At 31.7% G+C, this 125,722-nt stretch overlaps 14 protein-coding genes and 2 long non-coding RNA genes across 23 annotated transcripts; 5 read left to right on the top strand and 11 right to left on the bottom strand.

The window, feature by feature from the left end:
• Window positions 1-12,336: 12,336 nt before the first annotated feature.
• LOC101259309 (protein S40-4) lies at window positions 12,337-13,222 on the bottom strand. Its single transcript, XM_004251088.5, has one exon. The coding sequence runs from the start codon at window positions 13,111-13,113 to the stop codon at window positions 12,592-12,594; it is 522 nt and encodes a 173-aa protein (XP_004251136.1). The 5' UTR covers window positions 13,114-13,222; the 3' UTR covers window positions 12,337-12,591.
• An 8,071-nt stretch (window positions 13,223-21,293) lies between these two features.
• On the top strand, window positions 21,294-22,071 carry LOC101259021 (large ribosomal subunit protein uL11). The gene has a single exon (XM_004251087.5). The coding sequence runs from the start codon at window positions 21,387-21,389 to the stop codon at window positions 21,885-21,887; it is 501 nt and encodes a 166-aa protein (XP_004251135.1). The 5' UTR covers window positions 21,294-21,386; the 3' UTR covers window positions 21,888-22,071.
• An 8,308-nt stretch (window positions 22,072-30,379) lies between these two features.
• Window positions 30,380-31,281, bottom strand: LOC138339700 (uncharacterized). Its single transcript, XR_011212547.1, has 2 exons — window positions 31,151-31,281; window positions 30,380-31,097 (listed from the first exon to the last, which is right to left on the bottom strand). It is a non-coding gene; the product is annotated as an uncharacterized lncRNA (long non-coding RNA).
• PIP2-6 (aquaporin PIP2-6) lies at window positions 31,041-34,145 on the top strand. Of its 2 annotated transcripts, NM_001366139.1 has the most exon segments (4): window positions 31,041-31,173; window positions 31,225-31,467; window positions 32,616-32,911; window positions 33,593-34,145. In NM_001366139.1, coding segments are annotated over 4 exon segments (813 nt in total). In that variant the 5' UTR covers window positions 31,041-31,154; the 3' UTR covers window positions 33,848-34,145.
• Window positions 34,146-43,440: 9,295 nt separating this feature from the next.
• On the bottom strand, window positions 43,441-47,327 carry LOC101258126 (uncharacterized). The gene is made up of 3 exons (XM_004251085.5): window positions 47,162-47,327; window positions 46,925-47,044; window positions 43,441-43,807 (listed from the first exon to the last, which is right to left on the bottom strand). The coding sequence occupies exons 1-3, from the start codon at window positions 47,180-47,182 to the stop codon at window positions 43,691-43,693; spliced, it is 258 nt and encodes an 85-aa protein (XP_004251133.1). The 5' UTR covers window positions 47,183-47,327; the 3' UTR covers window positions 43,441-43,690.
• Window positions 47,328-49,343: 2,016 nt separating this feature from the next.
• LOC101257830 (protein disulfide isomerase-like 1-4) lies at window positions 49,344-56,079 on the top strand. Of its 2 annotated transcripts, XM_004251084.4 has the most exons (12): window positions 49,344-50,189; window positions 51,302-51,431; window positions 51,891-52,056; window positions 52,845-52,963; window positions 53,039-53,119; window positions 54,128-54,214; window positions 54,308-54,382; window positions 54,490-54,558; window positions 54,645-54,725; window positions 54,829-54,963; window positions 55,494-55,550; window positions 55,640-56,079. In XM_004251084.4, the coding sequence occupies exons 1-12, from the start codon at window positions 49,618-49,620 to the stop codon at window positions 55,808-55,810; spliced, it is 1,743 nt and encodes a 580-aa protein (XP_004251132.2). In that variant the 5' UTR covers window positions 49,344-49,617; the 3' UTR covers window positions 55,811-56,079. The 2 variants fall into 2 exon arrangements, 1 of the variants encoding a protein (XP_004251132.2); XR_011212546.1 differs by lacking the exons at window positions 55,494-55,550; window positions 55,640-56,079 and adding an exon at window positions 55,221-55,358 and having other exon boundaries at window positions 49,365-50,189; window positions 54,829-55,137.
• A 976-nt stretch (window positions 56,080-57,055) lies between these two features.
• On the top strand, window positions 57,056-58,867 carry LOC101257531 (arabinogalactan protein 1). 2 transcript variants are annotated; one of them, XM_010315108.4, is made up of 3 exons: window positions 57,056-57,171; window positions 57,315-57,882; window positions 58,511-58,867. In XM_010315108.4, the coding sequence occupies exons 2-3, from the start codon at window positions 57,371-57,373 to the stop codon at window positions 58,686-58,688; spliced, it is 690 nt and encodes a 229-aa protein (XP_010313410.1). In that variant the 5' UTR covers window positions 57,056-57,171; window positions 57,315-57,370; the 3' UTR covers window positions 58,689-58,867. The 2 variants fall into 2 exon arrangements, with proteins under 2 accessions (XP_010313410.1, XP_004251131.1); XM_004251083.5 differs by lacking the exon at window positions 57,056-57,171 and having other exon boundaries at window positions 57,198-57,882.
• A 94-nt stretch (window positions 58,868-58,961) lies between these two features.
• Window positions 58,962-66,355, bottom strand: HDS (4-hydroxy-3-methylbut-2-en-1-yl diphosphate synthase). 2 transcript variants are annotated; one of them, NM_001247719.2, is made up of 20 exons: window positions 66,208-66,355; window positions 65,089-65,331; window positions 64,547-64,704; window positions 63,705-63,811; window positions 63,514-63,614; window positions 63,356-63,432; window positions 62,853-62,972; window positions 62,533-62,763; window positions 61,858-61,974; window positions 61,702-61,776; window positions 61,545-61,622; window positions 61,392-61,451; window positions 61,231-61,293; window positions 60,920-61,064; window positions 60,689-60,827; window positions 60,431-60,508; window positions 60,183-60,342; window positions 59,999-60,097; window positions 59,789-59,893; window positions 58,962-59,302 (listed from the first exon to the last, which is right to left on the bottom strand). In NM_001247719.2, exons 2-20 carry the CDS (start codon window positions 65,294-65,296, stop codon window positions 59,201-59,203), a joined length of 2,223 nt encoding a protein of 740 aa, NP_001234648.1. In that variant the 5' UTR covers window positions 65,297-65,331; window positions 66,208-66,355; the 3' UTR covers window positions 58,962-59,200. The 2 variants fall into 2 exon arrangements, with proteins under 2 accessions (NP_001234648.1, NP_001332792.1); NM_001345863.1 differs by having other exon boundaries at window positions 58,964-59,302; window positions 66,083-66,308.
• A 2,838-nt stretch (window positions 66,356-69,193) lies between these two features.
• On the bottom strand, window positions 69,194-74,741 carry LOC101256745 (ruvB-like protein 1). Its single transcript, XM_004251080.5, has 12 exons — window positions 74,533-74,741; window positions 73,378-73,566; window positions 72,933-73,064; window positions 72,664-72,813; window positions 72,067-72,222; window positions 71,232-71,366; window positions 71,081-71,146; window positions 70,877-70,983; window positions 70,156-70,255; window positions 69,946-70,037; window positions 69,784-69,853; window positions 69,194-69,704 (listed from the first exon to the last, which is right to left on the bottom strand). The coding sequence occupies exons 1-12, from the start codon at window positions 74,611-74,613 to the stop codon at window positions 69,615-69,617; spliced, it is 1,368 nt and encodes a 455-aa protein (XP_004251128.1). The 5' UTR covers window positions 74,614-74,741; the 3' UTR covers window positions 69,194-69,614.
• Window positions 74,742-75,736: 995 nt separating this feature from the next.
• LOC101257041 (uncharacterized) lies at window positions 75,737-80,584 on the bottom strand. 2 transcript variants are annotated; one of them, XM_004251081.5, is made up of 5 exons: window positions 80,272-80,584; window positions 79,399-79,636; window positions 77,420-77,595; window positions 76,887-77,178; window positions 75,737-76,189 (listed from the first exon to the last, which is right to left on the bottom strand). In XM_004251081.5, the coding sequence occupies exons 1-5, from the start codon at window positions 80,342-80,344 to the stop codon at window positions 76,123-76,125; spliced, it is 846 nt and encodes a 281-aa protein (XP_004251129.1). In that variant the 5' UTR covers window positions 80,345-80,584; the 3' UTR covers window positions 75,737-76,122. The 2 variants fall into 2 exon arrangements, with proteins under 2 accessions (XP_004251129.1, XP_004251130.1); XM_004251082.4 differs by having other exon boundaries at window positions 80,249-80,475.
• A 987-nt stretch (window positions 80,585-81,571) lies between these two features.
• Window positions 81,572-85,739, bottom strand: LOC101256453 (uncharacterized). The gene is made up of 8 exons (XM_004251079.5): window positions 85,446-85,739; window positions 84,054-84,548; window positions 83,622-83,796; window positions 83,032-83,329; window positions 82,667-82,739; window positions 82,489-82,579; window positions 82,181-82,260; window positions 81,572-81,945 (listed from the first exon to the last, which is right to left on the bottom strand). Exons 1-8 carry the CDS (start codon window positions 85,542-85,544, stop codon window positions 81,685-81,687), a joined length of 1,572 nt encoding a protein of 523 aa, XP_004251127.1. The 5' UTR covers window positions 85,545-85,739; the 3' UTR covers window positions 81,572-81,684.
• Window positions 85,740-92,851: 7,112 nt separating this feature from the next.
• LOC101256158 (zinc finger CCCH domain-containing protein 24) lies at window positions 92,852-104,542 on the bottom strand. Of its 2 annotated transcripts, XR_011212545.1 has the most exons (15): window positions 103,727-104,542; window positions 102,023-102,115; window positions 101,621-101,935; window positions 101,437-101,509; window positions 99,482-99,614; window positions 99,243-99,396; window positions 98,982-99,065; window positions 98,447-98,569; window positions 97,913-98,086; window positions 97,667-97,801; window positions 96,475-96,570; window positions 94,226-94,660; window positions 93,726-94,007; window positions 93,578-93,621; window positions 92,852-93,463 (listed from the first exon to the last, which is right to left on the bottom strand). XR_011212545.1 is itself a non-coding variant. In XM_004251078.5 (14 exons), exons 1-14 carry the CDS (start codon window positions 104,381-104,383, stop codon window positions 93,214-93,216), a joined length of 2,766 nt encoding a protein of 921 aa, XP_004251126.1. In that variant the 5' UTR covers window positions 104,384-104,542; the 3' UTR covers window positions 92,852-93,213. The 2 variants fall into 2 exon arrangements, 1 of the variants encoding a protein (XP_004251126.1); XM_004251078.5 differs by lacking the exon at window positions 93,726-94,007.
• A 3,273-nt stretch (window positions 104,543-107,815) lies between these two features.
• On the top strand, window positions 107,816-109,234 carry LOC101255858 (uncharacterized). The gene has a single exon (XM_019211052.2). The coding sequence runs from the start codon at window positions 107,816-107,818 to the stop codon at window positions 109,232-109,234; it is 1,419 nt and encodes a 472-aa protein (XP_019066597.1).
• A 3,185-nt stretch (window positions 109,235-112,419) lies between these two features.
• On the bottom strand, window positions 112,420-115,440 carry LOC112940280 (uncharacterized). Its single transcript, XR_003244224.2, has 2 exons — window positions 114,616-115,440; window positions 112,420-112,594 (listed from the first exon to the last, which is right to left on the bottom strand). It is a non-coding gene; the product is annotated as an uncharacterized lncRNA (long non-coding RNA).
• On the bottom strand, window positions 112,709-114,616 carry LOC101255559 (F-box/kelch-repeat protein At5g60570). The gene has a single exon (XM_004251076.5). The coding sequence runs from the start codon at window positions 114,175-114,177 to the stop codon at window positions 113,008-113,010; it is 1,170 nt and encodes a 389-aa protein (XP_004251124.1). The 5' UTR covers window positions 114,178-114,616; the 3' UTR covers window positions 112,709-113,007.
• A 2,585-nt stretch (window positions 115,441-118,025) lies between the features above and the next one.
• LOC101255268 (serine/threonine-protein kinase GRIK1) lies at window positions 118,026-125,249 on the bottom strand. Of its 2 annotated transcripts, XM_069291194.1 has the most exons (13): window positions 125,019-125,249; window positions 123,555-123,788; window positions 122,652-123,060; window positions 122,406-122,480; window positions 122,272-122,316; window positions 121,657-121,729; window positions 121,433-121,522; window positions 121,222-121,346; window positions 119,684-119,779; window positions 119,295-119,361; window positions 119,043-119,158; window positions 118,880-118,958; window positions 118,026-118,572 (listed from the first exon to the last, which is right to left on the bottom strand). In XM_069291194.1, the coding sequence occupies exons 3-13, from the start codon at window positions 122,985-122,987 to the stop codon at window positions 118,421-118,423; spliced, it is 1,254 nt and encodes a 417-aa protein (XP_069147295.1). In that variant the 5' UTR covers window positions 122,988-123,060; window positions 123,555-123,788; window positions 125,019-125,249; the 3' UTR covers window positions 118,026-118,420. The 2 variants fall into 2 exon arrangements, with proteins under 2 accessions (XP_069147295.1, XP_069147296.1); XM_069291195.1 differs by lacking the exon at window positions 123,555-123,788 and having other exon boundaries at window positions 125,019-125,224.
• Window positions 125,250-125,722: the final 473 nt, after the last annotated feature.

Below are 125,722 nucleotides of genomic sequence, written 5' to 3'. Positions count from 1 at the left end.
ACCAAGTGGAAGACAACTTATAATAAAGTGTGATGTAAGGTTATAAAGAAAAAATAATCTACTCAAAATCTCATAAACTTTAATGTGCTCCACAATTTATTTATTTTTAAAGAAGAAAAATGAATTAACTTAAAAATCTCATAATTTTCTTAATGTACTTTCCTATTTTCCAAATTATTTAAATAAAACTATAAATAATTTTAATTAATCCAAATACATTTGAAATATTATAAATGTCTCTCTACCTCCGAGATAGAGTTGAAATCTACATACACTCGATCTGGATTCTATTTTATGTAATTACACAATATATTGTTGTTTAAGTAGGTTTAAAAGGAAGTATTTATCATTCTTCCTCTTTTTATTTTTATTTATACATTATCCTAAAAATATTTTATCACTTCATCTTATCATTTTTTCACAAATCAAAAGAATAATATTTATTTTAATTTTTTTTCTTATAATTAATTGTCATATATTGCTTACCAATCTATAAAATTAAATATTTATTCTCATTTTTTTCTTATAATTAATTTCTTTTTTAAAAAAAAAGTGCAATTGCTTGGACAAAAAAAAGGGAAGGGGGGATGTGGGTAGAAATAATGAAAATTAATATGAAAGTGCTAATCTTTTTGACTGCAAGTGAAAGTATGTTAATCTTTATTATAAAAGAATTAATCAAAATAATAATAATAAAAATGTAAACGCGTTGTTGAACTACAAAAGGTCAATTGACAATGGAATGTACCTTATGTGAAAGCTTCTTATATTATATATGTTTTAACGAAAAATGATCTGATATATTCTTCAATTATCAATATTTTTTTCATTATAAAAATGATTCATATATATTTTTATTGTTACACAAATGACTTATATATTTCCTTTTTCTCTAACAAAAGTTTAAAAAATTAATTTTAATTCGATTTTTAAATTATTTTTCTGAAAAATGTATATAATCTATATAGAGTATATTTGATCCACCTCACACGTATTCTTTTTGGACTTGTTAATTTCAACGACTAATATAAATTTATTATTTTAATAGTTTAATTTTTTATCTTGTAAGATTAATTATAGATGTTCCATTTTAAAATTGTAGAATACAAATAATATTGTTATATTTATTAACAATATAGAAAATATCTATTTTATATATATATATATATATATATTTAACTTAAAAGTAAAATGTGGTTGATGTGAAAGCCTCCCATTATAATTTATTAGTGGGAAAAAACTTTTTGTTACCTCCAAATTCTTGGACTTGACTAGCAAGACTTAACAACTTTTGCTCTTTCAACTTTTTGACAAAAACATTCATCCAAAAATGGACAATGAGTTCATTGTTACTCTATTTAGGATCAACTCAATCATGTATATAATCGGTCTGTTTGGATGAGCTTATAACTTTTGATTCGTAAATTAAGAATTTCTTATTTTTGATATATTTTATCTTTTTTAACGTTAAATTATTTTTCTATTTTACTTAAATAATATGAAAAATATTTTAAAACATCTGAAATAAGTCAAATTAAACGATACTCAGATTGTTAATTTCATCTTTTGAGGAAACCATAATTTTTCTAGCACTGTAAAAAGGTAATATGTATCCTTTGAAATGTCTATATTAGGATATATGAGAACTCCACTATGCATGTGCAAAAGTGCTAAGACTATACCACTAGGTATAAATTTGATGGCATTACTTAAAAAAGTAAATAAAAAAGAATGATTTCTTTTAGCGGTAATAAATATATTTTTTTTTGAATTAAGCTTGTGTAGTAAAAGCTTAATCGACTATTAAATCAAGTAGTCCATAAAAAGTTATATAAGGCTGAACAAAAGTTTATAAATTCTAGTGACAATTAAATGATTGCTAAAACCGTATGAAATTTATCAATCAATGGATAACAAATTATTGTTAAACGAATCGTAGCAAAACTATTAGAAGAGTCATTTTCGTAAATGTGTCTCGCAATTTATGAATTTGAATTTGAGCAAGTCAGTTATTGATACAGAACATCATGTAGAAACAAAATAAAATCTCACCCTTGTTTCTTATTATCTTATTTTGCCAGTAGCATAGCTATATAGATTGAAAGGTAATCAACTAAATTGTTGTTGTAAACTAAGTTACAGTGTAACTTCACAAATAAAAACTGAAAATGGTAACGTGTACACAATTTTACCTGTATATTGAGATGATAGAAAAATTATTTATCATATAGATTAATACTCACATATGCACCTTGTTTAGGTTCAATTCCTATATGAAAAAAATAAAAGTTATTGTAATAGAGTTTCAAATTCATTAAGAAAAAATTATTTATAAAATTTCAAAATTTATAACAATGACTATATTTTTTAAAGATGAATGGGAAGTACCCAATTGGGCCTATTTTTACCATGAGCCCATTCAATACGACTTGGGCTTTGTGGACATAGACTGCTTGATTTGCTCAAATTCTACTTCGGCCCAAATATAAACTTTTGTATAATTTTGATTGTTAGAAAGACAATTCTCCGTTTCAATTTATGTACCACATTTCGATTTTGATATTCAAATAATGTTTTCTTTTATCATAAATTTTTTTCTATATATGTTAATCATCTTGAATTATCAAATATTGTGCCTTAAAGGTACTTTTTACGCAGTTTTCAAAATATGTAATTTTTATTTCAAAAAGCTCAAAGATTTCATGCTTGAATTCATGGTCAAAATTAAATGATTTTCCTCTTAAAATTTGAACGGTGCCTCATAAATTGAGACGGATGGAGTAAAATTAAGCCCAAAAAAAACAATTTAGTATGTTTTAGCCAGGAAGTTGTTTCCGATTATATAAGATAGCGTGCTAGTTAAGTGCGACATTTCGATGAGAACCTATATTAGTCAAACTCCAAAATTAATACCAAACACCAAATGAAAAATGAAAAAAAAATTAAACTGATTAACTATGTTGATTTGTTCAAAAAATAATAATAACGAAAAAATGGGCCTAGACTTACTACCCTTATTTATGGTAAAACTAAGGCCCAAACTAGTTGGGGGAAATGCATAAATGGGCCTATTTTTTAATAATAAGACAAAGTTTACCTAATTTTTTAAAGTTTAGCCGTTTCAAAATCAAATTCAGATATATGATTCAAGTGAAAGTTGAAGAATTGTAGTTTCAAACTTCGACTCTTTGGTTAATTTGCATCTTGTTTGTATATTTCTTAGTTATATTTGTATAATTCATATGTTTTTTGTATAATTGGGTGATATGAAGTCGGAAATCATACAAATATAATAAAACCCAAAATGACGTATTGATACAAACATAAACGTACGAACTTTAAATAATTATACAAAATATATTATAAAAAATACATTTATATAAATTATATCATACAAGATCCAAAAACTACACGTTTAATACATACTTTAAAAAGTTATACATAAAAAGATTGAATGTATATGATGATAACACTGAAAAACCAAAGGAAATCATCGTCATATACAAATACAAACAACCGTATACAAATAGAAATCAAACAAATAATTTTTAGTTGTGAATTATACAAATGTGAGAATTATACATATATAAACGTGACTAATAATACAAGCTTGAAGTCAACCCACGTAATTAATGTATAATGTCAGTGTCAAGTGATAATTATAGCAAACTATAGCTATGATGAGTAATTAAGTTGTATAAGTCTACTGAACTGCATAAATTTCCTTATTTCTAATGATTTCGATAATAAAACTCCATAATTTGAACTAAAGCTATTAAATTTAATCGATACCTTTTAGCTTCTAGCTTTACATAGATAAGATTCAATTATTTGAACCATTTTATAATGTTTTGTACTTTATAATATATCCTATTTTTTAAAAGAAAAAAAAAACGGTTAGGAGAACCAATAATTCATACTCATCTTTTCTCATGGCCCATTTTATTAATCAATTATCACAAATATTTATTAATCAATTATCACAAATATATATACTTTGTATTGTTTTTATAAGCTAGTGAAAATCCCTTTTATTTGGTCAATTTATTTGTTTTTATCCTCAAAAAAGTCCAAAAATGCAAGCTATTTTAGGTCAATTATTTCGTTTTCATTATAAAAGATGCCCAAAAATAAAATTCACAACTCATATAATCTAGATGCAAGAAGAATCCTTCAAAGTTTCCAATCAATGATAAGAATATTACTTTTAAGTCACAACAATAATTTTAATCGCATATATTGACGAATGATTTGAACCGTTGTCTTGAATAAGAATTTCAAAATAAAATATTGGCTTAAAACAACCGACGATCAAAATTCAAATCCGTTTTCATGTAAAAACATGAGTTTAACTTCTAAAGAATCGTTGATGTTTCAACTTTAAATCGTACTCTTTTATATAATCTCAATCGACTCATGTTCAAACGTTTGCTAAGTAAAAGAATGAAAATACGAATAATCAAGATTTCTTACTAAGTGTTTTATAACGGCATGAAATATCAAATAATCAGAATTCAAATATATTATCAAGTACAACCATGAATTTAACTTTCAAATGTTCTTTTCAATTTTGACTTTATATAATCCTTACGTCAAATTTCAATAAACTCATGTTCAAGCAATTGTTGAATAAAAGATCGCAAAAAGAATAACCAAGAACTCTTATCATGCGGTTGCACGTCGAATTTTCCTATTTTTCTAACAGTAAAATTTTGTCCTTGAATATAGAGGCGCGTGAATGAAACATATAATTAGTGAATTTCTCTGAACGTAATTTTGAATCTGCCTTATCTCGAGTATATATATTTTTATACATAATGATAAAAGAAAATGTTAACGTTACGTGACATTGATTGCATTTTTATTACTATTGTGCTATTATTTCTCCATCACAAGTTAAGATATGTCTATATATTATTTCTACGTATAGATATATTTTTTCTTTGTTTCTTTTACTATATATTTTAATAAATGGCCTTTTGAATAACTAAGAGACATATATTATATATTTGAGATTTAATTTACAACCCCTTCAATTTTGAGCAAAATCTTAGATGACATGGATCATATCTAATTAAATGTGACTAATTAGCTTATTAAAGTAAAATAATGAATGTTAATTAAGTCAAGTGTCTCATGCTAATGACACAAACATCACTACTATTATTTTGGATTATTCACAAGTTATCTTGCTCTTCTTTTTCTTTTAATTTCTATCGATATATGATATTTATAATGAAATTCAAATAAATCTGAATTCACGCACTAAAGTTTATTAATCTTGATACTATTGGTTATATAAGCTTGTTTATGTCTATGAAATTTTCATTCAACTCGGAAAAAGTGTAAAAGTAAAAAGTAATTGTTATATAAGAAATTTGAATCAGTTTAAAAATATATCGTTAATTTATCACTATATATTATAAAATAAGATTAAAAACAATTCTTATTATTCAATGGCAAAAGTTATCAATAGGCTATAGCTAATTTTTTTTTAAAAAAAAAACTTAATTTGAATATATGCTTACAAGCTAATTATATATTGACTTATTGCTCTTATGTTGATAGAAATTATAATTATTTTAAATGGTTAATTAGGACTCTAGTCTAATAGAGAACAAGTAGCCAAGTGTTTGGAAAATCCAATTCATGATCTCTCTGTTTAATTCCGGAGAAACATTTTATATCGATGAAATAATATCTTAGGACAATAACTAATACGATCCATCTTGTATATTTTACTAATAAATATAATACTTCATTCATTTAATTAACGCGATATTTTTCAGATTTTAAGAGTCAGATTAGTTTTTCTCTGACCGCGATGGTCCTATATGTCTATTAAGCATCTTGAATTATCAATTATTATGATTTATAATATAATATTTTAAGTAATTTTCAAATATGTGAATCATAGATCAAAACTTAAAAATTTTCATGTCCGATTTTATAGTCGAGATTTGAAATTCTGACTTTCGAAATTTAAACTATACCAGATAAATTGATACAGAGAGAATATTATAATAATATTTTATTTATTTTCATTATTTATATTTGTCTAAAAAAAATTTAAAGATAACTTTTTTAATCAAAGGTCTTTCCAAAAAAATAAACTTTTTCTTCATTCTCATACAAAATAGAAATAAAATTTGATTATAAAATCACATTAACACAATATTATTCTTATTGTTTGTTTGCCTTATTTCTATCACCAAAAAAGAAGTAGTTCAAGTTGTATTATTAAAAATTTATTAATTTTAAAAGGTCATTTATATATACATAAATATATTTTTTACTTTTTAATTTTGAAGTTTGAACCACATAATCATTTCATGTGAAATGATGAATGTTTTTTTTTTTTTGGTTCTTTATATAACTTAGTGCGCTTAGAATGTTGATTTCCACTAATTTGTGGAATATACTATCATTACACAACTAAGAAAGAATAAAGAATAAAAATAATTTTTTTGCAATAGTGTATTCGATTAATAATAGTTTTGTTTAAAGTGAAATTAATAAAAAATAATATTATTATCTTGGCGAAATAAGAATAAAATCACGTATAAGATTGTTTTAAAAAAGTGAAATAGATGATTTTAGTTTACGAGAGTTAAAAGAAAGGGTGAAAAGATAATATTATCCTTGAACCATTTATAGAATAAAATAATTGTGACCTCTATTTCATTTTCTCTACGATTATGATACTTGGATCAATTTATCTGTATTTTGATTAATTTATGAGGTATATGTTATGTCCATCAATGTTGTTACAGAATTAATATGTCCACCAAATCTGAAACGATGAAAAAGAAAAACACAGTAATTTTGCATATGTCGAGATTTGAACTCATAAAGCTCACGACTCGCATTTTATTTTACTTATCACTAGGTTTGAACCTAGAGATCTCGCATATGTTGAGATTTGAACTCATAAAGCTCCTTACTCACGTTCTATTTTACTTATTACTGGATTATACTTTTGAATTTTTCTTTTTTTGACATAAAATATCTTCTTTGTAAGAGAAGTACCTCAAAAATATTCTTCCCTCTAGCGATTGCTCTAACTCAAGTCATAACTGAACAATTTTGCACCTTAATTTAGTCGAAATGTAGCAGACTCATCACATTTCGAATAATTAAAAAGCAAAATTTACCATTTTTTTGTTTTAAAATAAAATAAAATAAAATTTTAGATATATAAATCAAAAATATGCAAAATGTTCAAATTATTTTTTTTATTAAAAAAAAAAATAAGTGATGCTAAATTTTAATGTGCAAGTGTGAAATGATAAAACCTAACACGTTAAATTTGAAATTGAGAAGTGAGTTATGAAAAGGACAACAAGAGTTTCGACACTCAACTCAATACATATATTATATTAAAAGTTTCTTTAATACTCCCTCCGTCTGAAATTATTTATCATGCTGCGCTTTTCGAAAGTCAATTTCACTAATTTTTAATATTAAGTTAGATCACATTAATTCGATATTTTAAAAGAAAAAAATTAGATATTCAAACTATATGAAAAGTACAATAAATTGCAATTTTTTGCATATTAATATGATAAAAAAAAATACATCTTAAAATGTTAGTCAAAGTTTTTATAATTTGACTTTAAAAATAGAAATCGTGACAAATAATTACGGATAGAGGGAGTACATTTTTATAGGAATTCATTATATTTTAAATTTATTTAATTTATATATTTATTATTTGCTCTAAATTTTACTAAATGTTTATACACAAATTATTAAATTCAAACAAACTCGTTCCTTTGAATTTGATTGTAAACTTAAAGTTGAAAGGCAATACTTACCCGAATATTAAACAAGCAAAATTTTTAAAAATAAAAAGTTTTTGATTATACAACTTTTATATTTAAAATATGAAATAAATAAAAAATTTAATTTAATTTCTTTGAAAATAAAACACGATAAATATTTCGAGACAGAAGAAGACGTGGATATTCCCTTATGATAGAATTATGCTTTTTAGATGAGCACATTATGGCACCAATATCTAAAAAAAAAAATAGAAAATGGGATATAAGAGTAGTCATTTTCTCAAAAAAGTCAGTTTCAATTGCCCATACTTTTTACTACTGGTGACATTTTTTGACTTTCAAAATTTAAATAAGTTTATTTTTTATCGTAAATTTTTTATAATTTATTATATTTTTTAAATAGTTTAAAAATATATAAATTTCATTAAAAATTTAAAAATTTCATGTATAAATTTTTGTTATAAAAAAAAATATCACATAAATTAAGACGTAAGAAAATAGTGTTATTTAACACATAATGGTTGAGGGGATACGTCGCTGCAAGAATAAATGCATTTTTTTTAAATAATTAAATTGACAACACATTAGAAGAAGAAAAAGAAAAGAACAAAAGATAAAATTGACACTTTGGAAATTAAAGAAAAAGAATTTGACAACTTTGGAAAGAAAATAACTTCCTATTGGGTGTAGCTTCTAGGTTTTAAACTTGTAATATTGGCATTTGTCATATACAATAACTTGTATGATTGTCATATTCATAGTAACAACATTACAAAAAAAAATAAAAATATCCCAAACATTTTATATTTAAATTCTATTGATCGGACTAATTCAGATTCAGATAGAATAGACATGTCAAGAATATAAATTACTTGCTATGTATAGTATTTGTTTAACGAGTGAAAAGATCTCAGTCATCTTGATCGGATTATTTTTGACAGTCTTACTAAAGAAGAATAAGCCATGTGTGAATTAGTTTGTAAATCGAGCAATTTAGGGTTTGAAAAATTGGATTTAAATGTAGAGTAGCATGTCTAACATTTTTTTTATCAAACAAAAAATTGGATTGAATGAGAAAATAATTATAATTTCATGCATATTGCAATTTTGCCTAATGCCATTTCAATCTTCACATGATTTTAATGGTAAAATGTTGTTGAATATGAAAAGAATATATATTGTAATGGAACATCATGGGTGTGGCCTAATGTCAATAAAAGAGATATGAATCGTTGAGTTATTCAGATTTTTGAATAGTTTAAGTTAAATTCGAACGGATTAAATATTTCTAATAAGTCAATTTGAACTTCATATTTAGCTTAATCAACTCAATTTTAAGACGGGTTAAATTATGGACATGTAAAAATTGGTTGAGTTAATAAGTGAAAAAATAATTACGATCAGATCTTTAACTCCGTCAAACTTAGGTGTTGGACATATTACGTTCTCACAGGCTGATTTTGTCATATTTATTCATATCCCAACACAAACAAGGAAAAACACAACTATTGACTCTATTAACCGAGAACGAGTTATTTCAATTTTATTCAAATCAAACATAAGATAAACTCATCCTATAATCAAATCTGAATTAACTATCTCTTATCCCTTGTAACAAATTAAACGAGCCACCATAACTATTTTGTGAATCAACATAGATTTTGATGGATCAAGTAAATTACTTGATACTACCTTATATAAATGAGAAATAGCAAGTATCCGCACATTAATTAAAATACGTGTAAACTAATTCAGACACCGTCAATATAATTAAACATGCTTAATCATTGATGAGTTTTGCTAGACCTAATAAACAAAAGAATAGGTAACTATGGTGACACAATTAGGCATATTGAATTAAATTCTTATAAGCTAGTAGTAGCTATCATATTAATTAATGAAAAAGAAAGGAGGTCTAATCAAAGGTATAAATAAAGTAGTGGTCTTGAGGTGAAATTATTTGTTTAATTTAATTTAGGTTTCATATATTGGGCATTACCACTTACATTATGGACCCAATTGGACAAACTCATAAATAATGGAAAGCAAAATTTGATAAACTTTGATTTGACATTGATCTAGACACCTATGTCTAGTAGTTAGGTACATAATTAGCACTAATTAATACTCTCTTTGTTACGAATTATTCATCGCGATTTCTTTTACGCGTCACTTAAAAATAGTTAATTAGAAAAAAATGTCAACTAGCTTATTCTTGATAGATATGTTAACAATCATAATATATTGAGATGAAATTAAAAAAAGAAAACCAAGTTTATCTTTAATTTCTCAAATAACTAACAATTTGAAATAATTAATTTTGAAAAAATAAGATAGATGATTTGAAATAAAAAATAATTTACTTTAGGTTAACAAGTCATATGACACAACGATCAATGTAATTCAGATAGATTTTAAAAAAATACTAAATAATTTATTTAAATTTTACTAGACAGATTTATACTGTAATTTGACTAATGAAAAGTAATAAATAACTAATAAAATTAATATAATTACACAAGCTGACTCGATTATCACAATATTATTTAATAATGTTACCTATTCATACTTTTGTTAATATTGATTATATTCCATCCCTAATGTCTATGAGATTATTACCATTAATCATTTGGATAACTTAATTAATTTCTTGGGATGTAGTTTTTGATAAGATTTATATTGTAAACTAAAATTTCCATGCCTTAAGGCTTAAACTAAGCTTTAATACACTTAATTAGAACCTGATTCGATCAAGATTAAGAAAAGTATAAAGGAATCAATAGCCCAATGGATAAATAAATTCATAATTTAAAACTTATGTGTTTTCACAAACAATTATATTAATTGAATTTATAATTAAATATTTATAAACCACTCAATTTGTGCTGGCATATATGTGACACATAATAAAATGTATACTTTCGAGATACTCGATTTATTCTCTAACTCAAAACATATAATCCTTAACACAAATTGAGTACCAAAATATAAATCTATATGTTATATTGATATACTATATTATATTATAATAAGAGAAAAATTAATAATTTTAAATTTGATATAGATTATTAGTTTCGTTTTTAAATTATTGATAGTTTGAGATATATTTCGATAGTACGCCGTAAATTTTTATTAATTTTAGAAATATTTTTAACACTTTTTTCGATTTTTATTAAGAGTTTCGTGCTAGAATTTGAAAACACTTGTCATATCATATGACAGATTGAGGCGTGTATGAAGAGATTTTTAAAATTATTAATAATTTAGAAATGAAACTAATAATTTGAATCAAAATTGAGAAGCGTTTGCATTATTCTCTATTTATCATTTATATATGAAAGGAAGGCTAATTCGTTTGGATTAAAATGTGTAAAAAGAAAATTACAAAGAAATATTTTTTAAAAAAATTATGTTAGGGCCAATAATTAATTCTAAAACCACATTTAGATATTCTTATTGCTTTATTCTCATCCCCTAAAAACGCGTCTTTTGTTGATTAATTCAATCTAATTAAGAAAAGAAAAGAAATAAATGGTCATTTGGGTCCTAATTAACCAAATTATATTGAAATAAATTGAAAATCACGCTATTAAGTAAATATGTGTTAATTAATTAGTACGTAAGTAAATATATATTAGTTAATTAGTACAGTATTTATACATATACAAATTATACAAATACATATATATACTAATTACATATTCACAAGACACATATATAGATATAATTTGCTTTTCTCCATCTTTACCCTCTATCATGGCCTCTCTCCTCCTCCTCTCCCAATCTCATTGGCTAATTATTCGAATTTGCTTTTCTCCATCTTTACCCTCTATCATGGCCTCTCTCCTCCTCCTCTCCCAATCTCATTGGCTAATTATTCGAATACATATGTATATCGATTACATATATTCAATTATTTAGATATACATATATAATTCGTTTTCCTCGGCTCTCTGTTTTTTGTTGTCACCTTGTGTAACTACGAATTATAATCAGCAAATTACAGATATAAAACATAATTAAATTATTTTTAATGATCTATATACGAAAATTCCTTAATTAAATTGACTTTTTGGTCCCTAATATTGAAGTAAATTGTTGGACAACTTCTCTTGTAGTTCTTTTTAGTTCTTATTAAAATCTGATTAAATATAAAATTCATATTTTTTTGAATTTTTAACATTCAAAACCAACATATTTTTTCTATATACAAACTGGACCACTTATTTTTTTTTCTTTTGCTAATAACCCAATGATTATTGACCTAATTTGTCAATTATCCCAACTTCTACATCAAACCAAATAAAATAAAAAACCATCATCTTCCCACCAAAGCCCCTTTAAATACATAACTTTTACTTTTTTTTTTTTGCATTTACTTTACAGTGGCTTATTTATTTCACAAACTTTTCGTTTCCAACTGATGGATATGGAAGAAACACATAATAATAATAATAATAATAATAAATAATAATAATAATTTATATTGTATAGTATTAGTACAACTGGCATCATAAAATATTAAAAGTACTATAATCAGAATCACAAAAACTTAAAAATGATAATTATAATAATAATATTAATAATGATTTTTTTTTTCGAATTGATTTCCTCACAAAATTTCGAAAAAAAAAACGTTACAATTACAATGCATCTGTAACTCGGTAACCGCTTGCAAAAATAGGTAGAAAAAAAAAAGAAGGAAAAATAGAGAGTTTTGAGATTGTTGAACCAAAAAAAAGTAGGTAGTAATTTGAATTTCTCACAGTTAGATCGATCGATGGATCGGTTGAATAGTTTGAAAATTTTAATCTTCGAATCCAGTTTTCTCGAAAATTGCATTTCTGACTCTACTCAGATCTCTACCTTTGAGAGTCCTTCCAACTCCTTCGTGAACAGAGAAGGAAGCGATTCTCGTTCTCGCAAACTGCCTCGCTAAAAACTCATGCGGCGGAATCCGATTCTCAGCATCATCATCGTCTTCTCCGTCATCATCGCTATCTCTTCTCCGATTCTCTCTATACTCATCCTTCAGTATCTTCGACCAGTCCGGCACGTTCACCGGCATAGAAGACGCCGCCGCAACCGCTGCTGCTGATTTTACCGTTACTCCAGTACTGTTTCGATCACTTTTCGCAATCGACTGCTTTCTAGAAATCCTCGTATTCGTTTTCCGAAACTCCGGCGACGATGACCTTGCCGTCGCCGGTGAGTTCCATACATCGGATTCATCCAGCTCGAACATCGTATCGGAAGTTACTGAAACATTCCGGTCACTTGATAGAAACCGGTAGTTCGATCTAGCGAAATAGCTCTTCGATGCCGCCATTGATTTTTTTTTTCTCTTATTTTTTTCTTCAGTTCATATGTATTGCGTGAAGAAAAAAATAAATTTATTTTTTCTCTCTTTCTTATTTTATTTTTTGGGTTAAAAGGAGTTTTAATGTTCCTTTATATAGAGGATTTATGGATAAGGCTTTTCTACATAAAGACCAAAATACCCTTCCTTCTTTTTTTCTTTGACTGAAATGACAAATATGTCCCTGTGAATTATCTGGATTGGATGTACTAATGGTCCACCTTAATTATATTTCTGACATAGGTAATTAAGAAAGAAGTGATTAAAAATTAAAAATTGTTAGACTTTAGGGGAGAAAAGGTCATAAGTGTCAATAAATTATAATAATAATTTACGAATTACTTTTCTTTTAAGTCGAGGATTTATTAGTTATATTTTTTTCAAACGTGAAAATAAAGTTAAACCTAATGTAATCAATTTAAGAGTACTTATGTTAGATATTCGATTGGTACGATCATAATTTGAGTATTTAAAATTTGTTGATAAAATGGAGAAGTGGTAGATGGAATGAGCCTAAAATTCAAATGCATGAAATAAATCACTCTTTAATTGTGATTACCATTGGTGGTACGGTAACTTTAACAACCAAAGCACACGTGTCGAGTTACTAAAAAAAATAGAAGGTAAGTTTATTAAAGATAACGACAAAAATTAAAGCAAAAGGGTATTTTGGGAACAACGCTTTGTCTCTTAGTGCGTAAATAAAGAAAAAAAAAGTAAAAAAAGAAAACGCAACTAAAGAGGGACTTTTAAAAGAGATTTGTCGCTACTCGTAGCTGTTTCTTGGGTCCGGGCATAACTCACCGAAAATCGAATTATTACATCAAATTAATTGAAAAAATTTATTCGTATTAAGTGTTTATATTAAGTTAATTCAATTTTTATTGTTATATAATTTTATGAACTGTAAATCTAGATACTTGACATACATATATTGATTTGGTATAAACACCCGATGCGAGTAAATTTATCCCAAATCAAAATATTCTTTTTTGAAATTTTAGAAAAACTTACTACCGCTATAATTTTTTGTCAAATCATATAGGAAATGTTAATCGTACTAGGCAAGTTCTATGCGACAAGTTCGACTTAATAGAGAGAATCGATTTCGAATCATCTGCGTGAATGACCACCCTCCAAGCCAACTGCTCGATCCAGAAGGACTCAAATCGAAGTTATTGAATTACCGAATTTCTTTTTATCCATCTAATGTTTGATATCTCATTAAAATTTGATAGAATTTGTACGTGTCAGAAAATTCTCATGTCGAAGGGTAAAATATTTTAATAAATAGACGATTTTATACTTAACGAGATTCTAATTTGAAACGTTCAATAAAAAATAGATGAGCATTTATCACTCTATCACGATCGATCGACGGAGTTTCACCTGGTGTTGGTCCCTAGTTAAGATATGTTGGTATTACCGAACACGTGTCCCTGATTATCTGGCAGATTGCCACGTGGCGTGATAAAACCAAAATAAGCTGTAGGGGTGTGGGGGCACGTGAAGTGGGTCCCACCAAACTTGTATGGATTGAGTGTAGAGTTTCTGTGCCAGCTCATCCTTGGCTTGTTTCTGTACTATTATTATATTTTTTTTTTTGAAAAATAAAAAAATACAATTATTAATAGAAATTAATTTATGATTTTTATGATATGTAAAAGTGTTGATTTGGTTGAATTCATAAATTTTAGGTTAGATTTTATACTTTTATTAAAATATTTATAAAATAAATAAACATGATTTGTTTGGAGCACAATAACACAAACACAAAGTGTGAAAGCTCAAATATATAGTTGAGTTTTGAGAAAATGTTTATTTATATTATTTATTAAAATTTTAATTCATTTATGCTGTTTTTATTTGAGAAAAAAGTTTATTACTGTCATTATTTGCTAGTAAAAAATAGTTTTGATTTTGTAAAATCACCCTTTACATGCGATCGATTATGATTTGCATGTCATTGATTAAACTATTATTTTAATAAAAAATAGTACTATTGCTCATTTTGATTAAGCACATAAATAAATATTGTACTATTGCTCATTTTGATAAATTTCATATTGTACTATTGGTGATAAATTTCATATAGAATATTGTACTATTGCTCATTTTGATTAAGCACATAAATAAATATTTGTGATTCAATATATTTCAATTAATTGAAATTGATTTTCATAATTTAATGATGGGACGATTAATAATTAATTTTGAATGATTATTATTAGCCTAGTTTTGTTGAGTTTGGTTTGAATGTTGAACTGAAATGGCATCATGCTTTACTTGTGATAAAGATATTTTTATTTATTTGAAAAAAGCTAAATAAATTTTATTTTATTTTTTTGAAAAAGCTAAATAAATTTAATTTTAGAATAATAAAAGGTGAATTATTCTTAATGATATTTTATTTTTAAGAATATGCAATATATGCCAAGACATGCACATTCGAAAATAAAAATAAATATCGATGCAAAATATTTTCCCATTTGTAATTTTTTTTTTCAATTTATTAACACAACTAGCATTTCCTTAAATTAAAAATATCCATTGGGAGGTGAAATTTTTAATACTAGTTGTTTTTTTTTAAAAAAAAATTATTCTACTCACAACAATCACAAAAATAAATAAAGGATTCTGCGATAATAATATAATTATCGTTATATTTATACTTACCGATAATAATAAATATAAATATTTATAAGCAATCATTTGTATAAATATAATTAATAATTATTTTCTTCATTTTACAAAATCGAATCTTATTCTAATTGTTGAATTGATTTGAATTAGAACCTTTCATATTTTCTTTTTTCCAAAAGGAGATCCAATCTTAATTTATTTAATTTTTTATAAACATATATTATGATTATAGTGAACTTTACAATAAAATTATATAATATAGTACAATCTAATCTTGTTTTTTTAATTATATATTACATAAATAGTACAAGTGTAGCACTGTTTAATATATGCCTAATGCCTACCTATAGACTATATTAGATGCCCGATCCAAGAATCAAAATAATTTAGCTAATAATGATGTTTTTAATAATATTAGATGATTTTTCATTCGATATGGTGTCTGATTCTCGTATTGAAGTATGACTAGATTTAGATTCGTATATTATGGTATTCATTTTTAAGGGAGATGATTTTAACGATTTCCTTTCTTTGAGTTTTAATTTTGAAATGTTTTATCAAAAACAGATAAATTTTAATTATTTCATCACAATTCACGTTGATTCACGAGCCGATAAGCTTTGCTTCACTTTATGAGGCATGTCATTATCTTTAATCACTTTTTTGTTAATCTCTACAACTATTTTTTTGTTTCTAAATAAAGAACAACTTGTAGATTTGATAGCTTTGGGTGACCCTATAGCTATTTGTTTAATTATGTTAATTTAACATTTGTGGGCTCTTTTAGAAGAAAAGTTCATCCCTTTATATATTATAAAATAAAATAATAAAAAATATTAACAATAAAGTTTTTTGGTTGATTGTTGTTCCATCGTAAATCAAGATCAAACTAAATCTATTTGGTTTTGTAATTTATTTTATATGAAAAGAATATTTTAATAGTAGAATAAATAATGCGACTTGAAGTTATAATTCTTAATTAGAAGATTAAAATTAACTCGTGAAAATAAGATTTCTAATTTATTTAAATTTAAACAGATTAATAATTTATTTTTTTATTAGTTCAATCTATTTTGAAGCACGAAATTCATTCTAATTTTACCCATTTATGAATGAATTATCAAATAAATTTAACTTCGTCAGTTACCCCCAAAAAATTCAAAAAAAAAAAACACTCAAATTAAAGGTGATAGACTATCATATTAAGAATAATAACTAATAACTATAAAATATTTTCAAATCAAATAGAAAATTTAAAGACCTTATAAAAAAGTTCAAACATATAAAAAGATCATAAAATGTGGCCCTTTTTTTCTTCTGCAATCTAGTAAATTATATTTGATATTAAATCAACATAAGAATCATATTTGTACCTAATATTTACATCAAGTTAAATAATTTGATTAAAATAATTAAATATTAAATATAAACAATCCACCATTTAAACAATTAAATGGTAAATTTACTAAGAAAAAATACATGGCTTAGATTTAATTTATTGTATAAATATCTAATGTAAATAAATATTTATCAATAGTTAAATTTTGGGAATTTCTTTTCTTTAATATATAATAATAACTAGATAATATTATTTCACCTTCTTATATAAGAGAGTTTTTAAGACTAATTAATATTCATAACAAATTGCAACTTAAATAATAATGTATCTTATCCAAAAGTTATTATTCCTTTATCTCACCAATTAAACAACTTTAGTGTGTAAGTAATTGTTGCTTGCACAACTTGAAAACCTAATTAATGTGTTAATATTTTAGTGGGATCAATATGCATAATTATTGAAATGACTCACATGCTACTATATCTCAAGTCTTAATCTCTCCGTCTTATTTGATGCGACACTTTTCAGATTTTAAAGTTTAGAAAGGTGTATTTTTAATCGTATTTTTTTTCATAAATTTTTTAAATATTTTTTGAATTAATAATTATCGTGATTTATAGTACCTTTTTTCGTAATTTATACATATATAAATTTCATTTTAAAATTAAATGAAAGATTTTAAGCGTAAATTTCTAATCAAATAAATATCATATAAATTAAAACAGATAAAATAATATACTACTTATTTATCAAGAAAAAAAGAAAGTGAAATGAAAGGAATGGGATCTCTGTGATCATTCTCAGAAATTAGCTGTCAAATTCAATTGCAATTTGCTTCCCTGGAGAAAAAAGACCATTGATAACAATCATTAATGTTAAATATTAGCGATTTAGCGTAGCGAAATCAAGATCGATGAAAAAATTAATAAAATTTTCATACCAATAATGATATATTAAATAATAAATTATTAATTTTTTCGTGTTAAATGACTTGTTATGAAATTTTAAAAGTATTAATGTATCAAATGACATGTATAATATTGCAATAATAATAACAAGAACTACATATCTAAATTTTATACGTAAGATCTGAAAAAGATAGAGCATATATTAATTAAACTTTATTCATATCTCATTGAGATGGATAGACTATTTTCAAGGGACACTCGACACAAGTACAACAAAACAAGGCGATTATCTTTTTTTTCTTCATATTCATATTTATATCCTTTGCAACAATTGTTGAGATGGACTTTGTGGAAAATAATAGTTATGAAAAACAAAATTTATGAAAAAAAAACATGATAACTAATAAAAAAATTACACATGTAATCATTTAATTAGTTGTTTGTCACGTCATCAACGAGTGTATTATACTCTCCTTCAACTTTTTACTTATTTTCTAAAAAGTGTCACAATGACATAACGAACCCCACATAAGATGTTTAAAATAAATATCGCTCAGTTCAGATATTTAAATGAAATGTGGTGCCAACTTCAACACTATATTTCGATCATTGTTATCCATTGTATTGTTACTGTACCTGCAATGTTTGTTTTGATTGTTACTTAAAATGTATTGTATTGTATTATTAAAAATTTAATTGTTACATAACAATGAGAACCCCTATTTTATGGAACAACGAATTTACTGCGTTCCCATTATTACTTAATTTATTTTTTCAATTATATATTTACATAATATTTCAAAATACTATTTTACCCTTTATCTTAATTATTTGAATCTAGTCAAACCTCCTACCCTAAAATAATTAAGATATTTTAATAAATTTATAAATGACAATACAGTACAATACGATCAAACCAAACAATTGAAATGTTATTAAATAACAACAAACAATACAGTCTAGCCAAACATTGTATCTATTATACAATACAGTACAATAGAGTACAATATATTATGAAATAATAGGTAACAATGATCCGAACAAAGTGAAAGAAGTCATCGATGTATTTGACCTTTAATATAAAAATAATATTACATTCTTTTTTAAACGAAACTAAAATATAATTTTTAGGTCCAGGTTCAATGTGTGTTCTGTTAGAATTGATGGAAGGATAAAGTTACTAGTCACTGCCATTGCTGATGAAAGGATAAAGAAAACTATAGTATAGGCCATAATGTAATTATATATGTAGGTGCTTGGATAATATTTAGTAGAAGACTTTGAAGTTGTTAAATACTAATAAAAATGCAATAAAATAAAATAAAATGGGAAAATCTATATTTATAAATGGAGATAACTTTTCTTAAAATAAATAAAAAATAAATTTTGAATCTACTTCTGATCACAAAGTTAGAAAATTTTACATAAAGTATATAAAAAGCAAAGGATAAATCTTTGAAATAAGAGGTCACTTGGTAATAAGAATAATATATAAAAATTATTTCATTTTATTTACGATTTATTTTGATATAAGCAAATTTATTATTTATAGGACGTGGGTGGTAGTATAATCACCATTCATCTGTGATATAATTAGAATTTAGAGCCGTCAAAATGGGTTTAGTCTATATAGTCAGCCCAACAAAATTTGTTATTGGAGGCAGGATTGATATGAGATTTTTATAGTCCATTTAAAATTAGGGTTTATAAGTCGGGCTCATGTAAGTCCTTGGCTCATGAGACTTAATCGGGATCGGTTTGGAGTCAATCCATGGTCCAAAAACTATTTATTTGAGGGTAACTTACATAAATCTATATAGTGAATAAGCTAATTACTAAAGACACACTATGTTGTGATATTACGAATCTTATCATATTTTGGTTCGTCAAGATACATGTATCTTGCGATATACAGACTGAAACTTATGTTAATTTGTTCTAGATACATTATATCTCCGTGAATTCTTATGTATTTAAAATACATAGACAAATCACGCACCCTTGCCTTCCTTCCATCTCACTCGCGTATCTCATGTGCATCACACAAGATGTATATATCTAGTATCCTAGATACATGCTAATCACACTAGATTTTCTGTTGGTGTTGTTTCAACAACACCATTATTGTCATATTTAATTTAAAAATCTTCTCATCTTCTTAATGTTATAAAATTTTAAATTTGAAAAGAGAATAAAAAGAATTACCCCGCCCAACCCACGACCCTCCAAAGGTTGGATTGAGTTGGACATATGAAGGGATGACTTACTCTAGCCTATCAAATTCCTTAATCCGCGAGGTTAGGACTGGGTGAGGTATGATTAAACTTGTAAGTAAAAGCTTATAAAGAAAATCTCTATGTAAGAATCAAATATATATATTGTATATCAACTAGGGACCCAAATCGGACATGATCTTGAACATAATTTAAATCTCAAAAACTTACTCAAAGATAGAATGATTGTTCAAGCTTTATACGAAGTCTAAGCTATCGTTTGGCCATAGATTTCCAAATATTCTTGGCAAACATTATTTGAGTGAAAATTTGGGTGAAATTTCACCATGTGTTTGGCCATAAAATTTGGGAAATATATTTCACCTTTTTAGAAAATATATGATTTATACACACAAGTTTTAAAAACTAACAAAACTAACTAAAAGTTTGTATTACAAGTCAATTGAATGTTCGTTACAACAATAACAAATAATGTCCATGACACTAAAGCAATGTGGTAATTTGGAGTGAGTGCAACAAGAATTATTACATACATCGTGAAGTAGACAAAGTACATGACTTTGTTACCTAAAGCCAATTTTTAATAATTTTCATCAACAATCATATCATTATTTAATATTCACTAAATATTTTATCACTATTTTGATGTCCACATAAAAAATGATGTAATACAACGCAAGCAACAACTAGAGAGGGCATTTTTGTAAAAGATAAAAGATTGGGGTAAAATTTTAATTTTTAAAATATCCCAAATAATGAGATTTGACCCAAATACTAGAAAAAACTAGTATTTGGAAATTTGGGATATTTGCCAAAAATATTTGCCAATTAATGGTAAATTGTATGGACAAACATTATTTGCCAAATTTTTTCTAAATATTATTTGAAAAATTTATGGCCAAACGGGGCCTAAGATTTCCGTTCATTCATCGACATTCGACATTTAATTCATCAAAGGCCCAATTAGTTAATCTACAAAGCCCAAATAGAAATGGACTGATTACAAGGCCCATAAAGCACTGAAAAGCCCTATGCTTATAACTCTAATTTCTTCTCATTTCAATTCACAAAGAAGTACACAAAAAAACCCTAGCGCCGCTCTCGTCTGCTTCACAAAAAATGCCGCCAAAATTTGATCCTTCTCAGGTAGTCGAGGTTTTCGTCCGAGTCACCGGAGGTGAAGTCGGAGCGGCGAGTTCACTCGCTCCAAAAATCGGTCCACTCGGTCTTTCACCGAAGAAAATCGGTGAAGACATTGCAAAGGAAACTTCAAAGGATTGGAAGGGTCTCAGAGTCACAGTCAAGCTCACTGTTCAAAATCGTCAAGCTAAGGTATCAGTTGTACCTTCCGCTGCAGCACTTGTGATCAAAGCTTTGAAGGAACCTGAACGTGACAGGAAGAAGACGAAGAATATCAAGCATAATGGAAATATCTCGCTTGATGATGTTATTGAGATTGCTAAGGTTATGCAGCCTAGATCTATGGCTAAGGATTTGAGTGGAACAGTGAAGGAGATTTTAGGTACTTGTGTATCTGTTGGTTGCACTGTTGATGGAAAGGATCCAAAGGATCTGCAGCAAGAGATTTCTGATGGCGATGTTGAGATTCCTGAGAATTGACCGTTTGCAGGCGAAGGTTAAATTCTGAGTTTCTCTCAATATAGTAGTTCTTAAATTTGGATTCATGTTGTTTTGTTTCTGAGAGAAATGTTATCAGATATTACTTTTCATATCTTATCATTATGAAAAAAAATGTTGATTTCGTTTCGCAATATTAGAATTTGGATGATCATCTTTATCGTAATTTAGCCTTGATTTTGTTACATGCCATGAAATGCTATCTATGATTACTGGTAGTGTTGTAGTAAGTTATAACTAGTTTAAACACGCTGAATTGCCTCTGTTTTCAGTGTTGAGATGAACCTGCAATTCACCATTTGCTGGTGCTTATGAACAACACCAGCTCACTGCTTCAAAAATTGATCTTGCAAATGTGAGCTTATTCGTTGCGCATGCGTTAGTTATATCAGTTACATTTCCTAATGCATTGGTTTTTGGTTTTCCTTGTGACACTTTCTGCTAGTCAGGTAGTTAAGATATGCAATTTACATTTTAGAGATATACCTATGAGCATGGTAACGTCTAGGGAGATCCTATAGCAAAGCTTAGTTTCAATAATTGAAAACTTCTCAGCATTTTAACATATGCTGTTCGGTATTTCTATTGTTGAATGTTATAATGCAGGCTGCAGCTTAATGAGGACATGACATTAGATAGGATAGAGTTAAGCTATGAGCATGGTAGCCTCTAGGGGAGATCCTATGGCGAAGCTTAGTTTCAATAATCGGAAACTTCTCAGCATATTAACATATGAGTTTGGTATTTCTATTGTTGAAGCCTATAATGCATGCTGCAGCCTAATGAGGACATGACATTAGCTAGGATAGAATTAAGCTATGAGCCTGGTAACCTCTAGGAAGATCCTATGGCAAAGCTTAGTTTCAATAATCGAAAACTTGTCTGCATATTAACATATGCCGTTTGGTATTTCTATTGCGGAATGTTATACTGCAGCTTAATAAAGGCATGTGATTAGATAGGATGGAGTTAAGTTTAGTTGCTCTCGGATTAGGGTAGAAGGTAATCGCGAACATTGTTTATGTCACAGTATTGGCTTTATTCAGGTAGTTTCTTGGTTTTTGCTATTTGTTACCATATGATGTTATTGTTCCCTTTTTTGTCTGCTTTGTATGGCTTTCTGTATTCCCTTTTTCATAAGTATTTTCATTTGATGCTTACGAGACCTATAGCCTCTTTAACTAAATCCGCGAGGTAGGGATAACATTTGCATACACTACGAAGCTTTTCTTCTTACACGAAGGTTTTTGCTCTTGTATTGCGGGTTTTCCACTCCATTCAGTTGTATTAGGGCTTTATACTTCTACCTTGGTGATTGTGATTTGCTTTAGTTGATGTGAAATGAGCGAATTTTGGGATATAGGAGGTCTTGTCAGTATGAAACCTATTAAAAGTGAAGAATTGTCATTCTATTGTAGAGTGTTTTTAATTTTGGTTTAAAGTCATGTGATGAAGCTCCTGATTCTGTCGTTGGGGGGAAGCAAGTGAAGTTCGTTTAGCTTTAGGTATAAATTATGTAGCTCACCTAATGGTGGTGCTGCGGTTACTCAATGCTTCTCGAGATAGTGAACAATCTTTTTTCTTGCTCGTTAGTGCTTGACTAATAAGATAAAAAGAGCCATTATTCTTATCGTAGACATTAGATGGCTCTTTGTGTATGTTAATCCGTCTTTTTTCCCCTCTCACCCAAGGAAACTGAGCCCCCTTAGCTTTCTTCAACCAAGCCTCTCCTTATTAGTCGCGGTAAACTATGACCTCTGCACGAATTGTCAATAACACGCCTAAACTGAACTCTCTTTACATACTTGTCAATTTTCAATAATATCTTCCATTTTTCTTTTGAATAATTAAGGATTAATGACCGTCCAAATATTAAGTGGGGTAGCTCCCTCTATATATAATTGGTCTAGGTATTTGGTTCTCCAAGTTCTTCAAACATTATTTAAAAAAATCTTCTCATCATATTAAGTGTCCATACCAACTTTCAATGCCAAATGGCACCAAAATACATATTACTTCAACTATAGGATACATATTCCTTATCTTTCATTTTAAACTCATTTTATATAACCACAAGAGTTACATCGCGATTATCTTTTGTGTCACGACTTGGAACATTTTTCCTACTTTTCATGTTTCTTTCGATTTGTTTAAGTTTTAGTGGACAAAGTTACTCAACGTCGTAGATATATGTCTAATGAACACGCACAATACCGTCATTGTACAAAAATGAGTATTTACATTCACTATGTACGACATGTCACAATTGTGATCGAATATGAAATTACTGGTGTAATTGACTTGGGCGTCGTTTTATATTTGGTTATAATTATGCAAACTATTAGTAATGTAGGAATTATTTATGAGTGAAATCATATATTATTTTATTTATGTATGTATTAGTGATGCATATATAAGTTATTCTATCTTCTATATATTTCTTCATAATTTACACATATATGGTTATGCGTGTTTATAAATTGTTAACCAAACGTTATAAAATAATTTTATTAATGAACAATATATTTTCTATCTACCTGTCAAATATTATATAAGTTATATAAAAATTATCCATTGCGAAGCGTGTTACAAGGATGTATATCACTATACTTTCACAAAAAAAAAAGGGAGAAACAAGATTAAACTTTCAAATTATAAACTCATAACGTATCAATTATTTATCGATGGTCTCTTAAACTTGTCACCAACGATGAGCTCGATATGGTAGACATTTCAATCAAAGACCCCTTTTTAAGAAATCGACATGTGTTGATTGAGTAAACCAATCATTCACAACAAGCCAAGCTTTAGCTTTCTAGTGAGTACCTATTTGTTTTCTCATTTCATTTATGACATTTTTTATACACGCGGAATTGCATAAAACCATCCAAATAATATTTTCAATTCTAATATTGCCTTGATATTTTCTCATTCAAAGAATCTTCTATTTTCATCTCCTATTTAAACCCTCAAAACCTAATTGCTTTTCTTCATCAAACCAATTCCTTTCACACACCAAAACAATACCAACAAGCTCTAACTAAAACTACTTTTAAAGATATTTTTAATAATCGTAGTATTCGAATCAACTTTCTGTCTTTTTAAGTAAATGTCTACTTTAATTGAGTTTCATGTTTTCTCATATCATAATGTGAGAATGGCTAAAAAGATGGTGAATGTGAAGAAGCCATGGATTGAAGTTGCACCACCACTTGTTATTCATCCAACAAAGATTTCTCATTCACCAAATCTTGAGACAATTAAAGAAGAAGAAAAAAATGAAGATGACAAAAAAGATCACTCATTTTAGAGCTTTTATTCAACAATCTCTCTAGTGTTTCATCTTCCCTTTTAATAATTTTTTTTTGGTAAAGGGGAAGAAGGGTATTAGTTGTATTTAATTATTAGAGCAATGTGAGCTATATTCAATATGAAGATATGTGTTCATATATATATATATAATGGAATGAAGATGTGATGAGATTCTTCACTTTCCTATTAGTGTATGTGTACTTAATGTCTCTATGTATTTTGTTAAGAATATGGTTGGTAACAATCTAAAATAATGGTCTCATCTCCATTGTAATGATTTTAATAATTAAAGTTCTATATATAATGTTAATGTAAATGTAAATATACAAAGAAACTATCATATCTAGTGGTTTCACTTTGAGAATATATGATATAAGCAAATTTGTTTTGTCACGGTGAAAATAGGTCAGTAAGTCGTTTTTGATGAACCGATAAAATCTAAGTCCAATTAAAGTTTGATAATCAAAATAATAAGAATCAAAATGTACTATTACACACAAACAAAAACATGTCTCTGTTTATTTTATAGTTTGACTTTAAAAAAGAAAACTATGACAATTAAAAGTGGACGGAGATAGTATTTCGCGACCATGGACTCATGGTATATTTTGGAGCGCAACCCTTTCTCAAATTTACACGAAGGTGAAATTTATATTTCGTGTACCAACTTATCTTTTTATATGATTTATCTTTTACGAAAAAGATTGATAATTTTATTTAAACGTTCTAATTACTTAATGGTTGATGTTTAAATGTTTACTCATTTCTCCTCAATGGAACAATTTTCTTTTAACATGTCTCATTGTTATATATATATCTTTGAATTTGACAATTACTATACATTTATATTAATTTGAAAATTATTCCCAATTGGGAAAATTGATATATGTAGTTCAAGGAGAATAATTACTTCTATATTTAATAATGGAATCCAAAGTAATGCATAAAATACATATAAATTCTAAGGTGAAAAATTTACACGTTAAAAAGTTAAAAAGTAGTGGAGGGGTCAGAATTTTTATTGCTAACATATTTGGATGCAAGAAGCAAACTTGTAATATTATTCAACAACATATTCAAGGCAAAAGTTTCACGAGTATCGTATTCGGATTGCATCTAACATTATATACAACTAAAGTTCAGACAGAAGATATTGAATTTCCTTTATACGATTTTATTTGAAGTTATACTTTGTAAAACCTAACTTCAAGACAATGCATCGATAAAGTTATTCAAAAATAGATAGACTTGCAAAGTGATCCGAATATCGGATATCTTTTCACTTGGGCCTTGTCTAAGATTAAGATCCAAATTTTTGGACCTCCAAAAGTTGATTTGTTTGGTTGATTGATTTGGGCTAAATTTGGGAAAGGCCCAACTATTGACTAGGTTGAGGCTAGTCATTATGTTGTTGGGCTTTTAACAATATTAGAGCACCCAACTAGTGATCCAACCTCTTATTTCGGTTTTCTCGAATCGATAAATTTATAAATCGGAATTCTGATGCATATAGATACAAATGGTTTAATAGGAACAACAACTTTCACAAATATTTGGAACAGTCCATTTCGGTGAAGAAAATGAAGACCACTCGATCAATCTCATCCACTTGATAATTCGTATTAAAAGTTACTAACTCAACTTTCTCTCACTACATATTCTAAATGAAAATTGAACTAATAATGAAATAGTTAAATTTAACTAGAGCTATGTATATATATATATAAGCAAAAAAAATATTAAGACTACAACTTTAACAAGAAAAGTAAAAAGTAAAATATTGTATTTAACTAAAACAAAAACATCAAGAAATTAAACAATGAAACATAATCACAATGTGTATATACCATTTAGTGAATAATTTTTTATTGATAGAGGTTTGATTCATTGAATTAAAATAAATTAATATATCCCATAAAAAATATATCTTTGATTTAAATTAAATAGAATTGAAAAACTTTTATTTTTAAGAAGAGTTGTTGATATTAAATTAGGGGTGGAGGATGAATGATGCAATTTTTTTTGATACATATATATTTGGACTTTAGTGAATAAAAAGAATAAATGAGTCATGACAGGTATTTATTTTATTTAAATAATAAATTTTGGGCGGTTAATTATTTCTATTAGTACTTAATAACCTAATCTATATTGATTAGCTATTTGGACGGTGTGATTAGCTATACATGAGCTTAATTAAAAAGGAAAATTAATAATTGGTACATATTATACATCTTAGACATTATTGTGCTATTTTTTTTTAAATAATTATATGTTAGGCTAATGATATATACAATGAAAATGAGCAAGTGATGCAAATATTAATACACCTATCTTAGAGTTACTTTTTCTGTCACATTTTATATGACCTAGTTTAATTATCGTATACAGATTTTTAAAAAGAAAACTTTTAAAAATTTATGGTCTAAAATAAGTTCATATGTTTGTGTGGCTATAAATCATTTCATTAAGGATAAAATAAACATTTTAAAGTGAAATTATTACTGAATATAAAAATATTTTATTCTTCTTGGAACAGACTAAAAAGAGAATAAATTGTATAAAATGGAACAAAAAGAATAACAAGTTATATACGTGTGAATTTGTTTACATTATCGATCTTAATCTCGAATAAAAGAAAAGTATTTTCGAGTGTTAATCAGCATAATCTTCATAATCTTATAAAGGTAGGATTAAGATTATGTACTATTTTATTCTTCCAAGACTCTATTTATGAGATTACATTGAATTTATTGTAAATATGTTTCATCTGGTTTAATGAGATAAAACATTGGAATTATCCTTTTCCAAATGATGTTAATTACATCAAGTTCTGGATGAGCTTAAGTAAACACTTAAATTTGTACAAAATTGAGTAAACAGATCGAAAGAATATATTAATCGTATAGAAAAAAAAATTTCACAATACATGCAAATCGTCACACACGACAATCACGCGGGATGCACTTAAACAGGTTTGTATTGTGCCCTTTAGGACGTTGTTATTCAACTTTATATACATTTCAATATCTATTTATACACACTCACGTTGAAGAATATGTATATCAGCTAAAATCAAATTAAAAAGGTATGTTTATCTATATTCTTATATTTATCAATAAAAATATTTATACTATATAATAACATTAGTATAATCCAAATTTTCATAATTACAACTTACAAGTTTAACTTACCACATGTTACAAAATAATTTGTTTTGTGGACTTTTTGGACTTTAATTTTTGTGCTTTTAGGTGTGTATTACAGATAAATTTATCTGGCACCTCAGCCACCAAACAAAATGACAACATTCTGTCCCATTGTAACTATTAAAATACAAAATAAATAAATGTTTTTTTTAAAGTTTTTTTCTTCTTAATGATTTAGCATCAATTGGGACCCACTCCATACTTTAATTTTTATTGGATAAGTGTAGAAAAATGGATTTGTGATAAGATAAACAATTACCTAATCTCATCATATTCTCTTTGGTGGTCCCATGTGTTATATTTATTTTTAAGTTCGATTAATTAAAAATTAAAAAGTTTTATTTAAAAATAAAACGCTTTTAACTTATTTAGGGTTTGAATTTAAAGTTATATATAATTTCATCATTTCATAAATAAGAATTCACATATTATTAATATAGGTTATGATATCGTAGTAAGTGTGTTTTATTCTAAATTTTAAATATAGACCTTAATCTATATTAATCGAAGTTTCGATATAAACTTCAGGTACTATATTTAGAGGAAAAAAAAAAGGATTGACATATTAAAGGAATATACAATTTTTAAAAGAAGAACACCAATAATTATCTTGAAAATATGAAATCATATGTAATGTTTTCATTTTATTAGGAAAGAAAACAAAAAAAGAAATTTGTCTTTTTCAGGAAAATAGAAAATAGAAAATATATCGATTGCTGATTTAATGATATGATCACGGCTGCAATAATATATTTAATATAATTTCGTATGTGATATTAGGAAAAAAGTAAAATTTATATTAGTTTGATCTAATTCTTTTTAAGATAAAGAAATTATTTTTGATGAATTCTTGATAAATTAAAAATAACGAAAAATGAACGAGACATAACAATAACGAGTAAAAATGATCCTAACCTATCGAAAATATTAAAATATAAGAACAACATAATAATATAATAATCGAAGCAAATAAATTTAAACCTGTTCCACACAAAAATAAAAATACTTTACTAAAAACATTTTACCCTAATTCTAAAATTTATTACTCATTAAAATTTAAAAATTTGTCTGGTTTAAATTCCTCTACTATTCTTGATTAGTAAATCATGGTTTAATTTGTGGCTAAAAAAAATTGTGACGATTGATTATCAAATCATTAAAAAATTAAAGCAAAAAATGTTTGGACTAGAAAACTCTAGATGATTCATTTGTCTAATATAATGACGTGTTACAAAATGTTTAAAGTCAAAATATTTTTTTTTTGAAAAAATTAATTGGAACTAATTTTTAAAAAGCAAAAAACAATTTTAAAATGTTATTATCTTCCTTGATTTATATATAGTTGCACTAATTATCTTTTAAATAAAACAAATTAACACATAAAAGATAAATATATATACCTCCAAAATTAAATCGATTTTCACAAATTCTATATATTTGTTTCTTTGTTGTAAAACTAAAAAGCTTCTAATTTAAATAATATTTTTGTAGCTAAAACACTTTTATTTTATACATAAAACAAAAGTATTGTCCATCACCTTTTTTATTATTATTTTTATTTTTATAAAGTTTATAATTATTTTGCAATACAGCTAGCAATATACCGTTGCTAGACATGATATGTCCTTTTCCCCACCCTTTTTGGGGTCCAAATTCCATTTGTGAGCTTTTTCATTTAGCTTTACCAAAAATAAAATTACGTTTCGAATCAATTTACGTACATCTCAATCACTTTATTATACATAATAATATTATTATTATTAGTGTCGAATAACTCTACGATTTTGTCTATTAAGAATTATATAAATGAGAAGAAATTATCAACTATATTTTGCTTTTATAAATGTCTGAATCTGAAACCTCATAAGTTTTCTCCTACTTCATTCGGTATCACACCCTATTACGAACTAATTTGCTATTTTTATCTATAGTTTTAAAGAAAAAGTCAATGAGTTTTTGATGGTTAGAAACACTTGATTGATATGAGCAATATGACATTAATCATCAAATTAGCCTATGAATGACAATGACTCACGTAGAAGTTAAATCCAAACTGAAAAAAGCTTTTACAAGATTACTAGCAGCGCGCGATCAAAGTATAATTTTTCGACTATGAAAAAAGCTTTTACTTCGCTAGCCTATCATCTTCAAAAGTAAAAACCTCAAGCGAACAATATCATCTCATATAAGAATACTCTTGAATTATCTTAACCCAAATAAAAATCACCATACAGACGTTAAGTAAGCAATTGAATATTACGACAAAATAGTTCAAAGTTTCTTCAACCTTGATAAAATATCCTGATTCAAGCTTTTGAAATAACGAGTTATGCCCTTCAAATGAATCATGTAACACACAAACTCAAATTTAATGCAGATAACGAACATCGATCGCGAAAATAAAAACGCCAATTGAATTGAGCCGTTGTGTGACAAAGATGTATTGGTTGGCTAATGGGACCAATTGCAAGCTCATAAATTCCCCCAATAATTTGCATTTGGGACCACATTATAATTATTATAACTCAAAAAAAAAATTAATTTTTTTAATTAAAGAATTTTAAAAAAATACTCTTAATCAAACATAAATACCATACCACTACTCTCTCACTCTACACACCAAACAAAAAAAACTTAAACACAAAAAAAACAGAGCATACTCTGTTTTCCCCTGTTTTTCTCTAACAAAAAAACAGAGCATCCTCTGTTTTCCTCTGTTTTCACTCAGATGACGAAAGAAGTCGAAGCGGCTCACGAGCAGGCGGTGGAGTACTCCGCAAAGGATTACACTGATCCACCGCCTGCTCCTCTGATCGATTTCGAGGAATTGACCAAATGGTCACTATACAGAGCAGCAATAGCGGAGTTTATTGCTACTCTGTTATTTCTATATATAACTATTCTTACAGTAATTGGTTACAAACATCAAGCTGATGTTAAAGCCGGAGGCGATATTTGCGGTGGTGTTGGTTTACTTGGTATTGCTTGGGCTTTTGGTGGCATGATCTTTGTTCTTGTTTACTGTACTGCTGGTATTTCTGGTGAGTTTTTTTTTCGAATTTACTCGTTTTTGAATTTATACGTAAAAGATATTAAGTTTTGTCGAATTCATAACTATATAGTAGGTTGCCTTGTTAGTGTCCTTTGTTGAGTGATATTAGAAAGAAGTGGATATGATTAGTTTATGTTTTATCGTTCGGTTGAATTTAGTAATTTTAAAATAAAAATAAGTAGGGATTTGTTTTTGAATTTATACGTAAAAAGGCATTAAGTTCTGTCGAATTCATAACTATATAGGTTGTCTTGTTAGTGTCCTTTGTTTGAGTGATATTAGAAAGAAGTGGATATGTTTAGTTTATGTTTTATCGTTCGCTTGAATTTAGTATTTTTTCGAAATAAAAATAAGTAGGGTGAAGGGTTAAAAATGGCCATATATTTAGAAAAAGTAAACAATTTTTTATATTTGTTAAAAAAAAATGTTTCATTTCTTACCTTTGTCACTAGTAAATTGGCTCGATTTTGCTCTTCTTTTCATGAGATAAATGGAGCTATGAGGTATAGGGTTTAGATGAATTCAGGAATTTTGAATGTAAAATATAAATATATGTGTAAAAAAATCAACTGAAATTACGATAATTAATAGATATAAATTCATCGTAGAGCTAAATACTTGTATCCAACTATATATACTAAAAACAACAATTAAAAGGGAAATTTTAGACCATGGACTAAGTTTTTAAACAAAAAAACCAGTCTTGTGTTTGCTTTGTTCAAATTCTTTACGATTATTATAACAAGTTAAAATATATTCGTCCTTATCAAGTAGTAGTTTATTTTTAGGGTTCAATTGAATTTAATATTTTTGATGTTAAAACAAGTAGGGTGAAAGGGTTAAAATGACTATAAACTACGAAAAAATGAAACAGTTTAACCCTTCGTTAAAAAAATTGTCTCGTTTCTTACCTTTGTCGCTAGCAAAGTGGCTCGATTTTGCTCTTCCAGGCTTACGAAAATGAGTAAATGAAGCTTTGACGTATTAGTTTCAAATAAAAGGGAAAATTTAGACCATTCTTAAAGCTTTTACACATAACATGTCATATAAAATCAACCTTGTTTCTGCTTTGTTCGAGTTTTTTACGATTATTATAACAGATTAAAATATACTGATAATATATATGATGGATTGTAGGTGGACACATCAACCCTGCTGTGACATTTGGGCTATTTTTGGCAAGGAAGGTGTCATTGATTAGGGCTATATTGTACATGGTAGCACAATGTTTGGGTGCAATTTGTGGTGTAGGTTTTGTTAAGGCTTTTCAAAGTGCATACTACAATAGATATGGTGGTGGTGTTAATGTCATGGCAGGAGGACACACCAAGGGTGTTGGTTTGGCTGCTGAAATCATTGGTACTTTTGTATTGGTCTATGTTGTCTTCTCCGCCACCGACCCTAAACGAAGCGCCAGAGACTCTCATGTCCCTGTAAGTAAAATCGAATTCAGACTTCACATATTTTAAATTCTAAATCTGTTGTCAACGTTACATAATGATATGACACAAAATAAAGTATTATTATATTGTATACTCTAGTCTAGTTTAGCTTGTTTAGGGGGTAGGTAGGATTAGGGTTTGGGTGGGGGTGGGGTGGGGGGGGGGGTTTACTTTAATTAATTTCCCCACTAAAAATCAATAATGTGGCTAAAAACAAATCTTATCTTTAATATTTGAAGCATTTTTTTGTGTGGTGTTAATTAGTAAGTGGCCTACCCATTATTAATCTAATTATTTTTCTTGATTTATTAAAGTGGGAGGTGACCTAACTAAAACACTTTACAAAATACAATATAATGAAGTGATTTTGCTTAGTTTGTAATGATATTAAAGATATACACCTATCATATCACTAAATTATTATATAATAAATTTAAATTAATATGAAGTTTTTAAATTAAAACATATGTTTAAAATAAGTGAATATTATGTATATAATAATATATTAGCTCATTAAAGATAAAAAAGAAGTACTTTAAAATTTTGTTGTTGTTTAATATTTATTTTGTTATATTATCTATCGTGTCTTTTTTTATATAGTTTTTAATAGAAATTGGTTATGAATAATTTTTTTTAAAAATTATTTTACCCTTTTTTACGTCTTAAATAAAGGTCTTGGCCCCACTCCCCATTGGATTTGCCGTATTCATGGTTCACCTTGCCACTATTCCGATCACCGGTACCGGAATCAACCCGGCGAGGAGTTTCGGGGCAGCTGTGATTTTCAACGGTGATAAGGCGTGGGACGAACACTGGATTTTCTGGGTCGGGCCATTTATCGGAGCTTTCATCGCCGCTGTCTACCACCAGTACATTCTCCGAGCCGGAGCAATTAAAGCTCTTGGTTCATTCAGAAGCAATGCGTGATAAAAGATGGAATAATTTGAGAAATTTGTAAATAAAAAGTTTGTTATGTCACATCTATCATAAAATGTAACGTGCATCGAGCTTTAAAAAGTTTGTTATTTCAAATGGGGAAAAAAAGGTGTGACTATTCTATCCTTTTGATTTATTTTTTTGTTTTGTTTGCTTTGGATGTATTTAAGTTAAATCTATTTGTAATGTTTGGTTTTATCTAGTTGTCCCTTTGTTATCTTTTTTTGTATTTCTCCTTGATTTCATGTACATTATAATAATAGTGTATATGTTGGGTTAAATTTTTTTTCATGTACTTTGAAATGATTAATTTTGTGAACGCAAATTGTATTTGAGTTGATGATTTATCAAAATCTATGTACATCATATTTTGCGTAAATATGTTGTTGTCAACATAAATATCATCTAAACGAACATATTTGGATGCATAAATAAACTTTAAACATGTACAGTGCAATTAAAAATGTTCGATATGAAGGAAAATAAATAGAAGTGGTGTAGGAATGGAGGTTACCGAGATGGGATAAAGATGAGCTGAATTGAAGGATGAGAAGATATAATTAATATATGACATTATATGTGTGAAATTTATTTTCGTTATATAGTTTTATCATAGGGGATTTATTTTCCTCATTTTTTTTAAAAAAAAAAAGTTAATTGACTGAACATGAAAAAATTGAATAATATTTTTCGTGGTACAAAACACACTATGAAAGCAACATGCTACCTACACAAGGGAATCTCTAAAGTGATGCAAAAATTGGCAAATTCATTTAACTAGGGTTGTCATTTTCACCAAGATGATAAGGTTATGGATTATTTTGTTAATGTATAGGTTATATATGGATTATCATAAAATTAGTATTGTGTAATAGTATGGAATTTCCTTTTCTAGATAATAATTCGATAGACGTGTGAGGGTATTAGGAAAGATAAGATTAGAAACAAAGATATATAAGATAAGATGAGAGTGATATAAACAATGTATAGTGTATACACTATTAAAAATGAAGTCGAAATGGTTCGGACATGTAAAGAGGAGCGATGTCGATATCCAAGTAAAAAAAGTGCGAAAAGTTGACATTGATAGTGTAATTAAGGACATGTAAAGATTGATTGATAAGAATATGAAGATGTGATTAAATATGAAATGACATACATTAAGCTTATCGAGCACATCAACACTAGATAGGAGAGTATGTAGGTCAAGAATTAGAATATAAAGTTAGTAGATAGTCAAGTGATTTTAAAATATAAGGAGGGACGTGCTTTCTCCCGAAAAAAGTGTGAGAGGTTGACAATAATAGGTCGCCTAAGGACACATAGAGATAGATTGAAGAAGATCATTGATAAAAATAATTAAACAAAACACGACATACCTTAAGCTTATCGAACACATGATCAAATACTAAATATGAAAGCATAGATGTCGGGAATCATAAAAGAAAATTAGTAGGTAATCGAATGATTTCTTTATCTTTTCTAGGAGAGCGTGCTTCTCAATTAGAGCACCTTATTTGCTCCTTCATCTGATATCATTACGTTTCTTTCCTTCGATATTTTCATCATAACTTTTTCATTTTTATACTTTTTAGAAAAATCTATTCTGAATAACACGTGAACTCTTATTTAATTATCATATTGGATTTAAAATTGTTTCACACAGAATATTATTTTTATTAGAAATAATCTTTCTATTCCATAAATATAATTTATATAAACTTTACTTTTTCTAAACCCTAATTATTAAATTAAATTATTTTATTATTATTCAATTATTACCCAATATATATTTGTTGTGTTCCTAAACTTGTGGCTTATTTCAAGCATTCTTATCCATTAACCTATATACTAATATAGTATTAGTATATAATATTCATAAAGCTTTATCTTCTAACTATATATTATATCAAAACTAATTTTTTTGGGGTTTGATGCTTCTCGAAAGTGCTATGATTGTTCAATGCCATTTATTTATCTACCAAGCCTTTATTTAATGGTATGTAACGTGTTAGGTGAGCTATATCTTTTAATTTCCTAACAATAATTACATAGAGAGCTTCGTGTAATTGATAAAGTTGATATTACAATTAATTAGCAGGATTATGTATTCAAATTATAAAAATAGCCTCTCTATATATATACAGAGTGAGACGTATATAATAAATTATTTTGATATTTTATTACTTTTTCAAATTTTGCGCATATATAACAGTAACATATCAAATGTAATTTCTTAATTATATTTACAAAATTGAGAATATCTAGCCTCCCCGTATTTTACATGTGGAAGTCACAATATATAATTGTATATAGAGTATAATTTTATAAGATTTTTTTTAAAAAAAATAATTTAGACGTATGCAAACATATTATTTTTGGGTTTGTAGGATCTTTTTTGGTTTTTCTATGTATTAGCGCATGGAAGTTAGGAGCTTTTTGGCATCGGAAAGATTTTTCCGAAAAAACTTTTTGAGGGCCTCTGTAATGAGTTAGGGAAGTATATCGTATAGTTTCATTATTTTAAGGCATACTTTTATATTTAGGGGCTAACTTTTATGAATTACGAAATTTTCTTAGTTTTTCTTGTGTATTAATCCATGGATGTTGACGCCTTTTGTCACCTGGAATATTTTTCTGAAAAAAAATATATGAGGACCTTCGTGTGAGTTGGAGTAGCATTATATATTGTCCCACTATTTTAAGACATATTTTGCACTTAGAGACCAACTTTTATGAATTACGCGAGTTTTTTGATTTTTCCTATGTATTAGCCCATAGAAGTTGGTGTTCTCTAGCGCCCGATAGGCTTTTCTGAAAAAAAAACTTTAGAGGATTTTCGTAATGAGTTGGAAGAACTTTCAGGAATTACCATACTTTCTTGATTTTTCGTGTATATTAATCCATAAATATTGGCGCCTGAAAGGTTTTTCTGAAAAAACTTTATGAGTACTTTCTAATGAGTTGGAAGAGCTTTTAGGAATACCACACTTTCTTGGTTTTTCGTGTGTATTAGCCCATGAATATTGGTGCTTAAAAAGATTTTTTAGAAAAAACTTTATGAGGACTTTCGTAATGAGATGGAAGTGCTTTTAGGAATTACCGTACTTTCTTGGTTTTTCCGTATGTATTAACCCATGAATATTGGCGCTTGAAAAGTTTTTTTTGAAAAAAATTTATGAGGACCTTCATAATGAATTGGGGGAGCATTACGTATAGTTCCACCATTTTATAAGGCTTGATATACTAACCTTTTAATTTGTTGTTTCTTCTTCTTTTTTTTTTTAATTTCTCATCACGTATTTGATATCCATGATAGAGCTCGACTAATTTATTATGCATCGCATGTGATCCTATTTAAGGAAAACACTCTCTATCACGAACTTTTTTTTATATTTAAAACTTATATATAAAATTTCTACTTAAAAAAAAAAAGTAACCTCAAATACTGCACTACGTTCTTCGATTTTTTTTTTAAAAAAAATTCTTTCCTTAATAGATAATGTTCCTCTTATCATATGGTCAATTTTAAGGGTTGGTGAAGTTCCTATCTGTCACCTTCATCAATTGCTCATCTCTTCCTAACTCTTATCTATTCAATAAATTATTTTTTTCTAATGTAACTTAGTTGTGTTTTTAGCTTTTTAATTAGAGTGAGCCTTGGCTTTTAATTATAAATTTTTGCACTTTTGCATATTATGTATCTGCATGTTCGAAATATGAAATCATGATTATTAAAGCTTTCGATGTATATAAGTAGGTGAATTTTTCAAAAAATTGTAATCGAACTTCACTTGACCTAAATTTTGAGGATTTATTCCAAACATTATTTGCTTCACAAATTCTGAAGTTGCTTTTTTTTTTTTTTTTTGCATTTTTGAGCTGATGTATAATAATACGGATTATTCGAAAAATTAGTCAAACGATCATTTAAAAAAATTTCACACAATTAGTCGTTTATATTTTGCTTATAATAAATGGATAATTGAAGAGAAGCCTCGACACTTTGTTGGATGTGACAAAAAGGTTACGAGTTTAAATTGTAAAAATAGTCTAGTGTGAATATGTGGAGTAAGACTCATAAAACTCTTATAGTCCGATCTTTCCCAAAATTCCATATTATTATTATTATTATTATTATGAAAAAAGAATGCACATAATACATACGTGAATTAACAAAGAGCTTTATAAGGCATTGCACAAATTTATATGATATATGCGCTTTTGTGTTCAATTAAAGTGTAGCCCAGCAAGATAAATTCGCGAAATATATTAGGCCAAAGTAGACGATACATATTATAAGGCTTGAATCGTGACCAATATGATTATCAAAATATCAATTTGAAATCAAGAAAATAAAATGTGAAAGTCCAAAGATTTTAAGATATTATTTTACTATATACTATTTATAATATTAGCTTTTGGATTGAAATTGATAGAATATGGGCCAACCAGCTTGTACTATAGTCCAGCCCAAACGTGACCCATTTTGATAAATGGGCCCAACTCAGCACTATACAACCTATCAAAACTATCGTTATTTATGAAAAATTTCTCAATTTTCCGAAACGCACCGAATCAATATTTTTACTAAAAGAATTTAAAATATATAAAAAGTTAAAATGAAATACCCTTTGTTTCATTTTATTTGGCCCTTATAAGGGATTTGTTTTTATTAAAATTATCCATATTAATTAGACTATTCAAAAGTCAAACCAGACTATTATATCACTTTAGTTAGTCATTTAAATGATAAATTATTGAAGTAAGCTTTTTTTTTTTAATACAAGATTCAAATGAAATAAAAAATAAAGTATTTTCAAAAAAGTTCATAGGTTTAATAATATAAGTAGTTCCTTTATATATATATATATATGGACCATTTCATGTGACATTGAAAACTAGAGGGCACAATTCTTGTGACAAAAAATATAAGAGGTGCACAAGTGAAACTCATGAAATAATTATTGTCCTTTGTGTTAGCATATGTTGCGGTGGAATGATTCAGAATAGAGATAAATTTAAAATGTATGAATTTTCGTAACAATTTTAAGTTAATAATCAATAATAATGAGTTCATGTAAGTTATAAAATTTGAACAAAATCTATTGATATTCGTGAACTGGTACCCGACAAGCTGAATTAGATTCTAAAATCGTCCACTCGCGAGTAAATTTCAAGCCGAAAGAGGGAAAAAGAAGTTAAATAAGCATCCAACTCCAATACCAACAAATAGCAATACTTATCTGATCTAAAATTTTGAGTTCGAACTACGAAAATGAAAAATATGTTAACTATAAGTCGGGAATATTTGTAATTATTTCACACGTCACGCATGCAGTATCTTTAGCCCAACAAAAAAAAAAGGGATACCTCTATTTATTTTGCCCTAGGTATTTTTGTTATTCATATATTAGAAATAAAAAAAATAAAAAAAGTGAGCACAAAATTGAAAGCAGATAAGGCAAATTAATATCACTTGGCAGACAACATAGTGAGAGGCATGATTGTAATAATATCTATTTTTATATTTTACATTTTAAATATGAGTATGGTTGAGTGTGGGGGTATAACCAAATTATTTTAATCCAATTTATTTTATGTGTTAAGGAATCTATCGAATATGTATATACAACAATATAATAACATATTCAATATAATTCTACAAGTGAAGTCTGAAAAGAGGAGAGTGCACAGATTTTACTTCTACTTTGAAAGGTAAAAGGTAGAAGAGTGATTTCGATAAAGCCTCGTCTCAAAAAATGAATCCAACAAATATTTATAAAATTAAATTTAAATCTCAGTTACTAATATATGATATATTTATCCTAAAACTAAAATTTATAAAATTCAAATTCTTGCTCTACCTCTAGCGATAGCTTGAAGTCCAATCCATAATCTAAAAAGAACACAAAAGAACCCTATTATCTGTAAGTAGGTACTTCCTTAGTATTGGAAACTATTCAACTTATATATAATATAATTTTTCGACAAAAAAAAAATTCAATTAACGATTACGGGACCAATGTAGCCTCAACACTAGGTGTGTGAGCTAAGAGCGAGGAAAAGGAGGAGCTAAGAGCGAGGAAAAGGAGGACTCAATAAAATATGCTCACACAATATTTACATCAAATCAATGAATACAAAACATGTATTTCGTACATTCATCTATCATTTAATCGTATCTATGTGATATACCTTCTCACTTTATTTTTTAATTACAATAACAACAAACTCACTCAGTGAAAAGTTACAAAGTAAAATTTTGAAAAGACAGAGCATACACACACTTTATTACTATCTCTGCAGTAGGAATGTTATTCATGAATTTGTCATAAATATCGAATACGAATAAATATTTGCTAGAAGGAGTTGCTTGATTGTGTGTTTTGGGGGGTGGGGGGTTTATAAGATAATTGATTTCTACTTTAGCATGCTCATTGTTTCCACCTTTTGCAATAAATTAAAATTGTATGCATGAGTGTGCAAAATACTAGCCACATCATTACTCTCATCAAGTATCAATTTTTAGTGCCTAGTTAATGGTCTTTGCTGGTCTATTAAGCTAAGCAAAACCTCTAACTTAGCTTTAAATTTCATTTTCATGCAAAGAAAATTTGGACCACTAATTAACATCATGAGATTAAAATAGCCTTGTGTCATTAAGCAATTGAATCTACAATTAGTATTATATTATTCTTTAGTATCATACATAAGGCCTTAAAATCATTGTCCATAATATTTCATTATTTATGCATACATTGCCACTCAATTAATACAAATGTCAATCAATAACCTAATTACTTTATGAGCTTCTTCATCATACCATCCCTTTTCTTTTTCCCTTCTCCTTTGTTATGTTCTTTGTTGGAAATATAAACACATAAATATGCGGTCAGAATTTAAAATTTATGAATTTTAATTTCTTATTATCTAAAGATATGAAATCTTAAATTTATAATAATTAAGGAGATTTTTAGTTACAAATACAAAGTTAATTTGAGTCAAAGCTACTAAGTTATGTTGCACTTAAGAGTGACTAAGAGGGAACATAATTCTCAAATACATGGACCAACAAGAATTGTAGTGGAGTAATAAATACTCTTCATCTCTAACAAAACGTCTCGGGTTTGAATCCCCCTAAATACAGAGTCACATTTGTCAAAGAGCGCTTTACATCCCCCCCCCCCTCCCCACAAACACACACACCATGTGAGACTTCCCTACGCGAATCCTGATTTCAGGCTCCAATATAGGTACCGGACACCGGGTGAAAAAACAAAAAAAAGTAAAATCTCAAATACATGAAGCAAAATATGGAGATCATAATGTATTCTTTTAAAAAAATTATCCATCCTATCAAAGTAAACAATCCCATCTGGACATATCAAGAACCAATCATAATGAAGGGATTACAACACTAATTACACTTATTAAACAATAAGAAGAATCACCCAATCATTACCCAAAAAGAAGAAAAAGGATTTAGAGAAAAACTAGCAGAATTGTTTTTAATAATCCCTCATTAAATAAGATTATTAACACATTTTTGTTATTTAAAGATAAAAGTTGTCTCTCCCTAATTCCTATTATTATTTTTAATGGTTGTAAATCATCAAGTGGAATAGAATACCAAGTAAAAATTACTTTTCTAGAGAATTCATTATTTGTATAACCAATTGCTTAAGCAAAAATTCTTTACTTTTTTGGACTAACATGCATGACATTCATTTATTTGCTACTAAAAAAATCCCATGGGAGTGAGTGATGAAAACAACTTTAATGGAGTTTTAGACATTGATAGTATTTCTATCATTTGGTTCCCTCTTTTCCACAATACATTCAATTCTAAGCAACCTCCACTTCCCTCATTTTTCTTCTTCTTATAAAATCCCATTCTAAGTCCAAACATTCCCTCATCCAAACCAAAATTCTTGATTCAGTTCCCCATCTTAACGACAGAAAATAGGATCGATTAGATTCAATCGTGCTCTATTCCCTCATAAAATTCCATTACAAGTGCAAGCATTCCCTCATTCAAACCAAAATTCTTGATTCAGTTCCCCATCTTAACGACAGAAAACAGGATTAATCAGATTCTATTGTGTCCAACACTACTCCATTACCTTATAAAATCCCATTCTAAGTGCAAACATTCCCGATACTTTGTTCTCAACCTTAACGACAGAAAATAGGACCGATCAAATACTTCAAATAATTTTAAAATTCAACAATGGCTTCTTGTCTATTCTTTGTTGTTGTCTTATGCCTACCTTTTATTGTTAAAGCTCAAGAAAGGTCTCCTCATGGCCTTGCTTTTGAAAGCCCTATTGCAGTTTCACCAGAAGCATACTCATTTTTTCACCCTGAGACTCAAAAAAAGAACACTACTACTAGTGAAAGTTTATGTAATGATAATAATAATACATCAGGTTGTTCAAGATTTCCTACAGCATCAAGTGTGCAGTCTAATTTGGCACATGAAAGTTTACCGCCAACCGATGAGGGAGGCGATAAACGAATGGGAGCTGGTGGGATGGTTGGGATAGCTCTAGGGTTCGGGTTTGCTATTGTGTTAGCACTCGGTGTGTACTATGTGGTGATTGCGCAAAAACGCAATACGGACAAAGGTGCTCCTATCCAGCAGCTCAATGTCTGACTCTTCAAAAATGCTGCTGCATCATGTTGGACTACCCAGAATGTACTAATTTTGGAGAATCCAGCATGCACCTATCAACATTTTAGAAGAATCCGAGCAACATAGATCAGAAAAGGCTTCTACTCTTATCCATCCCCTGTTGTTTCATCTCATTTTACCTTCTTTTTTTTGGTTTATTACCTTTCCTATAGTTGTATGGTTTGGGAATGTGAGATGTAACTATTGTTTGCATCAGTAATTAGTGATATAATAGTACAATTATTTAGTCATCACTATCATCCAAACAAACCAAAGTATGTATTTGCTTTACATACTTGAGATTTTTTTATATGTTTTACTTGACTTGAGAATCTATCAGAAACCACCTCTCTACTTTCACAAGACAGGAGTAAGACTGCGTACAGACCACCCTCCCCAAACCCCATTAGTGGGATACATCGGGTATTATGTTGTTCATACGCTTCTATGCAAGCAACATTATAGTTTATTGTATACCCTTTCCATGAACCTTTAAAATGGAAGTGCAAATTACACATACTATTATTTATCCCACATACTATGGGCACAGAAGAATGTAGGGAAGAAAGTTAACCACAAAATGGTTCCAATAACAAACAGTCAATTGGATTTGCCCAATGCACACACTGATTTAGTGAAATGTGAATAAAATAAAGGGAAAAGTTTCCACTTCTTGATTTAAACTAAGTCAAGACTCGCTTCAAACTTGTACATCTAAATTACAAGAAAAAGACATTGTCAAGGGTGGGAAGTCAGGGAGGCATGATAAAGTGATGCTTATAGTTATTGTTCAACAATAGCTAAGGACAAGTCCAACTAAGGTAAGCTACTGATAGAGATTGGCCTTTTATTCAGGTTCGACCAACATAACTTTACCAATGTACATTCCAAATAAATAGAGGTCGAGTTAAAAGAAAGGTACTATGGAGCACCTAAGTGTTAACAACACAAATAAAAATTTCCATCAAGTGATCCTCACGGAGAAAAGTTAGGAACGAAACATTAATAGCATCAACAAGAAGATAATACAGTATTAATATAGTATCTGCGAGAACTGCAACTTCTAGAATTAAGAATGCACTTGCATCTGTGCTTGTAAGAATCTTACACGATAAAAGAGACGAACTCTAGATAAGCTGTGGAATCACACAACACTTTTACCATCCGCGTGATCCAAGGGACTTGATGAGAGGCCCTAACGCCTGATCCACAGCTTTGTTCCATAGGTGTGCAAACTCTATGCCAGACTCCTTTTTCGGAATGTACACTGTTGTCTGATTTTTTTCAAATGTTCAAAATTCGATCAGCAAAGACAGAAGTTATTTGATTTCTTACAAACAAAAAAATCTTGCTATGAAACTTAAAATGTATTGCCCATAGAATGGTATCATGTGTATCTCACACACACACACACACACACAGCCATCTTGATAAACATTATTCTCCTCCTTCAGAAAGAAGTATGAAAATCATTGGTGTCTACCATAGTCAACGAATTGTCATTCAAGATTATGAAATGTTAAGCCGATAATATTCACTAGCTAGCAGACAAGTGAGGTTGCTCCAGTATTCCGGGGGCAAGAGTATGCCATTTCCCCTTTTTAGTAACAAATAAACCAAAAGTAGGACCATACTGAGAGTTGGTAGCATAAACAAAGATGGATTTATGTATGAGAAATATAAGTTTCCTTACCAGGAGGTTGTAGTCAAAACCAGGGGAGTAAAGTTAGACATGACCAGGAAATAGTCACTATTGACTCCTGACCAAGGGAATTTATAAAGTAGGACTTGCTATATAATGAAAATGTTAATTAGCAAAAACTTGGAGGTTCACCTTGGAAAACTAAAGCAACGTTCTGTCAGTTTACATTCAGCATTAGCTAGAACTGACTGAGTACTCTGAGTCAGCAGAGTTCAAATTCTTTCTCCATTTTCAATTGACTAAAGCACACAGTATACTGTCAAACCACATGCTATATATAAATCTAACAATTTTACTTTGCCTAAAACAGTTAATGGGCTAACACATCTGGACACCAAAACCAGATAAACCTCTTCCAACTGCAACATGAAAAATATAACTTGCCTTAAGCATAGCCCATCAAAGCTCGTATTAAAAAAACGCCTTTTATACTCTCAAGCTCCAAAGCTTCAAAGGTATCAAATTAGAATTGAGACACACAAAGAAACTGGAATACCCAAAGAAGAAAAGGTAAGCAGTCATTGTTTCCTGATATACAACCCACACTTAGGCTAATCTTTAACAGCACCATCTAACAGCTTTATCACCAAAGCTATGTTACTTATAACAAATCACCAACCAGCTATTCAACAGGACACAGGAGACTTTGCTGGACCACCGTTCAAGGATTTATAGTTGATGTTAGGACGTCATCACAATAATAAGTCAGAAGAAACCAGAAACTTTTGGCTAACTCACAAACAGACTACATGTTATGCACCATATTTAAAACGGTAAGTTCAAACACACATAATCTCCTTCATAACTCAACCCCACCATCTTCATATTTATGCAACATTTTTCTGTTTAGGAAGCCCCACATTCTACAAATAACAGTACTCTATGCATTTTATTTGTTGATAAGTGGTATTATGTGCATTATATACTAGCTATCGGAATTCAGACTCGCTATACAAATACAAAAGTTAATCAAAATGTGAGTTATTCTAGTAGATAACGCACATAAAATGTGAGTTATACATGGACCCAACAATAACTGTCATTTTTGTGGATTGTTGGCTCCAATTAATCTGTTGAAGTTCATCGCTTGAGCCTTGAAGTGAGAAGCGGGGAGCTATCCCTTCATGGATAAACTATGCGCTTCACAGAAGTGTGTGCATCAAACAACGATGCACAAAGTGATTCCAACAAGAATTGGTCGCTTCTTTGGATCTTAACTTTAAGGAGTTGGATTAATATCAGCATAGTTGTATATCAGATGTCAAAATTAGTTATACTAGATGCAAAGTATTTTTTACAATGCTAATTCATAAAGCTTTGATTGTTTTTTGGATACAGTGTATGTCTGATGTTTTTTATTATTCCATGAATTATGTGTTTTACATCTCACCTTTTGCTTCAAACCCCATGGACAATTGTAGCTGCTTCTCTTTTTCACTTATAAAAACGCTGGTAGGTTGTTTGAAATTTTACTGGTCTGGATCACTTAAAGCAGGAGCTTAAGTATGGTTTGTTATGCAATAAGTATGGTTTGACAGGCATAGGTCATATACTCGTGGTTTGCGCTTAGAAAGCAACTGGACAATGCCAAGGATGACAAGAGAACTGCTCCATGCTGGTACTCAAAAGGTTTCAGTAAGACAAAGATGAAAACCTGGAATACTCTCCCTTCGACAGTATGGTGGATCATTTGGAAGGAAAGGATGCAAGTATTTTTGAAAGCAAATCAGAATCTGTAGTTAGTTCTAAGTAAAGATCCTTATCCCAACTCTTTTCTTGGTGTAACATGGCAATTGCACATTAGACAATATGTAATGGAGTTACCCGGGGTAAATTCCCCACAACACCTTCTGGTTGAAGGACTTTAAATGCAATACCTTTTTCACGATAAAAACAACAAAAACTGGTATATACTGCATCCAAATTATGATCACATATACTGATATACATAATTGAATTTCTTCAGACTCTAAGATGAAGGAGTTGCCACGTCAAGTCAGCTATCACGTTTTAATGACTAATCTATGTGCATCTTATACTTGAATATCATACTGCAAGTATATCTACAAACTATAAAATGCTTGTACAAACATACACTTTAGCTGATGATTAGATAACAAATTCAACTTCTTAGAGAACAGTAGTATGAAATTAGAATCGCAGCACGTAAAGTTTCTTATCATTTTCTAAACCGATATAGAGGATAAACAGTTCGTAGTTTGTTGAACTCCCCATTTTCCCCGTAATGAGATGAAATATAGCCACGCAAATGTCTAGTTCCCCTTATCTGTATTGTTATGACTACTCTCTTGCTTTTGTCTTCAATTTTTACTATTGTTTCTTTTGCTTCGGTTATAGTGTAATTTAATGCTGCTACTGTATTTCCTTTCCATACTTGATTTTGATATGTTTTACCTAAGCGAACCTCTGTACCTTCACAAGGTAGGGACTAGGCTGCATCACACACCACCCTCCCCACACTCCACTTATGAGATTAGACGGGTGTTGATGTTGTCGTAGTTTTATAATAACATGCTTATTACTGCTATGGATACATATACAATTTGATCATTATATACAAAATGTATTTTGCTCAATTTACCATGAACTGGAACTATACAACATCAATCTTGGAAGCTAAATATCACAAAAAAGAACATCAAGCAGAATCTAGTAGACTACAACCTACCTGAGATTGAGGGGAAAATCTAGATTGATGCTCAGCGATGCTCTTATATATGCTTTTCCGTTGTTCAAACACCATAACGCTTGCCACTACGGTACCTAATGCAGCACCGAGAAGACGCTCCTGCGTTTTCCATAATCAAAATTTTCCACAAATTCATTGAAGAATCAAACAATTTCATTCAAAATGCAAATGAAAACAAAGTGATGATAATAACATGATTAAAACTGTAACTGATACCTGAGTAAGGATGCTGATCATCCTTGCGATTGAATTTTCGCACAGTTCAAAGAGTTGAATTTGCAGACGCCTCTCTCAAATTTCTTTCGAGAAGAACAGTGATTCTTATTCCCTCATCGGAAGAACCGACCCGTACCACAAATATGGGCTTGATGGGCCTGACGTCAAATGCATAAATGGGCTTTAATGTCATTTGGTCGGGGAGAAATCACACCAATGTTATTTTGGGTGAACTTTCGCATACGGTCATTCAAAAATAGCTTAATTATATTTTATAACTATAACTTATTAATTACAATTCATAGCTATATATTATAGGGACAAGGATGGTGAGTAACACTAGGAGAGGAAGGAAAGAGACGAGCGAGAGAGGGTAGAGAGTGAGAGATTGTATATATATATCAGGCAGATAATTGTATACATGTAACTGATATACATACATATTTGTATAATTGTCGAACGATATTGGGAAAGGGAGGTGAGAAGCGAGCGAGATAGGGCAATAATTTATATAATTCACAACTCGTTTGTATAATTTGTGAATACGTTGATATAGTTCGCATATTTTTACATAATTGAGTAGTATAAAGTCTGGAATTGCATAAATATAATAAAACTCAAAAATAACAGACATGTACAATCATAAACATATGGATTTTTTAAACAAATACAAATTAAATTATATAAATCATATTCATATGAAAGCTACAAGTTTGTGCAAACTTTTAAAAGTTATACGCAAAAAGTTAAATATATATGGTTATAAAACTGAAAAAACAAAAAAAATCATCGTCATATACAAACACAAATCAAATAAAGAATTATTAGTTGTGAATTATATAACTGCGACGAATTATATAAATATGATTAATTATACAAATTCGAAATTAACCCACCTAATTAATTATTAATATTAATCGAGAATAAAAATTATATAACAACAAATTAAGTAATATAAATGTATTTAACCATATAAGTTTTCTTTTTTTTTTTTACTCTGTAAAATATCTAAAGGTTGTCCAAACAAAACATTAGTGAAATAATCATCAAATTACACGTTTGTGTTGATTTTAATCTTGTCATTTAGTAATCAAACTTACGTTTTCTGAATACAAGTTTGTTAGAAACAAAAGTTATGTTTGAATATAATTTGTAAAATATCGTTGTAGAAAAATATAAATTGTAAAAATATAAGTGACTCAAAAAGAATACATTGAGTGAAATATTAACTCGTTAATATTAAAATCGTATCTTGTATTTAAAATTATTTATACTTCAATTTTTTTAACCTTACTAATAACTATAATCAATTTGTCGATATATTTTCTAAATATAAAATTTGTTATATTTAAAAAATAATATAATAAAATCATCATTTTATTTATTAGTATTATGACAAGTTAATATTAGACAAGTATAAACAGATCGAATGTACAACAAGTGTAAAAATATTTTTCAAGACTCTAGTGCAGTTAATGTAGCCGTGGATGGCAAAATATACGAGTTTTAGTTAAAAACATACTTAAACTGTACCCAAACTTAATTACATACCTAAGTTTTTTTTTTAACAAAAAAACATCCTTCAAGTATATAAAACATAACAAGTTCCATCCTTTTATTAAAATTTGTCAAAAAAATTAGTAAATTTCATACAAAACATATGCAATCTATACTATTCTCATTAAAAAAAATATTCTATAATTTCGTTACCGGTTGAAAAAGCTAAAAAAAAAATAGTAATAATCAAAATTCATTGAGACCATTGTTTGTTGTTAAAAAAACAATGTTAGGACAATGTAAGCCTACAAAATAACGTGATCTACTCTTCTCCTCCAGTAACTGAATAAAGTCGGAACTTAATTTCACACCATCTTCACCTTATGCAAAGTTAAAATATCGTTAAATAAATATTTTATGGAGATAAACGAATAGTTAAAGTGATAAAGATTTAATTAATTTTGATCTCTGACGCTCGAATTTTGTTCTCCATTATTAGAAATTAAAGTATTTGATCGATACCACTTCTTACAAATTCAATAAGAAGAAAACACATCAACTGAAATTAAAATTTGTGATCAAAAGGAAAGACATAATTGCTAATGGTGTTGTAAAAAGAAAAAAACTATAATAATATTTTAGATGTTTTTTCGAATAAACAAAATTGTTCAGAGTAATATGAATCATTGAAAAAAATTGTTAATATTTGATAAATTTTAACAAAAAAAAGATGAATGTGGTTGAATTTTAAATAATTATTTTATTTTTATTAAAAAAAGAATGATTTTAAGGATATTTTTGATTAAAAACTTTGAAATATAGGGGTCAAATTGCAAAATTCAAAAACGTCGAATTGACGCCGGCAAATGTGAACACAGTCTAAGCTGAAGACTCTGTCGGATCTCTCTTCAGTAATAGAAATCTCATCGATCTCAGTCAACTCGTCACTGACTCACAAAATGACCAGTCGACTCATTCTTCTCCTTTTTCTCTCTTCCCTCCTCATCTTCTCCGTCCTACTCACTCCATCACTCGCCGGCACCGGCGCCGATGACGACGACGACGAAGATCTCAGCTTCCTCGAAGCAGACGACGTAAACGACGCCGCGCCGGAGCACACTTTCCCAACCGAAACCTTCTCTGACGACGACGACTTCGACGACGACGAGGACTTCGAAAATTACGACGATTTTGAAGTTCCGTCGGCGTTTGATGACGAGAAGGAAGAGGAAGGTGTTAAATTCGACGATAAAGACGTCGTCGTTTTGACGGATAGGAATTTCAGTGACTTTGTAGAGGATAATAAGTATGTGATGGTGGAGTTTTACGCGCCGTGGTGTGGTCATTGTAAGGAACTTGCACCGGAGTACGCAGCTGCAGCGACGGAGCTGAAATCGGAGAATGTGCCGCTGGTTAAAGTTGATGCTACGGTGGAGAATGAGCTAGCGGAGAGTTATGAGGTTCAAGGATTTCCTACTATTTATTTTTTTGTTGATGGTGAGCATAAAACTTACAGTGGCCAAAGAACCAAGTGAGTTTTCTTCCTTTTATGCTTTTTTTTTTGGTTTTTATTGTTTCCGGATTCGTGCATTGCAGGGTTCATTTCTAGGGTGGCACTCACAACAGGATTTTACTTTCGTAGTTTTACGTAGTTATTCGTGTTTAATGAAAGATTGGTAATGTAGAGACAATAAGCTCAACATTTTAGAGGTAAACCATTGAAAAGCTTAGGATTTAGCTAATTTTATGTTTCTTGATTCTTGCCTTATGTAGTGAGTGATCAGTTGTGTTAGCTTCTAATTGAATTTGTATCTAACATGTGTTATATTGGCACTGTCGTATTGACGTTTGAGGTAATAATCCGTCGTGTCTTGTGACGTTTGTTTTTGTATAAGGGTGGAAGGATTAGCCATCTTGCAAAAATGGAATATTTAGTTTCATTATGTCAAATGAATAAAATGTTGCAAATCTTGGTAACGTTTTGTTTTCGTGAGGGTGAAAAGATTCAGTAGCCAGCCTGCCAAAATGGGATCTTTAGTTTCATTATGTCGAATAAATGAAATGTTGCAAATCATTGTATCGCTTGTTTTCGCGAGGGTGAAAAGATTCAGTAGCAAGCCTGTTGAATTAAATGGGATCTTTAGTTTCATTATGTCGAATGAATGAAATGTTGTAAATCATGGTAACATTTGTTTTCGCGAGAGTGAAAAGAAGTAGTAGTCAGCCTGCCAAAAAGGGATCTTTAGTTTCATCATGTCGAATAAATGAAATGTTGCAAATCATGATAACGTTTGTTTTCACATTTGTGAAAAGAAACGGTAGTTAGCTCGCAAAAATGGGATCTTTAGTTTAATTATGTCAAATGGAGAAAATGTTACAAATCATAATGATGGAAATTTTCCTGCTTCCTTTTTACTCTTGTCATAACTTACTCTATTAAATTCAACGAGACGCAGAACGGCTAAATTGAGGACTTTGTCTGTTTGTCATGCTCCCTTTAATGGTTTTTGGAATTATTGAAAATGGCTGTTTGAAGCAGGTGTATTCCCCTTTCTTCTTCCCATTCTCTTTTTTTTTTTGTGATTGTGTATTATCAAATGCACTTGCATGTTGATCTGAAGTTAATAAATCTTATAACTCTAGAGATGCAATTGTGACTTGGATCAAGAAGAAGATTGGACCTGGCGTTTACAATATAACTACAACAGAGGACGCAGAGCGTGTACTAACGTCTGGAGACAAAGTCGTGTTAGGGTTCCTTGAGTCCTTGGTGGTATGTACTGCTTACTCTATCATGCTAATGATAATCTGTTCTTGATTGTAACTTGTACTGGCTGTTATCCATTGGCATAACACTCTCTTTTGAATCTTTTTTCTTTTTCGGTCGGTGAATGATATAAATTGAACCTTCTATGCTCACAACTTTTTTGCTTTGGACATCGCCGTGGCAATTTTATGAATAATTTTTTATCCTTTACCTATCCTAACAGCCTCTTTCATTGGAAAATCACCGTCCCTTTTTTTCTTTTGAATAATTTTTTTGCAACTCAACTTATTTCTTTTAATTATTTTGTATGGATTTTAACTTGGAACCTCACTTTATCTCTTTCTACTGTTATATATGTATTTATCTTCCATTTCAAGCGTGGGAAATAGTTTCATATGACTCATGCATGGTATTTTTCATAAAAATTACAATTTTCTCATGTTGTGCATGTCCAAACAACTATAGGGTCCTGAAACTGATCAACTTGCTGCTGCTTCAAAACTTGAGGATGATCTTAACTTTTACCAGACGACAAATCCTAACGTGGCTAAGCTATTCAATGTTGAAGACACTGTTAAACGCCCAGCTTTAGTCTTGCTTAAAAAAGAAGAGGAGAAAGTGGTGCATTATGGTAAGCTGTTCCTCTTATTTTCTTTCTTTAATTCTGAATTATATATTTTCTTTTGGATAACTTTGTTTGGCAGAAGAGAACTCCCGCTTGATTGATTTCTTCCCTAATGTTCATAGACAATTTGTTTCTGTTTGTTTATTTATTTAAGGGCATATCGGCAAATTGATAGGAGCAAGCGTTTTAAAGTCATCTAGTTTTCAATTATTGTAATTGCATACATTTCACATGATACAAATTGGAAGTTAAATTTCATTGAAGGTTATGAGTTTTCTTACATCATATTGAGATTGCATACCTACATAATTCATGTTTTTTGCCAATATCACTTATTATGTTTATATCTAACTTTACCATTCTCAAAAATAAAATAAAATCATGTTTATATCTACTGGAGTTATGGGACATTAACACAAGATTTTATCTGCTTATGTAACACCTATGTTGGTCGAACTCTTCAAAAGTCCTGCCGGATGTGTGTCGGATCTTCCAAAAGTAGTGCATTTCTTGAGGATCCGACATGGTGTGACAACACTTTTGGAGAGTCCAAGCAACATAGCTTTTAACAACCAAAAATCATTTTGTAATTCCATCAATTTTGATCTTAAATGTGTTAGGCATGAATTTTATGGGTTACTATTCAGGGTCACGGATGGTGTTTAATTGGTAAATTTAGTGCCCCAAGCTAGCTGCTAAATTACTTTATAATCTTTTGAAGTTCAAGAGAAGAAATAAAAAGAATGACGAAGAAGACATGCCTCATCAATCTTTTATTTTGATCTTGCCTCCAGATGGTCAATTCACCAAGTCTGCAATAGTTAAGTTTGTATCTGCCAACAAGCTTCCTCTAGTAACAGTTTTTACTAGAGAAAGTGGAGCTTCGATTTTCTCGAGTCCTATAAAGAAGCAGGTAATACAGATACGATATCGCGTAGTAAACCTGTCTTTTTGAATGGAAGTGCTCATGGTTAATGCTTTTACTCAGGTTTTGCTCTTTGCCCGAACAAATGATACAGATAAAGTATTCCCAACATTTCAAGAAGCTGCAAAACATTTTAAGGGAAAGGTAATTAAGCTTTGTTTTTAGTTTTTGAGAATATTAATGCAGTCTTTGGTTTCATACATACTGCTGTATTTTGTGGAATAGCAATTTATAATAACTTCTTGCGTGGAAAAATGTTTCTTACCTATAAATCACGCCGCTTGCCTTCTGCCCTCTTAGAGTAGACATACAGAAAATTAATAGGAGTGCAATTGATATACACCAAACACAAATCCACGAGTGATATACATATGAACTTTTTTTTAGCTTATCGAGTAAAACATGAAGTAAATTAGATTTAAGAACATCTTCACAAAAAAGGTGCTCTATTTGTGTTGCCTATGAATTTCCATCTGACTGTCCTTCGTGAATCCCTATAATTGGTTTAGACATCAATAACACCAACTTCAATGAAAATCCGTATCAACTACATATATATTTACCCTTTTGTTTGATTCAAGTTATTTCGTTGGGATTAGCACAAATAGTGGGTCTGAAGTTTATAGCATTTATGTTGTTTGGAGGAGTGAGCTGAGGTTATTGCGGTGACCATGGTGCTATATAATGCGCATACGAGAAGAGAAATGTAAAGTGAATGCTACTTTAACTTTATCAAAAAAAAAAGAAAAAATGTTAAGTGAATGCTTGTACTTCCACATCAATTGAAAGGATAAACTTCAGGTTGGAGTACTCTGTACTCTAGATTGGCTTTTTGGATGATGACTTGTTCCGCTTTTCACACAGCTTCTTCAATTATGAGGAAATAAAATGGAAGAGCCGGAAGTTTTGGCTAAAAAGAGAAGATCATGTTATAGATTAAAAGCTTGTTACCGCTCCTATGTGGTTTGCGGCGTTTTTACCCTGTGCTCACCAAAGGGCAACAGCTGCGGGTTTCCCTGGTCATAAAAATAAATAAATTAAAAGCTTGTATTGTTTTCCTGGATAATGCAGCATATCTGTCTTTTTGTGAAAATGAATAGTGAAGATACTCTCAAATGACGAGCTGTGTATTCTTTTCCTGGATAAATGCAGCTTATCTTTGTTTTTGTCAACATGGATGATGAAGAAGTTGGAAAGCCTGTGTCAGATTATTTTGGAGCCACCGGAGATTCTCCAAAGGTAAACAATCAACAGATCATAATGGGCTTGATATGACCATTTGGGACGAAGGTTACAGAATATTTAATTTGTCTTGTTGTTTTTCTCCTGTAGGTTATCGGATATACAGGAAACGAGAATCCTAGGAAATACATATTTGATGGGGAGATCACTGTTGAGAAGCTTAAGGTGGGATGCCTCCTGGACGACTCGTTGTGTTTGTTGGATACATTCTTATTAAGTGATCCTGTCAGGAAGCTCTAAATTGCGTTTTTCTTATTTTTTTTATCCGTTAGGCATTTGGAGAAGATTTTCTGGCTGACAAGCTCAAAGCTTTTTATAAATCAGACCCTATTCCTGAGGATGTAAGTTGTGATTTCCCTTCCTTGCCTATCGTATTCTATGTAGTAGTGCTGATTCAGCTCTCCGTTTCATTTGTTGATTCTTACAGAATGAGGGGGACGTGAAGATAGTAGTGGGGAACAATTTTGATGACATTGTTCTGGATGAGTCAAAAGATGTGCTTCTGGAGGTACCAAGCTACTACTAAGGGCTTCACAATCAATTCTCTTTATTGATTTTCTTTTCGTTATTCAGTTATCTTTTCGTAGTAACTATTGTTGCATCTTTTTTAGATATATGCACCATGGTGTGGGCATTGCCAATCTCTAGAACCAACGTATAACAAGCTTGCAAAGCACTTACGTGGCATTGAGTCTCTTGTTATAGCCAAAATGGATGGTACCACGAATAAGCACCCTCAGGGAAAGGTAATTTGATAGCTTTCTATTTTTAATTAGAACACGAGTGTCATAGTACGGCAACAGACTGCTGCTTTTCCTGATTGCTTCTGCTGCTATTGTTTATTCATTTGCACTATTCATTTATGTTTGGTTGAGATGCGTGACTGTGACATTAAAGAAATGCTGAGTCCCACATCGAAGGTGAGATGATGGATAATTTTCACTTCATGAGTTCGTTTTTAGGTTGAGTTAGGCCCACAATTCATTTCTTATGATGGTTTCAGTGTAGATCCATCTGACATCTTGGTTAATCCTTTGTTGGGACCCAACATTATATTGTTCATGCTCCAGTTGACAGGCCTGCGCTTTCGTGGGCGTCGAGTCCCACAATGGTGGTGGGACAAGGGACTTAATTCTCCTTGTATGGTTTTGAACGATTCCCACCTCATGAGCTAGTTTTTGAGATTGAGTTAGACGTGAAGTCCGTCTTTTTAATCAGTTTTAGTAAATTTTGGATGCAATTGTTGAATGGAAGGTCATTTCCGCTCCTTTTGCAGGCTGAAGGATTTCCCACACTCCTCTTCTTCCCAGCAGGGAACAAGACCGCGGATCCAGTAAGTGATTGATCATTTTTGTTTGCTTTACGTCTCCATGTAAAATACACGAAATAGCAAGTGATAATGCCTTTTATATAATCCGACAGATCCCAGTTGATTCTGACCGAACTGTAGTGGCATTGTACAAGTTTATCAAGAAACACGCAACTATTCCTTTCAAGCTTCAAAAACCAGCTTCATCGACAACTACATCAGAGAGTCCGGAAGCCAAAGTAGGTGGCAACGTTGAGTCGAAGAATGAAAAAGATGAACTATGAAAGTTACATAGCTCTGTTACTTTATCTTCTCTGTTATTCTTCTAGCTAGCTTGTTTTGTAGTAGGAGTAGATAGACTGGGCTACGAAGATGGCCATGGAACATATTTTGTTATTTCTTTTTTGCTTTGAGTTTAAAGTTTAATGTCCTTCTATGAATGATAAGTTATATATATGTCTTAATTTCTATATCATTAGGTTATTTTTACTTGCTGTAGTAGCAAATGTACCAAAAACATTACAAGTATGAATGTAATTTTATCTCAATCTAATTGAAGTTTGTGTAGAAGTTATCTATTCAATTACCAATAACTTTTACTGCCAAAAAAATTAGGAGGCTTATTCAACCTTTTTGGACAAAAAAAAAGTTATGGTTAATCTTTTTCTGTGTTATTAAAGTAGACATAGGGAAGCTAGGTGGGGTTTATGGGTTCGGATAAATTTAATAATTTTTTGAAAAAGGGTTAAAATTGTCCTTAAGTTATGTGAAATCACTTATATCCTTTGTTACATTTTGGGATAAAAAATGTCTTTGCTATTATTCTAAGAGACCACAAATGCCCTCAAGAGTTGCACATCCCAAATTTTTATAGACGGACTAATCATTACATCCAAGCGTTGCCAACCAGGATTCGCTACAAAAGAACTAGACCGTTAGAGGCGAGAACATGCACCACAAAAGCGCTGAAAATCATCAGTAAAATTTTTTAGCATTTAAATTCTAATTTTGTATTTTTTTCTTCATTGTTTCTTAAAAAAATAAAATTATATCGATTAAGTAGGGGTTTGAAGACACTCTCTGCTTTATTTCTATGTCATATATAAATTATAAAATGTACAATGATGCATTAAATAACAAGGAGATTTGAATCGAAAAGTAATTTTGATAATTTTTCGTAATAATATTGAATGTTTTTAATATTGACATTGCAAGTTATTTATTTTAGAAAATTAAATTGCAATCTAAAATTAATTATTATATTTTTTTGTTGAAAAAATAGGTTTTACTAGCAAATAGTGATTGGTGTCTTTAGTCGCTACTAAAAATCATTCATAATCTTCTGTGACAATATTTAAGATTCTAAATGTATGTCAAGTTTTTCTGTAGTGAATCTTAGTTGACAACGCTTAGATGGATGAATTTTTTTTATTATAGTTAATTGATTTTTCTATAACAAAAAAGAATCTATGTTTGAATTAATGGTTATATAAACTATAAAAAGTCCTATTTGGAGTAAAACGCTTTCTCAACAAACTAACCTCCGCTTTTTCACTAGTTTACGCAACTAACAAAATCAAAACTCCCGTCCTTCGTCAATATCATTCACGTTCTCTACACTCTTCTCTCTCTCTTCAAGTGATTAGTAAGTAACATGCTTTTGTCAATGGCAGCCTTTAACTTCTTTTTACTCATTCTTCGCACTTTCGTCAATTTCACACTAACTGATCTATTTATCTTTCAGATCTGCATTTTGTTTAATGCATAAGTTTTGTTTACTTTTTGCAGATTTTTGAAGAAAAAAAAAATAGAGGGAAAAAAGAGTACGTACGGTTTTATTGGCAATGTCGACGGCGAGGCTTCACGTGGTTTGCTTCGTGATTTTCTTTGTGATTTTGTCTGTACAGCAATGTATTTGTGCAGATTCGCCGGAAAATTCTCCAAGTCCGGCGCCGGTAGCAGGTGGAGATTTAGGTTCTCTACCGCCGATCGCTCCAGCTCCTAAAACTCCGTCGCTGTCACCGTCACCTTTGGCTAGTGTGAGTTCTCCTCCGGCGTCTCCGCCGACGTATCTGTCTTCTAATTCTGTTCCAGCGCCGTCACCTGTAAACGGAGATGATGATGCTCCGTCTCCTGTAACAGAGCCTTCATCTCCTTCTCCGGCTCCGACTGATGTAGTTGCGAGTGATATAAGCCACGAGAGTACTACGACGGAGGTGGCATCCACGGACGGTGGAATGAACGGAGGAAAGAAGGCAGGATTAGCATTTGGAGTAATCGCAGCAGTGTGTGTTGTAGGTCTCGGAGCATTGGTTTACAAGAAGCGCCGGCAGAATATCCGACGAGCACAATTCGGGTACGCTGCCCGGAGAGATTTTCTATAATTTGCATGCTTCATATATATATATATATGGATATGGCCGAACTCATAATCACATCTCTAAACTTGTTTCCGTTCATTCATTGAATCACTCATAATTTGTTCATTTTAAAAACCGTTGGCTGATTTTAATCAGCTTTTCTATTGTAAATTCGTATTGTAATAATGTGACCCATAATTTGTTCTTTTTAAAAATTGTTGACTGATTTTGATAAGCTTTTCTATTGTAAATTCATATTGTAATGATTTTGATCGAAAGAATGAAACAAATTGTATATCAGTCTCATTTGTTTTCTAATGTATTCAAATGAGTTGAAGTAAAATACAATTATTCTCAAACAGTTTCATCATCAATTGGACTAATGAGTTTCTCTATCAATATCCCTCACAAAATGTTTTAAAAGGAACAAACAAATTATGGGTGATTCAATGATTCAGCCAGAAAAGTTCTGGAACTAACTTCTATCAATACCCTTCACATACCTGAAGGGAAAAATTCAATAAATTTAGAGATCTGTTTATATATTTGGTCTATATATATATATACATGCTATCTTTTCACATATTATATACAAATCTATATGGTTCATGAATATATTTGTAGCATTCGAGAGTTCCTAAGAATGAACGGAGGAAAGGATGCAGAAGTAGCATTTGATGTAGCATTTGGATTACTCGTAGCAGCGTGTGTTGTATGTTTCGGAGCAGCGGTTTGCAACAAGTCCCGGCAGAATATCCGGCCAGCAAAGTTCGGGTACGCTGCACGGAGAAATTTTCTATAATTTGCATGCTTCATATATATATATAAATCTATATGGTTCATGAAGTATATTTGTAGCATTCTAGAGTTTCATTATATTTGTTTGATTCTTTCTTTAATCATTGAATAAAAATGGAGTTCGTACTCCTATTATTTTGATTAGGATCATATTCTATGGTTATAATTCGATGCTTCCTCTAACATTGTGATCTTCACCATAACTGTGTGCCTTGTGGTAAAGATTCCTAAAATGCTGGATCTTATCAACGTCCGTGAATGATAAATCATTGATTGATCTGCCATACCCTATTTCATTAGATTACCCAAAAAGGGGACTAGGAGCTTGTATTCATTGATACATGTAATAAACCATGTTCTTCATTTTGCATGATACATAAAATTCTACAACATATAAAAAGATATAATCTCTGCTGCTTGGAAATGGCAGCTCTCTGGAGTAGCTATGCTAGTTGTATTATTATCCAGTTGATATAATCTGCATCATTTCCATCTCTTGAACTCGGCGATCTAGTCTTACTCCTCGGTAGGAGGATCAACCCAGCGGTCATGATCTTTGATTAGCTGGATCAGTGCATCCGTTGCATGCTCCATTTCAATAGCGCGTTTCACCACTGTCTGGTAGAAGTTTATTTCACAAGTAATCGAAACATGTTAGTGACATGAATTGAGCTTAAATGGGGAAACATAGTCCGTGAAAATTCTTATAAACGACCCCAGCTTGTAATGGATTGAGGCGTAGTAGACAAGTAGTACGGAATTTGAAAACTAGAGACGATTACTACTCCCTCAATCACAAGCAATCTGAGTACAGCTAGTCAGTATTCCTTCAAAAAAGCACCAAATTATTTCATTTTCTTTAGCTATGTTTGGTTGAATTGTGTATGCTTGATGGATTACTAGCTGTGATATCTTTTTAGTGAAATGAGAGACGATAACAACCATCGCTGCAGGGAGATATACCATACGTGCATCTAGAAAGGGGATGATTGACTCCAATGTTTATACTTCAAACGATATTTTTCGCTAAAACACTATGTAGTGAATTGTGCAAGCCAAATTCATCTTGTTCAGTACTGAGATGAGGGAAATAAAACTTGGTACCTTGCCGACGTAAAGGTCAATCTTTCCAGGAGCACCACCAACATATCCAAAGTCAGCATCAGCCATCTCCCCAGGTCCATTCACAATGCAACCCATGATGGCAATCTGCGAAGGAAAAAAAAACATAACACGAGTCATTTTACCATCAGAATATATACTCAAAAAAATCAAGCTATTTAATAACAGTAAGCATTAGGGTCGCGTAATTACTGAAACACCAGGCAAGTGTGACGTCTTCTCTCTAATTTGAGCGCTTATCTCTTGAAGATCGAATAAAGTTCTGCCACAGGATGGGCATGATACATATTCCTGGAAGGGATACACAGAAACGGAAATGAGTACTGTTACTATATATTGATTCAGATTCTTGCCGTGTCCTTTTGCTTAGCATTACCGTTTTTGTGTTCCGCATTCTGCAACCTTGAAGCAAATTGAAAGATGTATTTCTGAGAAAATCAAAATCCTTGTCTGGAGCTTCCAAGAGAAGTCCATCACCAAGCCCATCTACCAAGAGGGCTCCCGCATTTGTCCCGGCACCAATCACTAAGTCATCTCTGTCATGTTGAAATTGTCGTAAGCTAAATTACAAAAAAAAACCTACACACGTCTGATTATAGGTCATTCATGTCTTTCTTGCCGTACCTGTGGGTGTTGCTGGGAAATTGTATGTGATGAATCACTGGAAAGTTCAAGGAATTCTCGGAAAGATACTCAAAAAGCCTGCAAAAGCAGATATGCTCAAGTTAACAGTGTCTTAAAAAGTAGAGAATTGGAAAAAGCAGCAGCTAAGTAGTTTTCTGTCGAATGTCTGCCTTCGAGAAAGTTTATACAAATAGAAAGTATAATATTGGTCATGCCAACTGATTTACTGTAAGCGAACGTGAATATTTTGCAACATACCTCCTGGCTGCTTGAACCCTGCCAATTTTTTCCTCTGTATATGGCAGATTATGAAGAATCATTGTAACATCAGAGCTCTTCAGGATTTCCAACTCATCATGTGATTCATCGCCACGCAGAGACACAACCAATCTCGTACCTACAAGGAGGTTTCCACAGCTAGCCTGATCAGCAAAACCTTTCGAAGTAATTAATTCAAAGAACTTACAGAACAAAATATAATTGTCACACCTTCGGGAAGAAGCTTGTGAGCACCACCAGACAACTCCTTCAGAGTAACCAAGACCATGGCATTGGGTAATGGCTTTGTCAATTGCTCTGAGAGAGGAGCAATGACTCCCATGCTTATGTCGACCAATCTCTTGAGAGCTAGACGCTATTCATGCGCAACAAAAGAAATTGACAAGTCACTCTCACAACAAATGGATGTATCCAAATAATGTGCACTAGAAATGCTAAAACTTTAACACAAATTAGTCGGATCATCAACAATAATAAAGTGAATACATAAATTACTACATAGAAACGAAAAGGGTCCTTACAGAATCTATATCATCTAGTGGTGGAAGTTCCCTCAACAGGATTGAGTCCACAGTTGCCAAATCCTGAATCGACACTGATTATAAGTTAGCACAAAGACAGTTCACAACAAGAGGAGAAGAATCGAGGTTAGTACACAGTGCAATGAAAGCCGTAGATTGACCTTAAATGGCATGCCAACAATAAGCTTTGCCGCTAATGATCTGTACAAAAGTTCAGGGGTCTGCAAAACCAAAAAATAATGTCAACTGGAGCTAGAAATAAATTAGTAGAATCATATATTACAAACTATTATTAGAAAAGTGTCAGATAAGACCTTTAATTGATTCAAAGAGACAGACATAAGAACAGAACCATCTCGATGCAACACGCCTCTGTAGTCTACTTCATCACCCTGTTAGAGAAATCAAACATTTGTTTGTTTCAAAAAATGAAGTCCGCTTTACCATATCGGCTCAGGTTTTAAAACTCACCTCCTTTTGAGCTGGCAATTCCCCTGACCTACGTTGAAAGTCAAAATAACGTCTGTGCTTTTCTTCAAAGGGGGCCTGATAAAGGAAGTAGAAACCTTACTACTTCGTCAAATCCTAAAGAACATTCACAAGCAATCACGTGTGATGAAATATTACCACTCCTTGCTGAAGCGCAGCTGCTCTTTTACCAAGGTCTGCCAATCGTCGACAGGGATCTATCTCCTCTTCTGGAGCTTCAGTTAGGGAAACCCGTATCGTATCACCCAAACCATCCTGCATAAATAGAAAGTTTTCTACTTCAGAAAGTCGAGCAGTACATTTGCTTTATGAGAGTAAGTTACCATATTGTACTAATTTTATGAGCATTTTAAAAATCTAAATTTGATAAATCAATGATTATGTATTTTCTGCCACTTGATGAAACCATTAGAATTGAACAGATTACAGCATTTAGATTAATCACATCTTCTGTTTAGCACAAATTAACAAATAATATGACAATAAAATCGAAAGATACAAAGCAAATGAGACAACATACCTACTAAATATCACCCTAACTCTCGCACATAAAAAGCGACAACATTCGGCTATTTAGTAGCCCTCAACCCTAATCTTTGACCTCCAAACCTACCTATCTAGGGTCATGTCCTCAGTAAGCCGGAGAAATACCCCATTGCTTAAACCAATGAATACGCATCACTGAGTACAAAATATCTGGTATATCTAGAAAACTTGTCTAAATGAAGCTGGAATCATCAAAATCAATAAAGACGATATTTTTAAAGATGCTCGGCCTTTAACTGTTATTCATCCAAGACAAAAATAGTATACCTGAAGAAGTGTGCCAATTCCGATTGCAGACTTCATCCTTCCATCCTCACCTTCACCAGCTTCAGTAACTCCCAAGTGTAAAGGATAATCCCATCCTTGAACATACATCTCAGCTACAAGAAGGCGATACGCCTGAACCATAACTACTGGATTGCTAGCTTTCATTGAGAAGACAAAATTGTGGAAGTCCAACTTTCTACAAATTCTGGCAAACTCAAATGCTGATTCTACCTGTAACACATTAGATGATACAAATTATCGAATTCAACAACAATGACTAGAACAGAATATTCTAGGTAAGTAATTCAGTTACTGCTCACCATTCCCCTAGGTGAGTCCCCATAATAGCTCATAATGCGATCTGAAAGGCTCCCATGGTTTGTCCCAATGCGCATTGCACGTCCATACTTCTTACATTTTTCCACCAATGGTGTAAAGACCTGAAGCATTTCAAGGAGAAAACGGATTAGACTCTTGCAAAAAGGTAGATAGCTAGACGTCATAATGGTGTACCAAATTGTGTCCAGGAATATGCTTCATGATAAAAGGGGAAATTTCTTCCTAAACGAGAATAGAAGTCAGAGTATCTGATAAACGATGATTAAAGACCTAACATCAGCTTGATAACCTATTCTTGTTTGGTATTGTCGCGCTGACGTTTGCCGCATCTTATCTTTTGCACAGCAGTAAACAACAAGGATCTTATGATGAAATCGATATGATTCATATCTTTTCATGTTCATTATCGTTATCAAAAAATTATCATTAGATGTTTTTGAAGTAGAAAATATCCAGTATTCATACAAGTACGGAATAGTCTGACCTCCTCAATATGCTCGAGTTCTTTCTGATAGTCATCTTCTGTGTACTCTAATTGCTCAAACTGGGCTCGCCTGTCAGCTGAAAGAAATTAACTGATTAGATCATAGTTATTCTCTTGGCTCTTCCAAAAGACCATCACGTAGACAGAGGATGAAATACCAAAGTTTCCAGGATTGACACGTATTTTGTCAAAGCACTCAGCCACTCGAAGTGCAACAGAAGGAGCAAAATGAATGTCAGCCACCAGAGGGATGTTGTAACTGCATGTACAGAACGTTGATGAAATAAAATATGCTCATATCTTCAAGTCCATCAAATATTGAGATATACCGATGAAAAATGAGACATACTTCTTTTGCACCAGAGTATTTTTAATTTCAAAACATGCATCAGCTTCTTTCCTCCCTTGGACTGTAATCCGAACTATGTCAGCTCCCGCATCAGCAATTTTCATCACCTGCATAAACAGGAATTAGCATTATGGCTAAACTCCTTTCGTCTTTTAGGTTTTCAACTTCATCAAAGAAGCATGTTCAGATACAACATGTAAATCATTAGAAATCCGAAAGGAAATTTTTTTGCCTTGTGGGCTAGGAATTGATTCATTTGATTAAGTAGAAAGCTTGCTTAAAAAAATTCCGAACACTGATGGGAATATACTTATACAACATCAAAGAAAGTAGCATTTGTGGTGATATGTTGCATTCAATTCTAAACGAGGTTCCATATATATATAATATAACTGATTCAAATGGAACCAAGACCATTATCTTACTACTGATATGAGAAGAGAACACTGTCATAGACGAGACAAATTAGAATGCTCTGGAGATCTGTTGTCGAGAAAATAGTCAGCAAACAGAAAAAGGATATGACAACAGCAACTACTCAATGAAATCCCACAAGTGCGGTCTGGGGGAAACTGGAAAAAGATACAGTCGGATAATGATTGAATGGTAATATTATAGGTAAAGCTCCTCCTTCCCAAGCCCCCCGATCCCCAAACCAAAAGTAGGTAAAAATAAAAAAAGAAGCTTGGCTCGTAAATTTAAGAACTCAAAGTAAACAGTATTAACTGAGGACACCCAAAGAAGTAAACTCCGCTTCAATACAGGACTAGAACAAATTTCATTGCAGATACAGTTATAGCAAACTGCCACCTCCCGATTAAATTGTGAAGTAGAAGAAAAACCTGTTCTACTGTTGCAGCGACATCTTTGGTATCAGTTGTGGTCATTGTTTGAATTCTAATTGGATGTTCGCTACCAAGAGCCACGTTCCCAACCATCACAGTGCAGGTCTGTCTTCTGACAGTTTTGTATATGGATTCACAATATTTTTGCCTAGGAACTGTATCAAGTAGCGTACAGTAGTCATCAGAGAGTGAATACAAATAAATGTGATGCTTCCACTTCCAAAATATAAAATGAAGATCTTTCGCAGGATAACTAAATTAAACAAAGAAGGTATCAAAATGCTACATTTAAATTTCCTATAAGCAGCATCCATAAGCATCTAGGAGAAGTTGTTGCAAACTTATCCCGATTGAGTTTTTATGAAACGTTTCCTACAGGATTCCTACGATATAAATAATCTCTCAATTTGTATCTCTTATTTGCTTCCACTAGTTTTCCAGCTTCATATAACAGATTAAAATCATCGAAAGCTAAAATTTAGTAGACTGTATTCCACACTGCTTAAAAGGCAAAGTACAAGAAGCTCTGTTGTGCATACCTAGTAGTGGACTCCCTTCGGATGCAGGCTGAAGTTCAATGGTTTCTTGACCAGGATTTGCATTTCTTATCACAGAAAATTTTGTTCGCCGGAACTTAACCCTCTGTAAGTCGGAAACTCTTATAAAGTTCATACTTTTTGCGAACCCCAAACCATTTTCATTGCTCTTCAAGCCTGTAAATGAAGCTGGAACAGTTCCTGCCGCCATTTTTATCAATGACCCAAGTCTCTATCTTCACACCCCTGAAACATAAGACAACCAATATTCATCTAATATACATTAAATATCACAGAATAAAATACATGACTACAAGTCTACAACTACTACAGCTCAACCCAACTTAACAAATAAAAAACTAGAACTAAAAATTGAAACTTTACTCAAGAATTTCCTCCTATCCAACAAGATGTTTAAACCTAAGTTGCTCGGACACTCCAAAAATGTTGCCGCACCCGTGTCGGATCCTCCAAAAATGTACTACTTTTGAAGGATCCGACACACACCCGGTTTCATTTTTGAAGAGTCAAAGCAACATAGGTTTCATCAAAAGAAGAGCTAATCACCAAGTCAAGAGTCAAAAACCAAGCCAACAAAGGAGTAGAAGAATCAAGAACTTACAAATTCTCAATGTTCACCAAAATTCAGTTAGCTAGCTGAGAAAACACACTCTCCCATCCCCCCCTACCTCACCCCCCACCCCACCCACCCACACCCCTAAAATCCAAAAAAACTCATAACTCCAACTACTATGGCTCAATCCCAAGTTAGTTTGGCCAAGCTATAAATTCTCAATATTCACCAAAAATTCAGTCACCCAGCCACTCCCCCCCCCCCCCCCAAACCCAAACCCAAAAAGGTATCTTTTTCAAATTTGGACTCAGATGATACCTTTATCTGTTGAAACAAACTCTTATACTATTAACAGAAAAAGAAGCAAACCAAGATTTAAGCAGGGCAATTCAAACAAATAAAAAAAAAACTACAACAACTTACTTAGAAACATGATCACATAAATCAATTCAACAAAAAGATTGAAACTTTCTTCAAGAATTCCCTCAAATTCAAAAAAAGGGGTTTCAACAAAAGAAAAACTTGAGTAAAAACATAACACTACTTACCAAATTCAAGTACAAAGAATTAGGTCTCAAAAGACTTGTTATAAAATGGGGTTTCAGAAAAAAATTAAAAGAGAAGATTGAATACTCTTCCTAAATAGATTAGGCAACATTGAATGCTGACAAAATGATACTTGTACAGCATCTTGTTGAAGTGCTATTATTTGTAGCCATACACATTTAAGTGAAAAATTAGTGGCCAATCTTTAATTACTAAAAACTTGCTAATAGACTAAAAATGAATGGTAATTTTCTTTATTGTACCCCTTGTATTTTTGGATTATGTTAGTTTTGGTCCACCAAAATAAATAGTGAATTTGCACTCCTAGAAAATAATTGGTTTTGTGATGTTTACTAAGGGTTTGTTTAGTTCAAAATTAGGTTATATTGGGATTATACTTAAATTTTATTCTTATTTTATATGAGGTAAAAAGATGATTATTAATAAATTTTTGGCTAAATCTTTTTTGTGTAGAATAAGTGATAAATTAAACGCAAGAACATGATAAATTCTATGATTATTATGGGATGAATCAGTATACTTTATTATTAAAAATAAAAAAGGGATAAGATACAAGTATTTTTGAACTATGATTGAAATTTCAGAGATATCCTTAATTAAATTAAGGTTTCATTACCCCTGAACTCATTTATTTTGTAATTTTGCACACATTTTAATTTACGTATCACACTCCGTGACTCCACGTAGTTTGTGACACGTGGAAGATGTTCGGATACCACCTAGGGCAAAAAAAGTGTACAAAACTACAAAAAAAAATTAAAGGAGTGAAGATAATAAGATCTTAATTTAATTTAGACGTATTTTTGAAAAATTTTGACCATAAATATTTATGCCTTACTATCTTAAAAGGATGTAAACTTCATAAAAATTCAAATTGATAAGGAAAAATAATAATCGAGGTCATATAGTTTGAAAAATCAATACACACATATAACACATATGTCATCTTTTGTTTACTTTGACCAAATTTTAATGAAAAACATAATATTACAAAATACCTATTTAATATTAAGTTGGAAATAAAATGGGAGAAACTATACTTTGAGGCCATAAAGTTTGAAATATTTCAATGAATAAAATATCAAAATATACAAATGAAATAAGTGAAATATAACCTAAATCATAAAATAAGAAAAAAAAATTATTTTTAAAAAAATCAGTTAAATTAATAAATGAAGTCTGAAAAAGCTAGTGTATCTATAATTTTTTTTTTTAAAAAAAAACAATAAACATAACTAATAAAAAAAATGTGGACTGAACTTTAGTTTGTCAAAAGTACAAGGATTGAGATGCAAAATTAGAAGGAATATTCCTTATAGTTTAACAAGAATTATACAACTAACTAGTATTTGGATTTGCATACAAAATTAACCAAACTGGAAAAAGGAAAAACACAGGACAACAGCCACGTGTTTGCTTTTCATTGGATGTATTGTTTTACACGTGAAAAATATATGTAATAGAACACCATTTTCTTCGCCGGTACGAACGCAAAATATTTTATGTATCGAGTAATTCTTTTAGGATTTGGGTTAATGCAGTTATCTCAACATGAACAGGTTGAATGAATCATTTTACCTGATTAACAATAAAAGTCAATGTGATTAGGTATCATTTTTTCACTTGAATTATTTCATCGTATACGTATCATTTTTCCACTGAATCATTATTGTAATATCAAGTAGTCAACGCGACTACTCTTTCGTTGTTATCATGATATTTCTCGTCATCTAATGAATTTTCTATCTCAAAATGTGAAAATGATGCAAAGAGAAATAATTAAGGCTAGTTTTGTCATAGTGGCTATATTTGTAGGAATTAATCAAGAATGTGGTTATATGAGTAATGAACATGTTGCAAATAGGTATCTATATATAGGCAATAAATAAGCGAAAATTTTCAAAATATCAATATTTTAACATTTAAGATGGCTTATTGACAACGTTTTAAATATTTAGTAAAAATGTCAAAATTTTTAGTTTGTAATGTATCTTATTTATGTTTTTATTATTATTTTTTAAACAATACAATTTTTATATAACAGATTGGAGGAATTTAAGAGAGATTTTTTTTTTTAAAAAAGAACAAATGCTTAAAAGTCTCATTTGTTACAATTTATCAAAATACACCAAGGACTTAGATAATGAGTTGAGGAAGCATTGCGATTTACGTACAGTCCTACTATTTTTACATGCATATTTTTGTATTTAAGAATCAACTTTTAGAAATTACGCGATTTTCTTTATTTTTTCTTTGCATATTAACCTATAAATTTGACTCCTCGATGCTTTCATGAACAATTTCTAAGAATTTTTTTTACATTGACTTCCATAATGAGTTAGGGAAGTACTACATACGTCCCACCATTTCTCGGACATATATTCACATTTTACGAACTAAATTTGAGGAACTACGCAATTTTCTTAATTTTTTGTATGTATTAATATATTAATATTTTCTAATATGACTTTCAAAAAATTTATGCAAAATCTTTACGAGACTTTCCGTAGGGAGTTAGGAGAATAGTACGTGACCCCCACCACCACCACCATTTTTGCATATATCTTGGGTATTTAGGTGATTTTCTAGTTTTTTGTGCGTGTTAATTTCATAAATCTTTTGGTGACATGACTTTCGAACAAATTTTTTTCATAACCTTTACAAATCCCTCCACAGTGAGTTGGGGGAACAAAACATGAAGCTTCACCATTTTTTTGAACATTTTGGGAACTATTAATGAATATATTGATGATATAACTTCCGATTAATTTTTTTTTTTTGGGCAAAACTTTTACAGAACTCTTCCAAGGGAGGTTTGTGAATATAATAAAAGACACTAGCAAAACCCAAGTACGATAGTTTTTTTCAACTTTTTATTTTCTTCTATATAAATGCAAAATATTTTATGCATCGAGTTGTCCTTTATAAGGTTTGGGACAATGTAACTATCTTTGACATGAACAGCCATTAGTGCAAGAATGCTACATCATATATGCATTTACAGCTAAGTGTATCAGAATTCACATTTGACACTCTGATGTGTTGGTAACTGATATCGAGGTTGAATGAATCATTCCACTTGGCAACAACAAAAGATGAGTTTGACACACGTCATAGATGAAAGCGAGGAATTCCACTTTGAAAAACGAAAAAAGCAACTCCAAACGAAGGACTACCCTAGGGTAAACTTCCCAAAGTCCGAGTGTCCAGTCCTGAGGGCTTGTGTCCATCGAAAGGTGAGTCTATTGCCTTCGTCTTGTTCAAACATTGCTAGCAAAATGCCTTTAATCTAATCTTGAAGCAAGGAACCAATTGTCATGCTTAACTTACACATTTGTAGAACTTATGTCTCCTCCATTCGAGTAGAGTCGAGTTGACTTGCAATTTATTATGAGATGTATCTATCCTGCTGCTCTTGAAGAAGTCTTGCAGAAGACTTAGCATCTAGGTACAATGAATTCACTTCGTCGAGATCCACCTAAAAAGTGAATGGCTAAGTAAAATATCGTTTGAACCTCATATAGGCAAATGATAAAGAATGTAACCCGGACAAGTACCTTGCAGATTTTATCACGACCATTCATTTTGGCGACTACACTAGCTGGAGATAGAAGCTGAACAGCATGCCTGGACAAAGAGAAGAATTGAACATCGGTTACTCCTGATTAAGAAAATGAATTGACATTCTGGCGTTACAAAACCAACAAGTTAAATCCGACCTTAAAGAAGCTTGTTGTCCAATCTCTCCCAAATACGCAAGGCTCTCTTCATCTATTTCTAGTCCCTCCACCTGAGCACGTATAGCTAATATCTGCGCAGGCACTCGAAAGAAACATCCATCAAGAAAATGCAACGAAATTGCACGTGTTCAGGTCGAGATCAATAAGATGTACAAATAAATGTTGAACAAACTAGCATGAACAGCGAACCTGTATCATTTCAGCTGGACCATAAGTTTCCGTTCTGACAATCAACAGCCGATCTAACAAGTCAAGTGGAATGCCATGTGGACTAGTCATGTCTGTTCCTCTGCAAAGAGATAGTTTGTTGGTGACAATTAATTTATATCAGACATTACATGTATATGTACATACTTCTAAGGTGTCTACAAAGACAAGAACATGTACCCTCCGTTTCAATTTGTTTGATCTTACTTTCCTTATCAGTCCGTTTCAAAAATAAAACATCTCTTTCCTTTTTGGCGACTCTATATTTTTAACTTTCCACGCATATCACGTTTAAGACCACAAAATTAAAGGACTATGGTACATTCTACAAATCATTAGTGTAAGTCTTTAAAGAGCACAAGACTAAAGGACATTTTGATATATTCTACAAATCTTTAGTCTAAGACCACGAGATTCAAAAGTTTTTTTATTTTCTTAAACTCCGTGCCAAGTCAAAATCCAACAAACAAATTGTCATTTAAGTTTGAAATCAATAATTGCATGGCCCATGTAGGCATATTTTGATAAAGAGAAGTGACAATTTGTCCTGTATTTCTAACCACTTCATTCAATACACAATGGTTTGATGTAATGCAGCCAGAAAGCAAACTTTAAATAGCCCCGGGATAAAGGAATCAATAAAATGGGAACTTTCCAACTTGTTGTATTTTTAAAGCTTGGTTTTGCATGGACACTCATATACCTGACAGTACAAATGCCTCTGTTAGTGGCAAAAATCACAATTGGAGACAGTGAACATTCCAAGGCACGATTCAAGTATGAAAAGCATTCCATATCAAGCATATGAACCTGCCGCCAAAGATGTTTTCTCCAATTAGTTACCGGAGGGGACAGGGTGGTGTTAAATGAATTATCAAACACGATGTTATATGAATGGAAAGCGAACCTCATCAATAAATAAGACACCAGGAACAAGTTCTGCAACACCTTCGTCAACATAACGATTGACAACCTGCAGAGAAATAAGACCACAATAACCCAATACGTTAAATACTAAATTCACAGACTCAGAGGACTACTAGAACCAATAGATGTACCTTGTTTATCTCTTGCCGCAACTTGTCAGTAATCTCGGTTTTCCTAGGTTTCATCATTTGACCCATTAGGGACAATATATCTTGTCCTCCTTGTGGACGTGCATTTGCAGCATCAAGATCATGCAATGTAACATCCTGGCGGAAAACAATACTGCATGCAATTAAGTACAGAAATTTTTGTTTTCTTGTTCCTTGCAATTGATTTCCCTCACAAAAGGCCATTAAAGTAGTGATATCATTTGTACAAAACAAAAAAAAATGCGGATACTTGGAAGTTGGAATTGCATATATAGTTTGATCAAAAAATCTCACAAGCAAGTATGGCAGCTAATCTACATAAGATCGGACGGTACAACAACTAAATAAATATTACAATAAGGAGACGGCTGATTCCTCCTAAAAAAAACTTGTGCCAAAAGCAGGTACCTGGCTGCTTTACACCTACCACTATATTAAAGTGTAAATGCTATGGACTATTGGGTTGCTTATCGGTCGGTTTGGTCCGGTTTTGTGTATTACTAGGTAGGTTTATCAGTGCCTTAAACCGATACTCAAACCAATTAGATATTCATTATTAGGCGACTGAATTTCTGGTCATCACACTCTAGCTAAGAATTCTCTTTCCTCAACACTTCAAATAATATACAGAATTTTATACCCTTAAACATTCAAGTGTGCTCGCAAAGACGAACTATGATCTTTAAAGCACCCGAAATAAGAGTATATCATGGCTAAGCCATAGAACAAATTGACTATTTGAGAGAAAAACAACTACATAAATACATGCCAGGGTAATCTTTATCTGTGCCGTAGAAAAACAAAAAATGAGAAGAACCTGGACTATTTCCTTCTTCTTGTGAACCTCTCCTTTAGGAAGTGGAACATACTCCTCGGCCTCAAGATCAAATTCTGTAGCAAAAGCATCACTCCTACCCACTCTTTTAACTGCCCCACTGTTTGATTCAATGTAAATGACATCACCAACAGCTACCTGCACATATATCATGGAAGCAGGAGATAACAATAGAGAAGAATAAGCACCCATGCAGAATAAACATATATGAGACTGAAGTAAATTGAAGACTAAATGCCATTTCACTACTGACTTCTAAGAGCATGCTTAATAAGAATGACATGAAGGTTACTGAATTTACTCAAGAGAAAAATGCTTCAGTCTAGATTTTAATCGTCGGATGTTTAGAAAAAGGAAATATTATATATTCTCATTATCCTGCTTATCAAACATATTTAAAAAAATGATACTTCACTGACAGATATGTTGCAGAACTTACAATAATAACAACAAAACCCTGTGTATCCCACAAGTGGGGTCTCGGGAGAGTGCTACCTATGTAGCCTTACCCCTTACCTAGTGAGGCATGAGAGACTATTTCCGATATATCCTCGGCTCAAGTAATCTTGCAGAACTTACCTTCTCTTTAATTAAGGCATCATATATCGTGGGGTCTAGCTTCAGCTGTTTGGTACCTTTGACAGTTTTTAACCCAATTATAACATGACTAATGCTTTTACCATATCCACCTGTCAAACTCTCACCCTCTTCTGGAGATAGTTCAGTCACCTACATTAAAAAAATAAACAAATGAAGATCATCTTCACAACAACAAAAAGTCATTGCAGAATTATTGTGTCAAAGACCAGCAAAAATGAAACGACAAATGGGATAGACTAGGGTCTTGCCTCTCCTTCATAAACTTCCTTATTTTCCTTGATACGGAGACCAATAGCACGTCGGAAATTTTCCATTAAAACCTCAGTTTTCTTCACTTCTGATGAATACACTTCGGATCCGACCATTGGGCAAAATGGAACCTGCAATATTGAAGTCAATGCAACAATAATGACACAGGCTATATTTTGGATTGCTCGCCCTAATAAAATTTTAAAGTAAAATTTCATCTCAATAAACAAGGAGAAGTTTAAATGACCAATCAGCTCACACATTATCAATATCCAATCAATCAATTGCATCCTAAGCTAGTTGGGCTCGTTTATTTGAATCATTGAATCCTCTATATGAATTCCACTCTATTTGAGCCATTTCATTCAAATACTGGTAAATAAAGCTCAAACATAATAAAATAGAAACATTAAATCCACAACCAAAAGAGTATAAAGAATGCACCTTGCTTCCAAGTTCTTGTGATATACCAAGGGCAAGAGCTGTCTTCCCTGTACCAGGCGGACCAGCTAGCAGTAAAGCCCGACCAGCCATCTTCTTTTGGCGTATCATATCAACAACAAGCCCTGCAGCTTCTCTGGCTGCTGCCTGACCTACAAACCCAGCTGCCAATGGTAGTGGTGTCCCATTGGGCTATCATATAACACAACGTAGTCACTCATTAGTTAGCAAATCATTACACACATACATGATGGTTGATAGAAGTTACCCATCATTTCAATGGAAACGAACTAGAAATGTGAGGCGGAGAGGTCTAATAGACTATAGTGTGGAATTCACTAGAAAGAGGATAAATAGGAAAATAAGACAGAGAAACAATACGTATGGGTATAACGGGTAAGAGAAATAACATTACAATCCAACCACACCAAATCAATCTTACATAAAATGTTCTTCTCGATGTTATATAGGGAATTTAACAAAACAATACAAAAAAATATAACTACCTATCAAAACGAACATTGTACTTAAATTAACAAAACAATGAGTAACAAATATCCAAACAAGCTGTAAATAACCAGAAGAAAAAACAACTTTAGGGAAACATATCAGCAAATCCAAACACCCTCAATACACCAAAATAAGAGCATTTTTTGACCAGGAAAAATCTGCCTCAAAAGTTCAAAAACAGTACACAGAGGCAAGAGGCGGTTAGGTGGAATTAGCACAAGATATCAGTTTATGCAAAGTTTAACACCAAATCTCAAAAACCCAAACACCAAATAAGAATAAATTCCAAAAAAAAGAACTCCTAAAAGATCAAATACAATACACATAAGCGAAGTCAGCACAAGATAGCAGCTTTATGCAAACTATAACACCAAAAACTGAAAAACTCAAACACCCATTAACCCAATCACCAAATAACAGCAAGTTAACCAACTAAATCCTAAAAGGTCAAAGCAATACACAAAAACGACGAAGGGGTTGGCTAGAACCAGCACAAGATAACAACTTTATGCAAATTTAACACCAAAACTCAAAAACCCATGAAAACCCAAACACCAAATAAAAACAACATCACCTTAAATTTTTCCTAAAAGCTCAAAAATACTGAACAGAGGGAAAGAGAGGTTTTAGGGTAAATGAAGAAATTACCTCAAGACCAAGGCCTTTAATGTGAGTATGAGTTGCAATTCTCTGATTCTTGATTGTTGATTGCACCTCTTCAATCTTCATATTCTTCTTCTCTTTGTCTTTCTTCTTCTTCTTCTTCTTTTAACTGTTTTGACGTTTAACTGAAGCTTTAATGGAGGTGATCCACTGAGGTTTTGAAGAGAGAAAATTGTAAATGTGCTAAAGAGCCCATCTTGTTTTCTATTATTTCAAATAACCCCCTTAATTTAAAGAAAAGTGCAAAAAAAAAAAATTAGGATCGTTTGATACGCGGATAAGGTCGGAAGTAAAATTGAATAAAATTAATAAATCATTTAGTTAATGTAAGGACATATTAATATTGTCAATCAAATGTATTATAAATTTTATCCCAGGCTTAATCATGAATATGTTACCTGGAAAAAATTAGTTTATGAATAATAATTTTAGGACTATAATCAAGATAATTTAGTTTGCATTGTTTGGTATACGGCATAAAGTTTTGGATTAAATTTACATTATATTAGGTTAACGGTATAAATTCATTTCATAATCAATGTGTATCGTCAACCAAACAATAATATAGATTTAATCTCAACTTTAGTCTTCATCAAATCTTAGGACTGAAATCTCGAGATAATTTAATTCGTGAATTTGTACTGTACTTCCAAGATAATTTAGTACTGTAATCCCGAGATAATATATGATACGTGCGTCTCAAATCATTTCTGAATGTTTTTCTTTTACACTCTTCTTCAAAAGTATTTATTAAGGACTTTTTAAAACTAATCATATTGTTATATATTTATGTTATTAAGATATAATTTCCCTTCCACAAATATTTACTCTATTTATGTGTTATCAGCCAATAATTAAAGTGATAATACTATCCAGAAACAGTTACAAGTAACAATAAAAACGAGAAAATAAATATTAATTTATCTTGAACTTCTAATAACATATTCAACAAAATTTCACAAGTAGAATTTGAAAATGATACATCGTACGCAAACTTTATACAATTATACTTATAGAGAGAGGTTGTTTCCGAAGAATATAATAAAATAATATGAAATTCTAAATGATATAGTATTGGATACTCTTGATTGAACATACCTTTTAACAAATAAAACCAACTTGACATTGGAGTAAATATTTCTACCACAAAAAAAGAAAAAGACATTGAGTAAATCAAAATCATTTGACATTTTTGAGAAATAAATAGAATTTTTTCCATTCATTATTCATAAGCAAGACACTAATGAATGTCAGAAGTCAAAAAATTAAAAAAATATGATATTTTCGTGTTACAACATGATTCATTACATTGTAAATGGCTCTCAAATGGGAAATCATAAAACACACTTTGAATCCTATTTAGTAACTGACTGGAACACTTCCATTGACAAACTCAACAATGCATGAACAAAGGTGTGTTCCTCTCCTCTACTCGACTTCAAATAGAAGGACGAAACCTTTCCATAGACACAAAGGAAGCACAACTGCATCGAATCAAGTTTTTATGAGTTGTACTTTACAAACTCAGGCACGAGGCTCGTCTGGCTGAACAGCTTCAACTTGAGCAGCGGCTTGCTAATCTCCAGTTCCATCTTCCAGTAGTGAGTGTCTTTCAAGGATAGCAATGGTCTCTTCCTTTGCACTGTCATAAGTAGAGTATTCATCAAATTTAAGCACAGCAGTAGCATAATGACTTTCTAGTCCAAACGGTAAAAAATGATGACTAGTTGTTTCGACAACACAAAAAATAATTGTGTACAACAAGTGCATGACAGACATTGTCTAGAGGAATTGCAGCAGACAGAAATCTAGATGCATGAAGATAGTTTTGTCCCTCGAAGGCTTAAAGTTTTTTTTTTTTTTTTTGTGGTTTAAGCATAGGGAAGATGTCATGGCTACAATCAAGATATATGGACTAGAACAACATAAGCAATAAAATGAACTAGGCAAAAGAGAGATGACATTTGTTAGATGAATGAATTGAGTGAAAAGTGATAGCGTTTTCCAATTTCTTCTCATCGGTCCTAGCCTTGGTGGATATAGTTATCTGGTACTGGTATTGGTACTTGTTGCTGGTGGGAGGTGACATATCCAGGGAACCTGATGCTTTCATTGCCCTTACCGACACATGATTAATAAGACGACTTCTATACAAATGCCAATTTGAACCATGCTTAAGAATCTGGGATCTCTACTTTTCTAAATTAATAAGCATCAGCTCAAGTGTTCTGGTTCAACTCATTCATTTAAGAAATCTACTTTTTTGAAGCGTTCTCATAAAGATATCAGTTCATCTCAACAGTAGTTTGCACCCTAGTCCTTAGGTACTGGAAGCTTACCTTCCAGGTCTTAGAATCTTGTACTTCCCCAGCTTAGTAAGATCCACCACTGTCGATCCAGCTCGCCCAGCTGGAAGAATTCCGCCATCATAGACATATGCACAGTGCTCCCAGAGGTTCTCAAAATCTTTGATGTCTATGCTACTGGGTTGTCCGCTGAGATTTGCACTAGTAAGTGCAAGGGCACTTCTAGAACCACGAGCAATCACCCTGATGAAGTTACAGTCTGGCACTCGAACCCCTATGCTCTCTAATCCAGGGTTTAATGACTTCTCAAGGATACTTGACTCACCTGCAGAATATCTGAATTCAGCATCCAGTACAGAAGATTCATAAGAGAAAGATAAAAGTTTCTGAAATTACTGAACATGGGCCAGTGTTTGCCTAGGAGAGCGACTTGCTCCTTATTCAAGTGTATCAACAAGTTACTTACAGTTAGTATGTTACAATGAAGCAGTACTAACTTAAGATATTTAACCTCTGAAGGATACCCGTGAATGCAGCATTTGTTGACATAACATTTAGCTACTAACCTCGCCTTAAGACCAAAGTCACGGGTCCAGGAAGCAGGCAGTCAAGCAAGCCAAGAGGCAGATGATCTGTCACAGCATAATGTTTTATGTCATGAACATCGCCAACACAAATAGCCAGAGGACTTGTATGCTTACGTCCTTTGATCTCATAAATACGATTCACTGCCTCAGCAGAACTACAGCAATTCATCATATAGAATTAAATCAGACTTCCCATAAATACGACTTAGATAAATAAACAACAAAGTAAATTGTCTTTTTGATAAATTTCTAGGTCAAACAAACAGTGAAACAACAAGAATGTTTGAAACTTTCTGTTCAGTCAAGAAGTTAATGCAATAGTCTATGAAGGATAGGCTTTTTAAAATATATATATATAAAATCATGTAAATCGCCACTTTGATTGCTAAACAATGAAAAAGGATGAACTCCATATACAAATTTCACGCAAAGAGAAAAGCCTTCTTCTTTCTTTGTTGCTCATACGGAAGACTACATGAACTCACTAGCACAAAGAAAAATGCCATTAATCTTCCTTAAGGAGTCATGGCCTTGATTGCTCTCCTCAATGTCACTTATGTTCTCAGTTTCATAGTCAGCTAAAAGCCTGTTTGACTATCACTAATAGAACCACCTTCTACTGCTTCTATGTAGTTGGTTAATCTGTCTCCTAGAGATTCCTGAGACGCTGTTTGATGATTTTGTACCTTGCCCTCAGCCAAAGCATCATATTCAATTTGAAACCAATGCGGTGTAGTGACTTCAAATCATACCAATATCAAAACACAGCTTAATTCATAGACTAGAGAACCCATTTACTTAAGTGTAACAAAGGTGTGCCTAGGAGTTTTGCTTCCAGAGCGTTTCCTCTATTCTTTTAGCACTGAAATTTCTAATTGTTCTGATTTGTACAACATCTCGTTGTCCACATAGGCTTCATGATATTAAATTGTTTACTACCAGTAGAGAGGTCATGCCTTGACCTCCTACCAATCCTAGTTGTTTCTTCTACTGGCTTTTCAAAGTGAAGGCAATGGAATCAAAGGTCAATCTTTTCACGCAAAGAAATTTAATAAAGATTATTCGGGCGTCTAAGCAAAATCAAAGCTCCTAATGAATAACATTGAACCTAAGGCAAAAATATCAACAACACACTTTAGAGTACTTTGAGGCACAATTCTTACGTTTACTCTCCAAGACTAATGTTTAATTCAATTCTACCCTTTCCTCATTAATCAGTGTTATCAACAGCAAAAAGGAAAGAACAACCTCTAAGGTTTGTTGAGGCTTTCAGTGCAAAAATAAAGTGTGGGTTTTAATACAGAAAGGCACAAGTGGAAAAAGAATTACAAAAATGTATGTTTAGTCCAAGACTAATAATTATAACATGCATAACAAGTACTTGAACAAAGAAAATGAAAAAAGAAAACAAAATCGATAAGCTGAAATATCAATTATTTAGTATCGCCTCTTCCAAATTACCCTCATTGACAAGGACTGATGCGCCTGCAAAGCAAGGGGAAGCACTCAACATGTTTTGCGCCTCACTTCAGGGTTTACACGCACTTTTGATAACACCATCTCCGATCTATTTCTTTTTTTTTTCCAATATAAAGTAGACCAAAACCCAAGACTCAAGAGTACTAACAGATTATTTGTACCAAGCAGCAACGACAACATTCTAAGTTGCAATCCCTTGTGTAGTCTCAGAATGGAATTTCATCAGTTCCATAAGTTTTGTAACCTGACTTTTGGGTTAGTAGGACTATTGGCTCAATATTGAGGTATTTAAATGAGTTTTGGAAGAGTTTTTGTATCAGGAAGGGTAGCACAGTCCTTACCCCTACGTTTATGGATAGAGAGGTTGTTTCCGAATTTATTTGTACCAAGCATACTCATAAAATTACATTACCATGTATCTAACATTTTTGATGTCTTAAACTTATCAACAAATGAAAAATAGCGAAGTAGCGGCATACCAAGCATCACAAGCAAAGCCATATAGTGTGTCAGTGGGAACAGCTATGACTTTCCCAGCCCTGATAGCTTCAATTGCCTCTTGACCATAATCTTCTGCTGCAGGAGATACAGTAGCCTTCTTAGTCTCTACATCCCCATCAGGATTCTCCAAACTCCAACCCATTTTCTTCACACTAACTGCACTTAAACCCTTCCTACTTCTTGCCCACAAGTTCAAAAATCCAATTTTTTCCACCCCTGAACACAAAAGTAAAACAAGAAACCAAAAAGTTTTAATCTTTGTAAGGTCTAAGCTAAACTGGAAACAAAAATTATAAGAAAGACTAAGGGTATGTTTGGTAGGAGCCTAGGAGACCACCCACCCCCCACACTATCTCCACCATACTCACCCCATCCTCTCATAGACTCCACCCCCACACACCTGCACCCAGCTCACCCTCATAGTATCCCAGCTCACCCTCATAGTATCCACTAGATTATATACAAATAATTTTAGAATAATATTCTCTAAATATGTACTGAATACAAGAAAATAAGTCTTTTTACTGGTCAACATAAAAAATATATCACTTATGTTCCAAGATTGCATTTTTATTCATACCAAGCATACTCTCTCCACAATACTCCACCCCCATCCTCTCATATCCCATCCCCATCACCCCCACACCTATACTCGATCACATCCTCGTAGTATTTGTCTAGATTATATACAAATATTCTTTACTAACCAAATATTTCAAAAATCACTTAATTTTTCTCCAAGAAAGCATTTTTATTCCACAGATAAAGTTGTAAAACATGAACATAAAAGAGTACATAATAAAAGAAGAAAAGAGGCAGAAGACTAACGATGAGTGAATATGAAACAGCACCTCGAGAAGGGTATATGAAAGAGTTGAAAATAGGCAGAATTTGGGCTATTTTTGTGGGTCTGCTGCAATTCATCAAGCTGCCCTGCTGCAACTTTGCTCTGTTTTTTTTTATATATATCTCAAGAAAGTGTAGTTTACAGACTATGTAAGCCCTATTTCTTTGGAGGTTCAGCCGCCAATTGCTACACACATTTTATCAACCTTAACATGTCATGAGGTCTAAATTGGTATACCCAAAATCTTCCTAGCTCAGATAATCGAGAATTTACAGTCAAAATAAAAATTGTAGTTCTAAATCTAAAGTCACGTTAAAATAAAAAGTTTGACTTTTGAAATACAAATTATATATAAATTAAGACAGAAAAAAATATTGACTTTTTATCGAAGAACTATATATGTTTGTGTAGCATATCAAACGATCCCTAAAAGTCGCTATTGAATGTATGAGTTTGAGTTCGAGTTTTAGTTTTAATTTTAGTTTAAAAATAACAAAATATTTGCCAGAAAACACTTTCCTTCTAAATGTCATGGGATTAAGTTAATTAGGTTTTTTTTTTCTTCAATTAAATCTCACTAGGTATCATAATTTTGTTTTTCTTTTTTTACCTTGACATAAAATGCTTTAATTCATCTAAAGAATAATTTAACAACACATGCTAATTAGACCAATACGATAAGACTTGTCGATAATTTAATGAGATTGGTAGAATGAAAATATATTCAGTCTTATCAGTCATGTGTGACTTGTGGAAAGTTGAATAATGCAAACGAATTTTGTCAATATGATATGACTTGTCAACAATTTAAACATAGATAGACTAAAAAATTGTGCTTTGAATCATTCGCCCAATTTGCCTTATTCTTGATGGATAGAGTTACTAGTAGAAGCTGACAGGTATCTCGTGGAACTAGTCAAGGTGCAAATTGACCTGATCATTCCCATCCGATGAACGATGAACAAGGCAAGTTTGTCCATCCGGCATGTCTTGTGAACAAGTTTAAAAACATATGGAATGAAAATTGTACTTAAAATCGTTCGTGATGACTCGTAAAATCGTAATTTTTTCATAAAACACCTTTGTATACTCTCTTCTACTTATATATGCATTTCACTTTTTACATATTCTTTCAGCAATACAAACAACAACAGCAACTATTTCTGTTTTTCGTATAGTAGAACCTATGTTGGTCGGACTCTTCAAAAATGTCTATTGATGCGCGTCAGATACTCCAAAAAATAGTGTATTTTTGGAGAATCCAACACGGGTGTGTGGCATGGAAAGTGAAGAGTCCGCACAACTTAGAGTAGAACACAATAAGTTTCTAACTTGTACTAAACATCAATCTCCACAACTCTGTATGAACAAATCACTCAACTCTTTTTTTGGCTGTAACAGTAACATAAGACACAATCTAGCTCCAACTAAACGTCTCAGGATTTTCTATATCGTGTTGATGATTTTGAGGACCTATACGAGACGTTGTAGCAGGTTGATTCATCTGTGGCCATCCTCCTGGAGGCAAAACCATATCTGCATTCTGCTGCTGTTCTAACAAGGCTGCTCGTCGCCTTTTCCATCTAAAGAACTCAACGAGTAACGAACTTGCACTCATTGCAACTCCAAAGCCAGCAAATGTTGATAGCAGAATCGAAAGAACTGGTTGAACGCGAACCTAATACATCATACAGATGTAAAATTTTATCAGTTCAGTATGTCTAGTAAGCTCGAAAACACAATTTCCATCAATATCATTAGGTACTCCGTTCTCTCATTTCAAGGGGGCGTTTGGCTATAAAAATCTTGAAAGTTTCGGAGTAATCCAATCCTCTCTTGATTTTCTAAAGCGACAACATCTTTCTTAGGCAATATAAGACACTTAAAATGAGACGGAGGGAGTATTAACTTACCAAAGAGTAGAAGATATGTGCAAATAGTACTACTAGGGCGAATTGGACCGATGCATATACCCAAACAAACCTTCGCTTAACTGCACCGTAGATAAAACCGTAGTTAAAATACAAAAAAAGACACAATGGACATAAGATCCTTGACAACATTTTTCGAGAAATAACTAAACGAAGATCCAATGTATATATCTTCTTTCCTAATTAGTTGATTTCCGTTGAATTGGCAAGTGTACTTGAGTTATGACTCGACTAATGTATTTGATAGATCAAAGCTTGTTAAATGTTACCGTTAATGATAAATCACATACCCATAGTTGAAGATGTCATTGACGCGAGTAGGCCTAGTACACAAGAAAAGGGAAGTGAAATAGCAATTGCACCGGTACCCATTTTCCCAACCTGTAGACGGGACAACTTCAAATTTAGTACGATAAATACATTAGATGACTGTTTTCTCTCGAGATAACGAAAATCTTCTAGACATACCAGTAGCTGCTCAAGAAAGCAAAAGTAGGCAAGCATGCTGACAATAACAAGAATTGGTAGTTCCTGCCAAACCCTGTCCAGTGTAGCAAAACTCAGAAACCAAATTTTATTGAGTCGTCAGTGATAAAGACGTTTTATTGAAAGTAACAGCGCGATCTTAGTATTTATAGTTGAAAGAAACCAGCAGGATAAGCAGAGAAACGAGGAACGAGAAGAGAGGTCTTAACAATGTTGTTTGCTGATCAAGAACAGAACATGACTTTTTCGTTCAAACGTGAGGAAAGGTGGAATCTTTTATTTCTTCGCTGCTAAAATTTCTACGAAAAGTAGAAGGGCGTATGTTGAAATGATGAAAAGACATTTACCTGTGTCCGTTTAACTCCATATGTCGGAACCTATTGGATCCTGCATTTACATTTCGAACACTTTGCATACGCAAGAGTGTAACGGGGAGATTCTTGACTTCTTGTCTGCACACATCACATGTCTTGTTACCTTTGATACTAAACCATTTTAAAGCACATTCTTGATGAGCCAAAGCGAGTTCGCCTTTGCAGCTGCATTCCATCTTCAGCGTCTCTCCGCCTTCACACAGCTCAACTAGGCAAATTCGACAAACAGCTTCCTCTTCTGGTATATCTTCACCACCCTGCTCATTATCCTCTGAGAGAAAAGATTACATCAAGACGGTGGCATCTTTAACACTCCCTCCGTTTCAATTCGTTTGTCCATTTCAAAAAGAACGTCTCTTTCCCTTTTCGGCAGCTATTTAATCTAACTTCCCACATGACATGTTTAAACCGCAAGATTCAAAAGTTTTCTTTACTTTCTTAAACTCCATGTCAAGTAAAAACCAGACAAACAAATTGAAGCAGAGAGAGTAATACATCAAAGCCTATGAATGCTTAAACTCAAAATCTAACAAGAATGAAATTGATTTGAAGCAATTGTTTACCAGGTACTTTCGTAGGACTCGTAGCTGGAACTGAGGAAGAATCCACATCCTTCACTTGAGGCGTTGAAGGAATAACTCGAAAGAAAAATTCTACTCTCCTATTGCTTCCCTCTTTTTCTTTGTTAATAACTGGTAAAGACATCGATCGTGATATGCACACATGTGTTTCCTTCGTCTGCAATAACAACATATCACATTTCGTATGAATGCATCAAAAAAAATACCAAGAATTCAACTATTCCTTCCGTCCTAATTTAAGTGTCTTAGTTTAAGACTTTTGAATCTTATGGTAGTAAACTAAAGATGTTAGATATATAGAAAGAGACTCTTTTCGGAACAGATTAAAAAGAAACATAAGATACTTAAATTGGGTCGGAGAAAGTATATATATATTAATACGAAATCAATCAAGCAAATGTCGCGAGAACTTACACCAAGTGTTAGAGAGTTGTTGATGCTTCCACTAATAGACTCAGGATTTGAATGTGAAATTGGTGTAACGGGCAAAGACGAGGTCCTCTTGATGCGAGGCGTGAACATTTTAGTAAGTGACCATGACCTTGAAATGGATACCTTCTCTTGTTGTGGCACAACTGCAGCAGCTGGACCTGTATCCGGGACAGTTACCTTCTCTGTATCCGAATTCATACGTGATTTCAAGCTCAGTTTAGGGAAAAGATTTCTAATGGTTGATTTTCCACGACACGGGGAGGGACCTGGTGATGAAGTAGTTATTCTTGAATCACAAGTACTGGGTGTCAAAAGGAAATTCACCCTCTTCGGTGTAGGCGTGAATGGTCTTTTAATCTGAACTAACTCTTGAGGAGACGCGTCTAACGTTCTTGAAGGTATGTCTAAGGATAGGTTTGGTTTCCTCCAATGTTTAGCATGTGTTGTTTCTTCAGTAATCGTGGATGACCTCTCGATCTGTACAACGAAGATACAAACAAGTTCGTTCAGTAAACTAGTAAATCAAGAAATGCACTCGGGGTCCTAATTTTGTCGAAACACAAAGCAATTCACTTCAAGAACTTGATCAACATCTCCAATTACACTACAAATTCATAACACTCCCAAGTCCTAAACCACATTTAGAATAAGAACATAATAACATGTCTTTACACTCAAAACTCGTAACCTATATGTCACACAGAGACAACTTTTAACGTAGCGCTCTAAAGTTCCCCTTCAAAAAAGTTACATACAACAAGTTACAAATAGACAAACAAACAGCCAAGATTAAAAAAAAAAAAAAACAGTTACACAGAAGTACACAAAAACAACAAAAGATTCATAAACTTATCTTTTCATTTCTCCTTCTAATCAGACCAACCAAAATTAAGAAAACAAAAGACTATGTGACAAACACTGCTTCAGAGCCAGAATTTTCACTAAGGGAATTCAAAAGATACCCCGACAGTCTCAAATAAGTCGGAGTTGGTACATCTACTATATATACAACAGATTCATCTGAACTCATTACTTTTCACGATGAAGTATAAATTTGTGTAAAAATCCACTAAATTTTCAATAAATAGTAAATAAATATAATAGACTAAATACTAAGAACAAAAAAAATATATCGAGCTAAAATCCTAGATTCGCCTCTAACAACAACAACTAACAATCACGCCTCAGTCTCATACAAGTTGAGGTTGATATATCTACTATATATACATAAGAAAATAATGTTTGACGTAAATATACCGTATAATTTTTCGACGAAGAAAATTGAGATGAATCAGTTACAACAAGAAATGAAAAGCACAACAACAAACAAAAGAATTAAAAAAAAAAAGCAAATCAAATAGAAAACATAGTCACCTTAGGTGTTGAAATGACAAAATCATTTTCACAAACACCAATTTTTTCATCATTATCAACAACCTCAGCCATGATTTTCTCCTTATGTTCTTCACTCATGATCCAAATATTCCACAATCTACTAATAATACACTTTGTTTACTTAAAATTTGAAAAAATCTTGAAAAGAGTGAAAATAACAAAAGATTTTTTTTTAAAAAAAAAGGTGCAATGGGAGTTTTTTTTTTAAAAAAAAAATAGAGAACCAGAATGTTTGTTACTTTGTATAATAAAATTATTTATGAATTGGCAAAGAAAAAAGTAATGAGAGGCTCTACTATTTATATATATTTTTTTATCATTTTTCCCACTCCCCAAAAGTGTGGGCTCACTTACACTCATCACTCCACTACCTTTTTTGCAATAGTATGGGCAAATGTCATGCAAATTAAAACCATATTAAATTGTGTTTCTCAATGGCGGAGTCGATGATTTATCGAAAATTATCTTTTTGTTATTTTTTTGCCTTTTAAGGTAGAGATATGGTCGATATATACATTAATTTTTTTAAGATTCTACTTGGAGGATTACGTTGTAGTTGTACCATTTAGAATTTATACTTTTGGATTTCAATTATGAATTTTTCGCATAATTTATTTAATTTATCAAGTTCGAAATAATTATTAATTATTTGTACTTATTTAGGCTCTACCCTCCAATGGTAGAGATAAAGTTGCATATGTTCTATCTTTTTTTATTTCACTTATGGAATCACATTTCAGATATATTATTAGTATTGTTATTATTATTAATTTTTTATAAATATATATAGAGTCTGAAATCTTGAGTTGAAATGTACTCTATATCAATTCATGTTGTTTCTGTTAGAATATGAACCTGAGGATCTTTTAATTCATTTCGATGATTATGTAATAGGTCGCACCCTTAAATGTAGAGTAACGATTATACATGATAAAATAGAAATTACCTTAAATCGTTTAGCTAACCTGCTAAAAGCGATTTAAAATTAAATAACATGAAAAAATTAATGCACTAAGTTTTTATTATGCGTAGATACAGTTTAATATATTATTCCAAATATTTTATTTTGTTCCCTAGCTTTAATTTATTCCATGCATAAATTCTACATGTAAACCACTCACAATAGTCCAGTCAGAAGTGACACAATTTTTACCTTTGTTGTCTAATGTTTACTAATGTGCTTATCAAACTAAATATTCTCTCTCCATCTAAAAAGGGAAAAAAATGTATTAAATTTACTCACTCTATTGATTCCTTCATGTCTTATTACGATAAAGACAGGTTCGATGCATAAAATATTTTATGTTTGTACTCTAATGGAAGTATTAATAATTACTTTCACGATTTGAATTAGTGACCTAGCTATAGATCATAAGAAAATAATGTTACCGTTGCTTCAAGATCTCCCTCGTAATTTATTGTAATAGTGAAAAAAGAAACCGGTTGATCCTTAAAAAAATTTTGAAAAAATGTACATTATCGGTGCAATAAGTTTTCGTTGTGCAGCGGATGAGAGGAAAGATCGGATCGTAGTAGGATTTATTATACGCAATTTTATTAAATATTTATGTAAGAAATTGTTTTCACAATTTTCTAATCACATAATAATAACTTTTTTTATCAATTACGTCAGGGCAATGATGACACGTCTTATTAATGAGAAAGATAAATAAATAAGTTCTTAAAATGGAATACTTTTAGGTCATGATTTCTTATGGTGAAGGTTGTTTAAAAGAATTGTTTAATACCAAATGCAGTATTTTAAACAGAATTTAATTTGCATTACCTAAAATAATTCTATTCATTAATGGAAAATACGTTTTTAAAAGTGCATTTTCAAAGAAAATGTGGATCATATTACCCCATGTGTCAAATTTAAAATACTTCTTTTCGTTTAAAATTAGTCAATTGATATGATAATTTTTTTAATACGTGTGATGCATTTTAAAAAGCAAACAATAATTGGTTTTATAATAGGTTAATCTCTTAATTATTAGGCCTACTATAAAAATAAAAATAAAATAAAATAAAATAATTTATAAAACTAATAAATAAATTTGGAAGATGATTGAATTGTGACAGTGTTATATTACTAAATCTTTTTTTTTTATCAATACCTACCCCAATTGGCCGGGGATCAGCCCGGGCGTTTGGGGTAGGACGAGAGTTGATGTGTTTTTGTTTAATTTGTGTGATACATTTTACCTGAATATAACGTTTAAAAAAAGAAAATTATGATAACTAGTCTGAAGTATTTATATTTTTACGATAAAAATTTTATTTTAAAATTAAATTACTTTTATATATATAATATAATACGAAGTAAGATAATATATATTTTTTTGAATAAATTGTGCGACTGTCGGTCTATTATCATTATTAAAATTAAGACTGTGATGATTTAAAGACTTTATTTGAATATCACGGATTGATAAAATATTTAATTTTATTAGTTTCAAGATCATTGATAAATTCATGATTTAAACTTGATAGTTCAAAATTTATATCATTCGTTTAAAATTATGAATTCAAATTTAGTATATGTTAAAAAAAATAAGTGAATTTTAACATACTTATGCTTTGTATCAAAATGTTATATTCAAATAAACTCAATAGTTAAGAGTAGCATCCACCCTTACAAGTGAATAATCTACAACGCACGCTCAAAAAAATATTATTTTTCAAAATTAAAAAACTCGTATAATCATATCAATCAATTTCAAATCGAGTTTATCGAGGTGGGAACTTTCAAATTAGTATTTTAGACCCAAAAAGAATCAATATTATCTTTATTGGTGAGTAGGGTCTTAAATTGACTTTCCATATCAACAGTGAAAAAGTAAATTGGGCTAAAATATAATATATGAAACTTTGTACTCCTCAGAGGCAATTATCCATTCTAAAGTATATATCTTATTCTCACCACTTTTATTTACATAATGAGTACCTCATTTTTATTAGGTGATTATGAATTGCACCTCTAACTTTTTCATTCGTTACATTAATCGATCCCTTGGAACATTTTCGAAATGCCTCTTCGATTTGATCTTCGAGAAATCATGAGAATGAACGTCACTTGATCACTTTACGTTGTGAATATGTTCCATGTCACTCAGTAAGTGGTAATTTTTCACTGACTATTCACTCAATTACTTGCGATTATTTTTTATTTATTTTATCTCCACTTTTAAATTTCATGATTATCGCTCCGAATTTCGATCCATATATCCTTCTTATTTGAAATAACTTTTCTTGATTGTCAAACTCAAGCTATAGTATCTAATGAGTGTTAATCTAGTCAGATTTTTTTTTATCTTTTCTTATTAACTATCAAAAAAGGAATAAAGAAAATAATAATAATAATTGTATATAGATGGTTGTAGATTTTTATTTTATTTTTATAATTTGTAGTGAGAATGATATACCAACAACAATAATAATAAATACAAAATAATTTTATAAGTAAAATCTAAGAAATATGTATATAAATTATTTTATGTTTTTTATACACTCAGTTTGCCTTAAGTAAAGTATAACAAACATCAAATTTTGTACAATAAATAATTAAAAAAAAGGTAACAATAACAATAAATTAGTTCGGTTTGATTTCACAACTGAAGTCTAAGTGAAGGATACATCGTGTGTATGCAACTTTATTTCTACGTAATTGTGAAGGTAGATAAGTTATTTCGAATAGATTATTATTAGTTCAAGTAAAGCATAACAAATACAAAGAAGAAGAGAACAGTAATAACGTCAACAAATAATACAATTAACTCAAAAAAAAACATATAAATACTAAAATCACTAAATAATACCATAATAAAACTGAAAAAGAAACTAAAACACGCTCGACTACCTACTATTTTCGAATACAAAAGTAATTTAAAATTCAAAGTTTGATATTCAAGATTTCATAGGAACCTTTGCTTTTATTTTATTTTATTTTTTTTTCAAAAACACTATGATTTTTTTTTTAAAGAGAATAATTCCCTGTTTGGAAAGCATCCAATTCTAAAACCATTAGCACTTAAAAAGAATTTTTTGCATCAAACTACAGTCTCTAATATACAAATTTCATTTAATTGTACACTTTATTTTCCTTTCTCTTTTTTCATAATTAGTACATCCAAACAGATCTTTGCAACTATACATATTTCAAAAAGGAACACTTTTTTGAAAAAACAAGACCGATCGAGTTAAAGATCTAATTACGAATTCAACAAAATTCAACAACTTTATCCAAGAAAATTATATTCATATCTAAAAGTTTATTTAATATTTATATAAATATTCAGAGAGTTTAGCAAGTTGTCTTTTCTAAAATTTCGCATACAAGAAGTTAAAATGTCATTTAGATATTTCTACAAACATAGATGACATATCCTTAAATGAAACTCATATTAAACAAAGTTTATGGAGGTAAAAGTATAGATAAATTAAGTATTAAAAATAATTAAATTAATCCTAATGTGCTATAGGTAAAGTATGATTTTGACCCTTTTTCTTTTTTCTTTTTTACTTTAATCTTTATCTGTCAATGATAGAAAAAGAAGAGAAAGCAAGAAAAAGCTAAGACAAGTAGGTTAGATTGTTACAAAAAGGTTAAACTCATATAATTAGGCTTAAAAAGTTAGATTAGGTCTAAGTCTAAGATATGAAAATAACAAACCTAAAAGTTGGTTAGGTTCAATATTTATCATGTCAATCTAAAGATATTTACTTGGTGCAACAAAACAAAGTTAATGTATTGAAAAAATGAAATGAGTTGAGATTCACCTTTAATAATCGAGGCAATAGGAAAGTCGGTCACTTAACTGTATCTAATTTCAAATTAGTTAAGATTCGACTATCTAAGTTCTACGTGTTCATCGCGTTCAACATATAAAAGGCTCACCAGAATCAAATTGTATTTCATATTTTTTATTTTTTATCTGGTGACTTGCGCTGGCATAGAAACCTCGGATCACGTACTACAAGGCCCCTTAAAAGGGTGACTGACTCCCTCGACGGAATTTCTCCATATTCAAAGCTCAAACCTGAAACCTTTAATTAAAGGTGGAACAGTTTCACCACTGCACTTCAACCCATGTTGTTGAACTGTCTTTTATGTGAGTTGCCAACTTGTTGTAAAACTCCACTTTTATTGGGGATTTGGAGCAATAATACATTTGCACATCAACTTAAAAAGTAAAGACTCATAAGAATGTTTATCTACCCTAAAAAGTTATTCTAAACTCACATAATTAGGCTTTAAAAGTAAGATTAGGTCTCAAGTGTACACATGAATTATAATATTTATTAGACATGTGGTCAAAGTCTAGATATAGAAATAACAAACCTAAAAATTGTAACACTAATTTAGTACAAAACTTAAGTGCTTCTTATTTACAATGAAAAGTAGGTTAGGTTCAAATTAATCATGTCAAATTTAGAGATATTTACTTTAAACAATGAATAAATTCACTAAATTAATGCCAAACAATAAAGTTAAATAGATTTAGGTTTAAATAAATTAAATTCAATCATGCCACTTCTCCACTAAAAACACATCTCCACTTTAAATGGTTTTGGTTGTAAGAAGATTCAAAAGAAATCTCGATCATTTAACTATATCAAAATTTCGAATAAAATTGACCACAGGAATTACTTTTATCCCCTCGAATCTATATTTGAACAACTTATCAGAATTGAACTATCTTTCGTGATAATCGCCGATTTACTTCAAACACTTATCTTCCCCGGAATTTTGGAAAAAAGCCGCTGCTTCCTCCTTGAAGGCCTAAGGAAGAGCCTATTCATGTGCAGTTGATTCTCGATCGAGCAATTATCTTTTTTTACTTCATAAACTTAAAAAAGTAAGATTTGTAAGAAGGTTCTTTTACCCTAAAGTTACCTAACTCACACTATTAGGCTTAAAAAGTGTATACACATTAATTGTGATATTTTACACAGTGAAACTCTAGATATATAAAAATAATAGGCCTAAAGTTTGTATCATTAATCTATTAATGAACTTTTTAAGAGTACAAATTAATTATAAGGAAAGTAGGTTTGAATTTATCAAGTCAAAAATTCTAAACATATTCACTTTGTAATAAAGCATCAAGTAAACGTGTGAAATTAATCGAGTTTGACTATATTAATTCTTAGTGTCTAATTAATTTGAAAAAGTTGTCTAAATACACAATTTATGTTTTCATATTTTCTAAAATTCCCTATCTATCATTTTGAAAAAATTTACAAAATATTCTACTCTCTTCTATTCTCGAATACATCACTTTACGCAATACATCAAGACGTGAGTCAAGTGATATATCCAAAGCCGAGACAAGACGTATCCAAGATCGAAACACGGTGACAGGACATTTTGAAATATATCCAGATTCCACCAAATTTAAAGAATTTTTGTAAAAAAAAATTTTTTTAAATGTAATTGGTTCTTACCACGGGATTTGTGTTTCAAGGTAAAATATTTCTCTGGAAAAACATTTTCTTCAAACCAATTGCAGATTATTAGGAACATATTTGTGTTCTTTTGGGTCCATCTTCTTTTTCCTTTTTTCCCCTTTTCACATTAAAAACATCTTATGATGTGTCGTCGTCATTCTTCAGAGAACAATTTATTCACACTCGATATTTATAACGCGTTCCCCTCTTTCCCCTTTCCACTCAATGAAAACAACCTTTCCCTACTTTATTTTGAGCCTAATTTTGTTGAATATAACAAAAGATATCCAAAGAGAAAAGAATGAAAGCTAAGTGTAACAGCTATAAAAGCACCTTCAACAAATACATTGTCAACAATCTACACAATTGGGGTAGAGAACATTCATATCAAAGAAAGGTAACATTATAATTCCAACTTCAATAATAAAGAAGCTACAAAAAGTTGTACTTATCCTACCCTATAATAATAAGGTGTCTTAGGTCGTTTGGTAAGGTGTATTAGTAAATGTCTGCATTAACTATACATTTATTTACAATTTACAATTATGGTAGAAAAGTTGTAAAAAATGATTTTAGAGGGGCAATGAGTTATGTAACCATGCTAATTCATGCGTTACTAATACATAGTAATCTATGGTATTAGTAATACACACATTAATACACGATACAGGAGAAGCAAACAAGATATACCAATATTATAAGGATGAAGTAATATTCTCCCTTGTTCTTGGGGGATCTTGTTATTCTATCACAACTAGGATGTCTGGGAATCTGTCATAGTAAAGAGTACAAATATTCGCACTTGATATTTCAGGCGATCATGTTTCGTCTCTGTTTTAGGCAATATATTGACTTCCTTAAACAGACAACGAAACCAGAAACACAAACAATACAAGAATCCGTGATAAAATCCGGATCATGCAACGGAACAAAAATGACTCAAAACTTACTTAACATAACAGAATACTTTTCACTTGAAATTGTTACAGCATCTTAAATTAGATGAGAGGTCATAAACATAATCTGTCATTAATATTAGAGGTATTCTTTTCGAACAGGGAATCAGGGAACTGGAAGTTGGTAATAAAATAAGGAAAAAGTTACAAAACAATATTATGGAAATCTTCCACGAGTAAAAGATTGCCTCAAAACTGCCATCAGTAACAGATATCTAGTAACTGTTTGTCGAAAGCACATCCCTTGTTTTCCACATTGAGAGAACAAATATAAAGGAACATTTCTATTTCCTCACATAAATATGGCTACTCAAGATTATCACTTAAGGAAACAGATAAATTTACCTCTCCAAAAGCATCACCAGTTCACAATGAGGAGAATGTGGAAAAAGATCAACAGCCATGGCTTTGACAGGTTTAAAAGGCTCTGAATTGGGCATAGATTTGGTCCTATGTCGTGCAAGAGTAGCGCTGCTCATCTTCCTCCATAATCTGTTGTTCCTATTATCCCCCTTTTCCGATTCGTCTGGAGAAGGTGTGCAGAGCTCAATAGCGTTTGCAACCAAGCTTTCAGGATTACAGGAAATGTAACTGAAAAGAACAGTTCAACATAAACGAAAGTTAGACTATAAATAACGGTGGAAAAGGTCAAAGTAGCGAACAAGGAAATGGAGAAGGGATAAGTTAATGCATAACGGAGCTTACACAAGCCTCCTTAGACGTGAGTTAGTCCTTAAAAGTTTGATAACCTACAAGCATAGAGACCAAAAATTAGCACAAAGTAGCTCATTTCAAGTCTCAACATTTCAAAAACGTAGGAAGCACATAGTAGCACAAAGAATGTAGGAATCACATTGTAATATCTATCCTGAGGGTCAGATAAAACAGGGATTAGATCAACGATAAGATGAACTCTTCATCCGTGCATATAGCTTAGAGACTGGTGACCAGCATCATAAGGAACCAAATTTTCTGTCATCCACATATGGCACGAATTTCTGTTTATTACACTATATCCTCCCATTTCCAGCGTAATCTTTTACTCGTAACACCAAGATTCTGGCCTCCATGCAGAACTTGATGCATGCAGCAACTAGAAGTTGAGGAAATGTTATACAAAATTCTCCGGTGTTATCTGAACAATAAAAAGTCATAATAACATTACACTAAACTCGTCTAACAAGTGAGTCCTAAATGGAAAGCAGATCTTCTCAATGGCCGCCAGAAGGAAGATTTCCCAAGTTGCATATGCCTTACGATGTAGCTAACAGAGCAATCAGACATTAGAGAGCACCAGCATACAAAGTACTAAACCAGATAACAAACAAGGACGAAAGCAGAGAAATCACTTACAGTGGGATGAAGTCCAGCACGTGGAGGATCTACAATTGCAACAACATTCTTGAAATGTTGCACTGGAGTGGTCAAATTATCTGATGAACACTTCTTAAGTTGGGTTGCTGGTTCTGTAGTGTCATCTGCTGAAGATTCTGACAAGCTTTTACCATTGGTACACTCAAGGCCTGTTTTTTCCTCCGGTTCAGCGGCTCTATCCGTAGAATACATATTCTCAGTAGGTGTAGTATCTTGATCAATGCACATGCTTTTACCATTTTCAGACCCAGTACTTGACTCCCCATCTGTTTTCGATGCGTTAACTATAGAATCAGTCTTCTCTGTAGAAGTAGTATTTTCTTGGTTTTTCTTTTCTTCTATATCTAGAAGTCCATCTACTTTCGCAGGTGAAGCAAGATATTCTTTCAGTACAGATCCCATGACATCCTCTGCCTGCAATCTCATAATGCAAATTTGGAATTAAAATGTGCAGAACAAATTCGGATACAAAAGATACTCTATGCTACAGAAAGAAGGAAAGTACAGATAAACCAGGTCATTGTTTCCACAGAAATCTAAGCCAGAGCTCCCGAACAAAGCTAACTAGTCTTTACCTACAGGTTGTTCCAAAAGTAAGATAGCTTTCCAACCCAAGTTCAAATATACTTCAGAATGTGAAGGCAGATTCATCAGGCTTTTACACTTGGTTCCTCAACTTAAAATACCCGATATATCTTTTTCCTAAACTAGAAAAGTCTTGTACATCTTTAATGAAGTTATACGAAAACTTTAGATTGTTAGAATCTCCTGCTAGATTAGTAACATCATCTCCCAGATAGCTAGGTCAGCAAGAAGCTAAAGGCGGCTCATAAATCATAATATTGTTTTATTGAAACAACAAACCTCTACAATTTCCTCAAAAGCAGTAAAAGTTCTCTGGCCTTGAGCACGACATTACAATGACTACATCGGAACATTATAGTTTCTCCAAACATCAGGTCTAATCAGATTGGCTCAAACAGGGAATGTAGGAGTTACTCACTAAGGACAACATTCTTGAAGCCCCAACATAGAAGCAAGAAGTATAATTTGGAACACAAAATGCACCACCTATAGCCATTTCTGATTAATGCTCTAAGCTGAAAGCAGTACTTAAATTTAGTAACCACATGACTTAGTCAACCTGATTTAAAAAGCTGCATGAATTATTAGTTTACTAAACATAAGGTGTACAGCCCCCCCCCCCACCACCAAAAAAAAAAGAACTAGTACGTCATCTCTAAAAAGATACTTAAAACTTTGCCTGGACCTGCTCAAAATGAACCCATACCATCCTGAGACGAAACAGCCAGATATCTGGGACATAGTGCCACAGGTCAAAAGAACTTTTTCCATTGATACCGCCCCCCCCCCCCCCAAGTTACTCCCCTTTGTTTCTTCTATCAAACATCTCTCTACTAGTACTAGCAGGAGTTGGTTGGGCGTATGTTCAGAGTTTTGCTGGTGCAAGACTGGTGGGAGGATAGGTGGAGGAGTGGTTCATGGAAGAAGAGAAAAAAGGAAAATTTCTATTCATTTGTTCTAGCCTCGGTGGACAGAGTTATTTGGTATTTGTTGTAGTAGGTAGGTCTGGCAAGTATATGTGGAATTAGGCGAGATGCACTCAAGCTGGCCCGGGCACCGTGTTTTTTTTTTAAAAAAAAATAGAAATGCAAAAGAATTATGAACGAAACACTAAATTACACTAATTTTGGAGATCTTCACGCGCTTCAACGGTTGTGTGGAACACCAAAAATGGCCACATAGGCCAAAAAGGGGGTATTAGTACTCTTCAAAGTTCGAACAACTATAGGGACAACAATAACACCAAACCCAGTGAAATCCCACAGGAACTATAGGGGAGTCATGGTAAAACTCATATCAAACTCAGGTTCGCCTTGCTTAACCTTGGGTTAATTTACTTCACATAATTGAGAAGAAAAATTTCTGAACCCTCAGTCCTAGGAGGACCCCCACAAAGTTTGTCTTTTTAAAAACCAAAGACTAGTTTAAGGGGGTCTGTCGTTCTGTATTTTCCCAAAAGTAAATCATCACTGCATAGTTTCATGGCAATGACCGAAAGCAAGTAAAATAAAATGTGAACGAAATCCACTGGTAGTGACTAGATACGTAAACCAAGTACGACAAAGATCAGAGGACAGGCCAACATTACAATAGAGGAGGGAGAAAAAGTGAGAACACCAGTAATGATGGTAGTCCAATCTGACCTTTCCACAAATAAATCTACAGTTCTTTATCCCATTGATTTCAGCATTTCTTTGAGCATCAGAAACAGCAGAAGCATTCATTTCAATGCCAACAACCTGAAGAAATGGATGGTTAGAAGAACTTCTTCTCATCTCAAGACATCCAAACATATTCAAAGTGCATATAGATTTTACTTTTTAATAAGACGCACTACTCTTAAATGAGAATTGAAATACTAAGCCAGTAACAGAAAATGAGGTAGCATTGTCGATATTCTATTATCTTATGAACCCCTAAAAAAATTCTCCCGTGTTTCAAAAGCTTAACCCATTTTCCTTCTTGACTATCCAAATGCTTGACTACTTCCTTAAACTGGAATCTTTTTTCTCCCTGCAACAATTAAACAAATATATCCGTCCAATTTTACTGAGTGCCCAAATAAATACAAACAAATGCAAACTGTTACTAACTTGTATTTCTTGAATTTGGATTGATATATTTGTTTTTAACCAAACTTCCATTTTTTAGTTTTAAACTGTTACTCCTACAAATTGGATTTATATCCAGTTTTCCATTTTGGAACATCCAAAAACTATACTCACTTCATATAAAGAAAAAAATTTCCTTTGATGAAACCTTTACAGTGTTAGAAACAACTCTTTCTCTTATTTCATTTTCCAGAATGAAAAAGTAAATGTATGAGCCTGTATTACACATCTGCATTATCGAGTTTTATCTTAATATATATATATATATATATATATATATAAAAGGTCAAACTACGACATTCAATTGGGGACACATAAATTTGATGCTTAATTTGCCTAACTAAACATAATAATTTACATAGAATGATAGAATTGCTCTTAAACTCCTGGAGTAATCAAAGTAGGACACTTGTTTTTTACCAGTAATAGGCAACTTTATATAGCTACTTCAGCAAAAAGGAGACGATCGGCAGTTATAACAAGTGTGTACCATTACAGATAAAGACACTAAAAAATAGGGTAAAAGTAAATATAGTGAATATGTGGGCCAAAAGTTGACATCATGACACAAAACAATTTCATCAACAACATAACCAGGCTGATCTCACAAGTAAAATTGGGATCTGGGGAGAGTGGATTGTATGCAAACCTTATCCCTACCTTGTGTGACGTAAAACAAATTCAAAACAAAAATTTAAGATTTAATTAGAGTGGTGAACATTACCATACCAACTCGATTTGCCAGAGTAAGACCAATTGTTCCAGTTCCACAGCAAACGTCAAAAAGTAAGGTATCAGGACCCAAGCTGGCCCAGTCCCCTGCAAGAGAGTATAACTTCTCTGCAGCAAGGGTGTTCACCTGTGCCAAATGAAGAACTTAAAAGACAAACAACTTCTGCAAGAGAGGTAGAGACGGGGGGAGATAAGAATAGGATCAGCTTAGGACAGAGAAAATAAGCAATGATCTCACCTGAAAGAAGGCCGTCGGCGAAATACAAAACTTAAGTCCATTAATAAAATCGTGAATTTTTGCTTCAGCAACTGCATTATCTGCATGCAGTTCAGAATAGCTTTCCTCTCTGGAAAATGGAAGTACACGCAGAGGAGCATCTGCTGGTGCTACATTTGATATTCCAGTGTGATCCTGCATCAAAAAGTAACAGCATCAAGGTTGGTTAAAGGCTCCACTGGAAGAACATGTACATAACTCACTAGTATGAAAAAGCTAGCATCTTGAAAAGGTCAAAAACAAGAATATTCTATGAAGCAAGGAAACAGGTATAAATAAAAGATTTAAGACAAGGATAAAGATAGTTTTTATAACTCCCAAGATCCATGGCTTATTTCCACTTTTGAGCAAGCTGTTTTGCTTATATATATTAGTGAGAAACAAGTACCAGATTTTTAGAATTAACCAAAGCTTCACCCCGCTGTCATCATAAATTGAGAAAATTGGAAATAGGAGTGTACAATAATAAAGAGAGAAAATTTGTATGACAACCACCTGAACTACCAGGGCAGTAAGAGGTAATGTTGGTGATGCACTAGAAGCTCCCATAGCAAATGCTTTGGCCAAACCTTGAAGTTCATCATTGACTAATGCATCGTCAAAAGTCAGAGTGGAAACCTAGGCGCAATCAAGGAGTAAGAAAAATGAAAAAAAAAAAGAAAAGAGCAGCAGTGAGCAAATCCTAAGCAAAAAGTAAAATCAACTGCTTCATCACTGAATCAGAGAGTATCACTAATACAAGTGTGGATCATACAGCTAGCTGCTCATTTTGCTGAAAATGGTAGATATTAAAAAGGACAACCCAGTGCGTGAAGCATCTCTGCATTCACAAAGGGTCCAGGGAAGGACCGCATCTCAACGGGTGATGTAGGTAGTCTACCCTGACACAAACATGAATGGTCCATTCCACGGATCAAACCCCTGACCTATAGGTCACATGGAAACAACTTCATCGTTGGTCCATGACTCTCCTCCTGAAAATGGTATATATGTAGGAACAAAACAAGGACTAAGTTAACTAGAAAAAAACCTGAACAATCAGCATAACCTCTGAAATGTTTGCACTCGGATTTTCCACCTCTACATTTTTACCAGGCATGCGACCTTCTCGAACCTGGAAGTAGATATACCGAAAGAAATAGTCAGTTGGCTGAGCATCACAACAACACCCCCAATAAAAGAAAGAAAAATACTTAATCTGTCCAGCCACACTAACAATGCACATTGAATCATCTCTGCATGATAGTAGAGGCTGAACAAACTATTTGGTCATAGAAGCAGTTGGACATACAGTAAGTTGACGCCAGAATCCGGTATTATTCAATCTGTTCCAAATAGGTAGGGTTGACTGTTGTAAGAATTCTTGAAAGATAGCAGCATATTTACAGGCAATTCTAGAAACATTTGGGCAGTCCACGGGTTCCTCAACAGCTGTCACACCCTCCCTGGTACAAGGATAATTTCTGTTAAATGAACTACAAAAAGAAAAAATAAAACTAGATCTTAGAAACTTCAGTTGCCTTTATCCACCTGAAATTTCCAAGCTGAAATCCCACAGTTGGCTTTCCTAGTACAGAGAATCCTGCAGAAAACTCACACTTGTTTCGATATCCAGTGATGAGTGGCGATTCAATTATTCCCTCTAGTTCGCATGGAAGACCGCCTGCTCAAACAAATGGTTGAGCTAAAGGTTATACCATTTTTTCTTTGTCAAATGCTACTGGTATTAAGGAACTCGCATGTAACACATGTCAATGAGTATACAATTTTATAACTTCTAGTTAAGCGGTGTATTTGAGTAATAAACATAGGTAGGAGAAAGTGCCTGATTGTGATGTCTGACTTTGCCTCCAGCCAGCAAAGCTATAAGATATCTTCATTCTTTTGGAATTACTTAGCATATATACTATAAAGAAATAAAATGATAAGCTTAAAATAAAAGTCTATTAATCTCCTCTAATCTAGTTCGAACTTGATGTGCGATTGTTAAGATATTTGAACTTGATGTGTAAAATGATAGTTTGGTTGGGGGGAGATATAGATATAGCTTTCGTGTTATAATATCATATACTCTATTCAAATAAGATACATTGTATATTTACATAAAACAAAAGTAATTTATTGAAATAACATGTTTAATCTTCTGTTATTATAACTTAATCGCATATTTTATGTAGGCATTAAATAGGTTGAAAGAAAGAAACAACAACATACTCAGTGAGTTGAAAGAAAGAAAAATCTAATTTAAGTGAATGGCATCTAACAAATTATTGGAATTCAAATTTTGTAATAGATAGATTTTAATACATAATTCAAAACTTAGATTTTTCATTTTTTCTTTGCATATTGTAAATGTTGTTTATAGCATACATTCACGATTCATATACACTAAAGATGCATTTAATCATAAAATTTGAATGCTGCAACCATCTATTAACAGAGATATGTTGTTTATACCATACATTCACGATTCATATACACTAAAGATGCATTTAATCATAAAATTTGAATGCTGCAACCATCTATTAACAGAGATATGTGAATGGGACTAAGAACCTAAGTTTACAGATGTAAAAATCATAGATATATACATGAATGATGAATTCTTTGAAATCTTCATATAACTTTAAAATCCTAAAGAGCTTTACAAGAGATAAATTTGCCATGTGGAAGAAGTTTGAAATTCTAGGTTTAAAATAACGATTTAAATGTATTTGTTAAACAATCTGGATTACAATTTGTTGAAATTTTGATAGGTGTCACTGAATTAAATAAGTTCCATTTTATAGGAGGATTGAATGGGGTAGATGAGATATATATATATATATAAATATATAATCTAATTCAACACTACCATTCTCTGCTCCTTTTTAATACCTACACAAAATATGCAACCTATAATAGCATAGAAATAAAAAGTATTACTAAAAGTTCTATTTTTTTGCAGATATAAGATGTATCTTACTTGAATAGAATAGCATATGATTAATAACACGATGTCTATACCAATTTATATTTATATCTATACTCATCACCTATCATCATTATACACGCCTCTTACCACTTACAATCAAGTGCAAATAATCTAACTTAAGAGGAGATCAAATAGGCTACTATTCCAACTTTCTCATTCAATTTATTTATGTTTAGTATGTCATGCTAACAATCCCAAAAAGAAAGAAAATAGCCATATAAGTTTGATAATTAGAGGAAAAGTCATAAATCACAATAAGACACTTTATCCTTTAACTTCACTTTATAAGTCAAACACATCATTTAATAATATGTGATCTTCTACCATTATATACTCATTGATATGGGGGGTACACACACAAGGGCGTGCTAAGAAACTAGTATAGTATTAACATAAGCAAAATACCTAGTTCACCTTAAACACAGTGAACAGGACCAAATTATTTGTCTATTAATTACAAAGATATAGTCATAGAGCCACTTGCAGCCGATGCAATTCAAAAATAGCATACCTATTTCCCTAGCTTTGAGAATCCATTCTGGAAGTGGAACACCATTCGGGCAAGCTTTACGTGCATTTCGAGTCTATGCATATAGAAGATGAAAAAAGGGTCAAAAGTCTATTTTTGCTATCCCTGTTTGAAAGTGGCAAGTGACATTATAACAATATGGAATAAGGAGATAAGATATACTAACAAGTGTTTTAAGAGTTCGCGTCAAAGAGCTCTTCTTCTGCTCCAGTTGATCAGCATATGGCATTTTAGCAAGAGGAGTCACCACATCCCGAACACACCTACCCTTCAGAACTGAATCACTGGTCACTGGGTCCTCAGCCTCAGTTTCCTCTGATATTTTAGTCAAATCCAAACCGTCTCCAGCTTCGGTTTGCTTTTCACCTTGTTGATTGGTGCGAAATGAGGACATTGCCGAATTACCTTTTCTCTCAAATGCCCGCGGAATAATATCTCCAACCTTTAAAATCTTGTTGCCAGCAGGCTTTCCATCCAATTCCTGCATAGTTAAAGTTGACAAATAAAGTTTCTGATAATAGAATAACTGCATATCTCTCTAATCAAAATTAAGACAACAAAGGAGTACCTTCACAGCAGTTTTCACTTGTTCTGCATTTTCAAAAGTAGCAAATCCTACAGCCATGCCTTTCTTCTTTTTTGCTGATTTAAAAGTAACACCCTGAGATTTAAGGAGTCAACTCCAACAAACATCTCATTTGCGTCATAAAAAGAATCGATGAAGAACACTATTACAATACATCAAAAGATATGAGTAAGGATTATGTTCTCTGGGAAACAGAATTCTGATTTCCAGGAGAGCAGACTTGTCCAGCCATAGAGCAAAGATCCGTACTTCTACAGATGCTTACAGTGTTACCGCAAATAGTCTACAAAATTAAACCCTTATTTAAACAAACAACGAATTCAAGCATAAAAGGGTGCAGTCTAGTGTTAATAAGGTGGATTGAGAACCATGAGGTCTCGAGTTAAAATCCTAGGGAAGACAAAAACACTAGGTGTTTCTTCCTACTGTCTTAACCTTGGTGAACAAAATTACCTGGTACATATACTGGTGGGAATCAGCTACCCCATGAAATTAGCGGAGTTGCACACAAACTAGCCCAAACACCAAGATTATTTTTTACTTAAAAAAAAAAAAAACAGATAATTGTTTCATCATCAACCTTTAACTGAAAACCAAGGGAAAAGCACCTAAAGATCCCACCACCCTCCAATTTACAACCTTTCCAAGATACTGACTGTTTACACCTCCCTGTGGATCTTTTCACTTAATTTTCAGTACAACCCAAATATACTAGGATTTCACAGGATTTTGTAATAAATTATACAATAAGAATAAAAGGCCATGGAATGTTTAAAATGTTTCCTATACTCTTCTAGATCGGAAAGAAAAATGGAACCATTGGAAGTTCATTCGACCAGAGTATTCCCAGCGGATAAAGGTTTGCACTTTGCAGAAAATTAAAAATGATCCTTTCATCAGAAAGAGACCAAATTGTTGACGTTACACTTTTGGCATAGTGCTTTCAGACTATTTATAGTTTCCAACAACTAATCTTCTGGTTGATGAATTCCCATAATCTTATTCACCACAAAATAAATGCATTGGCATCCATTAGTGTCTAATTGACAAAAACAGACAAGAGTTAACAAAGTTCACATATGTGAAATTCGCTTCCAAATCGTAATTAGTGAGAACTAAAACTTCAACCCAATTTTTTTACTGTAGCTTAATAACAACAGTTATTGGTTTTCCACTACTCAAAACTGGGAATTGCCAGTATCTGAAAGAGAAAACACAAAATACACCATAACAAAACAACAACATACCCCATGTTAATCCAGAAGTGGAGTCCGGAGAGGGTGATGTGTACACAGCCTAACCACTATCTACCTTGTGAAGGTAGAGCGGTAACTCTTATAGACACTCAGCTCAAGTAAGGCATATCAAAAATCAAGTATGTAAAACAAATACTGTAGTGAAGAAGTCATACTAACTACAATGTAGAAGAGAACAGAAGCAACAAAAAAAAATATGATTTTTGAAGCAAAGGAAACAACACCCAATACTGAAGTCGTATGCTAGTATGGAAGTGATTATAACAATACTCATAAGAAAACTAATCAAAGCTCAACTATCTAATAACCTTCTATCTTAGTCCTCGACTTCCATATCCTTATAATAAGAAGATCAGAAAATAAACACCAAATGAATTGGACGTACATGTTTAATATCTAAAAAAAATTCATCTTTGAGCAAACAACTTACATGTTCTTTGAGGAAACACCTTAAATTATCTGAACTCCACTTCATGGGAAGGTTCACCAAGCATTTTGACAACCCAGAAACCGAAGAACATTCGTCATCGTCTAACGCCTCAGTCATCATAACGTCATTGCACTTCTCTTCTTTATCCTCTGCCTTCTCCCCGTCGTCGTCAGCAGCCGTCTTAGCCATCTTCTTCGCCCGGTCAGAAGTCGGGTCCCATGTATTATCGGGTCGGACCCTGAGCTCTGATTCACCATGAGCGTAACGGCAGGATTCACCATGGCTACATGAACCATCATTTCTTCGAAAGTAAGAACAAAGTGTCGTCTTCCATAATGGATTTTGTTGCTTTTGCTCTGTTTCTGTTACTGTTTCTGATCCTTCTCGCTTTCGCTTCTCCGTCGGTTCCGCAAGAGCTTCCGTCAACTTAACCAGCTCCGATGATTCATCTCCGTTCAATTCCGGTTTCACGATTGCCGACGAATGGAGCTGCTCCGATGAATCCTCGCCATTCAATTCAGTTTTCAGAGTTTCCGGCAACTGAAGGTGCTCCGATGAGTCATCTCCATTCAATTCCGATTTCACGATTACCGGCGAATGGAGCTTCTCCGATGACTCCTCGCCGTTCAATTCAGGGTTTACAGTTTCCGTCGACATTGGGAAAGAAGGGTTTTTCGAATTTTTCTGCTGCTGTTTTGACGGCGGTGACAATTAACTCCCCACTACTGTTCAGTTATTTTTCTTTTTTTCATCTTATATTTGCTATAATAATAAAATAATTATATAATAAACCTAATGAACTTATTTTTAAAAATATAAATACGAAATTTAACTTATTAATATTTTAATTTTGTTATTGTAAAAGTAAATGTTTAAATTTTTACTAACATGAAGAAATAAACACTTGAATACTATAGAAATTTTGGGTTTATTTGTTCAAATTTTAATAATTAGAGTATCATCTACTTAATAAAGATCATAATTATCAATTGAAATAAAATTAAAAATTATAGTATTTATGTATATTATTAAATTGTAATTTTGACAAGGCTAAATCTGATGCACATTTTAATAAAAAAAATAGAAATGCCAGAGAGATTACAAAAGGGGGAGAGAGGTGAACCAGAATATCAGATATACAATTGATTTGTATACACGATCATAATTGTATCATAAATATAATTGATTTGTATCAAAAGCTAGCTACTAGAAGGAAGAAATAGACGAGTTAGATTGAGAGGACAGGGCGTATATATCTTATCGAAAATTGTTTAATAAATACAATTGATTTATATTAATAAAAAAAATTTCATCACAAACTATTTGTTTTTAATTCCTCGGTGCAAATCAATTATATGAGGTATATTAACGAAAACAATTTATATCCAAATATATTTAAATCAACTAATTGTATCGATAAATTCAATTGTATCATTATTGCAATTCATAACAAATTCGACAAATCACTCTCTTGTCTTTTTTTCTTTTCCTACTTTTTTTCATTATTATAATTTTGATTAAATCCGTTCGTAGTATTTTAAAGTTGGTATTAAATTTTATTTAGACACTCAATTGGGTGATATTCATTTTAGACACTTTATGTAGGATCTCATTATATCAATTTAACACTTTTTTTAAATAAGCAAACATCTGAAGCAGAGTGTAATAAACTGGTTAAATAAAAGTATTATTCTAAAAAAAATTAATTCAACCCCCTCCCGAAGGTAATTGTCTTTTCTACTACATCCAATAATTTTTTAATTTTTTTAATCAACTTCTTTAAATTGTTTCGAATCTTTTTTTTTTTCTTTTTAGTATTGCTTGTGGGGTAAAAAGAGGGTGGCGGAAGAAAATAAATATGAAATGTGAATGTTGGTATCCATTCTCCGGTAAAAGGTAGAAGGAGGTGACAGTAGATTTAGAAAAGTAATACAATAAAGAAAAATAAGAAAAATGACTCGAAAACGGATTTGAATAAAAAGTTTGACGTTCATTGGAGGACTTTAATATTCAAAAAAGAAAATGGTGGGAGGTGATAGCTTGAAAAATAGAAAAGAAAAAGAGAAAAATAAAACAAAAAAATTAAATAAAGTCTTTCGCGCTCTATTATTGAATATATCACATTCACGTTGATATATCTACAAAATGACATAACAACATCTTATATGAAATTCAGTGCAAACTTTAGAAGGTGTTATCGATTAGATTTGAATTTGATATATATAAGCTAAATAATTTTTCTATTTTTATAATAATTTTTCTATATATATATAGTGAAATTTCATTGTTTATGTTATTATAGAAAAAATTGTTTTCATTTGTTATGTTGTTTGTACGGTTCTTATTTATTCGTTTGTATATTTATTTTTCATAATGCAACCATTCAAGAACAATTGTATTTTTTTATTTTTTTAAAAAATATTTTTTTTATAAAAATTATAATTAAATAAGAAAAATTGTATCTTGTAAGTGGGATGAATGCTAGTAAAAATGATATAAATTAAATGCACCACGTGGTAGACATACTGTGTATGTACCATAATTTAATTAAATAAATTAACGGTCCAAACTCTTCCATTGTCACATGCTCTCATCCCTTCAATTATTGCTTCATATAGTCTTCGTGATAAAATGATTAAATAAGATATGATATAATGTATTTGTTATTTATCGAGAAGATAATTTTAGTTATATAAATTGAAGATTAAAATTTAAAATTAAGTTTTTCAATTAACTTTGTGAAAATGGTTCGAAATATATTTAAATTTGATTGAAATTGTTGTAATAATTTCAAATTCAAGACAAAATTTATTATTTTTTTATATTATTTAATAGTGTATTTTAAATATATAAGTGTTCACGTGGACAATTGGACATTATAAATAGTAACATGTACAGTTATACATTTAAAATACACTATTAAATAATGCAGGAATAATAGGTCTTGCCCAAAATGTTATATTTCACACTTCTTTCTCATTAGTATAATTGTAGACATTAAAATTTTGTGGAACTTTAACATTGACGTGTTCAATTCGAATGAGGACTCTAGTAGATGTGTTCAGCTTCAATCAGAATTCACCTAAATCTAGTTCATGTCTATATAAAAGATATTAAATTATCTTAAAAAAATTAATAATTAATTGCAAACTTAACTAAAAAAACAAAAATAAATAACTAAAAAGTAAAATATAATCTAGAAGAACAGTTAATTTCCAAGTCCCTGACAGCAGCGTCGAAAACTGTTGGTATCCTTTATATAAACATGAACTAAAATTTAAGGTCGAGCAACCTCCAAAATTTTATTGAACACGTCAGATAAAATCCAATAATGTTCAATATCTAACTAGAATTGAACACATTAGACGCTATAATTTATAGGTTCACATGATATTCCATCAATACGACAGAATAAATATTCTTAAAACTATCTAATACCTCTAATAAAACGTGAAATAAATTTAATCTTATAATTTATCACGAGATTATCATACATTATACCTCACAATAAACAATTTAGTTAGATGACACAAATCCCATATAAAACCTAAACCTTAACTAGGACCCTACTTCCCCTGCAACAACTTCACAATCCTCTCACCGTTTGACACGCAGTGGATAACCGACAAAGAGCTTAATTTTCGTACAGTTCAGCAGCTTCTTTATAGCATCTTCATACTCACTCTTTATCATTCACAGATCCCAAAGTTTCAATCTTTTTTCCCAAATCTTGATACCCTTTTCAGTATTTGAGTGATTTTTTTTTTGACTAATTTAGTATGTAGATTTTGATTTTTATGTGAAAATATGAGGTGGGTCGAGCTCAATAATGGGTGATGAATTGGGGTTTTGAGATGGGTATGAATCCGTTTGAAGAAATGGGGAAAAGGGTTCCGAAAAGGGTGTGGCTTAGATCTCAAATGACAATGGTATTAATGGTGGGTGGAAATCACACTTCATCCAGGTTTTGTACTCGTTAATCTGTTTGAATTTGTTGTTTTTAGGCTTAAATCTACTGTTTTTAGCTTCTGTGAGAACTTCACTTGCTGTTATAGATCTTGAAAGTTTAAGAAATCTTAAAGAAAAAAAATGGATATGAAGGTTTTGAAATGGCAATTTATTCATGGGTCGTTGGTGAAACGTTTGATTGTGAAAGGGTTCTTGTTTGTTACTGTTATGATTCTTGTGTCATTTGTTCAAATGACACATATGATTCAGAAATCTGAACCTATAATGTTGAATTTTGGTGTATGCCCTTTGAACTTTGGGTCTAATGAGTATATGAATGTGACCGGGTTCGTTAAACCTGTTTCTGGATTGGGGATTTCGCTGTTTGGAGCTTCTTTGATGAAGCGGGACGACGAAAAATTGACCAAGGATGTGTTTAAGGAGCTAATGGAAAAGGATTTCTTGGATTTGAATGCTAATGCATTGTGTGTTGGGAAGAAATCGTCGTTTGCAGCTTTGGTGCTGCGAGAATTGGGACTCTTGAGTGCTGTTGGTGTTGATGCACACCCGTATTTCTCTCTTGTATGGAGAAGATTTATGTACGAGCTCGATCATGAGAACAATTCTTTCGATTTTGTGTTCTCGAGGGATCTGGATAAGGTCACTGTACCAGCTCTTATGGTGCTTGAGATTGAGCGTGTCTTACGTCCAGGGGGCACCGGTGTTATGCTCGTGGGTTCTAGTAGTTTCTACGCGGGTAACTTGGTAAAAGGCAACTTGATAAGGTCTGCCACCCCAGTTTCGTCGTTCTTGAAGAGTTCTGATGTTGTGCACGTATGTGGGGTTGGCACGTATACTCTAGTGATGTTCAAGAAAAGATCAGAGATTGTTCAATCTCTCGTGCACTCTGTGCTGCCTGCTAATTGTCCTTCCAATGTGAACAACAAGCCGTACTTGAAGCACCTTGAGCCACTCGTGGAAAAGAAGCTTGGACAGTTTGAGACACAAATCTCATACTTGCCCAAGTTCATGAACATCTCATCTAGGAACAAACTGGTGTATATCAACGTTGGTGCAGGGGAATTCGTAGAATCAACTCTTGCAAGAACATTCAAGCCTCATTATCCAATCCCTCACCACTTGTTCAATGTTTTCGTCATTGATCATAACACCTCCACACTGTCCTTATATGTGAAGAATCCTGGTATTAACTTTGTGTACCATCCAGGACTTGCTGTCGCCGGAGAGACTACTTTGTCATCTGTTGACACTGACGAATATTTGGGTGCACCACTAGATCATGAAGGATTCGACTTCATTCATTGGTTTAGTGAAACAGTTAAAGACGGAGACTATGTCATCCTCATGATGAATGCTAGAGCACCAGAGCTAAACATTCTAGCAGAACTATTCCAAACTGGATCAATATGCCACGTCGATGAGCTGTTCCTTCGCTGCTCCGCTGCAGATTGCAGAAATGCTCTTTGTGGAGACTGCATGAGCCTTTTCAAAACTCTAAGGAGAAGTGGTGTGTTTGCTCATCAATGGTGGGGAGACTAGAGTTTTGTCAAGAGTTTTAAGTGCATTTTATGTTGTCTTGTGTTCAACTTTTGCTTTAGTGTCTGTTGGGAATAAATTGAGGGGAGGTTGTAGGTTGAAAGTTGATACTGTAATCTTACTTTCTCCCTTCTGGAACTGCACTTGATGTCTTGTGTATGTGTCCATGTGTGTATGTGAGTTGCTTGTCTCTAAGTTTCTTTTTTGAGTTTATATAAAAATATGTGTTATGTGTTTTAAGAACTATGCTTTATTGTGATAATTAACATCTCAATCCCATCATCTAAGGGTTAAAAGAAATTAGTTGAGGTGTGTATAAGTTGTCGTAGACACCATGTACGTTAAAAGAAATTAACATCTCAATCCATCATTTAAGGGTGTGACGCAATGGTTAATGAAGTGGATAATTGCGTTAAATTTCATCATACGTCAAAAATTACTAGGTGATTGTTTCGTATATCTTCAAGCCTTTATGAAAAGTGCACATAACAGAAGTTTTATGCATCAGACTGCTCTTACGTTTCTTTTTGTTACTATTCCATCAAGTAATTGAAGTAAATAAATTGGATAAAGCAAATTAGATGCTTTTGAAGTGTGAACTGTTGATTTTGATATACTTGAAGAAAAAGAAAAAAAAGCCAAATCTTTAGCAAAACTATTAAATCCTTTTTGGCTAATGTAATTCATTGATCAATCAATGACGTCTCAATTTGAAACTCTAATCGCGACCAATATTATTAAAAAAAGAAAGTAAAAAAAATCATAAGAAAAAGGAAAACTCACAGAAATCCCATACATTTGGGTGCTAACTACATTTTATCCCGAAAGTTTTTCCAATTACAAAAATTTCAAATGTTTCATTGCTTTCAGATACATACATTGGTTGTCAGATATATTGAAAATGGTATATTACTTAATAGGATAGTTGTATCAGGAGATAGATGTATCCAAGAGAGGTTAGGTATATCCGAGAGGTGAGAAATGTATCTGAAAGGGGATAATAATGTATTCGAGAGGGAATTTTCGTAATTATTTTAAAGATTATGATATCTTAAGTTGTATATTTATGTAATTTTTTTTTCGAAAAAAAACAAACTTCATTGCTTTGAAGACAAGGGAGGAACTACACTATGATCCAATCCAAAGCTCCCACTTAAATATTGGGCCAAGAAAGCTAACCCAAATAAATCCTTTATATATTTGGCCCAAAAGCTATATGGCCCAATCCACTCCAAAGTAGAGCCAAGAGTTTGCCTTTTAACTTCCATTGGGGCATCTCAAAGTACTATCGGGAGGTAGCAGGTACTCGTGAAATAGTTAATTTATGCATAAATCGACTCTTTCAACTAGCACAAATTAAAAATTTTATTTTGTATATAATCTATCAGTTGTACAAAAAATTCAACAATAACAATATCCAATTATAATTTTACAAGTGAACTATGAAAAAAATCATGTGTTTTGTGCCCCGTATCCTTACTGCACCTTATAAAAATAGAATTTTGTTCTTGACCCTCGACTCAAGTATATATGAGAAAAATAAGTATCTAAAAGCATTTACATGTACAAAAGTTAGTGCACTTAATTTAAAAATTAGCACTTATTTGCATAACCTAGACAATAAAAAAAACAAAACAAAAAAACCATAGTGCTGAGTATGCTAACATTAAACTAATAGTAATTTTAAATATTATACCAATTAAATTAAATTAAAGTTAATAAAAAATATTATTTTTCCCCCCCACAATCCCAAAAAAGCAGGGGGGATTTGCTTTTCTTTTTATTTCCCTAATATGGGCTAAAAATGACATATCAAAATAGACAAAAATGACTAAAGTTTTGTCCAAATATGGCATTTGCTTTTTCTAGAAAAATAAATAAATTTTAGTACAATCACAGGAGTCCCACAAATTCTGCAAATACCATACCTTTCACATAAACTAAAGTCAGATTCTTTTTTTTTTTTTTAAATTAAATAATAATAATATTTCCTTTTTCACTTACTGTATACATGTGCATAGATATAAATACTCCCATCACAAAAATAAACAAATCCTGCAACAAATATTCCAGTTCTTTTTTTCTTGGTTTTTCGAATATTTAACTACATATATAAAGAGTGATTAGGATGAAACACATCGATAATTTTTTGAATTTATAATTTATTAGTAAAGTTTATTTAGGTTAAAGTGCTTGTTCTGATAAAGCAGTTGAACAAACGATAAAATGTTTCTATTAACACACAAATATGAAGTATGTCACAATTTGAGAATTTAAATGAAATTAGTTGTGTATCTAAGGGGGTGTCGATGTTATTCAACAAATGATTTAAAAATCAGTTAGATTTGGAAAAAAGATATCGAGATTTACATCTTGCTATAAATATAAATCTATTTTAAACAATGACGTCGATATCAATTTGCACATACATTGATTATTGTAACAGTATTTATTACCTTTCATCAACACAAGTATCGTATAATTGTATAATGAATTTATGTCCCGCCCTATAAACACTTTTGTCTAATTATTAAAAAAGAAGAAATAAAAACGGTGAAATGAATGTATGAAGATATTAGAATTATGATCGAAAATATTCAGAATAAGGTGAGAGTGACTTCCGTGATATGGTTAAGTTGTTTGAAGAGTTTCTTTCCAAGAATATTCTTTTGGTTATGTTTTGTGTTTGAAGAAAAGATGCTTACTGAGCTGTACTTTTGTTTATATTAAATATAATTAGAGAAAGATCCATTACACATCAATTTGTGTCAGAAAAAATCAAATTAACACTATATAAAATAATTATATAATAAAAATAAATGGTACTTTTACTGTTGATTTAAGGAAATAAAATTCCAAAATATGTTTTTGAGTGGAGGACAAATGCATAATTCAGACTTTACTGAATTTAACAAATATCAACACTGTACAGCTCTTCTTTCTGTGTCTATGCAAATCTTGGAACTTGAGATCTTATCACCTCGACTAATTTCATAGGATGTCTGCTTACCTCTCACGAGAGACCTCGATTAATTTCATAGGATATCTACTTACGAGAGATATCGAGTAACTCTGTAACAAGTCACCTATTAGACTTATATCATCATCATACTAAAATTTATACACACCCCAAAAAATGAACCCATTCAAAACCATTACAATACACCCCTTGGAAGAGAAAGAACAGATTCAACTTAAACATGAAGCTCATTACCATATCCCTACATCAAATGAGTCTGTTTTACGCATTTACAGTCGAGAGAAAGATTAAACCAAGACAAGTGAGCTAACGATAGCTCCTCCATCGCGCAGAACAAGTTTCCTATTGACTCTAAAGTAAAGCCAGACCAAAATAAGACAACCCTGAGAACAGATTACCAAGGAAAACTGTAAACGACAATATGAATTATGGCTTGTTGAATAGAAAGAAAAACAACGCGAACAGATAATTTAATGAAGAAGCCTCAGGAAAGGAAATTCAGACCCATAAGAAGAAAAATATCCATTATTTGGTATCATGTAGATCAGTGAATCAACCATATTAACTCAATGAACAAGGTGAAAACCGAAATCTGGAAGCAAACAGTCTGCAGAATGAGTGAGTGAAAATAACCATCCAGTTAAGAGGACATTTTAGCTAAGAACAACTGCTTATCTCAAACACCTGAAAGATGTTAAATAAAAAGAAATGCTAATAAATCAAACAATGTGTTGGAATTACGCTAGAAACAACAGTTGAAACAAATGACTTCTTTCTCCATTTGGTTGGATGAGTCTCAACAACCCATCACGGCACAATTGTATACAAAGACACCAGAATGCTCTTTTAGGCCGATGACCTTCCAATCCAAGGTGCCGTCTTTACACCCTGATTTTGGTGCCCAAGAACTCAATATAATAGCTTCACCTTCTGGACCCCTGTTGCCACCTACCACAAGAAGTTCTTCACCACATGCTTTGAAAGCAAGACCCCAACCATTCGAAGAATCAGCCCTCACGGGAAGTCTTCCCAATACCTCCCATGAGTTATTTTTCTTGTCATACTTCTTAACCATGTTGGTTAGATATTCAACTGCATATAGTTGGTTATTAACAACTGCAACAAGAGGAGGTGCCTGAGCAGCTCTATTGACGTTTGGATACATGCCCTCAATTTTCCTCCACTTCCTTGTTTGTAGATCAAACTCTTCCCCACAAGTCAAAGAATCGGTAGGATTAGTCATCCCACCTATCACATAAAATTTTCCATCCATGAAAAAGCCAGAGCATAATCTGCGGGGAGAATGCATGTTGGGCAGTATTTCCCATGTACCAGTCAAAGAATCATAAAGCTCGGCAGATTTTAGTACATTCCCATTCTTGTCACTACCCCCTGCAACAATAGAAATTGAACCAAGACTACCCGATCCAAACAGACAACGACGATGATTCATCCCTTCACATTTTTCCCAGTTGTTTTGAATCAAACTGTATTTCCATATAGCAAAATCAAATAACTCACGGCCAAAAACCAGTAATTCACTACCAACCGCTAATGACTCCTTATCTGCATAATTAAAGCAATCATCACAGGGAATTTTCGGTAATCTCAACCATTTTTTTCTGAAAGGATCAAAAGCCTCCCAACCCCGAGGATCACAAACCATATAAACCCAGTGTTCAACAACACTTATCCGCCTCCTTAATTCATATAAATAACCACTCTTGACTAATGAATTAAACCTAGCATTCAGGCACGACAACGATGCATAATCTGATCTAGATGCCCGAGCAAGACATGTTAAAGCAACATCATCATGTAGGCCTGGAAGAAGTGATTCACTTGATCTAAATTTGCAATGACCATCATCATCTTCTTCTTCTTCTAACCTCATTCTCTTCCCCTTCTCCTCTTCCTCCTTCCTAAATAAATACCCATTCTTCAACTTCTTAGTTTCAGAAGCCATGCTATCATACACAACCCACAGTTTCCAATCAATCACACACTTGAAAAAAGCCACAAAATTTATTTCTGAAAACACAAAATTCCCAAATTTTTTTATCAAAATATCAATTTCTCTCTCACCAAAAAGCTATGAACTCCAGCTCGCTTATTAACTACTACAACTTCATGAGTATGTCAAAACTCTAGCAACTATAATCAAATAGTTCGAAATATTACCCAAAATATTCAAACTTCCTCGCGTTTTTTCCACTGAGATTCAAATTTCACATATTATTCAGAAATTTTCCCTTATTTTGAAGCAGAAAATATAAGATACACAGAACAAAGCTTATTAAACTTGAGAAAAGAGGCAAATTGAATGAGAAATGAATTATTCAGTAAGGAAAAACAGATAGCGATTCGGATCCAAACCAGGTAAGGAAACCTATTCGGATCTCACCGGAAATCCAGCTGCTTATTTCTGCCAGTCGCAAATTAGCGTCGCCGGAGATAAAAACCAGTGTGGTGATTATTCCATTGCTGGAGTGAAGTAAGTTTCGATCCGATCACAGGTAACTATAACGCCGGGATATTCGCCGGAAAACGAACTTACGGCGACCATCTCACCGGAATTTTTAGAGAGAGAATTTTAGAGAGTGGGGATCGGTTTCTTTTAGGCAGAAGACTGATAAAAAGGAAATGGAAAATGAAAGAGGAAACTTTATTTATTTACAATAGTAGTCCTTTATCCTTTGGTATATTGCATAATTTCCCTGTTATTTAGAATTTTTTTGCAAAATCATCCTTTTCAATATTATTATTTTTATTCTAATTTTCTATTATTTTATATATTATCATCATATTGTTCTCCATAATGATATTATTTAACCAATATGGACTGTCGTGACAATGATAAAGACTTCTTTATTCTTTAACCAGGGTCTTAAGTTCGAGCTTTTGGTATGATGAAAATTTTGTTGGAAGAGCCACCTTCAAACGAATCTTATATATCGCGATACGAATTCAGTCAGGGCTTCTAAATTCGAACACCTGACGGGAAATCAAATGAAAAAAAAGAGAGATTATTTCAAGTTAGTTTAAAAAATTTTATTGGAAGAGTCACCCCTGAACGGATCAATAGTGCGGATTCAAAATTAATCGAAATTTTAATGTAAACTTCAGACACTAAATGAAAAATCAAACGAAAAGTGAAAAAAGAGATATTGTTTCAAGTTAGCTTGGAACAATATGCTGATCGAATATATATGTATATATATATATAGAGAGAGAGAGGGCGCGCATTTTCAATATACATTTCCATTCAAGTAAACCATATCGAATACTAGTAAGGAAAGAAATATAATAATGAAAAATACATAAAAAAAAAAGGAAAATATACTAACAATAACAAATAATATAATAATCGAATCAAAGAAACAACAAATATATATATAGAGAGAGAGACAGGGTTGGCGTATTTTCAATATACGTTTCCATTCAACAAAACCGTATCGAATATTAGTAAGGGAAGTAAAGAAAAATTATATGAATTAATACATTTTTAAAAATAATTACTGATTTTAGCGATACTTTTTGTCTATTACCATTTATAGCAATACTGTGATAAATCTGTAATATGTATTAAAAGTGAATCATGTATGCAATATATTTGAATTAAAATTGTCACATTTTATTATAAGCGTATTAAAATGTGCGATAAATGTATTATCAATCATTAAAACTTGTATTATATGTGATTAATAAATTGCCTTTGTAATATGTATTAAACTTGTATTATAAATGAATTAAAAGTGATCAAGTGAAAAAAATATTATTGCTATAAATGATAAATATTTTTTTATTATAGTATATCTATGTAAGTTTCTCGAAAGGAAATATAATAATGAAAGATTACATAAAAAAATAAAGGAAAATATACTAACAATAACAAATAATATAATAATCGAATCAAAGAAAACAACAGATAATAATAAATCGAAAACGGTTTCGAAAACTCACTTACGTAAGTGAAGTTTGTATTTATGGGATTAAGTACCAAGAAAAAGTCAAATATGCTTTTGTCACCTTATCATTTTAGAGTATTTAATTGAAAGGGTCCTATAAGTTTTATAGCATATACACTTTTGATCCTATAAATATAATTTTGAGCATATATAATCCAAAGTTATAGAAAAAAATTATAATCATATAGTTGTAAATATTAGAGATCTTCCTCACTAATTCATTTAATTAATGAAAAAAATCGACATATCATTAAATTTAATAAAAATAACATATTTTAACGTATAATCAAAATAAAAATAACTAGATATAACATTTATAAGGTAAACAAATTTTTATTCAAATAATCAACATAAATACGAGTTATAAAATTAATATATATAGGTTGCACGTGATTAAAATACAAAATAACCATAATAAAAACATTAATAATTTTCTTTGCTAATTTATTTTTGTTTCAATTGATAAATATATGGATAGACGATATACCTAATAAATTTAACGTGTTTTTTTTATGTTATTAGAATAAAAAATCATAAGAGTAAACATTACAAATCTTTGTCATATCGAGATATTATAAATTTAATGGAATATTTTGCACACGACTGAAATAAAATAAATCATAATAAAAAAAATATCAAAAATCTTCTTCGAACATACAAACAAGTCATAAATCTAATGAAAAATAACGTGTTTTACATTGTGGTTAAAATACAATTAATCGTAATAAAAAATATGATTTTTTTTGCCTAATATATTTTTTGCTTTGATTGATGAACATATAAACAAGTCATGAAACTAACTTATTTAATTTGTTTTTCATGTTATTAGAATAAGAAATAATCATAATAATAAATATTTAAAATAACATAATTTTTTACATTGCGTTGTTATTAAGCAAATAAACAAATAAATTCTACCCAAAAAAAGAAAAAAAAATTATATTCCAAATGTCTATTTCAATTATGTATTTTCAGTTCACTTTTTGTTGATAATAATACAAGAAAAGGAAACTGCTTTTTTCTTGTCCCTTCAAATATCAAAATTAAAATTACATAGAAATATAAAGTACTAGGGGTTTTTTTTTTTTTTTGCTCATACCAAAAAATTACTATTTTTGAACATATAAAAATATCTCAAAAAAAAATTAGGAAGAGATGACTAAACAAGATGTAACGTAGCTAATCGAGGACTAATTGTTAGATAAGTGGATATGAAGGTTCAGAAGTAAAGTAGAGTGTTGTTTAGAAGCATATTTGTATTGACGTTATTAATCTGCTACATACTGATAATATCTGTCTTTATTTTTTATTAGTATTACTTTACATTTCTTTATTTCGATTATCATATTATTCAATATTGCTATTGTAAGTCATTTTCATAGTTAATTTTGATATGTTTTACTTGACAAAAAAACCTATCAGAAACAATCTTTCTATCTTCACCAAATAAGGGGTAAAGCTGCACACATGCGGAATTAGGTGAAGGTTCGTAGGTTCGAACGAATCCAATAGCCTTTTCATGAACCCTGTATTTGTAGTAGAAAATTAATTACCATATATATGTATATTAATCGTAAATCCCTAACAAAATTGATCAACGGTTCTAAACGAGTTTAGAACCCTCAAACACTTTATCCTGGCTCCGCCTCTGTAATACTATAGACGATATTAGACAATCATATAATATATACAAAATTATAGAATGTAATATAACATTTTCTCATATTAGTTATGCATACCTTACCTCTATCATGCGAGAGGTAGAGAGACGGTTCTAGATAGATCCTCGGCTCAAGAAAAGCGATAAAAAAAGAGGGACATATACTAAAAATCTATAACAAGGATGTTCACTTAATAACTTTACTTTACACTATCATATGAAAATTCTTCTTCATATAAAAAAAACACATACAAATATCCACAAAAACAAATATGTTGGCTTTCTTCTAAGCATCAAAACACAAAACTTGTACCATCATTACCAACAAAAAAAACAACGAAAACATATCGCGATGTCTCGCTGCCATTACAACTGAACGAGTACTCTCGGAGTATGACAGAAACCAAACAAAATTTACTCGAACACCTCATTTTCTACTATCGTTCACATAACATGTATCCGATTGCTCCTGCAAGATGCAATTTGCCGGGGAAAAAAAGACATCCTAGTTTATCTTCCTACAAGAACTGAGAAGAGAGAACGGAACGTTATAAACATACTAGAAACACTCTGCAGTTAGTTCAAGTAGGGGTATCCTCTGCGCTCCCATCCTGTACGTCTTTCTGCAACTTTTGGCGCTGGCACCAACACGAGAACTGAGGGATGGGGCCTTCATCTCCTAGGAACCACTCGTGTTGACAAACACTTTCGAGAGTTAGCCTTTGTGTTGGATCTATGCAAAAGGACTTTTTGTTAGGAAAATAGGTGGAGAAATTAGTAAGCTACCAACAACAACAACATACAGAGTGTAATCCGAAAAGTGGGGACGAGGGAGGGTAGGAAGTACGCAGACCTTAACCCCTACCTTGGCAAGTAGAGAGGTTGTTTCCGATAGACCCTCGGCCAAAAAGGAATGTTATCGAAGAAGGATTGCAAGAAAATATGACAACCAAATAGCAAGATATAAAGCAAATGAAGCAACACACAGAAGAATAGGAGACTACACAGAGTCAAGATATCAAGCAGGACGAGAGACAAACCTTTGCAGAGAAGCCCCTCTAATAAATTCTTCAGTAACGGATTCATATCGTCGGGGAGAATGATGGGGTTATTTACTATCTGGAAAGACGAAATACAGGCAGTTAAGAAAGCAGGAAAGACTAAAGTCTATGTTGTACCTCGGATATACGATTAGACTCGCACCTTGTCATATGTATCCTGGAGAGTTTCTCCTAGAAACGGGTATTTTCCCAAGATCATGCAATAAAGGGTAACACCAACCGCCCACGTGTCAGCACATTTTCCATGATATCTATCTCCTATTAATAAAGAATACAGAAAAAACCACTTCAATAACAACAACAACGAAAAATTATGCCTTGGTCCCAAACAAGTAGTCAGCTAAGTTTAACGATAATTTAGATGTCAGCATTCAACGAGCCAAGAAGTCCTGACCTACGCAGCATTCAGGAGCAGTGAAAACAGGAGTGCCAGGAGATCGACGGAGTTTATCATTATCATCCTACAAACAGGAATAGTTCCAACTACAGTTAGTAATATACCGGAAAAGAACAGGAAAGAACAAATATTAAACGAAAACAACTTAAATTAACGCAATCACCACCAAACCCTTCAAGCCCCAAAAGTTTAGAGCCAACAAGTACAAATAAATTTCCTATCATTAGGACATTATTCCAACTAGGTGCGTCTAAACAAAGACTATCGACCTCTATGACAACCAATCTCTATTTCTATTCATATACACATTCTTAGTCGTAAGATTATAAGAAACTAGGGCTGGAAATTCTATTTAAAGAACAGAACATTGTTGAGCTTGGTCATACCTCAAAAACTTGGCTGACGCTGAAATCACCAATCTTCACCTTACCAGCAGCAGACACTAAAAGATTGTCTGGCTTAATATCCCCATGTATGATATTCTGCTCAACACAAAACAAGAAAGGACATAGGTAAAACACTATGGCGTGGATCGGGAATGTAAAGCATTAAAGATAAGGTGTCTGATAAGCGTAAAATTACTACTAATGCATGAATTCTTATGCCCAGCGGAGACACTAAATTCTAAAGTTTCAAGTCCTAGTTTACTTGATAAAGCAAGTAATCCACATCCCATTGGGATTTCGATGCTGCTAAAAGAACTACCTTTCCGCTTTGTAGGAAAAGCAGAACACTCGATAATAACAAAAAATGCAAAAAAGCTCCAAAGGTTCCCAATGGGCCTTTAAGCGCAAACAAAACATAAGCTTCAATTGAAAAAGGCACAAACGGAAAAAAATACAAATATATATATATAGTCCATAAGTGACACGAAGCGCTCAACAAATTTTGATCCTCGGTTTAGGGCTTGAGCGTGCCTTTCACAACACTGCACTCGGTTCATTACAGTCCTATCTCAATGCTCATTAGGAAAGAAAAAGACATCAAAGGCACCCGAGCTCTCTAGCCAAACAACTAGCTGATGGAACAACCGATAGAATGAAACAGATATCATTTTGGTCTTCGATAAGTGCAAATCAATTAACTACAGGCCCATATATTTCCTTTAAAAACGGGAGAGAGGGAGGGAAAACATCTCCCTAAGCAAGAGATCATTGTTATTCAACAGGGTCTATCTATCCTCTAGAAAAGGAGTCCAAGAAAATCCTGGTGACTCGGCTACATAAATTATCACATAAATGAAATAGATTCACATCGTCAACAAAGTCGTCAAATGAATTTTTTCACACGCCATCCTATCTTAGTTTTACAGGAAATCAACGGGAAACTACCTATCTTGACCAAGCAACTTATATTCATGACCTTACAACAACAACATGCCCAGTATAGTCTCACAATTGGAGTTTGGGGAGAATATGGTGTGCATAGACCTTACACCTCCTACCTTTGTGGAGTAGGGAGGTTGTTTCCAATACACGTGTCCCAAGAAATCATTTTTCGGTACAGTTTTGAAAAAAATGCAAGAGTAGAAAACTGAGATGAAAGTATTGACAATGCATGGGTAAATTCTTCAGGAGCAGAGTCTTCAGAAACTTGTTCTAGAAATGGATAAGGGATCCAGAGTTATTTTATACAGATCAATCTTTTCTCTTTTACAAGAGACTTAACACTTCACTAAAGTGATTGAGATTTGTAAGTTATAGACTGATAGAGGACATGATCTAGAATCCTTGCATATAAGCGTTAAAAGGTAACAACATTGTCAAAACCGAAAAGAGTATAACTGAGGTCTGTTGGGGATGCGAAGTGCAATTACAATGTTGGCTTTAGTAAAGAAGCGCAATGAAGAAGAAAGTAAAAAAAATATGTGTGCAATATATAAAAATAATTAATAAATACATAGATCCCAACGATTGGGACTTACATGAGAATGCAGATACATCAAGCCAGACACTATATCACGCAAGTACAGCCGTGCTTTATTTTCTTCAAGAACACACGGGGGACCAGAATCTTCACAAACCCATTTTCCTTCCACGTACTCGAGAACTTTTTAGTAAAGGGGGGAAATGTTAGTTGACATTCATATAATTGAAGAAGCTGGACGACTGCACAAAAAAGAAACTGGATAATACCCATGTAGAAGTTATCTGTTTCTGGATCATCAATCACCTCAACAAGATTAACTATATTGGGATGGCACAGCATTTTCATGATCGAAACCTGCAATTAACTTGACAAACTTTAGGACAGCAAATAAACAATTCAGCGGACAAATAGCTAATACTACAGGATAAAATTTGCGGATAACCCACAAAAGGAAGATTGAAACTCAAGGGAAGAAATAAAGGACATTCCTCACGAAGAACATCACCCATAGCAGTTTCTGAAGGCGCCACCCGCATCTTTGATAAGTGAGACTTGTGAAAGGCCTGCATTCAATAAAAACAAACATTATCACTATTTGAAAACTTTAATCAAGTAACAACACTAATTGTTCTTTGCGGACAAAATTGTCTGCGACTCTGTGTTATTGTCCACTTCCCTTTTCCGGCTGTTTCTCCACGACTCTAAATACAATTTTCCCTAGCATAGAGTAATTCAACTACCTAATTATCCCTTCCATGTATGATGTATCTATGAATGAATTGGAATGGGCAGTCTGGTTGTTGATTATTCAAAAATATAACTCCAAATCAACATCAGATACCCTAGATGCCAGTATAAATACAACAGCAAAATCCTAAATGGAACTCATTAAGAATAGTACAATGCAAAAAAACTCCTATCACTAAGTAAAGAAACAATAAGTTTCAAATCCCACTCTTACGTCTAGCGTTTGAACTTCATCGGAAAAATAAAGAAACAATTTTATTTTTTTTTGATATGGGAATACCACTAGTACAATTAACCTAAGTAAATATTGTGACCAAGTAAATTCCCCAGTGCTAACTGGATATGTTAAAATTTTTACCTTAATGGCATAATGTTTTCCATCAGTGCAACTTCGATAAAGTACCTGTGCCATCCCAACGTGATCAAATGTCAACTTTTATCCCTCCAACCGAAAAAAAGAAAGAAAGATAACATTGATATCTTTGAGCTCACCACTTTACCGTAGCTACCAGCACCAATTTTGTGTTCACGGACATATTCGTTAACCATCTTGTTCCCATCTTCATCCTGAATCAAAATGACAACAGAGGAGAACAGTCAAGTTACACCTCCCATTTTTGTTCCCTGACAAATCAAAACTAGTGATCCTTGTACAAACGTATGTCTGAGCCATCCATGTCTCAATTATGAGTAGAGGATTTTCACAGCGAATGTAAGAAAGAGTTTTCCTGCTGTTACCTCTGTGCGCACAACTTTGTGTGTTTCCTTGACAGGGATCTCCCTGCAAATTAACCCATTCTGAGCTCTTTCCATGAGAATCTCTTGATAACGTTTAACCGGGCTGTGACACACTTCATCATCCTCACTGCCAGTATCAATTATATCGCCACTATCAAAGCCATCATCTTCGACTTCTTCAGCCTCTTGTTGTAACAATGGTTCATGTGACCAGCTGTTTCCATATCCCCTATTAGGCCTAATTTCCTTTTTTGGTTTTCTTGCAAAAGAGAATCCAAAACATCCACAGCACCCCATTTCTGTAACTTCATCAACAGAATGCATCATCACAGACATCCAAAATAACAGAAAATACGTCCCAGTGGAGTACACTAATATACAGCACAATCGAACAATTTGATTCAAGAACCTGAAAATTAGCATACAACTCTTATTAACATCAATCAACTAGACAACAACGAAATGATAAGCCAAACCAGTGTTATCAAAAGCAAAAGGCAAAAAAAAACTCTAAGTCCAATGGGGCTTTCAGTGCAAAGTGCAAATAAAGCATGGACTTTAATGAAAAAAGCCGCAGAGAGAAAAAAGTGAAAAATATATACGTTTGGCCAAGACTACTATAGGCATGAAAAACAAATATGTGAACAAGGAAATTGAAAAAGAATTACGATAAAGTGAAATAGGCTCATTGGCAAGGAAAAATATGCCTTAGAACCTTGATAAAAACAATGAAGTGCACATTAGGCAAGGGGAGAGCTCAATAAGTATTGAGTCTTGCTTCCTGGCTTAAGCACACTGCTTTGATAACACTAACCAACATTCTCATAGTCATTGGTTCAACGAAAGTAGGAAATATATAATGTATGTCAAAACACGTAATTGAAAACGAAAGCTGATAACAACCTTAAAAAGAGGAAAACGCTATTCGGGCATCCACCCGAGTTCAACTTTGTTATTCAATCGGATGCCATTCAGCAAAATGAAAGAAGCAGTTAATCAAATTGATTCCTGTGCGATTGAACCACGACATCATGAGAGTTCCAATTTATAATAACAACAGACAAGAGATCAATGTCAGGCCAGAATCTTCCATTCGTCACCAGAGTTGGAGCCTCATCACACAAATGGATTACACCTCTGCCACAATTGAAAGAATCAACAAAAAGAAAACACATTTGAGTATTGACCCACATATTGGAATCAAATTAACTCAAAATACCACAACATCAAAACCAAAAAAATACAATCTTTTCTGTAGATTCATCGTAGAAAATCAAAACCATCAAAAAGGAATTCTTCTATCAATTTCCACAAAAACAATCAAAACCAATAAAAATACAATCTTTTTCCAAGATTCTTTGTAGAAAATCAAAACCATCAAGAGGCTCAATCATTCTCCTAAGAACTTCCATAAAAACAATCAAAACCAATAAAAATACAATCTTTTTCCAAGATTCTTTGAAGGAAATCAAAAACATCAAAAGGTTCAATCATTTTCCTGACAATTTTTTTCATAAAAATGATCAAAACCGAAAAACATTACCATCTTTTCCCAAGATATTTTTTGTAGGAAATCAAAACCATCAAAAGGTTCAAGCATTTTCCTAATAATTTTTTCAAAAAAACAATAAAAATACAATATTTTTCCAAGATCCTTTGTAGGAAATCAAAAATATCAAAGGGTTCAATCATTCTCCAAACAATTTTCCATAAAAACAATCAAAACCAATAAAAATACATTCTTTTTCCAAGATTCCTTGTAGGAAATAAGAAACCATCAAAAGGTTCAATCTTTCTCCTACCATTGTTCATAAAAACAATCAAAACCTACAAAAATACAATATTTTCCCAAAATTCTTTGTAGAAAATTAAAAACATCAAAAGGTTCTATCATTTGGATCACAATGTTTTCAGAAAAATGATCAAAACCAATAAAAACCATATATTTCCCAAGACACTTTATAGTAAATCAAAACCATCAAAGGGTTCAGTCATTCTCCATACAAATTTCCATAAAAACAATCAAAACCAATAAAAATACAATCTCTTTCCAAGATTCTTTGGGGACAATCAAAACCATTCAAAGGTTCAATCATCCTCCTAACAATTGTTCATAAAACAATCAAACCCAATAAAAAACAATCTTCTATCAATATTCTTTATAGGAAATCAAAACCATCAAATGGTTCAATCATTCTCCTAACAATTGCTCATAAAAATACAATCTTTTTCCAAGATTCTTTGAAAGAAATCTAAAAACATCAAAAGCTTCAATCTTTCTCCTAATAATTGTTCATAACAACAATCAAAATCAATTAAAAACACAATCTTTTTCCAAGATTCTTTCTGAAATAAAAACCCCATTACCTTAAAGTTGGGAAAGATCAATTCTTGCTCAACAAAATTGGCTGTTCAATGTTCTAAAATCTTATAAAATTTTGATGGGGGAGGAAAAAACAAGAAAAAATGGTAAAGGAGCAAACTTCTAGGGATTATTGAGATGGGGGTGGGTTGGTGGGTGGGGAGCAAGGGTCCATAGAGGCTGTTGATGTGGCCAGGGTTGACTGTCACAGATGCACTTTATGGAAGCTTGCTCCCTGTTGCATAAGAAACTGTTGGGTTAAATACTATAGTCTATAGTATATTTCATTTCATTTTTTGATTTTTTATTTGATCAGATTATGTTAACGTCAAATTAAATTTGAATTCATGTATTGAGCTTATTTTGATGAATGGTTCAGTCTATATGATTCTTTTTTTCAATATTAAAGACTTAAATTCGAGATAAATTAATTAACGGCACAGAAATCCCGCCATAATTTGGCACGTATTAATTATATAGGTAAATTAGTTAATTTGTTCACGTATCGGACACAATTTGTAAAATATTTTTTTAAAAAATAAAATTCTTCATGATGTTATAATGTATATGAGAAAAAAAATATTACAAAATATAAACATATATAGTTTATAATATTTAAATGGTTGTTTAATACGTCGAATAAGGTAAATATCTTATAATTATATTAGATATTAATCTATATCGTATCTGATTAAAAGTATAATTTTAT

The sequence above is a fragment of the Solanum lycopersicum genome, chromosome 11 (assembly GCF_036512215.1).
Source record: "Solanum lycopersicum chromosome 11, SLM_r2.1".
Classification (NCBI taxonomy): domain Eukaryota; kingdom Viridiplantae; phylum Streptophyta; class Magnoliopsida; order Solanales; family Solanaceae; genus Solanum; species Solanum lycopersicum.
Note: the sequence above shows the minus strand (reverse complement) of the source record. Positions and strands in the feature narration are given on the sequence as shown.

Excerpts from the sequence above, each read along its gene's own strand:
- LOC101256453 (XM_004251079.5), bottom strand. The coding sequence starts at position 85,544 with ATGAGTGAAGAACATAAGGAGAAAATCATGGCTGAGGTTGTTGATAAT. Across the intron at positions 83,797-84,053 it reads ACAACTCTCTAACACTTGGT|ACGAAGGAAACACATGTGTG; the intron begins GTAAGTTCTCGC and ends TTGTTATTGCAG. Across the intron at positions 82,261-82,488 it reads AATGACATCTTCAACTATGG|TTAAGCGAAGGTTTGTTTGG; the intron begins GTATGTGATTTA and ends TCTACGGTGCAG.
- LOC101257830 (XM_004251084.4), top strand. The coding sequence starts at position 49,618 with ATGACCAGTCGACTCATTCTTCTCCTTTTTCTCTCTTCCCTCCTCATC. Across the intron at positions 52,057-52,844 it reads GGAGAAAGTGGTGCATTATG|ATGGTCAATTCACCAAGTCT; the intron begins GTAAGCTGTTCC and ends TCTTGCCTCCAG. Across the intron at positions 54,215-54,307 it reads CCACCGGAGATTCTCCAAAG|GTTATCGGATATACAGGAAA; the intron begins GTAAACAATCAA and ends TTTCTCCTGTAG.
- LOC101256158 (XM_004251078.5), bottom strand. The coding sequence starts at position 104,383 with ATGTCGACGGAAACTGTAAACCCTGAATTGAACGGCGAGGAGTCATCG. Across the intron at positions 99,615-101,436 it reads TCTCAAAGCTAGGGAAATAG|GCGGTCTTCCATGCGAACTA; the intron begins GTATGCTATTTT and ends TTGTTTGAGCAG. Across the intron at positions 97,802-97,912 it reads CGCCGACGGCCTTCTTTCAG|GTGAACACCCTTGCTGCAGA; the intron begins GTGAGATCATTG and ends CATTTGGCACAG.
- HDS (NM_001247719.2), bottom strand. The coding sequence starts at position 65,296 with ATGGCGGCAGGAACTGTTCCAGCTTCATTTACAGGCTTGAAGAGCAAT. Across the intron at positions 61,623-61,701 it reads AATTGCCAGCTCAAAAGGAG|GGTGATGAAGTAGACTACAG; the intron begins GTGAGTTTTAAA and ends TTTCTCTAACAG. Across the intron at positions 60,828-60,919 it reads TCACAAGCTTCTTCCCGAAG|GTACGAGATTGGTTGTGTCT; the intron begins GTGTGACAATTA and ends ACCTCCTTGTAG.
- LOC101258126 (XM_004251085.5), bottom strand. The coding sequence starts at position 47,182 with ATGATCAGCATCCTTACTCAG. Across the intron at positions 47,045-47,161 it reads TGATCAGCATCCTTACTCAG|GAGCGTCTTCTCGGTGCTGC; the intron begins GTATCAGTTACA and ends TGGAAAACGCAG. Across the intron at positions 43,808-46,924 it reads GATTTTCCCCTCAATCTCAG|ACAACAGTGTACATTCCGAA; the intron begins GTAGGTTGTAGT and ends GAAAAAAATCAG.
- LOC101257041 (XM_004251081.5), bottom strand. The coding sequence starts at position 80,344 with ATGAATTGCAGCAGACCCACAAAAATAGCCCAAATTCTGCCTATTTTC. Across the intron at positions 77,596-79,398 it reads GGCTTTGCTTGTGATGCTTG|TTCTGCTGAGGCAGTGAATC; the intron begins GTATGCCGCTAC and ends GAATTGCTGTAG. Across the intron at positions 77,179-77,419 it reads GACTTTGGTCTTAAGGCGAG|GTGAGTCAAGTATCCTTGAG; the intron begins GTTAGTAGCTAA and ends GATATTCTGCAG.
- LOC101257531 (XM_010315108.4), top strand. The coding sequence starts at position 57,371 with ATGTCGACGGCGAGGCTTCACGTGGTTTGCTTCGTGATTTTCTTTGTG. Across the intron at positions 57,883-58,510 it reads ATCCGACGAGCACAATTCGG|CATTCGAGAGTTCCTAAGAA; the intron begins GTACGCTGCCCG and ends ATATATTTGTAG.
- LOC101255559 (XM_004251076.5), bottom strand. The coding sequence starts at position 114,177 with ATGGCTTCTGAAACTAAGAAGTTGAAGAATGGGTATTTATTTAGGAAG.
- LOC101256745 (XM_004251080.5), bottom strand. The coding sequence starts at position 74,613 with ATGAAGATTGAAGAGGTGCAATCAACAATCAAGAATCAGAGAATTGCA. Across the intron at positions 72,814-72,932 it reads AGGAAGTTTATGAAGGAGAG|GTGACTGAACTATCTCCAGA; the intron begins GCAAGACCCTAG and ends TTTTTAATGTAG. Across the intron at positions 70,038-70,155 it reads GTCCAGCTGAAATGATACAG|ATATTAGCTATACGTGCTCA; the intron begins GTTCGCTGTTCA and ends GTGCCTGCGCAG.
- LOC101259021 (XM_004251087.5), top strand. The coding sequence starts at position 21,387 with ATGCCGCCAAAATTTGATCCTTCTCAGGTAGTCGAGGTTTTCGTCCGA.
- LOC101255268 (XM_069291194.1), bottom strand. The coding sequence starts at position 122,987 with ATGTCTGTGATGATGCATTCTGTTGATGAAGTTACAGAAATGGGGTGC. Across the intron at positions 119,362-119,683 it reads GCGTCAGCCAAGTTTTTGAG|GATGATAATGATAAACTCCG; the intron begins GTATGACCAAGC and ends TCCTGTTTGTAG. Across the intron at positions 118,959-119,042 it reads TCCAGGATACATATGACAAG|ATAGTAAATAACCCCATCAT; the intron begins GTGCGAGTCTAA and ends TCGTCTTTCCAG.
- LOC101255858 (XM_019211052.2), top strand. The coding sequence starts at position 107,816 with ATGGATATGAAGGTTTTGAAATGGCAATTTATTCATGGGTCGTTGGTG.
- LOC101259309 (XM_004251088.5), bottom strand. The coding sequence starts at position 13,113 with ATGGCGGCATCGAAGAGCTATTTCGCTAGATCGAACTACCGGTTTCTA.